At 42.5% G+C, this 115,390-nt stretch overlaps 9 protein-coding genes, 1 non-coding gene and 6 pseudogenes across 10 annotated transcripts in view; 14 read left to right on the plus strand and 2 right to left on the minus strand.

The window, feature by feature from the left end:
- The window catches only part of LOC110056899 (uncharacterized), a 3,182-nt gene extending 1,921 nt beyond the window's left edge, over positions 1 to 1,261 (minus strand). The window contains exons 1-2 of the mRNA XM_089290156.1: positions 572 to 1,261; positions 1 to 105 (exon numbers count right to left, since the gene is read on the minus strand). The exon at positions 1 to 105 is cut by the window's left edge and continues 43 nt beyond it. Of these exons, the coding sequence (XP_089146282.1) occupies positions 1 to 105; positions 572 to 625 (159 nt within the window). The 5' untranslated portion in view covers positions 626 to 1,261. The remainder of the gene's footprint in view (positions 106 to 571) is intronic.
- A 9,393-nt stretch (positions 1,262 to 10,654) lies between these two features.
- LOC149112323 (uncharacterized) lies at positions 10,655 to 13,561 on the plus strand (annotated as a pseudogene).
- Positions 13,562 to 20,959: 7,398 nt separating this feature from the next.
- On the plus strand, positions 20,960 to 24,527 carry LOC149112324 (uncharacterized; annotated as a pseudogene).
- A 26,108-nt stretch (positions 24,528 to 50,635) lies between these two features.
- Positions 50,636 to 53,413, plus strand: LOC149112325 (uncharacterized). Its single transcript, XM_089289315.1, has one exon. It carries the CDS (start codon positions 50,636 to 50,638, stop codon positions 53,411 to 53,413), a length of 2,778 nt encoding a protein of 925 aa, XP_089145441.1.
- A 3,500-nt stretch (positions 53,414 to 56,913) lies between these two features.
- On the plus strand, positions 56,914 to 56,986 carry Trnastop-uca (transfer RNA opal suppressor (anticodon UCA)). Its single transcript has one exon. It is a non-coding gene; the product is annotated as a tRNA-Met (tRNA).
- A 3,607-nt stretch (positions 56,987 to 60,593) lies between these two features.
- On the plus strand, positions 60,594 to 62,305 carry LOC149112326 (uncharacterized protein F54H12.2-like). Its single transcript, XM_089290163.1, has one exon. It carries the CDS (start codon positions 60,915 to 60,917, stop codon positions 62,298 to 62,300), a length of 1,386 nt encoding a protein of 461 aa, XP_089146289.1. The 5' UTR covers positions 60,594 to 60,914; the 3' UTR covers positions 62,301 to 62,305.
- Positions 62,306 to 62,947: 642 nt separating this feature from the next.
- LOC149112327 (uncharacterized) lies at positions 62,948 to 63,709 on the plus strand. Its single transcript, XM_089290167.1, has one exon. It carries the CDS (start codon positions 63,062 to 63,064, stop codon positions 63,707 to 63,709), a length of 648 nt encoding a protein of 215 aa, XP_089146293.1. The 5' UTR covers positions 62,948 to 63,061.
- A 7,365-nt stretch (positions 63,710 to 71,074) lies between these two features.
- Positions 71,075 to 73,171, plus strand: LOC149112328 (uncharacterized). The gene has a single exon (XM_089289316.1). The coding sequence runs from the start codon at positions 71,075 to 71,077 to the stop codon at positions 73,169 to 73,171; it is 2,097 nt and encodes a 698-aa protein (XP_089145442.1).
- Positions 73,172 to 84,671: 11,500 nt separating this feature from the next.
- On the plus strand, positions 84,672 to 85,997 carry LOC149112329 (uncharacterized; annotated as a pseudogene).
- On the plus strand, positions 85,919 to 86,984 carry LOC149112330 (uncharacterized). Its single transcript, XM_089289317.1, has 2 exons — positions 85,919 to 86,339; positions 86,521 to 86,984. Exons 1-2 carry the CDS (start codon positions 85,919 to 85,921, stop codon positions 86,982 to 86,984), a joined length of 885 nt encoding a protein of 294 aa, XP_089145443.1.
- A 1,385-nt stretch (positions 86,985 to 88,369) lies between these two features.
- On the plus strand, positions 88,370 to 90,450 carry LOC149112331 (uncharacterized protein F54H12.2-like; annotated as a pseudogene).
- Positions 90,451 to 90,523: 73 nt separating this feature from the next.
- Positions 90,524 to 91,375, plus strand: LOC149112332 (uncharacterized). The gene has a single exon (XM_089290165.1). It carries the CDS (start codon positions 90,569 to 90,571, stop codon positions 91,253 to 91,255), a length of 687 nt encoding a protein of 228 aa, XP_089146291.1. The 5' UTR covers positions 90,524 to 90,568; the 3' UTR covers positions 91,256 to 91,375.
- Positions 91,376 to 94,856: 3,481 nt separating this feature from the next.
- Positions 94,857 to 95,522, plus strand: LOC149112333 (uncharacterized). Its single transcript, XM_089290164.1, has one exon. It carries the CDS (start codon positions 94,872 to 94,874, stop codon positions 95,520 to 95,522), a length of 651 nt encoding a protein of 216 aa, XP_089146290.1. The 5' UTR covers positions 94,857 to 94,871.
- Positions 95,523 to 100,552: 5,030 nt separating this feature from the next.
- LOC149112334 (uncharacterized) lies at positions 100,553 to 103,264 on the plus strand (annotated as a pseudogene).
- Positions 103,265 to 103,854: 590 nt separating this feature from the next.
- LOC149112335 (uncharacterized) lies at positions 103,855 to 104,511 on the minus strand. Its single transcript, XM_089290166.1, has one exon. It carries the CDS (start codon positions 104,509 to 104,511, stop codon positions 103,855 to 103,857), a length of 657 nt encoding a protein of 218 aa, XP_089146292.1.
- A 9,439-nt stretch (positions 104,512 to 113,950) lies between these two features.
- Positions 113,951 to 114,623, plus strand: LOC149112336 (uncharacterized; annotated as a pseudogene).
- Positions 114,624 to 115,390: the final 767 nt, after the last annotated feature.

The following is a 115,390-nucleotide window of genomic DNA, read 5'->3' on the forward strand; positions in this document are numbered from 1 at the left end:
CTCCGCCATGGATTTGCTTACACGCCTCTTGCGGGTGAATGCTTTAGACACCTTTTTTACACGTGATGGTGCTTTTTCTTCGTGGCATGGATGACAACATTTATCCTACAGCAAAATGCGCAAGTTAACAACATACCGTGTCTAACGTACGTAATTCAGGATTGAGGGGTGGAACGAGTTCACTAGCATGTGGTCCCTCCCCACCCACTACCCCCCCCCCCTCCCTCCCACGTCACACACACCAGAAAACCAGAAATCTACTTTCTAGGGAAAGGTTTGAGTAAAGAAAGTGTTACGTGAGTGATGTACTAGCATCACTAGGGAAGGGATGAAATTCGTTGAACGCCCGCAAGTAAAAAAAAAAGCAACAACAACCAAACGTATTTTGTGCGATAAAGAACAATCAGCTCTGCTCCGAAAATAACAGGGTGGTAACCTGGGGTTGTAAGCTGTTTTTCTATGAACTGAACCTTGAAAGGGCTTTCCTAAAAAGGTGGGTTTCCTGTAGTATGTTATAATGCCAGACAATACTCGTGCATCCATCATCCATTAAAAAATCTCTATCCATTACCTTTGCTTTATAAAGCGTAGTAAGTTGAAACCTATGCTTTGGGCACACAGTCATCCTTCCAACATCTACCTGGTCAATTGCTTTTCCGGAACGATTGAGAATCAGTTCCCACTCAAGGACACACGTGGATTCATTGCCTATGTATTAGCACGGAGTCTAATTAATTTACATCTTCCAAGCAAATCCGATAACATAAACGTATTCGGCAGATTTTGAGACAATATTAGGAATTCATAACGATGCGAAGCAGCTAGAGAGTCCATATGCGGGAAAACATTCTCTACCATGGTGTCAGTATGAAGTCGTAATACCGTCTCAAAATCGAATGTATTTTTTTATCGCGATTCATCTTTTTTTGTAGAAAAAAATGTTTAATCAATTAATCGAGCTTCAGAATACAACGATAAATCTGAGATAGGTTTCAAACTGGGTATAAGAGTCCTAAAATTATGCCACCTCTATTCACATACTAATAATACACATGAAAAAATTATTCGATTCTGATTGGCGAAGAGCAGTGCAGTTCAAGTGTAACACCAGTGCAAAAAGTGTAACATCAGTGCAAAAAGTGTAACACCAGTGCAAATTACACTTCGAAATTCTGGATTATGATTGGCTGAAAGAAAATAGGAACTTTTCTAAGAAAATGATATCACGTAAAATGATGACGAAAATTTTGTGCTGAAACTTTGAAAAGCGTTTTCTCAAATGAGAAAAATTGGCTTCAAGAAAGATCTTCCGGTACTTCCTGCGCGCGAATTTTTTCATGTTTATATTATTAATAAGTAATCATACGGTTTTTCTCGTTCAATTTGGAGTTAATTTGCACTTGTGAGTTTTTCAAAAAGCTGAAATTACACTCGCCGAAGCGGCTCGTGCAATTTCAGCTTTTTGAAAAACTCACTCGTGCAAATTAACTCCAAGCTGAACTCGAAACCGTAGGATTACCTATACTAAAATAACTAATTATAAGTAATTAAAAAATGTATCCAAATAATTTTTGTAACCAAGAATGTTATCCGTGAAACAAGGCATTTTCTCGCCTAAAATGTCAACTTCATCGAAAAGCTTCGATGCAGCATGTTTGCAGAGATTTTTCTTCGACGAAACCAGCAAATATAGGAAAACGGTAGAGTTTCAAGCTCGAATTGTGATTGCGTGATAAGCGTCCGCACAGGTAAAGCTGAATGTAAACAAACAAAGCGAGCAGACGAAAAACAGCCCTCAAGTTATTCTTATCGTTGTTTTTGGTTCACTAGATTGCTGCGATAAAATAACTGTACTTTTACCTTTAAAAGTTAGGATTTTAATCAACCCTTTTGCCCTTTCTATGAACAATTTGTTAAATGTTAGTTTCTCTTCGCAAGAACCAAGTAAATTCCGTCGGGAAATAAACAATTTGAGACGACAAAATCGTAAAATATCGTGGTCTCTGTTCAAGAAAAAGAGTCCAGCGGATCGCGATAAAAGCCATTTGTGTGCGTGTATGATCTCTAACTGATATTTTAAATCACCTGTAACTTTTGTATGACCAGGTCTTCCTCTTGCCCCGGACGCACCTGACCCCTTGTACTTTTCTTTCAACCATTCAGTCATGTCTATCTCGCAGGACAACAAAGGAACCATTCCTGTTTCGTGCGCAGCCCATGACGTGGCACCACACTGATCGCTTACCCCTCCAAAGGAACAAAGTGCCATCGTGAAATTACCCTCGAATTTCTTACACCTGACAAAACATAACCGCGAAACGGAAGAAGAATGGGAACTTGGTCCAGTCCCCGCTCTTTCGTCCAAAATGGCGGGCCAGTTGATACATCATCTCAATGCAAGGCCTCGTTTGGTTAATGCATTTGCAACAAAAGCTTTTTGTTTTACTATCCAGCTCTCCTAACTGTGCATTCCTTCTTGACGGATGGTCTCATTTACTCCGCTCTAAAGGACTCTGAAATAACGGGTCACATCGACACTGCTATAAACTGCAGCTCGTTTGTTTGTAATATATCTATGTATGCATGGTCATGCTCCTTTTCTGGTGGGTATCTACAAGAACTAGGCAGGCTGTTAACAGGCATAGATTATATGCTAACGAACGTTTTTGTTAAGCTGACTTTATCTTGTAATCATATAAAAAATCAGCCCTGACAAAATATGGAGATTTTCCATGCTTGGAGCAACGGAGAAGAATTATGACTTGAAACTGAATATAAATCAATGAAAAATTCAAGCATCGTTTAAAAAGATAATTATATCTAGGTAAGGCCTTCATCATTTGTGCTGTTTGATGGGTACTAAGTTTTAAACGAAAACATTAATCCTTGTTTTGCGAAGTCAGGGTGTTTGTTGTGCTAATCAAAGGCCTTTTAAGAGCAATTGTAGGGTAAGAATCACAGTATTTCTGAACAATGAAACTGATTTGGCTTTCACAATTCATTTTCACTCACCAAGTACAGACTAAGGGCTTCATGTCAGCAATTTGGTTTGTTTATGGCATGAATTATGCTCAAAATTCCATTTTGAATGGCCTTAGAGGGGCATGGAGTGTTTGTGGCAAAAATTCAACAAACTTTGATAAGCCAATTTTTTCTCAACTGATTTTGATAACTGGGTCACTAAAGTAAATAATGGCATAGGTACGGAAGTTATGCAAGAAGGCAGGTAGATACACTGATTTTTTGAAAAATGGCAATTTTGGGTTGTAATTTTGATATCAATTTTTGCCAAACTCCAGCCCCAGGCTCCTCTCTGTCCAATACCTCGAGGACAAAGTTACATGTATGAAATAAAAGCTCTATTGTAGTAGAGTTCATGGTCAAATTCATTTGGAAGCACAATTTACCAATTGGGTTTTATGGCACTTTCAAAATGTCCCCTGAAAGGCTGGGTTTTTGGTTTTTCAAAGGGCAAAAAATGAGACCCCTCCTGAAACTCCAAAACTAAAAGTCAGAGAAGTGAGCCAAATTGGCTTTTCAAATATCTCATTGCACCCAACTTCTGTGCCAAGTTTCAGCCAAATCGGTTGACCACAACTTTTGGCCCCTGGAACACTTTCTCGGACAATGACACTTAAGAGGTTTGTCAATGAGCGAGAGCACACAATTTGGCGATGAGTTTGTTATTTAAAAAAAAACAAATTGATGGCAGTTTTTCCTGTGTTTGCGGATGAGTGTACTGCTATCGCCCCGTGGATCCACAGCAAAATTCATGATCAATAATGTTCAAGACAGATGCGTGAAAAAATGATGTCAATTTGGTAAACTGATAAAGATCTGGTTCTTGGTCTTTTTGTGACTGATGGAGGTCTGTAAAAGTTCTCAGTTGTTGTTTAATTTTAATTTTAGTGTTTGTATTTTCTTAGCTGGTTACCCCCTGGCATATACACCCCACGCTGGCATACAATCCCTTGATTTAGATGATGCTGAACCTGTTTTTTCCCATCATTAACATACATGTAAGAGTGTCAGTAGACCTGTCGAAGTGTGAATTTTTTTTACTGATAATGCAAATCATAATAACGATACAAAGCCTCTCTGGTGTGATTTCTTCCTTGACAGTGAAGTGCAACCTAACCAAAAGTTACAAAAATTATAAAATATAGGAGCTCCTCTGAAAGAAGAGTTTGTTGTTTTTTTCTGTTCATTTTTTCCGTTGAACATTTATATTTTCCTAATAAGCCGTTTCTTCACAACACACTTCAAGATGATAAACAGCCATAAACATGACATTTTTATTGCAGAGATCATTTTCAAGATTAAAAAAAAGTCATTTTTATTTATATATTTTATTTTCTTTGGGGGAGGGACTTTTTGAGAATTGCCCTAAAGATATCACAAGGTACAAAGGAAGGGGAAATATAAAAGTTATGTTTTCATTATCAGATTGAGTCTCTATGAAGCTACAAAGTATTGTTATTTTATACTGTTGTGGATAACGTTAGGCCCATTTTAATTCAAAATACAAATGGGAACTTACATTGATAATCACACAATCCCTTAAATTGGTACTGTTTTGTTTTTTAACTGCTTTTTTCTAGAAAACAATTTGAACATCCTTGTTACACAAGGAGGGAAGGCGGGGGAGGTATTATACATAGTTTTTAATGGGGAAGCTCCATCTCAAAGTCCAAGCCCTTAATACTGTATCCCTTTTCTAAACCCGCAGAGAGAAGTTTTAAAATATCTTTTCGAACAGTACAATTTATCAGAATTCCCTCATTCTGGCGCAGGAGAGTAAATGAGAGATTATCAACAACATTTTAGAACCAGAAGAAGGGAAATCCGTAAAAGAAAGATTTCCGTACCCTTTCATACACCTGAATTCAACTTGTCAGAAATCCCTTACCCTTTAATAGTTATATCTGAAGACTGAAAACTTTTGAGCAGGGCTTCCACATATATGTTATTACATGGAGTCCTCCCACATACACAATTCACGAATTTTGACAAGTTGTGATGAAGCTGGCTGTAAGACTGGTCTGATCAGGCAGCTTCAGCTTTTGAGTACAAACTTGTTACTCTCAGTCAACTTCTGGTATTGAACCTTGTCTTTTCTGGTCTGGTCCAAGTTCACAGACACTACTAGCTAGCAATCACTTTCACAACACTAACGCTAGCAATGTCACTCGCAGTCTGGCTTTTCAGTTCCACCGCACCATGTTTCATGGTCACTCATCATTGTCAGACACGAGTTCATAATAGCTCGTTACATTCACCAGCCTGGCAGTGTCATTGTTGCTATTACCTGTTCCCAGACTTCCTGGTTATGCGTTATGTGTGTGTCTATTCTTAAATTGTGATACGATTAACACCTCTACGTTACTCTCAAGTGTTTGTCCACGGTAAATTTGAAAAATGAGCTTTTGTTAAATAGGTTCTCCCACGTCTAGAAAACTGGCACTGCGCTTTTCTCTTAGCGTAATGCCTACCTAAGAGAATAGGATATTTGAATTGAGTGCAAGTTACCTACAATTCATTACTGCCACGCAAACGATGGCTCCTGTGGAATTCAAAAAAAAAGTGCCAGGCGTCGCAGAGTGTTCTCCCCCGCCCCTGGTCCTGGATATATACGAGAGAGTAAGTAGCGCATATTGAATGATAAATTATTACAACATGATGTGCAAGTTAAATGTAATTTTATACTGCTCATATATCAAAAGAGCACTTGGATATAGAAAATAACTATTACCTCTACCTAACCAAGCTGCAGGTCCATGCTGTAAGTAAACGACCATTTCTTTTTATCATTAGATGTATATATAGTATGGCCCAAGTGCAAAGAGAATACAGCTGTGTGAATAAACATAAAAGATGATTCTTTGAATCTCTTACTGGATCATAGACGAATGGGCACCGCCGTACTGGGAGGATGGTGATCTTCTTCCCCAAAGAAATCAAACAATACCTGACTGCATGAGTGTCAAAATTGGGATAGCTAGCCCAGAAATCTCTCCCCGCCCCCCCGCCCCCCCCCCCCCCATCCCAGTGTACTAATAAAAGAAAAAGAGTTGCTGTAGTTTGACCATAGATTAAAATAGTCAAGAGGTTTCAAAACTTTAAGGAAAGGAGAATCTTTATGGGGTTGGCCATGGAGAGGTATACTAGAAGGCTGTGATCAAAATTCAACAATATGGTTTTTCCTTTTCAAGCAGTTTCATTTTGACTTAGCCTTTTATTGGACATAAACTCCATACCCTAATTGCATTTTGAAGGTTGTATCAAACCCTTCATGATTGTTTCCCCCCCCCCCCCCCCCGCTCCCGTCCCCCACTGGAAACAATGAGTTTTGTTCCCTAGAAACCGCAAGCCGAACCCGAGGAGAATAATGAGGTCAACAAGAAACAAAACTCACTGTTTTCCTTGGGGCGAGTCACTAAGTATTGTGTTATACCTCTCAACTAAAAGATGTAAATAAAACTCAGAATAAAAAAAACTTCATTGATGCCAGCAGACGCACAAATATGACACAGTTTCAATGATTCCACCTGATCACCTGTGAGGCAAAAGTTGAAGTTGTCTTCGCTCTAATTAGTGAGTTTCGTTCGCCCAAGGGAGTTAGCGGGTTTTGACCCATGACACGTGACATGTTCTCCTCCAATCAGAAATGTATCTGATTTGGGAGGTATATAACAAAATATGTTTCATGCATATATTCTGGTTTCACAAGTTTAACCTTATTTTAAGAAAAGAGGTTTGTACCAGTTTTAATCCCGTATTTCTGAAAACTATGTGGGAAGAAGAGGATGTCAAAGAACTTGTGGCTTCCCAGGTAGGGAATATTGGACATGAATAGCGAGTAGCTTTTAGGGGTGTAAAATCCTACTGGGAAGATGGTGCACAGCTTATGCCTACTATTACACGTAAAAAACTCATGTTTGCAGCTCTATTAACTAAATATTCATGTCAATAGGTAAGGTCTGCTCAAGAGGCCTCTATAATGTATGTAAAAATTCCTGAAACACTGGAGCTAAATGAAAAATAAAACTATTATGATGTTTAAAGGTAAAGTAACTTAAAACTATAAAATATTTCTCAACAACATTTAAAAAATCTTTGTTAAACTGAACTGAAAATAAAACTAGAAAAGGTAAGGTAACTAAACACTAAAATATTACTGAACAACATTTTAAAAATCTTTGTTAAACTGAACTTTGTTAAATGTTTCAGGCCCGGTTAAACGTCGCATTTTACATGCAAAATACTAATTTTAGTCGATTCGAATTAATAAGTTCGGCTGATTTTAATTAAACGTTGCATTTATTTGCCGAATAAAATTGCTGAGCGCGAGCGACGTGTTCATTCCCAGCTGACTCCACTTCAAGTTTCCCACCAATGCGGCTGACAATGATAAGAAGTACATTTTGCGGTAAGATCATTCATCCCTTTCAAACACCATTCGAGCAAACAGAATGGGGAAATTTATAATACAGGTGCAGTGTATTACCTCTTAAACTCTAATTTTCATTTCACTCTCCTGATCAAATTCAAGTTCATAGACTTCGTTCTCCATCTTCTACATAACTTTGCTGAAGAGCAGTAAGAACCACCACACACACTATTATACTCAACAGTCGCCATATTGCTTTCCTACTCCGCATGTCATATAGCGCAGAGCGGTTTTTGCTTGAAGGCTGAAACTCAAGCTTAATTGGTTTTGCATAACTACATTACACGATCGGAGCGAAGCAAGAACCACACATACTGAGTCATGCAGCACAAAACTGTGGAGTTCTGGATAAAAGGTAATTTAAGATAATTTATGAATAAGATTCGGCACATGTAAAATGCGGCGTTTAAATCAACTGTCGAACTTCAGTCGTATATTCGACGGCATCAGTCGCATATTCGACTGAACTCGCATTTAATTGAAATATGTCGCATTTAATTGATTTAAACGTCGCATTTTACATGCACTTAATTCAGCAATTAGATTCGGTGCGTGTTAAATGCAACGTTTAAACCGGGCCTAAGTATAAATTAAACAAAATAAGCATTTCACCAGTAATAATCGCCAGGCAACAGACAAGTTCATGTAACTGAATGGGAATTGTAAGGATTGTATGACCACAACTCTTCTATTGTCAGTAATCACTTTTCACGCCTAACAAGTGTTGATCATTTATATTGAAATAAAGTTTCGTTGGACATTCTGAGCTCTCAAGCCTGACTAAAACGACCTTACCTGACCCAAAACTGACTACATTGACTTCACTTGACTTCACTTGACTTCACTTGACTAACTGACCAACTCTACTGTACCCCTCCAGGGACGAGGCTCTCTAGAGCCACGATACTTGGAGTAAACTGACTCTACTGTACCCCTCCAGGGACGAGGTTCTCTAGAGCCACGATAGTTGGAGTAAACTGACTCTACTGTACCCCTCCAGGGACGAGGCTCTCTAGAGCCACGATACTTGGAGTAAACTGACTCTACTGTACCCCTCCAGGGACGAGGCTCTCTAGAGCCACGATAGTTGGAGTAAACTGACTCTACTGTATCCCTCCAGGGACGAGGCTCTCTAGAGCCACGATACTTGGAGTAAACTGACTCTACTGTATCTTTCCAGGGACGAGGCTCTCTAGAGCCACGATACTTGGAGTAAACTGACTCTACTGTATCTTTCCAGGGACGAGGTTCTCTAGAGCCACGATAGTTGGAGTAAACTGACTCTACTGTATCCCTCCAGGGACGAGGCTCTCTAGAGCCACGATACTTGGAGTAAACTGACTCTACTGTACCCCTCCAGGGACGAGGTTCTCTAGAGCCACGATAGTTGGAGTAAACTGACTCTACTGTATCCCTCCAGGGACGAGGCTCTCTAGAGCCACGATACTTGGAGTAAACTGACTCTACTGTATCTTTCCAGGGACGAGGCTCTCTAGAGCCACGATACTTGGAGTAAACTGACTTTACTGTATCTTTCCAGGGACGAGGTTCTCTAGAGCCACGATAGTTGGAGTAAACTGACTCTACTGTATCCCTCCAGGGACGAGGCTCTCTAGAGCCACGATACTCGCAGTAGACTGACTCTACTGTATCTTTCCAGGGACGAGGCTCTCTAGAGCCACGATACTTGGAGTAAACTGACTCTACTGTACCCCTCCAGGGACGAGGCTCTCTAGAGCCACGATAGTTGGAGTAAACTGACTCTACTGTATCCCTCCAGGGACGAGGCTCTCTAGAGCCACGATACTTGGAGTAGACTGACTCTACTGTATCTTTCCAGGGACGAGGCTCTCTAGAGCCACGATACTCGGAGTAAACTGACTCTACTGTATCTTTCCAGGGACGAGGCTCTCTAGAGCCACCATACCTGGAGAAGATTGTCTCTATTGTATCTTTGCGGTTTCGGGAAAAAAAAGCAATTTATGAACATTTGGTACAATGAATATCATAAAATTAACACAAACTTGAAAGAGTTGTGTTATACATAAAAAGTAGAAAAAATGGGATAGAGGCATATTTGTGTGGGAATATTTTTAGTCCGTAATTGTCACATGGCTGTTACTTGCCTATAACACCAACAGTAACTCTAACATTAACAACAACACTAATAGGCAAGTCAATGCAAGTGACATCTACAAAGTGTTTAAAATATGGAAGGAAAGTGAACTGTTCAAAGGACTCATGTGTAACTTACCTTATATGATGGATACAACAGCTTAAAAGGCTTAAAGCGACCGTCAACATCCGCCGTACTGGATAATTCAGACTCTTAGTCTGAAGAAAACTCTCTCAAACAACGGCGTCATACTAATCTCTCGGATGATAATATTAGTCTTCAGGCTAGTGATATCTGGACGACGCAGATGACATTAAAATGCACACCGAGTGTTGAAAGGCCACCGGCCATAAAGAGCGGGAAACCCCCGCCAAAGAGACAAAGCTCCTTCAAGACTTTGCTAACAGCCTTGACGAGGATGACGCCACCGGCGACAAAATCCAGCAAGAGCTGGCTGATATTGGTTTAAAACGATGGGGCAAGAAGTTGTCTTCTGACAAAATTAAAAGCTTCTCAGACAAATATAAACAGCCTCAGAACTGCTCTGACATACAGGGTATAAAAGTCAACCCCGAGATGTGGAGCCAATTAAATGCCAAGAAAAAGAAAACAGACCTGAAGATCTCAAATTTGCAGCAGGTTATCCGCGAAATCACTTTTGCGACGTTACAAACGACCAATGTGCTTATTCAAAATCCCTCTAGCTTAGAAAACAACAAAATAATGGCTAAACAAGTTGACACCATTGCAATGCTGGGGCATGTAAATACGCAGTTGGCCTAGCTGCGAAGAGATGAAATCAAACCATCAATGAAAGTGGAGTACTCTGCTATTTGCTCGGCTGAAGTGCCCATCACTAGCCGATACCTTTTTGGGGACGACCTGGCAAAGCAATTGCGAGATGCCAAAGAAGCGAGCAAAATCAGCCATTCCTTTGCATCCTCATCTAAGAATGGTCCTTTCAAAAGGAAACAGCAAAGCTCAAAACAACATGACCATTACTGTAAAGGTCCTAGAAGAGATTTTTTATGGAAAGGCCAAAACCGGTGCTACAACAAGAAAAAATCATCAAACACCGACAAGAAATAATGGAACCATTGCTTCAAATAAAGACCAGGGTAAGTGGCTTTGGAAATTTCCTGCCCAACCTGGTGAATTATTTACAAATGTTATGCAATACATTTCAGGCTGGATAGGTGGCTGCTCATTTTGCAGCTTGTTGGACTCTTAGTAATGACAAAATCCTATTATCTGATGAGTTGGGAGCAGCAATTGAGTGTACTGCCACCCCTGTTCAACACAAACTACCTAATCAAATCTTCTCAGAACATGAATATCCCATTGTTCGTCAAGAAGTGCATAAATTACTTGAGAAACCTGTCATCACAAAGGTGTCACCTATACCTGGGCAAATTTTGTCGAATGTATTCCTTCGTCCGAAGAAGGATGGGACTTATCGACTCATACTAAATCTCAAAAGGTTTAATGAGTCAGTTAGTAATTATCATTTTAAAATGGATTCACTTTCTACCATAACCAAACTAGTTACCCAAAATTGTTATATGGCTTCTGTTGACATGAAAGACGCCTATTACTCTATCCCCATTCGATCTTGAGATCGAAAGTGTTTACGCTTTATCTGGGAGGGGGAGTTACATGAATCTACCTACCTTCCTAATGGGTTGTCGTGTTCTCCCCGTATATTTACTAAAATTTTTAAGCCCCCTCTATCTACCCTGCACAAACAAGGACACATAGCTGTGGCACATCTTGATGACCTTTACCTGCAAGGGCAAACCTATGAGAAATGTGTCCAAAATGTTATAGACAATACCGTCTTGCTGGACAAATTAGGTTTGGTTGTGCATCCAGAGAAGTCTACTTTCATACCCACACAAGTGCTTACTATCCTAGGGTTTGTAATAGACTCAGTGGAAATGACAATACAACTGACCAGTGAGAAAGCCAGTAGTTTACAAAAATGTCTGTACTGAGTTAATAGAAAACTCTTCCCCTTCTATTAGGGAAATAGCAAGTGTTATTGGGAAATTAGTTGCTAGCTTCCCTGGGGTCATGCATGGAGCTCTCCACTACCGATACCTGGAAAAAGATAAATCCCAAGCCCTTCTTAGAACAAAGGGTAATTTTGATGACTTGATGTCTTTGTCCCCTCATGGTAAATCTGAATAACAGTGGTGGATTCAACATGTGGGAGACACATACAATGTAATCAACCACCCACAACCCCAGCATCAAATAACAACAGATGCTTCCATTATGGGTTGGGGGGCAGAATCTTCATGGGTGTCCTCGGGAGGAAATTGGTCCCATTCAGAGTCTAAACACCACATCAACTATCTGGAAATGCTGGCTATTTTGTTGGGGCTCCCAACCTTTGCTAAAGACAAGAGCAACACCTATATCAGAATAATGTGTGACAACACTACAGCAGTTAATGTGATTAATCACATGGGAACAAGCCACTCAGACTCTTGCAATTATGTAGCTAAGGAGATCTGGGAGTGGTGTATAGATCGCAAGATCTGGCTTAGTGCCGCACACATTCCTGTAAAACAAAATCTTATTGCAGATTTTGAATCCAGAAGAAACCACAGAGAATCTGAGTGGAGGCTTGACAAGGCGTCACTAATCTGTGACTCTTGAGAGACAGACTTCAAACCTGATATAGATTTGTTTGTCTCTCATATAAATCACCGGTTCCCAGACTATGTGTCTTACAGACCAGACCCAGAGGCTATTGCCATCGATGCGTTTAGCCTGAGTTGGTCCAACCTTAATTTTATGCTTTTCCCCCGTTTAGTGTTATTCCAATAGTGCTAAACAAGCTGATGACCGAGGGAGCACAGGGGATTTATGTGTTGCCAGATTGGCCCAGACAACCATGGTACCCATTAGCTCTCCAGTTACTCAAACAGATACCAGTGTATCTAAAAGCCAGGAAAGGCCTACTCCAACTGCCAAGCCATCCCAAGAAAAATCATCCGATCTGGTACATGCTGAACATCCTAGTGTGTTACAAGCATGCTTTATCACCTGCGGCAAAAGATGTGCTAATGGCTTCATGGAGGGAAGGCACCTCCAAGCAATACCACACTCATCTTAGCAAATAGAATCAATACTGTCAGGACAATAACATCAATGTTTTTCAGCCTGGAGTAACAAATGGCATTGAATTTCTCGTTTTTCTTTACAAATCAGACTTAGGATACAGTGCTGTAAACACCGCGCATTCTGCGCTCTCTTCAATAATTGTTTTGGAAGACGGAGTAAAATTCGGAGAGCACACGTTAGTAGCTCGCTGTATGAAAGGGATTTTTGAGTTAAAACCAGCTTTACCCAAATATACTGAAATTTGGGACGTTAGTATTGTGTTAGGTTATTTGAGAGCTGCTGCACCCTTGAGATCCTTATCTCTTAAGCAGCTTACTCTAAATTTGACTATGTTACTCTGTGTCACTACACGACAGCGTGGAAAGACTATACATAAGTTTGATTTTAATTACATCCAAGAAATGGATGGCCGCTACAGAATAACTATTTGTGAGAAACTGAAACAGAGTAAGCCTGGGCGACATCTAGCACCCATTGATTTAATTTCTTTTCAAAGTGACAAGAAACTTTGTGTGGTCGAACATCTTAAGGAATACTTACAGCGCACAAAACAGTTGCGAGAGGAGCACTCGCAGTTACTGATAAGTTATGTTAAACCATTTAAACCGGTATCCAAAGATACCATTTCCAGATGGGTTAAGCAAATGATAGAGTCAGCAGGGATCGACATTAACAAATACTCTGCTAATAGCAGCAGAGCTGCATCAACATCCAGCTGTAAGGCCAAAGGTCTAACCCTAGCAGACATTATGAAGAGTGCAGGGTGGTCTAATTCTAGTACTTATGCAAAGTTTTATGATAAGCCTCTAGTCACTGCCTCAGCTAATTTTGGTTCCATGCTGCTGAATCCAGACAAACTTTGATCTGTGAAACTGTATCTTCTTTTTCCTTGTTTGGGAATAAAGTTTGTTCACTGTTATGAGTTGCTCGTGATGCAGGACTTTGAAGTCAAAGGTGACTCCGTAGTGACGTAGACTGATGACAAGGTAGAATTATCAGATTAAACGAGACTTACCTGTAAGTTGAAGTTTGATCAAGATTCTATCTTGTCATCAGTCCGGAACGAAGGAGTCACATGCCCTTATGTACCCCCCCCCCTCCCATGTCCTTCGTTCCTTTTTCGCCTGCACCACTCACGTTGAATACTGATCAGCAACGCGCATGCGCTTCTCAAGTGACTCCTTCGTTCCGGACTGATGACAAGATAGAATCTTGATCAAACTTCAACTTACGGGTAAGTCTCGTTTAATCTGATAATTTTCTACCCGTTAAATCGAGTTTTGAACCAAACGCGAAAATGGCACTACTTTGAAGGCACCTTTTAAAAATGTGGCACCTGTTTGAGACTGCTGAGCTACATGAATAGAAAGTATAAATGTCCCTTAATTTAAAACAATAATAAAATTTGTCTGCCCACAAGGTTTTCAAAACTAACGACCGCTTTAAAAGTTCGGGGAATTTTGAAAATATTCCAGCGAGTAACTAACACACTCGCCTTCGTAAAGTGCTCTGTTAAATTCACGTAACTCTCTCACCTGGCTTCAAGATTAAAGATTAAAGATTAAACCTTTAGGTTTTCTCGGTAAGCTACTGTGACGATAGGTTTTTCCTGCAACACTGTAAATTTCGGACTGAACGGACACTTGAACTGACAACTGGGGGAATCTAACTCTTGGCGAGCACTGCTTGGCTGCGGGAACGGAAATTCGTCACGATTTCCTGGTACACGAGGATCTACTTCAATGGTCTTCACTACGGACGTCAAGGAAGAGACATAACTTGGTCCAACAGTAGTTTATTCTGCACTCTAACGTCGAGGGTGAAACTGACATACTCGGCGGAGTAGCCGCTGTAAAATCGTAACGATGTAGCCGATGTAATCGATGTAATCGATGTAATCGAAAATGCTTTACAAACGTACTTGCTTATATATCATCCTTTACACGTCAAGTGTTTACAATATGCTAATTTAACTTCAAGTATACAATACGAGCGGAAAGTACTTAATTAAGATAGCGAATTCTAATCAACACCACGAGGCTTCCAAAATTAAAAATAGAGTGCTAGGATTAAAATTACACAGGCTGAGATTAAGATAGACCAACTTAGGAAATTAAAAGTGAGATACTTAAATATGAATTTCTGAATTGGTGTTACCGACAGCAAAGAAAATTATCCTATGAATAGAAAGCATTAACACTCCATAAGTGAAAAGCATTTCAGCTGGCTAACCTCCGAGAAAACTAATAAAACTTCATTAGTGAAAAGTAGTTCAGCTGGCTAGTTTCTGAGGGAACGGAAGGTATATTTCAATAATAAAAAGAAACTCAAATGACCCGATAACGAACTACTTGTCTTCTAAATGAAAGTTAGTGAAACAGCGTTGCACACGCTCAGGTATACAAAGAATCCGCAAAGTACAATGAAGAACAAAACTTAAGATCTCTAGCTGTTAACTGAAAAGAGGCTACGGACGGTTTTTTCCTATAATTTTCCAAATAATAAAGAATTGTCTGTGGAACGGCGAATTCTCTCATAACATTCCTCCCACCTTTAAATCGAGACCTCCTGGTCGAGCAAGAAGTATAAAGGTTAAAGGTTTGGTCCTTTGTAGCGATCCTTGAAACCTAGGTAAAATTAAAACTGCCAGCTTTTCCTTCCAGCTGTTGGTTTGTATATAAAGTACATTTATACGTTCCTCATCTGTGTCGAGCGTGGCGGTCACATGCTTCAATGTTCTTTGTATTACTGACCATTGTTTTCCTTGAAGCCGGTTTAATCATGTAGAGTCCACTTGAAAGGTTTGTAAAAGCACTGTTTTGGACAACTCTCGGCACACATACATGTATGAACAGTAAACGGTGATCCGTGGAGCCAAGGAAGGATTGTTAAATACTACGGCCATTTTGTGTTTACAACAGGTGTTTTTTTCCCAATCCTCCCGTGAGTATAACGGTATGGGAGTCAATGATTTGAAGGAAAAGCTGGCAGTTTTAATGCTACCTAGGTTTCAAGGATCGCTACAAAGGACCAAACCTTTAATCTTGAAGCCAGGTGAGAGATTTACGTGAGGTGCCACATTTTTAACACGTGCCTTCAAAGTAGAGCTATTTTCGCGTTTGGTTCAAAACTCGATTTAACGGGTAGAAAATTTTCTTTCAACCGTTGAAGGAACAACATTGAATTATAATTGCAACATGGCTAAGCAAACTGCTATGATATATCTATAGTTGAAAAAAAGAATTGGGACTTTTGAGCGAATATTATTTTTTTTAGAGTGCCGGCAATGTGTGCAATTTTTCCAGTTTCGGCAGGCATGCAGCTTGTGTCGAGCGGACCGAACTTCAATCAATCCTAGAAAACCTCAATTAGAATTTTCAATCAAATAAAACTCATTTTAGTGATTGACTAGGTAAGGGCTTCGAAATCTCAGCTTATGAGAACATTCGAATTTTCGAAGTAAAATCAGTGGTCGGTTTTTACAGAGACAGCATCTTAACTTCTATCAAGAGTGAAAGTGTGTGAAGCTACATGCAAAACAAAATATCTTTGGTAAACTATGTTCATGGACTTCAATATGGGTATTATCAACAGATGAAGCACGAAAAGAAAAGCCCAGAAAAAAAAGGAAAGTAAAAGAAAGAGTAAAGGAAAGAAGAAAGGAAAAACGTACCGGCAGAGAAACCAAACGTGAAAAAGGAAAAGCGCTGTGAACCAAGATGATGACTGCATGCAAGACAACAACGAAGCGCAAGAAAACAAAGAAGTGCAAGAAAACAAAGAGGTGCAATAAAACAAAGAAGCACAAGAAAACAAAAAATGCAAGAGAACAAAGAAGTGCAAGAAAACAAAAAAGTGCAAGAAAACAAAGAATCACAAGAAAACAAAGAAGTGCAAGAAAACAAAGAAGCACAAGAATACAAAGAAGTGCAAGAACAAGTTGAAGAAAAAATGGAAGGTGAAGGAGTCAAGGAAGAACAGCAAGCTCAGACAACAAATGTCAGGAAAAGGAAGAAGGATAAGAGAACAGGTTCTGAAAGAAGAAAAATCAAAAAAGAACAATGAAAAACATTGGAGTAACATATGTGATCAAATGTGATTGAATCGTTCTGAGGGGCAAAGAGCAAAATCCAATCTTTGCATGTAAATTTATATTCTTTGGTCTGAAATGTATTACAATTTGTTTTCAATTTTATTCACATGATTTATTGTTAATATTAAGGACAAGATTTTTCCTTTCACATGATTTTTAGGAATTACAGTTACCAATTAAAACAGGGCAACCAGTGCTGGAAATAACAGTCCGTCATTGGACACTGTCCGACCAAATTTGGATTATGATCAGACACGATGTCCAAACATTTAACCAACACATTTTGAGTTTTTTCTTTGAAGTTATTGTCCATCCATAAAATTTGGTTAGATGCATTGTTTAGGGGCTCGAAATTGCGACCAATACAATTGCCAATGTGGCTAACATTTCATCTTTGGCCACCAAAACACCGGTTTAGACTCCATAATGACGACTACATTTCCTCATTTCTCTGTGTTGATGATCAATGACGGTTATTTTCTCAGACGTTCTGTCCTTCCAGAAATACATAGTGAAATATCTTTGCTTCTAAAACATTCAACATAAGTTTTGAACGATTTGTGTTGTAAATCTTTATGCTGATGAAATTCATTATGCTATCATTGTTTGTACTAATCAAATTATGCCAATTGATGTCCGGTAAAAATGATAAGATGTCCGACTAAATGAAGATGTGAAAGGACACATGTCCTGTAAATTATTTCCAGCGCTGGCAACAGTCAATAATAAAGCTCTAGTTTTTGGCTGCTTCAAGTAAACGTTACATGTAAGATACCCGTAAACACAAAATTGCAAGGTCAATGCGAGGATACATGTCTCTGTCAACCTATTAGCTGGAATATGGCCGCCATCTTGCGCGACTCCGTCGTTGTCGTCTTCGTCGCCATCGTCGTGCATACGCATCCACGAGCAACACCGCTAGCCATGATAAACATGAGAAAATCCATTCATGGGTTACCTTTTCTTTCCTATATGAGTAATGGGCTCCTCTTAGCGGCCCTTCGCGCCGCCGGAGCTCCGCTATTAACAACATCCAAATAAATAACTGTGTCGAAGCTCCGCTTTTAGGCTTGGCTTGATCTATATATTACCATTTTGTTTAAATAGCAAAACTCAATGACAGATGTTTCTGTTACTTAACGGCCTCCATGATGGTGCCCGGGCACCAACATGGCTTCTCCATACAAAGCTCTATAAATTTGACTAAAATACTTCTCCGAATAACGCGCGAATGGAAACCGCACGGACCTAAGTCTTGGCGAGGTTGTTTATTTACCAATTATCTATCACGTCCCATATTCTTGACTTAATTTATTAAATGGTTATGATTTTTGAGTTATTTTTGTGTAAAAAAAATACCTCTTAGTCGGCGCGTCGGGGTATGTTATGGACGGGTCTATGGATGAGTGAGTGAGAGAGTGAGTGAGTGAGTGAGTGAGTGAGAGATGTATGTATGTCACACCAATCAGATTGGAACTACTATAAACAGCCTATCAAATTTCTTGTTGTAAAGGTAATGGTATGTGAGAAGATTTGATCCCGATACAGTTCAGAACGGCCATATTTATTCTTCTATAAAGGACGAGGAAGCATTCATATATTGGACTTACTTCGACATTTTCTGTGGGTTAGGTTGAGGATTTTGTGGGCGGGTTTGATAATTATTTGCAACTGGATAATCAGTCAAAGAAACGTAGTGTTTGGCATATAACTACGAGCATGCTATGAAGGGTGAGCTTTTCCCATTAGATAAGTTTTACTACTCTACTACTAGGTTTAAGATGTGAATGAAAAGCAAGTTGATGTGGTTTCTATGATAGGATCAATTGATTTGCATTTTAGGGGGTCGGAATGCACTGCTGTGAATGTGAAAAGGTTCTGACCAGGTTCAAATCGTTTGCGTGTTGCATTGAAACCTAAATATTGCTTCAGAGTTCGAAATAAGTGTTCCGGGTGTGTCGTTACTTTCAGCAGACTACGATTAATTTGGTCAACAGAACAAAAAGATATTAGTCTGTGACGATTTTACAATTGAAAGCTTTCGTGCAAAAAGGGTGTATATAGCATTTTGGGCCGATTTTTATTTTTTGCAGGATCGAGCTAATTTTTGGCAGACTGGCTTGTTTTGACATGAAAAGCATCGTTGCGTATTGTTTTTGTTGATTTGCGCTTCGTTTCCGAGAAATAACGTATGCAAAAAACTCAGTTTTCCGAGCGGCATCTTTTGGAGCGAATCCTTCGAAGGTGGATTTTGACGCGGCGCAAACTTAAGCGATTACTTTTAGCAGCTTCGACAGGACTGTTTTTCTTTAAATAGATATTTTTATTTTTGACAGAAGTAGAAAAATAGACCACAAAAAAAAACCGACCGACCTTGTATCAAACCGGTGTCACGACAAAACAAACTCGAATCCGGCCCGTTCAGCGCCTTATTCGCTTGCGCCAACGAAGCAACAGTAAAAGAAGAGTGTAATTATATGAATAATGAAACTAGTGGCAAATGCCACGCTTCGGTGACGTCAGTTTAGCACAAAGAAAGGTTTGTTTTGTTTTTCGCTCAACAAAAGATCTTCAAAAGATACCCTTGGAAAACTGAGTTTTTTTTTTGCATACGTTATTTCTCGAAAACGAAGCGCAAATCAACAAAAACAATTACGCAACGATGCTTTTCATGTCAAAACAAGCCAGTCTGCCAAAAATTAGCTCGATCCTGCAAAAAATTAGAATCGGCCCAAAATGCTATATACGTCCTTTTTGCACGAAAGCCTTCAATTATAATGGTTTTTGTTTATTACTGGAATGAGAATATACGTTTTAATGAAACTAAATCTTTTCTCTTCAATGTTATTAGGGTTTTCGCTTATTCACATTAATAACCAACAAGAATTGTAGTTGAAGAAAAAGGAAATTATTTTTGCTCAAGATAACTTAAGTGAGGTATATGAAGTCTTGAACGTTTTATTGTATTAAGCAAAAGGACTTTGGTAATTGAAAAATAAAGACTGACGTGTATGTTGCCAGTTTGTGATTTTTAGTCCGGTTTGGAGCGGAGTGTGAGAGTTAAATTCATACACTGGGTTGTTTTAGAGTGCATAATGTCAGGAGTCCATTACTTGGAGCGTGCAACTCCCATAATACTAAGCCTATGTCAAGGCATTTTTACAGACCGGTCTATTTTTAGGCTTCTTTTCCCGCGAAATAGGTCACTTCCGGTCTACGTCAACGCGCATCGGTAAATGCAAAATGGCAGCCCCAGGTGGACATGTCGACATAATAAAATACGCCGAATGCGCCAATTCTCTCTCCATTTTCCTGTTCCATTCCTCACGTTCTTCACGTTCATTCTCTCACAATCCTTTGCCATATGTATAACACTTTCAACTTGCAGAGGGAAAAAATTATCGATCGTAGTGACTCATCGTCAGCGAAAGTCGGGAAGAGTCAAAGTGTCTATTTCGTAGTTTTCTTATTGATTAAACTTTATCCCTTTTCGGACGTTGTTCCTGTGTTTTATAATGCCGTAATGATGAAGCGGCACAATTAGCTACAATTCAATCGATGATCATGATCGAGAATGTGAAAACAAGGAGCCACGCGAGCAAGATGTGAACGAGTCTTCATCCTGGACCACCTCGACCTCCGTAAAGGACATTTTACGTTGCAGGATTGCACAGAAACAAGCTCAACAAAACAAGGAGCTTGCTTCGAAGGCTCAAGATAATTCCACATTGTTACGAGTATCGTTGTAGAGCAGGGTTGTTTCCAGACAGAATTCAGGATCGCTGGTAACAGCAACAAACTAATTTATTTCCGTAAGGTAACTTCGCGAATTTACAGCACTAAGCTTCGTCAAATTTGAATCAATCTCTCTTACAGAAGAAACTCTCGCTCTAATATACATGAGGCTTAAAGTTCTAGAAACTTCTATTAAGAGCTAAATTAAGTAGTTTGACACAGTTTCTAATCTGCGTAACTACATAAGGATTAGAATGTTCTGGAATGTTCTTATACAAATTGGTCACGGCTGAATGACTTCCGGTTCTAGATTGTTCTAGAACTTGACTTAGACAATTTTTCGTAACACACACTTACCTCCTGGGCTTCCGCCCCTTCGAGTGCAGGTTACTTTTGTGAAGTGCGGTCGATATAATATAGTGGATAGTGATTTATTCCCGTTGCCGGTGGAATCAATGGCTTTCTGTCATTCTGTGACTGGTATTTTGACAATGTCGCTCCTACTGGCAAATATTTTATCAGTCCACCCCGCATAAATGGAAGTGCCATTGAATCAATTCATAGCATTCTCAAGTTTTTCAGTGGAGGAAATTTGTCTGCCCTAGAGGTCCACCTCTCCACTGCCAACAACTCCACCTCGTCTCCAGTCATCTCAGTCTCCTTCAGAATATGGCAGTGGAGACAAAAATGATGAAAATTTGGACACTTTATTTCCAGAGAGTCCTGTAGGAACTTCTTGGCAAAGAAGGAGTGCTAGAGCATTACAGGACTAAGCCACTGGTTTTAAATATTGTAAGTTTCATTCCATGTTACACATTTCCTGTAAACATGGTTAATTTATGCAGTTTTATGGAGCATGATTGTGGCAACCAAGTGTTGGGTATCCAAAGTATTGCTTCAAATCGCATTATATAAGGTTGCATTAGTTTCTAACAGGCGTACTTTTGCTAATGATTACAGCTCCCATACAGGAATTTTCCGATTAGTTTTGTAAGGAAAGTGTACAAAGGCCATCGGAGTCATAAAATAATAAATGCTGACTCAACATATGTTCAAAACCCACATTGTGTAGTATGACACTGAAATACTCTTGGAAATTTGTGTTTTCGTATCAGAGTCACTGTTTGGAACAAAAATTGAATCAAATGGCCTTTAGAACAATTAGTAGATACCATTTTATTATTCTGTATCATCAAATAATTTATTTTGACTAGCTTTACTGTAATTCAAATTAGGATTTTTGCTATAAAACCTAAGCAGGTATTATTTCCATGTAGCTTTTGTGGCCACCATCCAGATCATTTATCAGAATCCTATTTTTAAGAGCAATACATTACGAGTGGTAATAACTAGACAAAATGATACACAAGTTTCTGAGTAAGATAGGCTGAATGTTCTTGTCGGGTGGGTGATTGTGCGCCTGTCAAAGAGATATTTTTAAATAATATTCCCTTAAAGGGTCAAGTGAAAGAACTTTCTTGCTAAACTATGTATTGTTATAACTTGTTTGTTATTTTGGGAAAACACAGTTAAAATTACCCTCGTATTTTATGTGAATAATTGTACATCTGTAGATAGTAAACAGCGCTATACAATTTTAAATAAATCTTATTTTTAGAATTAGCAATGCCTCTTGTTTTTGCTGTTTTGACTGGGAAAGGGAATGAGCTTTAGTCCCCTGAACATTGGTAGCCAGCAGGTCGTGGGACTGTAGAAAGATCAAAAGAATGTCGAACACGGGGTGGGAGTGAGCGAACGATGCCGGTCGATGCGCACTGAAAAACACCCGAATACACCGTCCCAAGAAATGCAAGAAAACGCGAGGAAAACGTTGGAATTCGTGCAGTTTTCCACCCATTAACTGAACGGTGAACGCCAGGGAACAAGCGCTTTCTTGAATTCACCGGAATTCACTGTCCCAGAAAATACAAGAAAATTCCTGCGAACACAGGAAGACACGATATTTTCCAAAAGTTCATCGAACGGCGAACATTGGAAAACAAGCGTTTTCTTGAATTCACGCGCGTTTGCCGTCAGGGAAAATGCAAGAAAAGCACAAGAAAACTTCTCAAAACGCAGTAACACACAATAATTTCCGTGCGTTTACCGGACGGTGAACGCTGGAAAACATGCGTTTTCTTGAATTCCCTTGAATTCGCCGTCTCGGAAGATACAAGAAAACAGAAGAAAACTTCTGTGAACGCGGGAATACACTATGCTTTCCGTACGTTAACCTAGCGGTAAATTCTGGTAAACAGTGTGTTTTGCAAAATTTAACGGCATTTGCCATTTTGGAAAACAAGGGAAAACGCTGGTTTTCAACTTTTAACCCCGGATGAACGTGAAGTTTTACACCGGGAAAACATCTGTGAACACAGGCAAACAAGACATTCGCCAAGTGTTAACAGACCAGTAAATTCCAGAAAACAGGCGTTTTCCGGCGTTCACCGTAATGGTAAACTACAGGATAATGGAACGAATATTCCAATTCCCCGACAGCAGAACAATTGGAAAATCTTGGATTTTCCGATGGGTGAACACCAGTAAATGTAAGCAAATGCCACGTTTTGCGTAAATTCACCGCGCGTTTTCTAAAGGTAAACGCCATCTTTTTTGCCGTGCTATGATCCTCCTCTTGGGAAGCTGATCGATAGAAAGGACATGATACAGAATAGAAATCCTGAAAAGGGTTATAGGGACGTAGTTTTGAATACCAGTGGCACTGCCGCTGCCAATGTTGCATGTTCCACAAGCAACTTGGTGATACCCTGTCAAATTGCCTCTGCATTTTCACTTTCCCAACAAGCATTTCCCAATCCCCAGTTTGGCAGCAATGCATGTACTCTAATTGCAGCGAAATTTGGGGCTTATTGCTTCCAGAATAAATTAGATTTGTCACTTCTCTGGAATCAAATTCCAGATATGTGCTTTAATTCCTTTGGTAATGTCATCTGCGATGGAAATGAGGTTATGATGAGCTGTATAGTAATAATGCTGTTTATTTTGATTAAACTGGAAAGGATTCAGCGAAGAGCCTCCGAGTTTATTCTAAAAACTGGTGATGACTGACACTCACAAAGAAAATCTAAACTTGTTATCTCTAGGGGACAGACGTTTCTTGTTTGATGTATTGTTTTTTTTTTATAGAGTCCTCAATGGGTATATTATTAATATAGACATTTCCTTTTTTATCAAATTTTATTCACGTTTTGAAAGATACCCCTTCAGGGGTAGGGATGATCTTATGAATTATGAAGAATTATGTTAGGACTGATACATTTAAGTATAGCTCTTTTAATAGGATTGTTGACACGTGGAAGGTGTTACCACTGTCAGTTCGTCAGGCTTCAAGCATTTCTGGTTTTAAAAAGGGAGTAACGGACTACTTAACTTCAAGAAATGTTTAATTTAGTTGCTTTTATACATGCTTTTGTTTTGTAACTTTTTGGTGTTTTTTTTTTTCTCTCTCTCTCTCATTCCTATTCCTTTTCTTTTATCAGGTGGTCTGCCTAGGATGGGGATTGGTCTCTTTTGCTGAAAATTCTTTTATGCACTTTTGTTCTTTTTTTTTAAGTTTTTCTATTTTTTTTTTATTTTTTATTTTTTATTGTATCTATCTTTTTAGTATACCTTTGTTACCATTGGGCATTAAATTGTGATAAATAAATAAATAAATAAATAAATATAGAAGATGTTCTCAATGCAGTGGGGGATTTATTTAGTGTACTATCAGCTGATCAAATTTTTGCATTCACAAATGCTAATGAATTTCAGGATTTAGTTAACCACATCAATGGAGTGATTTAGGTATCACATAAAAATAACTATGGTGTGATGATTTCACAAAATATGACTGTAGGGGTTTTGGTCAGGAGCAATGGCCTTTGTGTCATTATTGATAGCCATCAGCATGTGATCATTCAAAGTTGTATCAGACATTTCCGACCCTGAATATGCCAATGGACAAAGGTATAAACCAATTCATGAACAAGGCTAATAACTGCATGGATCACTTCGATGTTGAACTGTTGGCCGACTAAAAATCTTTCAATAATTAACCGTTCCTGGGAAGACTTTCCAGTTCGAAAACTTGATAGTGTTACGAAAAATTGTCTAAGTCAATTGCTAGAACAATCTAGAACCGGAAGTCATTCAGCCGTGACCAATTTGTATAAGAACATTCCAGAACATTCTGATCCTTATGTAATAAATCAGATTAGAAACTGTGTCAAACTACTTAATTTAGCTCCTAATAGAAGCTTCTAGAACTTTAAGCCTCATGTATATTAGAGCGAGAGTTTCTTCTGTGAGAGAGATTGATTCAAATTTGAAGAAATTCGCGAAGTTACCTTACGGAAATAAATTAGTTTGTTGCTGTTACCAGCGATCCTGAGTTCTGTCTGGAAACAACCCTGCTCTTCAACGATACTCGTGACAGATAGTAATTTTATCCATGCTGCTGAGAATGCAGCTTTCCTATTCTGCTTATGTTGTAGCTTAGAGCAGTCACTCACAAGTGTTGCCGGCAAACTTGCGACAAAATCCAGCGATGAGAAGACGAAAATTCGCTTTTGTTCTTCGCTAAGCATGTGCTTTGTGAAGCGTTCCCTTTCTGAAAATACTTTCACGCGTGGACGGTCAGCAACTTGCGGGCGAATTTCAGCTTCAACTTGAGCGGCCTGTTGGGCTGAAAATATCCAGGAGGTCAGTTCTTCCGTTTCGTCGTTATTTAAACTAAAATTTTGCTTCTTGTTCTTCTCTTGTTCTTGTTTCTCTGTTGCTTTTCCGGCGATCGAGACTGGCTATCGTTCTTCTTCCTTTTTGAACCTGACGGACGCGAAATCGAGCTCATATCAGGCTCATCTTCATCCACGCTTTCTTCTGAACTGCTACTTGGCGAGGAATCTACGCTAGAAGGACTAGAATTATCAGAGGATTCCTCGCCTTTCTCCGCCATTTTGTTTTTTCTTCTTCCGGTGAAATGATGACGTCAGTTAAAAATAAAGTCCGTGCTTGTGATTGGTCACTGAGTTTTAGAATTCGCGGCAAATTGAAACTAAGATCGGTCTGTGAAAACGCCGTGACAGGAATATGGGGTAGTTGCTTGCTCCAAGTGATGGGCTCCTAATAATGCTCAGTGTAATGGTGGCTAGTTATGAATGAGATGAGCCTTGAGTTTTGAAACAGTTCATGAGTTAGTAGTATGCAAATGGCAATACAAAGGTAACTTGATACTTTTGTTTTTCACAAGGAGTAAACTCAATTAGAGGTCACGAATCGTCGCTTCTAGTTCTTAGGACATGACTGTTTTAGAGGCGACGAGAATATTTAGATTTGAAACAGTTCTAGCGTTTACAATAGTAAGTGCAGGTAACGATTGTTTTGTTCTTGTTACATGCAAATATAACGAGATATTTTTATTTTTTAGTTACAAAGGGTAATTTGACACTCTTGTTTTTCACAAGGGAGTAAATTCAATTAGAGCTGACGAATCGTCACCACTTGTTCCCACGAGATGTTTGCTGTCTTTACTTACAAATGGTAACTTAACGCTTTTGTTTTTTATACGGGAGTAAATTCAGTTAGAGCTAACAAGTTATGGGCTATTGTTCCCAGGATATTAAACAAAAAAGAAGCTTTCATTTCTGGACGGTTTTTACGTCTCTGCAGTAGCAGTTTAATGTTTCAATGAGGGGCATTTTATGATATTCTTTTCAGTCCTATATTTTTAAAGGTAAAAAGTATTAAACTGTACAAATGTTCTTTGAAGACTGCGTAGCATCAAGTTAAAGTGCAATTTAATTAAATCAGACTTTCAAGGTGTCAGAAAGGTTTTTTTTCTCTTTCTTTCTATTTTCGGTGAAGTAGTGCTGTTGCGTTGTGTTGTCTAAAAAGGGTAAACTTACCACTCATATAAAATGCGAAAAGTTTTCTTAACTTGAGTATTTTTGAGCAAAAATTCCTCTTGGGCGTTCGAAGGGCTATATGATCGGGGAGAGAGGGAGTTATGCATGTGCGCGTGTCACACCAATCACAGTGTGGGTTGTCTCAAAGAACGAATCAAATTGCCTATTAGTAAATAAGATTTGCCATCGATATCTGGATACGTGTCAGATTACTGTAGTTTGTTCAGTCAAGCATTTTATGGCTTAGTATTTAGTTATCTTACCATTACCGATGTAACATCGTATGTACATCATAAATTCCTGGTTTCTTTCTTGCTGCACATCGCAACCAAAAAACTTGTCAAATTAACCAAATCATTGCTGTAAACAGTTCCATGAATGCTCCTATCTCCGAGACTTTTAGTTCACAAAAAAAAACTCATGTACGCCTTGCGTGTCTATGTTTATTTTTGATGGCGTGACAGTGTAACCCAGCAATTTTAGTCCCTTGTGGAGCCAATTCTTGAATACGCCGTGCCAGTGTGGTGCCCTTATTTGATTAAGAATATCGCCATGCTGGAGAAGGTTCAGCGGAGAGCCTCAGACTCGTCCTGGGCCAAAAGATAGGAGATATACCGTACGGGGATCACTATATCATCTCTGAGCATGGTCTCCTTTGGTCAATTGGAGACTGTACTTATCTTAAATTGAATGCTAGAAAACTGTTTTCTCCTTGGACAATCTCTTTTTCGACGAATTTTCCGAACTAGCCTCGCAACGAACTTAGGAGTAATCACAATTGCTAACTCAACGACAAGCGTTGCAATCACAACTGTTTCCAATTTTTTTTTAGGTTTTTTTTTTACATTGGGTCAACCTGTTTAAACTCCCTTTCAATTCAGGGTGTTTTAGTTTTAACCCATGAATAAAGTCCTATATGTACGTAAGTTGCCCTTACGATGGCGATCGGAAGACTAAGGGGAGACCAAACGAAGCGTGCAGGAAATGGGAGGAAGCTAGGTAGAGAAGTTAAAAGCGGAAGCGAGTGTTTAGAATACTAGAAAAGCAGTGGCTTTCCTAGTACACAGTGACAGTGTACAGTGACAGTGTACAATAGAGACAAAACATTCTGGTTTTTAGTTTTGAATGTGCCTTTTGGCGTATGGAGCGAGGGCACTGCTACTGCACCATACCTGTGATACAATGTACGTCACTCGATCGACAGTTTCAATTAACAGCCATTTGCTTTTGAGATGCAATTTTATTCCTTCTCTTTCTGATTTACCAAATTTTACAGAAAGCTAATAAAAATAACTACAAATAATTTTCTTTCCCGCTGGTACAAGTTGTAACTATTTCCCAAAAACCGAGTAAATATGAATGGAATGGATATATCAGATTACTGTTTACCTGATTTTTTCTTTTTCTTCTACTTAATTGTTTACATGTCGCTCTTTAGCATGCACAGATAGCTTAAAAAATCCGAAGGCCTCTCTACAGACTCCAGGTTGGATACCTGTCAAAGTTGGCTTGCCCCTACACGATTGCAAAAGATAATACTAACATTAATCCGGGTTAACTAGGGTTTAGGATTATAAGGAAAACGACCAATTTTTTAAGTTTAAAAGACATGTTTCGACAGAACTTCTGTCATCTTCAGTTGAATGAATGATTACAAAGCAAGTTGAATAATAAGTAGGCAAAAATGCTAATTAAGACAAATAGTAACAACAGAACGTGAAAAGGTGTAAATTAAAAGGATGATTTTAGATTTACATGGTGTAATTGCTGATTGAGGCAAGGTAGTTCTTTTTGAATATGGATAGCCTCTTTTATCTTCAGTTGAAAGCTGGTAGTGGCGTGATCTAAAATATGAAAGCAGTCTATTGAACACAATGAGCGACAACGTTCAGAATTCTGAAGATGTTTGAAGATGTGAGAGGCCCTATCAACGGCTAAGTGCTCACGTACGCATGTGGAAAAATGTCGGGAGGTTTCGCCGACATAACAGGCATTACAGCCCCCACATGTAAACTTATAAACCGATTAGTTGATCGGTCTGGGGGGGGGGGGGTCTGTGGTGGGGGGTCTGAGGTGGGGGGCTCGGAGCCTGAGATGGGGGGTCTGAAATGGGGGGCCTGAGATGGGGAGAACGTTCCAAACCCTGATCGGAATTTAAGTGTCGCGAAATGTGCCTACCATAAAAATTTCATGTAATAAGGTATTAACACTGAGAATATCTAGTTTGCGTCTGCCCCGTAAACTGATATTGGAATTACGCCCGGTAAAAAGTTCAGATATATAGCTAGTCGCAGCATTATCTTTATTAATGCTTTATTCGTTGTTTTTTTTTGTTTGTTTGTTTGTTTGTTTGTTGTTTTTATAACAAACTACCAAAGTAACGGGGTTTTTGACGAGTTACAAAAACGTTACCGAAAAATATGAATAAATCCAATTTCAAGGGCTGCTGCGCCAGAAAGCTCGGTACAGGCTTGAAGTCGGCAAAGAGTAGGGGACATGGTTGCGTTAACATGAAGCGGAGACATGTTTTCCTCATTCGTGTGAAGTGTTTTTTTTGGGAGGAAAAGGGTCTGTTCCATGGAAAAAGTTTGTCCCTACATCATGAAATTCAGCTGGTTTGAACTCGTGCGTCATGATGACCTCAAATTTCAATATGGAATATTGTGCACTGCACTGCATGCTGCAACATAGAAATGAACCAATATCCGCTCTGCGTGCGCCAGCTTGCTTAGAGTCCCTGAAAATTCGGCGCTATATAAGTTTTATTATTATTATTATTATTATTATTATTATTATTATTATTATTGTTATTACTACTACTACTACTACTACTACTACTACTACTACTAAAATTCCGTGCTATGGGTACACACGAAGGGGCCTGTCCCTGCCTCGCGCTCCGCAATATGCCTCCTAGTGTCTACCAACCTTTAACGTTTAAAAATACAAAAATTTTTCGCCATAATTTTATAAAATATAAAAATACGTTATCCTCAAGGGATGTAAAAATTCATAAAATTTCGTTAGAGTAATGGTAATTGACCACAAACTGAAGACAATTTGTGACTGAAAAAAAATGCAAAGAAAACTGCCAAAAATATATCCGATAGGTAAAAGTCACTAAATATGGCGGTATTGATTAATCAATCCTGTTGCTAACTTAAATGGATAATATTTAGCTATCTGTCGTTTACAGTTTTAATCATCCGAGGAGTTATATAGGACGTCTCATTGTTTTGAGTAATGACTGCTCCATTTTAAATCGCCAAACGTTAAACTGACCTACGGCATAAAAAATCGACTGGAGAGAAATATCCAAAATAGTTAACAAATCAGAACTACCGATAGAAGACTAATAATCCAATACTTAACTGTCACTGTTTTTGTCCTTGAAGCTCTAACCATTCTTTAATTAGAGTAAGCTATCCGTAAATCAACAAACAGTGTAAAAAGCTGTAAGAAAAGAAACTCATATCATGTCCTTACACATCTATCAATAGGCACGATTAAGTTCCGTTTTGGGCCGCACACTTCGCAATTATGACGTTGGCAATCGACAAAGTATTCGGAGCCCTTTTTTGTTTTAATGACAAAGCCTATCCATTGAGATTTAAACCAAGATTGGTCAGGATTTAACCCAGTACCAGATAAGTCGAGACTAAAATACCCATATGAACCCATGCAAAAGGTTGAGGGTGAAGCTAAGTGATGCTTTGTTTGTCTTTCCCATCTATTTCTAGGTGCGCGTTCAAAGGTGGAAAACTGGGTATCATTTGCGACAATCTCCATTGGTTTTGGATCCATTCGTACACTGGAGTGAATATAGAAGAAAAAAAATACTATGTTGGTAGAATGTAAAGTTAGTACTGTAAATAGTTATTATACTACACTTTGCATCGCAAAGACAAATCAACACTCATGCAGAACCGAAGCCAAATGTAGGCAATTGGAGAACATCATAGCATGCAATCATGTGAAATTTAGAATTATTAAAAACTGGATCATTGGACAACGCAGTTCAAGAGTTTTTTGGGGGGCTGAGCCATCATGGTGTCGGAGCAATTGTACCATGCTCTACAAATATGGTAAGTGCACACGTAATCTTCTTCGGGTTCGTTTTTTAATCATACAATTATTCTACTCTTGGGCGCTTGTTGGATATGAGAAGATTATAGCCAACTCAGCGCTACGAACCTCGTTGGCTATTTATCATCTCATAGCCAAAGCTCGCTCGTGGAAAACATATGCCCGTGTGGACGCTATTTTTTTTCGCTGACAGAGTTCTTGTGAATGTTTGAATGTAGAAGCAGGCAATTCTAAGGGACTTTTTTTAGTACTTTTGTGTGCTTGAAAATACCCCAGAAACTTCCTTCTGACCGTTATATATCCCAGGAAGGGAAAAGCAGAGGAAGTTGGGGGGATGGGGGTCGAGGGGAAGAAATACCTCTTTTGACTTCGGAGTGATGAATAGGTGTTGTCCTTGAAAGATTTATTGGGCTATATCCTTTCGAAATCAAACCTGAACGATACTAAATGCACTTCCTTATATTTAAAGCAAACCTTTGGCGTCTCGAAAATGAAAATACAGGTGTTTTGGTAGGTGACTAAAACATTTTTCGACGTTCTAGTGAATCTAGGGAACATCTGATTAGAAGGTAAGCGGGAAACATACCTTACTGAGCTTTTTTTTTTTCTTTTCTTTTTTTACTGAACTTACTGAACTTACTGAACTTATACGCCTCCAGTCGTTCACAAAGTTGCCCTCCTGTGAAACAGTGATATACTCTTTGCGGTCGGCAGTCCTCGCATCATGACAGTACACTTTTAGAGGAATATTACAATTCTTTAATGGATAGATAAAATGTTCACGATTTGGGACGTATGATCGACCTTGTAGTTTGACATCCCTGCAGGTCCTTGGCCTCTGCGTGAATGTTGGTAGCGGCTGGGCTGTAAGAAACAACGAAAGGCTATTCACTAACTGCAATATCCTACGCTACAACAATAAACTAAATACAGAGAGGCGAGACGATTAGATTTGGACTAACTTTGAATTAGATGACAATTAGAGGGGATTTTTTTCGCCATAGATTTAGCTTACTTGCTCCGTAGTGTTTTAGATACTTGAGGTTATGTGCTTACTGACAAAATTGCAATTAAAAGAAAACATAGTTTCTAACCATTTAAAGAAGTTGAAAATTATTATAACTTTGTGAGTCCTTGGCAAAGAGTGTCACACGAAAACGGGGCTGGAGTCATAATCTGATCGAGGATATCTCCTGCTATACCAGCTTTCCAAACTGGTAAATGTATTCTGTTAATTTCAGTATTTTGCGAAGATATATATATCATTCAGCGAAAACGTTTAATCAACTAAGCCCAACAAGAAGCGAGCTAGCCGATTCCGTTGTCTAATTGTGGGTTTGTTTTTGCGTCTCAACTTACCACGGCAAGTCTTTCGGTTGCTCAACAATCGGTAGCCCTTAAGGCATCTGCAAAAATAACTTCCTTGTGTATTGATACAAGAATGGCTACAGCGACTGATTTTCCAGAAGCATTCATCTATGTCTGTGGCGAGAACAAATACGGTAAGACAGAAAGTGCCGTCAGAGTTTGCTGGGTTAATAGGGCTTTATATTAGGGATTTAGTTCCGAGATCAAATCTGATGAAGTTACTCCTTCGTGTTACTTTGTGGGTTGTGTTTTGTTGTTCTGATGGTTGGCAAACAGTGTCGCTCAAAAAATAATGTCCCTCGTCAATACAGTCGAGCTTATATAAAACGACCACCCTCGGGACTTGAGGAACTGGCCGCTTAATACAGGCCGCTTAACACTGGCTGCCTAATAGCAAAGATATCGTCTACGTCATAGGTCATGTAACATGTGGCTTGTTTTGATGGTGGTTGGCAGAAACGCACGTGCGTGGGATAAGTCCTTTAAAATTGGTAAGATTTTAAAACTTTCTATCTTCAGTTGTTTTCTTCCGATCTCGCTGAAATTTTAGAATGGTGGCCAGTTGTTGAGTTTTTGACTGTACCACGAGATTTGAAGCTGGCGTCGGAATGTTTCGCTTCCCAAACTGCGATTAAAGGCACCGTAAGTGGGTCAGTGCAACTTCACGAAAACTGTGGTATCCGACAACAAATGATCGCGTTTGCTATGCTCATTTCGCCACAGGTGCGCTTTTTCTATTATTATTCTTTATAGTACCCGCGACTTTTTTGTCTTGATGCGGAAAATGTAAGATTGTCCTTTTTAACGCTGAGTTTATACTTAAGCATACAGTGATACGGGTCCTTTTCAAAATACACGATTTTAATAGTTTAAAGATGTTGTTTTAATATATTAAGAACTCCTTCCATTGATGCACTTCACAATTCTAATTTCAGTCCCATTCCAAAGTCTTCTAGCCGGTTGCTTCTGCTGCAAAGTTTGCGTTTAATCTTTATGCCGCTAGCTAGTTAGGAGAATTTTGCTTTCTATCTAGGCATAGTTTATAGTCTGTCTCGGTTTATAAATAAAGGCATAGGAGCATTTTTGAAAACAAACAAAAAAACAAAGCAAAACAAAAAACAGGGCTCTACCTACATTTTCGCCAGTCTATTTAAATAAACTTTCCTTTTTTAGAGTACATTTCTTGAGGCGGAACATCTTTGTGTTCCTGAAAAATATGTATATGTTATTGGCTGGTTGGGAGGTCCGTATAGGGAAAAACTATGACCGAGGTCTTGAAAATGCGGCCCTTGGCCGCATTTTCAAGCCCAAGGATCGACCCTAAGCCGGCCAATAACATGCTTATCTATTTTCCCTGCGGTAAATTCGCTTACAAGTGGGTTTGTTCACGCAACTTTGTCATTGAATCGGCTTACAAACCATTCGCAAAAAATCTAAGGAGCGAACGAGCGAGTAATTCAGATACTAGACAAAGAAAGATGTATTTAATGACAGATTTATTTTGAACTACTTTATAGTAGTTGCATTTAGTTCACCAGTTAAGTTCTCTAAAATTGTTCTTCCGCTGTCCCGTAAACGTTGCGAAGGAATTACTTGTACTTTCAACAGGCAGTAGGGAGAGCTGTCTGCTACCGGATGGTAAGAAACTTCCTTAACATGTCCAAAAGTAAAATTAGAGTAAGCCTCAAGAGATTTATACACTTTCAACGATTCCTTTGTGTTTAGGCCGGGGGTTTCAATCAAATGCACGTAAATATCGCCATACGTCAGATCAGGCCATGATTCAACTTCCTTTTTCCAGCCTCTACTAATCGAGTACGGGTCTGGAATTTGCTCAACACCAATGCAATATTGTAACTTGGTTTTGTATCGATCAAACGCTTTCGAATCCAAAGTCTTTACGTATTGTGAGCAGGATGTTTTAAAATTACACGCACCTTTTTGTCAACCAGACAAGCGCGCATGCCCTGAAGTGACGTCAATGTTTGTAAACAGATATCTTAGCTATACAGGATCACTAAAGATACTCACTGGGCGTGGTCTAATATCAATTTTAATGGCGTATCATTCAAAAACACCTCATGCAAAGAAACAACAGAGCAATCAACACGCTTTCAAGCGATCGATACTTTAAACAACGTTCAGTGCCAAATTGTAACTTAACGATATAATATACGTAACATTGTGTAAAAGTACTGTGCAATGAATTATCCTCTACTCTTCTACGGTATACAATGCTGTATTTCTATGACTTACAGTTCACAACAAAATATTTCATAGTTGTTGCGTTCAGTTTAGTAGTTGTTACGCTCAGGGTGGTCGCTTAATACAGGTAATAACAAAGAAAGACAAACATAGGACTGCTACAGGGTGGCCGCGGCCGCTTAATAGAGGTGTCTGTCTTATACATGCAACAAATACAGTGTTTGTATGGGCGAAAAATCGGGACATTGAAAACTGGCCGCTCAATAGAGGGTGGCCACTTAAGGGCCGTTATATACAGGTTCAACTGTATTTTGAAAATGTAAGTCATAATGTAACGAAAGACATCTTTCGCTATCCGATGTTTCCAAATGTTAGTTCCAGATGCCCAGTTTTTTGTTATTCGACAAAAAACGTTAACTTAACTGAGAAAGAAGTGAGCCAGCAGTGCGTCCATTAGTTTGTTAGTTTGTGGGCTGCACGTTTCGTTGCTTGTCTATGCCCTTTTACATATGAACTTACCACGGCAAGTCTTCCAGTCGCTGGGAAGCAATCGGTAACCCTCTGGACATGTGCAATAATAGCTTCCTAGCGTATTGATACATTTATGGCTGCAGCCACTGATTTTCGAATTGCATTCATCTATGTCTGCATAGAGAACAAATCGTTAGACAGAAACTGCTGTCATATTTTAAAATTAGATGCATAGGCCTTTATGTCAGTAACGAGCTACAAGAAAGATCTATGAAAAAAGGCATCAATAGAAATCATCGGAGTAGGAGACTTTGAAGTACAGTGGAACCTAGGTCCTAGGACCGCTACGGTAGCCGTGAAAGCCTGGAAGGAACCCTGAACAAGCTGGCAAATAGAGAACTATTGCAAGTCTGCAGAAAGTGAAAAAGGGGAATTTTTATGCATCCAATGAAACAAACAAAAAGCGGTTATTAAGAAAATGTCTTACGAAATTATTAAGCGATTAAGTGTTAGACGATGTGTCGACGAATTTTTAGCATGGTATTGTCATCAAGTCTAAATCCAACCAAAACATTTCTTGGTTAATATGATCACCATATTAAGATTAATCTATAACGAGCCAAAGGAGATGAACTAGTTTCTTTAATAATTAAGAGTCGATTCCTGTAAATACCGAGAATGAGATGACAGTCGGAAAATTTCGGATTTCTTCATATTTTGCCCAAATAGCCTCTATAGTGAGTTGTTTTCGAAAATACCATTCAAAGGTCCTGAAGCGCTTTAGTTTTCTCGAAATCGAGGAAAGTCCGAAAATCGCTATTTTAGCTGCCTGCCGCCGCCGAAAATGGCCGAAAATTGTGCATTTTCTTTTCGCTCGTACAGATCAATGCGATGATATCTATCAATATACTTTGGGTAGATCATAGTGCATGTATTGCTGTTTCTAAAGCATTAATTTGACTAGCAAAAGCTCCAAGTGCTATAATATTTTAGGCCAATACAAGTACCTTCATCGAAGCTCATGAGCGAAAGGGCTAATTTTAGGTAATTTCAATTCCAACAGAAACCCACTGGTACATTGAATTTGAAGTCGAAACTAAAATTTTCTGAAAGCCCATACTCCATATTATGTTGTGTCAAAGTCTCTTCCGCGGCCCGTAAAAAGTACGCTGTTGAGAGCAATAAACGTGTGGTACATTTTCAGAAATTCGTCATTCGTGAAACCAGCGTGGAACTTGGAAAGCTACCTTCATCAAGAACAAAAATAAGCGAATGGAAGCCTTTTTCGTCAATAAAGATGCTTGCAATCTGTTTTCTTTTCCTTTTAGATTGACCACATGATTAAATTTGGCAAACATTTGCAGTTAAATGAAAAAAGACGCTGCTTTCGGTACATTGTAATGTTATGCAAATTTACTTCGATCACCGGCACGTGCATTTCGCCCGAAACTGATTTTACTTCCGCCTACTGTATGTTTCTTTTGGAAGGTTACAACTGTAGTAACATGAAGTCCTAACTGACCGCTGACCGATTGGGGAAGGAATTGTGCTAGCTGGAGGAATCGACCTTATTAAAGCATGTTGCGTTAATGTCTGTTGTTTTGGTACCTTTCCGGACACAACATGGGGTCAGAAGCGAGATTGTCCTACTAGCCTACAGCTGCTGAGATCAAACCAGTCGGAGGAACGGATTGAATAGACGAATTGACCCGTCAAACTGCACACGCATTCTACACACGTGGTTTCAAACAAGATGGCGGAAAGTGTGCCATTTGCCAGACCGCCGGTACCGCTGGAAATTTCGACGGGAAATCCCGCTCATTCGTGGGGGAAATGGAAACAAAAATTCGAAATTTACCTCAAGGCAATTGGAGCTGCAAAGAAACCTGATGAAATGAAAGTGGGGCTGCTATTAAACCACATCGGCGAGCCGTGTTTGGAAATTTACTCAAATTTCATCTTCTTACCCGAGCGTGACGACCCTGCCGGAGGAGAAGACAAACTTCCAGCCGAAAATCCCGACAACTACGCGACCGTTATGGCAAAGTTTGATGAATACTTTCAAAAACGAGACCCTCAATTCATGCTGCGAGAGAAATTTTGGGTTCACCTTAAACGAGAGCCGACACAGACCCTTGATTCGTGGGCCGTGACTGTCAAAGAAAGAGCCGCCGAGTGCAAGTTTCCAGCCGATTTCTATGAGCAAGCAGCCTCCGTGTTTGTGTATGAAATGCTATGTGTATGACTTCAAGTGCGATAAGTTGTCTCGGCCTCCTTTTGAGTTTTCGCTTGATGCACCGTCCAGTTTGTCCACTCGCCCATCTTCTACTGTTGCTGTTTCTACGTGTGGTTTAGCTAATATTGATGTTCCGGCCGTTGACTCTATTGCTGTCCAGTCCAGCTGTTCTGTTGAGCCTGTTGCTGTTTCGCCTGTTGCGGTTTCACCTGTTCGTCCTAGTGTCCCAGCCGTTTCCGTTGCTGTTTCTACGTGTGGTTTAGCTAATATTGATGTTCCTGCCGTTGACTCTATTGCTGTCCAGTCCAGCTGTTCTGTTGAGCCTGTTGCTGTTTCACCTGTCCGTCGTAGTTGCCCAGCTGTTTCCGTCGCTGTTTCGCCTGTTTGTTCCAGTCCTGTTGAACCTGTTGCGGTTTCGCCTGTTCGTCCTAGTGTCCCAGCCGTTTCCGTTGATGTTTCGCCTGTTTGCTCTGGTCCTGTTACTTCTGTTGCTGCTTCGCATGTTCAGTCTGGCCGTCCTATCAGTTCCGTTGCTGTTTCGTCTCCTGCTCCGCCTAGCTGTCCTGTAAGTTCTGTTCCTCCTCGTGTTTGGCCTCGTCCTGTTTTGCCCAGTCGCCCTGTTAGTCCAGTTGCTACACCGTGCCGTTTGCTGCCCAGTTTTCGTTCACCTGTTTTCTCGCCTGTCGTCCGTCCTCCGTTGTTGCCGAGTTGTCCTCCGTTGGCTTGCTTTGTCTTGGCTATGATTCCTGTCTTGCTGCCCACTCCGTTTGGTTTTGTTCTCTCGTTTTTGCCTGTGCTTCGTTGAGTTTGGACTGTCGTTTTTGGACTGTTTTGTTGTTGTTTTTGGTCTTGGTTTGTTTTGGGTTGCATATTGGTGGCGAACCTATTCTTGTAGGATTAGTCTGTTGACAGGTGCCCCTCTTTTGGGTTCACCTTTCGCCGTTGCCCCGGAGCAGTGTATGTTAGTCCTGTTGTCTGATGTTTTGCCTGTTCGTCTCTCGTTTGTTTGTTTCTATGTTTTTTGTCTGTAGGGGCGGGGTTCGATCCACCGGTGAGGTTTGACGTGTTGGTTGCACCCCCGTATTTAGGCGATCCAGTGTGTGTATTGGATTAGTCGGTATGACTGGCAGGCATTGCACTAACGCCTGTCAATCGCCTTAAATACAAAAAAACTATGGAGTATGGGCTTTCAGAAATTTTTAGTTTCGACTTCAAATTCAATGTACCAGTGGGCTTCTGATGGAATTGAAATTACCTAAGATTAGCCCTTTCGCTCATGAGCTTCGATGAAGGTACTTGTATTGGCCTAAAATATTATAGCACTTGGAGCTTTTGCTAGTCAAATTAATGCTTTAGAAACATCAAGACATGCACTATGAGCTACCCAAAGTATATTGATAGATATCATCGCATTGATCTGTACGAGCGAAAAGAAAATGCACAATTTTCGGCCATTTTCGGCGGCGGCAGGCAGCTAAAATAGCGATTTTCGGACTTTCCTCGATTTCGAGAAAACTAAAGCGCTTCAGGACCTTTGAATGGTATTTTCGAAAACAACTCACTATAGAGGCTATTTGGGCAAAATATGAAGAAATCCGAAATTTCGCGACTGTCATCTCATTTTTAAACTCGTGGATACGCGAAGCGTAGAAACGTGTTTGTTGCGGGGACTCCGATATTCGAATGTGTCAGTCACTCTCTCACTCACTCACTCTGGTGTAGACACTGCTCGTAATTAGTCGGCCCGAACGAGAGCGCCCGAGTCCGACGCCATATTGGAATAGTAACCGAGCCCGACGCCATATTGGAATAGCAACCGTGCAGTCAGTGCGAGCCTACTACTCTATGCGTGCATCGTTCCAGCCCGAATATTGATGATTTTGTAGCTTTTACATGACCATTGATATTAGGTGTTTCGCTAAATTGAAGTGGAGTTGACTTCGAATGTTCGAATTAGTATTATGGCCAACTTGAAGGCTGGATTTCAGGAGCATTTGAGTCGTCCAGGCGTTCAAAATGACCAGGAGATGTGCATTTGCTTGCTGGAAAGTGACATGAAAAGCTAATGTGGTAAGCTTTGATGAGAATGTGTCTTATTCCTCGACCTTAATGATCTTATATGAGCGAAACGAACGACTTTTAATGAAGGAAACAGCCGTTGAATACAAGGCAAACATCGGCACCATTGTATAATATCGTAATTTCATTTTGATAATTTAGTAACGTCTAAACCTGAGGCCAGCCGAAATATTGTTTTAACTCTACGACGTTGTGTCAACCTTGCAGTAGTGACGTATTATCGTTTTACTTTTCTAGTTTGGCTGATTAGATCTGCTGTGAGATCCAACGTTCAATCAAGCAGGACCTTCGTTCACCGCTTTGCAGTTTAAACACTTAAGTTTTTCATGTTGAGTTGTCCATGTTCAACCGGCATCGAGTCGAGTTTAGATTAAAGTTGTGTTCTCTATACTTGTCTTGTTTATTTTAGTACATTGATCTGAACTCTAAGTGGGATGTGAAATGCACATAAACTTGGAAAGAAACTCCCAAATACTTGATTTTGATAAGCTTAGATGATTTTTACCCTGTCTTTTGTTTACACTTTTGCTTCCTGATTGAAAAGATAACAAAGGGAAAGAAACCCCCTGTGAGCTTCTCCCCAATCATTAGTTAATACTAAATACATTGGAACTTCAATAAAGCTGTTATTATTATTGTTGGAACACATATTTATGGTCGACAGATTTGTTGGATCAACACTGAAAATGCTTGCAAAAGAGTCTACTTATTTTGATGTATTTTACGTGTAATATATATAGAGACAAGCGGTTCCACATTGGAAAAGAAGTGCTGTCTCATAAGAAACCTTACCTATAACCTTGAATGAAATGCAATGAAAAACGTTTGTGAGCTCGTACGACTTGAATACATGCAAATTTTTCCAGCAGGCAGATTAACTTCAAGATCTGGGTATGAGGGAAGTGGGGGGGGGGGGGGGTGGGGGGAGGGGAAAGAGTACTCGATAATTTGTTGGGCAGGAGTGTCCTCTGTGACCCAAGAACCCTTAGCCCTTACCACTCCATGTTCTGCTGCAATTTTGCCACCCTAGCTATTCTGGACGTATGTCTTTGTGATATGTGTGCAAAAAAAAACCAACAAAAAAGGCCTACAGTTTGTGAGTTAAGTGCGACCTTGCATGGTACAAACCCGGCTTGTTTTAACAGCATTTAATAATACAACAGTAATTGCAAGTTCACCAATATGTTTCATCTCTAGATTACCTAATCCACGAGTTTGGCCATAGGTCTCCTTTGATTGGTATTTACAGGAATTGGCTCTTAAGATACTATTATAAATAAATGCAGGTATTCCTTTATAACCACAATTTCCTCTATAAGGCTCATTTAATTACTGAAATAAAAAATGAATAATGTTCCATGTTCTCTAAGAATATAATACACGTTTAAGGTTTAGAAAAAACTGCTAGTGGACACACGAGTGGAGCGCGATTGCGTTCACCATGAAAAAACAAAAACAGGGAAAAAACTGCACAAAATAAATTGAATCAAGTGAGGCCGCCATGTCTTGATTTTTGCCTAATAGCAACACAACGTCCGAAAAATACGTTCTCATAAATTTCCAGCCGTGCACCTAGCTTTTACAAAACTAATAAACACTAATAACAGACGCTAAGCTGCAATAGCGGGTAAACAACCTCGTTCCCAGGGTTTCTCATGTTACCGTTCCCTAGAGCGAGCGAGGAGAGACCCTGGTTGGGTCTGGTCACGGGCTACTGTGACAAGAACATCAAGGAGGGGTCCTCTTTAATCAGGCAATTTGTTGCGTTGATCTTTGTCGAATTCAAAGCATCACTCTGCGACCGTTATTACCCGCAATGTTTAACAGTATTTACCCTTGAGGCTGAAATTTCGAATATCTATTCTAACGTCTATCTAAAGGTTAAGCAAGTCTGTCTCGAGGCAATTAACCGCGTGGTCGTGACGTTGTTGCCGTCTTACCCACTGGATACATGGAAGGTCAGTCATATTTCAACTGTGGACGTCGAGCAGCGCAATTTCATCCCGTAGCAATAAAATTGTTGTTTCTCCTTCGAATGGGCTTAATCAAATTGATGCAAAAAACATAAGAATGTCTATTAAAAAAAAACGTACAGCTTTCTCGAAGTAAAGCTACGACAGTCTCTGAAGAAAAGGTGGTCGAAGATAAATCAGTGATATTCGTAATTAAGAAGCAACACACTGGGGTTGGAAACAGTTCTAATCAAACAGCCGGCCCGGCGTCACAAATATAATGCAAGTAAGCAATATGTTCACGGAATATTTTAATCTTTGTCCCTGGATAGCCAATTTAATACTTGGAGCCTTAAAACATATCTGTCAATAGAAACGAGCCTAAACAAAGTATAAGCACGGCATGGTGTCAAACTCTGCGAAGCGACGTTCAGTTAACACCGGAAACCATGCAGACCTATGACCTCTCAAAATACGCTAACACAGTCAAACGGCTCCACTCTACTTACAATTTCCATTTCTCCTAATAACACGGCATAAAGTGCCCCTCAGAAACACGAGGAATCAGACACCATAAGATACTCGCGACGAGTCGTTCTATCATTCTTCGCGCTCTGCAAAGTTCGGGGCGCCGACAGCGCGGTGACAATTCAATAAATCTTTTTACAATAACTGTCAAGTTTCTCGCGCGCTGATTGGCTCATTTTTATCATCAACAAGAGAGTACAGACGGATAAAATTTTAATTTATGCAACTTTGAAGTTCAACTTTTAGCTGTCTAACTGTCAACTTTTTAACCAATCAGATTTTAGGGACTATTTCAAGTAGCCAATCGAAAAGCGAGAAAAGCTATTGACAATGTTCGCGTCATTTTGAATGAAATTCACTTATCTTTGTTTGTGGCAAGTTTACGGCGTCTTTTCCCCTCATTTATTCCCGGCATTTGACCATTTTGGGGTCTTGTTACGGTAAAAGACAAATTGACGTCAGTTTTTTATGCGACTGTCCTCTTATTGATGATAAATTGCGTCATAACATTGTCAAAGTTTACTGCGAAACCACTCAACTGCGGCTCGTGGTTCCACAGCCACTTTGACAATGTTATGACGCAATTTATCATGAATAAGAGGACAGACGCATAAAAAACTGACGTCAATTTGTTAATTTCACCCTTTCGCTCCTTTCCAAAAGACTTTGGCTTTCAGTAATTAAGGCCCTGAATTATTTAATCACCGTTCACAAGTCCTACATAGTAGACGTGGTTTTAATTCATTCCGAGGTAAAGATGAGTCAAAGATCTTTCATACACAGCCTCGGCCGCGGTGTGCAATTCTTCATTCGCCTTCTTGAGGAGATTTTTACAATACGTAGCGTCCTTAACTGAACCACACAACCTACAGCAACTTGGATTTCCGCTATCAGATTATGCATGGATAAGTTTTCCTCGGCGTTTGCAGAATATCACCGCCGGATATAGCCGCAGGACATGGTATCGTTTCTGGTTTATTTTGGTGACAACACATTCCGCGTTCCCGCGCGTATGCTAAGTATAGACAAAATTCCTACTAGGCCGCCCAATCCTTCAATAACTTAATTATCATCTCCCAAATTCTGGGAGACACATGACCAGACCCAACCAGGGTCTCTCCTCTTTCGCTCCAGGGGGCAGTAAGATGAGAGACCCTTAGAACGAGGTTGGCGGGTAAAGAGCTGCTTTATTCTAATTCCCTATGAAGAACAACTGCATTGGGCTGATTGTGAACGAGAAAATGCAAATTGCTAGAGTATGTTGGATGAGTAACTGGCTAGCAAGTTATAATTAGTTTTATTGAATTAGTGAGTTAGTCAGCTAGCTGCTTAGTGATTGGTTTGATGGTTAGTTACTAAGCCGGAAGGTGACGTGGAGTAGCACTAAAACCCAGCTTTTCCAGTCTCAAAATCTCTGCGTACCCTTGCCGTTTCACTGTACCGCAGATTACGTAAGTTTTTAGCCTCAAGTTTCTTGCTCGTACAATATTCTGACTGAATTTGATATGGGAGGATGAATTCTCTTTATCTTCATCAAAGCAAAAAAAGAAAAAAAAAAGCTGTAGGAGAAAGCTGTGTTTTGTGAGCCACCTCGCTGAGCAGGCATTGGTAATAGTAACTTTCATACGTATTGCACATTTCAGTCCATGACGACAATTTATGAAGAATAAATCCAAAAGACACTGTGTATGTTACTATGAGTCGACGAGTAAACAGAACATCATAATTAACCCATCCCTCGTGAGTATTCTTGTGTTCAAGCTGTAATAACTTACCCTCGCAACTATGTCGGTCGAGTTTCGACTGGAAACCATTTCGACATGTGCAATAATAACCTCCCTGGGAATTTTTACATCTATGGCTACAGTGACTGCTTCGTCCATCGCCTTCATTTATGTCTGTGTACCAGACAGTGAAATCGTGAGTCACTTTCTATATCAAACATATGATTTCCAACATTCGATTAGACAGATAATGCGATTTCGAAGCTGAGATTACATTTTCACTTAAGGTAATTCCTTAGTATTGCATTGCGCATCCCTACTGCGCACGATTTTCGCGTCATTTTCGTTAATAAAGATGGTGAATTTTAAGCTCGGTAATGAAATGTGAAGGTGAATTAATCAACATGACACAAGCGTGGGACAAAGAAAAATTCTGAGTCCCTGACAGGAATCAAACCCATGACCTCCCGAACACCGGGCGGGCGCTCTATCCACTGAGCTAAAAAAATTCACCATCTTTATTAACTTATCACTACTCACGATGAATTCGATAGCGTTGATCCTAGCAGTATGCAGGACACCTACCATATATGAACTCAGTTAAATGACCTTGCTCTCCATGAGTTCTCGTAGCTCAGTGGATAGAGCGCCCGCCCGGTGTTCGGGAGGTCATGGGTTCGATTCCTGTCGGGGACTCAGAATATTTCTTTGTCCCACGCTCGTGTCATGTTGATTAATTCACCTTCACAAGAATTGAATACTTCATATCAAAGTTTGACTGCTTCTACTTAATCTGTTGGCACTTCAGTTGACATTTCGGCTAATTTTTCTAGAAAAGACTTTTCCCACATAAACCATCAATTCTGATTTGGCCCAGTTCTATCAGGAAGTGCTTTTCGTTTCATTACCTGAAATGTGTCTTTCTTTTGTTGTTTGTTTGCTACAAACACTGATCTCCCCGCAACTTCCGCAGACGTTTCCGTCTTCGCCGAATCTTTCATATTATTTCGGAAATTTATCGTTTTAAATTTCGCACTACTGGCAGAATGAAATGTAGACACTGAATTTAAAACTATTACGCTTTTGTTGGAAATCGTGCATGACTGTAAACTTGACATAATTATTGTATAATTTTAATGCAATTTAGTACGTGGCTATCATGTGCACTAATTTCAAGACTTTATAGTACATGTAGACTCCCAGCCAATACAAAAAGAGCTAATAATTATATGTTCAGCGTGCCATAATTGTTATTATTAGATGGCAAACTGGTCCAAGATGAAAAGTAAGTATTTTGATTAGTTTTCTGAGCGGACGTTCCAACACGGATCGCTAAGATGGACCGCTCAGGAATAAATCTCGGTAGATTGGATCTTCGAAACATTGTCCAAAAGAAAACAGTCATTAAGTAGAACTTTTTTTCCGTTCAAGTCTGGCGGGCAATTTCAATTCAACCTGCATAGAAGCGGACTAAGTAGTATGTAGTAATTTATCAGCAGAACTTTAAAAAAATGAAGCCATTATAATATTTTATTGAACAAGATATTTTATTGTACGAGCCTTTGCAGTCTTTACTGGGGGATGTTGCTCTCACTTGCTTTTACAAGTATATAGACCTATCCTTCGGCTCGGCCTAAACACTTGCCAAAAGCTTGACCAAAATTCCAATGTCCTGATATGGACTTCAAGCTAGTTCAATAACATCTATTTATCATATGGCTGGTCCTTCAGCGGGCAAGATGAACCAAATCATACGCCGTGATTGGCCTCCAAACAGGCAAGACAGAGCAATCTATCCAGCAAACAGCCTTAAGTTTGGTTTTATGTGTTCATAATAGGCCATTTCCGAGTTGCCTTTTATCTCCGCAGTAGTATAGGGGGGCGGTTTGAGACCTAGCCAATCAGAGCGCGTTATTTTGGTCACGTGACGCGTCTAGACCAATCAGCGTGCAGGATTTTCGGCTCAGGTCAGCGGTTGCATTAGTTCGCATTAGGGAAGTCTGGGACGAGCTCGGCCAAAGGTGGCCGCGCGGGGTTGGACGCGAGGACGTGAGGGCCTGGGGACCGGAAGTGACGTCACACAGACCACGTGAACACATTTTAAATTTTTTTATTTACAATCCCGGTTGCGTCCAGGTTAATCCGCTGGTGTAGGGAACATCGTCAAAGTATTCGAGTGACCAAAATCGCGACCTACGAATGTGCGTGACGGTGACTTCGTTTCTATCGTAAGCGTACCTTTGTCCATCCCTATCGTAGTCCGTAATGCGAGTGAAGCGTTCTCGGTGTACGATTTCTTGCTGGCAGGGATACACGGCTCTGGGAATGAGTTTATTGACCAATTGGTAAAATGTTTTTCTGATTTCTTCGGTGGGTTTGATGGGGGTGTTGACCGACGCGTGAATGTACAGAGGATTTCTTCCATCGGGAGAAGTGAGATGAACCAATCCAGTTGGACCCAGAAGATGTACCAAACTAAAGGATCGATGGGAAAAGGAAGAATGTCCCAGGAGATGGTACCTTCTTGGTGAATGGTGTGGGCCATGGCACTGGCTCGGTTATCACTGATGGAGTTTCGGGCGCGTTCCAAGGGCGTGGGACCCGCGAGGTCGGGGGGTAACACCCAAATTGGTGGGTTGTCGGGACTGTCTGCAAAGTGTTCGTTGGCTCGGAGATCGAGGTCGTCGTCGACGATGATGGTGTCGTTACTGTCGTCGAGGGAGGGACGTCGACAATGTCCACATTGGAAGCTTTGTTCGTTGGCCATTTTGAAGCATCGTTTGTGTAGAAATTTTCCGCAACATGGCATGACGCGACAACGTACGACGGATTGGATATCTAATTCCAATAAACAGATGAAACATGTGTCTTTGAACGGAGAGAGTTCGGGTCCCAGTCCTTGTAATCGTAGACTTTGCCTGGAAGCCATAATGGAAAATCACGGCATGTGCGTTGGCTCGCTCGTTTAAATAGAAGGGGGTCATGTGATTTTCGCGTGCCCGGTGGAGGGGGATGGGGGTATCCCCCTCTGGTGACGCCATGGAGAAGGAAGGTTATGATTGGTGGAGGTGTTGATTAAGAGGAGGCGCGGCGAGTGACTCTTCGCTTTGTTTGAAGATGCCTATTACGCGAGGTTACCAAACTATTTTGGCAGACTTGGATACCACTTTGGAACGGTTGAGTGATGAATGGGAACGCGTTCAGTCAAAGAAGCGACGCGCGATAAATACGAATGCACAGCAGTTGTTAAAGAGGAAGATGAATTTGATATTGAGGGTGATCCTGAAACTTCAAAAGTGTCGAGGTCATTTGGTGAAGATTCACGAGGACTGTGGGAACAGTGTGGAGAGACAGAGGGCTAAAGAAGAGATGGAAGTGCGCTTGTTGGACATGGACAAATTATTTGATTACTTTAGTAAATTTTGAACACACGATGTGAAAAAAAAGTTTTCTTTATTGTTTACAGAAAAATGTTTGACATCCATAACCAAAAAGCGTGACATTCTGTAACAGGACAATGATGAATACTCTCGTCTTGATGAAAACCGCAACTGGGTAATAAACGTTCACTTGAAATGATGTGTCTGAGTTTGTCGTATTTGGGGCAGCCCAACGTTTCTAGATCGAGGCAAGGAATGTTCCGTTTCGTTAGCAGATCCTTTTCCACGTGTCCTCCCTTGTAGCCCACCACGGTTCTCTGACCGTCTTTGTACATGGAGTAGATATTCTGGATCAGGTCATGGAGGACTTCGGGGGGTTGAAAACGTTCAGCCTTGAGGGGTTGATAGCTCAATCCATGGATCTTCCTTATCACAAAATTCACAGTTCGTTTTGTAACACTCTTACTAATTATGCTTACAAGAGGCCCCGCGGGACATCTGCTTTTTTCGCGCGCGCGTGAGGTCAATATGTTAATCAGACTAGTAGTTTAAATTCTGTGGCAACGGTCAAACTAACATCCTTCGAATTATATTAGAGCTAGTCATTGTCGCTGTTCTTATAATTTCCTTTTCGCGATCATCGTCCACCAGAGGTCAATCATTCATTTCGGGAAAAAGCTGTAAGTTTGTGTTTTTCGGGGTTTGTCCGTTCAGCCGTCTAATGTTGTAAATAATTGTTTATTTTTGTTCTATTTTCAGTCAAACTCGTTGTCGTGAATAAACCTTAATGTTTGTTCCCTTTTAAAACGATGTTTGGAGACCGATCGAGATTGGCTTCGCGATATGGCGGTAACATTGTTTGAAGCTTTCCTTAATGTTTGAGATGTCTGTGGATCGTGGAGTAAATTCGGCGACTGAAGCAGCAAAAGATGCAACCGGCGGAGTTCGGATGAGACATCCTAATGTCACTATCGATCAATCCCAAGTCACATACGAGCGAAATCGTCGTTTGAAGGCCTCTAGAAGCGCCGCTAAAGGAGTTATTACCCGTAGGCGAAATGAAGCGAGAGAGATGATGTCAGATTTTGGCAACCCGTACGACATTGAACAAAAGCTTGCAGAGTTAGACGAAGCGATAACAGGCTTCGAAGCAGCGCACCAAACGTATCATAATCAACTGGATGATCGAAACGAGATCGAGGATTCACTTGAATACTACGAAGTTACATTGCTTCTTGCTAGCGATTCCAAAAGAATTATCGAGGATTGGATACAGAAATTTAAACAACCGTCGAGAGCAACTAATCTGTCGAACTTGGACCCCGAGGACTCAATTAGCAACGTTGGCTCACGAGCTACATCAAAGGTTCCGCAGAAATCTAAGGCCAGTTCAAGAGCAAGCTCCAGATCTTCCAGACGAAGTTCGGTCAGTAGCGCTAGGATAGCAGCGGCGGCAAAAAGAGCATCTTTAACGGCCCAAGCCTCCATGCTACGAGAACAGCAAGCCTTACAACAGGAAGAATTACGCCTGCAACAAAGAAAGCAAGAGTTAGCACTTGAGACTGAAATTGCTAAAGCCAAAGCTGAGGAGCGCGCCCTCGCAGAGGCCGAAGCCGGGATTCCAGAGCGTCGAGCGAAAGAAGGCTTTCGAAATTCGGCACCTGCCGTAAAAGTTGAATCCTGTTTAACTAAAGAGCCCAGGGAAGGTCAAGAACTCCCTATAAGGATCACACATCACCCGGTAGCTGAAGTAAATGTTAAAGAATCTCGGCATCGTACATTTGAGGACAGGAAATCTCAATATTCCACTTCAAGTGAAGAGGGATTACGTCTATTATTGGATTTGCAACGTCAACAGAAGGAGCAGAATCGTAACATGCTAAATATTCAGCAACAGCAAAACCAGCAAGTGCAACAACTGCTAAAGCAACAACAGCTTCACACTTTAGCTCTAACTTTGCCACAACTTGAAGTTCCCACGTTTACCGGCGATCCTATCGAGTATTGCCGCTTTATTAGAGCCTTTGAGAGCATGATCGTGGCAAAGACCACGAGCTATAGTGCGAGAATGTATTACCTCCTGCAGTTCACGGCGGGCGACGTTCAGGAGGTGATGCGTAGTTGTCTAGCAATGGATTCAAAGGAAGGGTATCGAGAGGCTCGAAAACTGCTCGCTAAACGGTATGGGCAGCCGTACAAGATTGCTTCTGCTTATGTAGAACGCGTAACTAATGGACCAGCGATAAAAGCGGAAGATGGGGCAGCATTACAGTCGTTTTCTGCTCTCTTGACAACCTGCAAGAACACATTGAATGAGACCGGATACCTAAGCAAGATTGAGAACCCAGACAGTCTAAAGAAAGTAGTGGCCAGACTTCCTTTCAGCCTACGACAGAAATGGCGCGAAGTTGCAGATGAAATAACGGAGGCAAAGGCAAGGGAGGTGACGATTGCTGACATTGCTGATTTCGTAGAGAAGAAAGCCCGCATACTAACGCACCCGATATTTGGAGACATTATCAGCGAGCCGAAAAGCAAAAGTGTCCTTGACGGAAAAAGACCAGGAAATAGAAGACTCTCCTCGTTTGCGGCTGACGCCCATAACCTCAGTAATAGTACTGACGGTGGCGTGTCGGATGACACCTTGGTGTTAGGACCCAGTGAAACCAACCCTCAGCTGTCCATTGTGTGAAGCTGCTCATTGGTTGTCCCAGTGCAAAGACTTCAGAAGGAGAAACGTCAGTGATAGATACCAGATTGCAAGAGAGAAAGAGCTTTGCTACAACTGCTTGATCCCGGGTCATTATGCTGCAGCGTGCCCAAAGGCCAGCTTTTGTAAGGTGGATGGCTGCGAAGACAAGCATTCGACATACCTGCATCCACCAGCTGTGCGTGCTACCAGCGGAACCCAGCCAGATGTTGGAACCCAGAGTGCGTATGTTAATGTCGACAAGTTGCAATGTGCCTTTTCTGGGGTCGGAGGCTCAGTGACAGGGCTACCGGTAGTGCCTGTAAAAGTGTGAGCCAAAGGGAGCGACATCACTGTACACACATATGCCTTTCTGGATGGTGGTTCTAACACATCCTTCTGCAGTGAACAGCTAATGAAGCGGCTCGGGGTTAAAGGCATCAACACCACCATATCATTAACAACAATGGAGAGAGAGAGTAGTACGAGAAAGTGCGAACTTGTCCAGTTGGAAGTTTTCGACTTAGAGGAAGACAATTTCATTGAGCTGCCCTTTGTATTTTCTACACCTAGACTTCCAGTAGCCTCAGAGAGCGTCCCTCGCCAGGAAGACGTTGACAGGTGGCCCCATCTGAAGGGGGTAACGGTCGCGGAGATCAATGCCGATGTCGGGTTACTCGTAGGCCATGACGTTCCTAAAGCTTTGGAACCGAAAGAAGTTAGAGAGAGTCAGAATGGACGTCAATATGCGGCTTAAACGTTGCTGGGCTGGGCCATCAATGGCCTACTTGGCAGGAACGGAAGCGCTAAACGTACTTCAAACTTTGTTCGAGCAGACACTGCCCTTGATCAACAGTTTCAGAGGTTCTGCAACATGGAGTTCAACGATTCTCTGCTCGACAATGAGAAAGCGATGTCACTTGAGGACAAGAGAGCCCTAAACGTCATGGAATCCACTGCTGTTCTAAACGAAGGCCACTATGAGATCGCCATGCCGCGGAGATACTCTCCACTCTGCCTGCCAAATAACAGAATACTAGCTGTACACCGTCTGGAACTGCTACGAAGGAGACTCGTCAAAGATCCAGTCCTCTTCCAGAAATACTCGGCCTTCATACACAATCTTCTTGCAAAGCATATGCCAGAGAGGTCCCAGATAATCGGCTTTGTCGATCAGGCGAGGCTACCTGGTTTTTGCCGCACCACCCAGTCTTTCATCCGAAGAAACCCGGGAAAGTTAGAGTAGTGTTCGACTGTGCAGCGAAGTACAAGGGCGTGTCCCTTAACGATATGCTGTTGCAAGGCCCAGATATGACCAATACCCTGATTGGTGTTCTGACTCGTTTTCGACAAGAGCGAACTGCTATTATCGCCGACATCGAATCTATGTTTTACCAGGTCCGTGTTCGCCCAGACGATTCTGATGTACTGCGTTTCTTGTGATGGCCCGATAACGATCTCCAAAGACGACCCGAAGAATACCAGATGACAGTTCATCTTTTCGGTGCCGTCTCCTCTCCAAGTTGTGCAAACTTCGCTCTTAGAAAGACGGTCGAGGACAACTTTCAACGATTCAATTTCGAGGTGATCAATACAGTCAGAAGAAACTTTTACGTAGATGACTGCCTGAAATCTGTACCTAACGAGAGTGAAGCTATCCGTCTGACCGCTGACCTCAGAAGGCTGCTAGAAAGGGGAGGTTTTAATCTGACTAAATGGGTCTCGAACTCTCGCAAACTTATCGAATCATTACCTGAGTCTGACAGAGCCGGATCATTCAAAGACCTTCCTGATGATCAAATGCCCATTGAGCGTGCTATTGGGGTCCGTTGGGACGTAGAAGGCGACATATTGTGTTTCAAGATCGAAGTCAACGACAAGCCCCTCACAAGAAGAGGATTGCTATCTGTCGTTTCCTCAGTGTATGATCCGCTTGGGTTTGCAGCCCCAGTGATACTCCCAGCCAAAGCGATATTGCAAGATTTATGCCGAAAGCGATTGGAGTGGGATGGCCCAATCCCTACCGAGGAAAAGGAACGTTGGCTTAAATGGTTGAAAGATCTGCCCAAGCTCGAACGCTTCTCAGTTGATCGCTGCTTTAAGCCACAGAACTTCGGGAGAACTGCGTCGCTGCAACTACACCACTTCTCAGACGCTTCGCAACAAGGCTACGGTGCAGTCTCTTATCTCAGATCTATGGATGACAAGGGTACAATTCACTGTTCATTTGTGATGGGAAAGGCGCGTACTGCTCCGCTGAAGTCCGTAACGATACCAAGGCTAGAATTGTCAGCAGCTGTTCTTGCATCAAGGCTAGACAAAATTATTAGACGAGAGATTGACCTTCCAATACACGAGTCCGTGTTTTGGACAGACAGTACTTGTGTGATAAACTACATAAGAAGCAATGACAAGCGATTTCACACCTTCGTTGCCAACAGAGTGGCGATCATACATGATGGATCTTCCTCGTCTCAGTGGAGGTACGTGAACACCGAAGCGAACCCGGCAGATGACGCCTCAAGAGGTCTGGCAATAGACTCGCTCATTAAGAAGAATCGTTGGATACGCGGTCCCGATTTCCTTTGGCAAAAGAAGTCAAGGTGGCCCACACAGCCGACTACCGTACGAGGAATACCTGACGACGACCCTGAGATCAAGAGGGAAACTCGCACGTTTTCCGCTGTATCGGACTCTGGAACAAATAGTATAAACAAATTGCTCGAGAGATTCTCATTATGGTCTCGACTTAAGAAGATTATGGCCTGGATCCTGCGCTATCGGGACGGACTGAGAGCATCGTGCAAGAGGCGTAAAAGGGGGTCGACGTTAGCACTGAAATCCACCGTTGGCAGGGAGAGTGAGTCTATCAATGTGGATGAGATTAACAGAGCAGAGAAAGAAGTTCTAAAATTCGTTCAACGTCAAAGCTTTGAAGAAGAAATGTCCCGTCTCGAACAGAAAGGAGCAGGCAATAGCTCAAAGCGCTGCAAAGAGCAGGAATCACTGGTTAAGAAAACGAGTGCGATTTACAAGCTTGCACCAATGAAAATTGATGGTTTACTGTATGTCGGAGGACGTTTGACGCAAGCTTCCATACCAACTGCCGCCAAGCACCAAGTAATCCTGCCCAAGAAACACCACGTTGTCGATTTGATCGTGCGCCACTATCATCTAAAGTCGGGTCATTCAGACCTGGAACATGTGCTGTCCTTGATTCGTGAAAGGTTTTGGATCCTTAAAGCGAGAACTGCTGTGAAGAGGGTGCTACGCGGCTGCTTCGACTGCAAAAGGAGGCAAGCGCCATTAGGGGAGCAGCAAATGGCAGATCTGCCTACAGACCGCGTGACACCTGAGAAACCGCCTTTCACGTTTGTAGGAGTCGACTGTTTTGGCCCGTTCGTTGTGCGGAGAGGAAGAAGCCTTGTGAAAAGATATGGGGTCTTGTTCACCTGTTTGTCCGTAAGAGCCATACATTTGGAGGTCGCCCACAGTCTTGATACAGACTCCTTTATCAACGCAATGCGACGGTTCATTGCTCGAAGGGGACAACCCGAAGAAGTGAGATCAGACAATGGTGGAAACTTTGTTCGTGGGGAAAGGGAATTGCGTGAAGCGATCGAGGGCTGGAACCAACACAAGATTGCCGAGTTTCTGCTACAACAGAATGTTACATGGACGTTCAACCCCCCAGGAGGTTCTCACCATGGTGGAATTTGGGAACGTTGCATTAGGACGGTGAGAAAGGTTATGGGCGCTTTGACAAAGGAGCAGATCCTTGATGATGAAGGCTTGGCAACGTTGTTGTGTGAAGTGGAGTCTATTGTGAATGGTAGACCGGTGACTAAAGTCTCAGACGACCCGAGAGATATGGAGGCCCTAACACCAAATCATCTGCTGTTACTTCGCTCAGGACCTTCGGCACCACCTGGCCTCTTCTCCAAAGATGAAATTTACTCTCGCAGACGCTGGCGGCAGGTTCAATACCTAGCAGACATATTTTGGCATAGGTGGATCAAGGAATACCTCCCTTCCCTGCAAGAGAGACAAAAATGGAATAGACCTAGGAGGAATTTTGCTGTTGACGACATTGTCTTAGTAGCTGATCTGAGCTGCCCACGAAGCTGCTGGCCGATTGGTCGAATCTTGGATGTTCATAGGAACACCCAAGATGGCTATGTGCGAAGAGTAACGGTGCAGACCAAAGGATCGATCCTACAACGACCAATCGACAAAATTGTCTTGCTTGAATCCGCTGATTAGGTGTTGGATCATCTCCAGTCATAGTATGGCGGAATTGTTTGGGACTCAGTGTGCAAATCACAAAGCGAACGGGCTATGACGTTGGAGTTCCTGTGGATTTCCGCGATAAAGAACGTTACCGAAATCAGAAGGGAATCCCCTTCTTTGAACGCTACCTAAGAACTGAACTTATTATTCTTCACTTAGCAGTATCGTTTGAACTATAAAATAGGTTTTGTTCTTTCGATTAGTTTACTATCACGCGAGCTGCGAATGTTACACTATTGTTTGGTAAATGCTATAGAATGCCGCATTTAGGGGCGGGAATGTAACACTCTTGCTAATTATGCTTACAAGAGGCCCCGCGGGACATCTGCTATTTTCGCGCGCGCGTGAGGTCAATATGTTAATAAGACTAGTAGTTTAAATTCTGTGGCAACGGTCAAACTAACATCCTTCGAATTATATTAGAGCTAGTCATTGTCGCTGTTCTTATAATTTCCTTTTCGCGATCATCGTCCACCAGAGGTCAATCATTCATTTCGGGAAAAAGCTGTAAGTTTGTGTTTTTCGAGGTTTGTCCGTTCAGCCGTCTAATGTTGTAAATAATTGTTTATTTTTGTTCTATTTTCAGTCAAACTCGTTGTCGTGAATAAACCTTAATGTTTGTTCCCTTTTAAAACGATGTTTGGAGACCGATCGAGATTGGCTTCGCGATATGGCGGTAACACGTTTGTCTTGGTCGCTCAACTCTTTGTGAGGGATGGAGATGCTAAAAGCGCGTCTTCCGTAGTCTCCTTTCCAATTGTAATAACCCAGTTCTCTGACTTGAAAGGTCTTGTTGATGAAAAAACCTTCTAAATCCAAGATGAAGCAAAGATTGTCCTGTGACGCCTCCATGTTTGAAACTGACGGTTAACTTTTTTGTACTGCCTTTTTGTCAAAAAATGGGAGGACCAATGAGAGCTTGCCACGTTCACTTAGGTGGAGGCAAACCCCTTCGTTCCAGGTACAAACGTTCTTTGGGGGTGAATTCATCAAACAGGTACTGTTGGTGAAATTCTTGGGGGTGTTGTCTCGGAGTAGTCGGTTTAGGTTGAACTTGGTCTGTGGGCTCAAATCATTTCGATCCCAGTTTCCTTCGAAGGGACCTAGAGGAGCTCTTCTCTCTACACTTTGTTGAAGGGGGTGGGGTTCCAACCAAAGTTTTCGACCCTCTTCTAACCAAGGTCTGACCTTGGTTTGTGGGTATTCGTCGGCCCATTGAAAGATGTCGCAATGGCGCTTGGAACACCTGAAGTAAAACTTGCCCGGGTTCTTTTCTGATCTGGACATGCTCATGATGAGAGGTCTTTGGCAATAGCGTTTCATTTTTTCCACGGGTAGTTGGACATAATAGTCGTTCAGCATACGTTGGTCGGAAGCCACATAACATTGGATGTTGTCGACGCCTACACAGGCAAAATAATCGGGGACGGGACATTTGTAATAGGACCAACGCCCGTAGACAGTATTCGTCTCTCGCTTCTTTAATTTTTGCTTGGGGTGTCTTGGGCAAGGAAAGTGTGTGTGGGGTGGTGAAGGGTTCCTGTAGGGTGTGTCTGTTTTCCATTCTTGTTTCATACCGTCGAGGAAAGCATCGGGATCGAATTCGTCTCGCTTGATGTCGTCTTTGACATCTGGCACAGCCCAGAAGGTGTGGATGGCTGGGGGATTATCTCCGTCGAAGAAACAGAGGACAAGTTATTTTCTTTTTGTAATCGTTCGAGTATGCGCATTCGCCTAGGACCTGAGGGCCGTCGTTTGCGCTGAAGTTTGAGGATGAGTTTTTGTTCTTGTCTTTTTAAGGCGAAGTCACTGTTTCTTAATGGATAATCGTCTTCACAGGTTAATTCTATTTCTTGCATACAGTGGTGGCGTTTATCGTGAATGGTTTTGACCGTGACTTTAGATTGGAAATTAACTCGTTTACCTTCGGTTGGTTCCTGCTTGATTTGTTTCTTCTTCTTTTTGTTGTTTTCTGATTTCTTTCTCTTCTTGGTACTAATAGGATATTTGGCGGGCGAATGAGGATTGAGACTATAATCTACCAAACCTTTACCGACCTCCTGCGCTTGGTCTGGTAACATATAGCGCGCGGGGGATTCTTCTGGACTGGGTTGCGGCGGTGGCGGCTCCATGGTTCCTGTCGCTAACGATGACTGAAAATGAAACGAATGAAACTTTGTCGTTGTATTTATAGGGTTCTGCATCGACCAATCAATGTCCAGTACTTTTCCATGACGTGGTCAGTAGTTTTCCATCACGAAAGTGATTTTACTTGATTGACATGTCTTGGTGTATAAAAAAAAACGCGGTTCTACTGGTTGGAGTTCACTTGACACGATGGATTGCAGCGAAGAGACGCCACTGGTCGAAGACGTGAAGAAGGAGGCTACAACCTTGAAGAGAAGGAAGAAAACGAAGCAATTTCCCAAGGAGGAAATCCCGGTTTGTCAAATGGAGGTGGAAGAGAAGAAGAAAGAAGAACCTGATGTTTTGCCCTTGTTGATCAAAAAGACCATCGATACTATTTTGCTGGAGGAAGCCAGTGAAATAGGAACCAAGATGGATAAGTTCCGAGGCGTTTTGTCAGAGGGGATTTTGAAAGTGGCGGATCAGATGGATGCAGCGGGAAGTCGCGTGAAGTTGGAGAAATTGGTGGACGCGTTGCGAACAGGTTGGAAAGAGTGGAAGAAGAATGGGGAGGCAAAGTGACCCTTGACGTGTTCATGAAAGCCATGGACAATGAACTTTGGTTTACCTCGTGATTCAGTACTTTTACTTTAGGGTGGCGTGTTGTGGTATTGACCAATGATCTTCTTTCGTTTCTTACTATAAAACGTTACGTTGCGGTTCTTGTTTTTATCATTTTATTCAAGATGTTGATCTTGTTGTACAGTAACAGCAACGAGATCGTTCATTTGATCGAGTCGGTGTGTGGATTTCACGTGTCGCCTTTGGGTTGCGTCGATGAGGACGAATGGGTCGATGACCTATTGGTGTTCGACATTTTGTTTTATGAGAAACCTCAGCACGATTGGACCATTCCTGAACTACTTCGTCGACGTCCTGAGTGGGGAGGGCAAATTCTTCCTTTACTGAAATCCCAAGTGCATAGAACTTTTCTATTCACCATCGATTGGTACTCCATGGTCTACATCAAGGAATTGGATGTGATTCGTTTTGTGCCAGCCGTCGTTCCACCCGTCTGATTGAAGGACAGGTTCTGTCTATTGGCCACGTCGAGTTTGACCTTCATGATGAGACAGAAGATCAAGAAGATGATTGAGCCCCTGACCTACGCCAGAGATATCTCTGTGAGACTGAGCGAGAAACTGAATCGTCCGATTTCATTGGGGACTCCCGCTTATTTCAGGGAACTGGCTGAAAAGATGGAGGATTTGTTGGTGCAATTGGTGACGGAGAAAGAACAGTGTGACCTTGTAAATAGTTTTAATCACTGTTTGATGAATGAGGATAACTAAATGGTGTAGTGGTCAGCGCGTTGGGCTCATAACCCAAAGGTCCCAGGTTCGAATCCTGGTTTAGTCCTTTCTTGTATAAAAGCAGTGATATGACAAAATAAAAATTCATTTTTGCCAGCATGGCTAGTGCGTGGTATAGTCTCTGCGAGCGCTGCGAGCTTTTATATGCCAAGTACGGAGAGAAATATCCCATTCCCTCGTTGATAGGGCAAAACCCCGAACAGGTGTTTTTGGACAGTCACGTCGAAGAGAACGTCTGGCGTTTCGTCGTCTTCATATTGTGGTTGAAACGACAACCCATGCCAATCGGGTGGTACGCCATCATAAAACGAGAACACTCCGAGCTGATTAGACAAGCTCTCTGCCGACTGTTGACATTATGAGCAAGAAAACCCGAAAGAACAAGAAGGTGGATCGTTATGTCAATTTAGTGAGGTCGTACGAGGATCCCAGTGTCCCGGGAAGTCTGGGAGGCGTGACGCGTTTCGCCAAAGCCCGAGGATTACCCATCGAGCCGGTGCGCAAGCGATTGGAAGCCAGTTTGGGATACACGCTTCACAAACCCACACGTCGTCGTTTTCGTACCGTACTGGTCATGGTCTACGGTATCGACGAACAATGGGTGGAGGATCTCATCGAAGTGGGAAACATTGCCAAATCGAATCGAGGGTACAGGTATCTGTTGACGGTGGTGGACGTGTTGTCCAAGTACGCTGGGGTGAAACCGGTCAAGTCCAAGACTGGCAAGGACGTGACGGCAGCCTTCGAGAAAATTTGAAACGCAGTGATAGAAGGATACCTCGCAAGTTGCAAACCGACGACGGCAAAGAATTTTACAATCGGACCTTTCAAGCCTTGATGACACGAAAAGACATTCGTCATTTTTCGACCAGCGGCGATACCAAAGCTAGTGTGATCGAACGATTCAATCGCACTTTGAAGAAACGCATGTATCGATATTTTACGGTCAAGAACACGTTCAGTTATTTACCCGTCTTGAAGGATTTGGTGTTGGGATACAATCGCTCCTACCACCGTAGTATCAAGATGGCTCCCAAGAAAGTCAACCTGGGTAACGAGGAGCAGGTGTGGAAGAATGTGTCCGCTGATCGACTCCAAGCCAAACGTATTCCACCCCAGTTGAAAGTGGGTGATCGGGTGAGATTGAATAAGAAATATCGCGTGTTCAAGAAAGGGTATTTACCGGGTTGGACGGAGGAAGTGTTCGTGGTGGCTCGTGTGGTGCCGGGTGTGATTCCTACCTATAAGATTATCGAGTGGGACGGAACGCCTCTCGTTGGCACGTTTTACGCCGAGGATTTGCAGAAAGTGACGGTGAAGAGCGACGATCTGTTTCGCGTGGAAAAGATCGTCAAACGAAAAGGCGATAAAGTCTTGGTTTGATGGAAAGGTTGGCCAAACAAATACGACACGTGGATTGAAAAAGGTGCGTTGGTCAAGGCGAGATGAAAGACATTTACCTGCAATTGACCAGCAGTTCAAGTACCACGGAATTCCCTTCCAATAAAGCCAACAGTTTTAAGAACCGTTTGCCTTACCAGATCCAATTGAAAGAAGAAGGATGGAAAGTGGGTTTGAGTAGTGTTTCTTACCCGGTCCCACCCTTGCGACCTTATCAACCGCTCGCTCACCGACCGCACAACTTTAACGATGATGACGTCCTATGTGATTTCGATTGGAGCATGGAAACCTTCATGCGGAGATCCGACGGTACCTGGTATCCGTCGATCTACCGCGTTGGCTTTACCGTCACGGGGGCAGACCTCCACAAGGACCGAGTCAAAATCACAAGTGGTAGATCGCTCATGCAATATTTGGTCAATCGTTTGCAACATCATCTGACTCAGTATATGAATCGTGCCAATGAGAGTCTGCGGGCCCCGGACGGAAAAAAATACTATCCTGTGTTTCGTTGGGAAGGGAATGCTTTGATTCTGGACAACACCGACACGTTCCTCGATCAAACTGGAGAAAAACTGCGTCCCAAAGTGTGCTTTGGTCCTGAATTGGTTAAGACCATGAACTGGGTTGAAAAAGATGGACTTGACGTATACCATTTGACCAGTAACGTGGTGAAACTCTTCAAAGACGACAAAGTACCTGCAAGTTTCCAAACCGATTGGATCAACAGCCAGAGCACTCGTACCAGTAATTTTTGGAACATCACGCACGAAGGGGCCTTACAGCTCAGTTCCTATTGCAATTGGCGCTTCGACTATCTGGACGAGGAATATGGGAAGAGCTATGGTGGAGACGTGACAGTCAGTAAGACTCTTCGTACGCCCAGGTATGTGCATTGCAACGTGGCGCAAAGTACGGTGATGGGAAATCAAGTCACCGATCTCTTGAGAGAAATCCCGCACGACCGGAACACGATGACGTTCGAACCCACCCACATCCAATATCTACCGGTGCGCAGCGACGTGTTTGACATTATCGAGACGCAGATGGCCTAGAACGACGGAGAGTTGGTCGATTTTTCTTCGGGAGTCACGACTGTCACGTTACATTTTAAACATGACGGATTTTTACGTGAGTCTACCGAGCCATAGTAGCAAGACCGAGTATCCCGAGAACCGATCCAATAGTTTCAAGATTCGTCTACCTCATCCTTTGAAAATGGAAGGAGTGAATTGGAAAGTGGGACTCAGCAGTATCTCGTTACCAGACCCCAAGAGTCAAGTGCCTCCCTTGTTGCAAGGAGACGATGTGATGTTTGAAGGCTATTGGTTCGTGGAAGACACCGTGCAACTTAACAATCGACACCAAGCCGACGGTGCGGATTTCAAGCCCAAGGACGTTCGGACGGGAGATTTGTCGAATCTGACGGGTAAAGAATTCATGAAGACCGTGAAGAGTTTTTTCGACAGGAAAGTGGTGGGAAAGAGGCTTCGAGCTGGTTACCTCTTCGCGGATAGAGCAAACAAGAAAAGCAATCTCTTGAATTTCAAATTCGAAGGCGATGATTTTGTCATCGACAACACTAATGTCAACATGAGGCTCTTCAATGGTCATTATTATCCGCAAATCTACATCAATCTGGAACTGGGTATCGACATGGGATGGTTCAAGATCCATGGTAACAATGTGGTGTTGGGTCCGAATCTCTCCATGGAACTGAACAACAAAGAGCTTAAAGTTCCGCCGGCGATCGACGTATCCAATACGGGTCATCCCTATTGGAAATTCACACCCGACAGAAAGAGAGTTCACTTGACCACGACCTTTAACTGGAGGTTCATCAACCTCAACACGTCGTTCAAGAACGTGACGGGCTCAAGCTCGCGTTCGTTGATGATTTACTCGGATGTGGGTACCAGTGGGGTGGTGGGTAATCAAGTCACGGATCTCTTACGAGAAGTGAATTACAGGCGAGAAGGTAAAGGATTCCAGTATTTCGAACCTCTTCATGTTCAATATATTCCGGTACGCAAAGATTACATCGACATTATTGAGACACAAGTCGCGGAGACCACTGGTGAATTGACGGAATTCGGAGCAGGTAATACCATTGTCACTCTACACTTCAAACAAGAATGAGAGGCGGTGCTTTGACGCGTTTCAAACCTGACGGTCAATTGGGAAGAGGTTTCTTAGGAGATTTTTCGGGATCCAGTTTACGAGAAGGATGGTAAGGTTTAAAAAAGGGCGGACCCATGGGATTACCCAACATTGCAGGTGGCATTCGAGGAGTGAAGGCCGGTGGGAAGCGAGCCATTAAACGCAAAGCCTTGAGCGAAATCAACAAAGCGGCCAAACGCAAGTTGGACGACATTTTTGGAAAATGAACATGAATCCTATTTATTCGAGACGCGGTCGACGTATTCCTCCTATCGTCACTGAGTTGACTCGAGGAAGAAGGAGAAGAGTACAAAAGGGAGGAGCCTTCTTACCCACCGCAGACGAGGACTAGACCCCGCTTGGGTACGGAGCGCTCTCAAGAGAAGACATCGACGAGGACCTAAACGACGAAGATGACGGATATTGTCCCTCTACCTGGTTCGGCTGGGGTCAAGAACCCCATGTTGAATTTGTTTCGGGTACCACCCACGGATCTGAGTATCGCGAGTTATCGTATGGTACGCATTGATCCTTTCACCACGGGCATCAACCCGATCGATTTTCAGATCGATGCTCAAGAAGATTACATCGATTTGTCTCGCAGTTACTTCGAACTGGATTGGAAATTGCAGAAGACAGGGCCTGCGAATGCCGTGGCAGGTGAAAATACTTTTTTGGTCAACAACATTGCTCACTCCCTCTTCAAACAGATCAGCGTGCGACTCAATGGCACGCTCATCAGTCCTCAGACGGACACCTACCATTACAAAGCTTACATCGAAACCTTACTGAATTTTGACAGAGACGATGGAGACACCATCTTGAGACCTCAAGGCTGGTTTGATCATGTCAATGCGCCAAATACCTTGACAGCCAATCGACTGACTTTGACACACGATAATTTCAAAGCTTTACCCCCGGAAAGACAAGACCTAGTGCGTGAGCTCAGATCCCAAGCCACTGCCTTTGCCGGAGGTGTCACGCGCACTTACAGCTTCGTACCCCACATCGAAGTGTTTCACCTCAGCAAACTCTTGATACCCAATGTGCAGGTGGGTATCCAAATGTACTTCAATTCACCGGATGTGTGGATGTGGCAAATGGAGGGTGCCAATGCCTTCCGTCTCAATGCTGCAGACATCAAAGTCAAATTGTATCTTTGCCAAGTGAGACTCAACCCGTCCGTCTACCGAGAATTGATGAACGACATGGGTAGTGGGAGAAACATGGTCAGTTACCCCACGGTCAGAAGTGAGATCCGAACCTACAACATCACGCGAAACGAGTTACACTATGAAATCACCAACCCGTTCCAGAACCGGTTACCCAACATGCTAGTGGTGGGCATGGTGACTTCCACAGCCTTCAACGGTACAGCTGCCGAGTATCCCTTTACCTTCCAGCAATTTAATCTGACCAGCATCAAACAAGTGGTGAGAGGAGAAACCTATCCCTATGAAGCCTTGGAATTGCTCCATACCAATGGAAGTAAAGACCTGAGAGGCTACAGACAATTTCTACAAGCCACAGGAAGTTTGTGCAAGAGTAAAGGAAACATGGTGAGGGCCAAAGATTGGGGACGAGGCAAAGGATGCACTCTGTTTGTATTTGAGAACGCGGCCAACGGTTCCCTCAACAGTCCAGTATTGAACCCCAAGCTGAGCGGGGAGTTGCGGTTGGTGTTTGACCTTGGAGCCGATCAGGGTGCCAACGTCACCGCCATCATCTACGCCGAATTTGAAAATCTCTTGGAGATAGACAGCAACAAGACCGTGCAATACGACGTGTACCAAGACTAAAAAAATGGAAAAAGCCAGTTTGAACAACGTACAGTTGGACGTGTTGGCCAGGAGTCAGCCCAGTTTGAAACCCTATTTTTACGGCATGGTGCCTTGCGATCGGTTACCCGAGAAAGCCAACAAGAAAGGACCTACGGGTTACATCGTCAACACGGACCCTCAAGGCCAACCGGGTCGGCATTGGATTGCGCTGTGGACTTTTAAGGACGCCTGCGAGATCATGGACAAATACGCCCTTCCCTTGGACACCTACATGACCACCGAACCTTTACAGAGGTGGTTGGATCAACATTGGAAGTATAACATACACAACGGCAAGAGTCTGCAATCACTGTACAGTCAGAGTTGCGGCGATTACGCTTTGATGTTTTTAATCGATCGATCGAAAGGTCATGACATGAGCACGTTTTTGCGTCGTTTCAGTCCACACGATTACGTACAAAATGATCATAAAGTGGGACAAATGTTGAAAAACTTGATAGACAAAGAGCTGAATTGGGATCAGGTACGTCGATGTGATTACGAGCAAGACACTTGTACCTCTCGTTGCGATGTAAGACATTTATTGTAAAAAAAATTTTTTCACCATTAAAGTTGAAAAAATGTGAAGTCAAGGTGTCAAGACAAGTGCGTATTGATATTTGGCTCCCGTGCCCGGGAAAGGGAATCCTGTCTATCCGGACCTCACGGTTTTAAATAAGGTGCCCCGTGCCGTTTATATATCGAACGAATTCGTTTTTCGCATCCATGTGGGACTGACCATGGAACGACGTAAAGCGTTTCGATTCAACACGCCTTCCAGCATGATGGTAGTGGGTCCGTCGGGATCTGGTAAAACGGTCTTCACCACCAAATTATTGGTGGACAATCTCGATCTGTTCGAGACCCCACCCAAACACATTTATTACTGTTATGGTTCCTGCCAAGACGGATTCAAACGCATGAAAGAGTATGGGGTGAAATTCCATCACGGCATTCCCGACTCCGACCTCTTACCCATCTGGTTTCCCAAGGGTGGCTTCCTGGTGCTGGACGATCTCATGGAAGATGGAGGGAACGACAAACGCGTCTTGGATCGTTTCACCAAAGATTCCCACCATCGAAATATCACGGTGATCTATTTATCGCAAGACATGCTTCCACCAGGTAAATTTTCCAAGAGCATCTCCAGAAATGCGCATTATATCGTGGGATTCAAGAACCCTAGAGATCAACTGGGGATGCGAAATTTGTTGTTACAAGCTTTTCCTTCTCGATGGCAAGATGTGCAAGACACGTTTCGAAAGGTGACCGATCGACCGTTTGCTTATCTCTTGTTGGATTTACACCCCAAAAGCCGCGACGATCAACGTATTCTCAGTCATCTACTAAAAGAAGAGGGCTGCATGCGATTGCATCAGTTGAAGTGAAGATGCTGCGGAGTGAAGTCGAATGGTTCCCACGATTCCTAGCCATTTGTCAATCGTACTTGAAGTGGCAAATGGAAGAAAACCACATGGATTACCAAGCCATGAAACGGATCTTGCAGTGCACCTGCAAACGCGAAGTTCAAGCCTTTTTGAACGCATATAACGAAACGCATTTCAGAGAACATATTTAGACTAAACTGGAGTTGGCACAAAGACTGGTGACCCGAGAAAAGAACGATCCTACCTATCTACGATGAGTAGTTTCTCTTCATCTCCAGCCGGCGTGGGTACCTCTCCCAGTATCATTGCACAAGCCTTGCCTTCACCTCTTTCACCTCTGGAGGATATCGACTTGGCCTACGCTTACAACGACGACTTTTTGACCCAGTATATTCAAAGTTTGGGTCCGGGAATGGGTACTTCCGCTAGTCCACCCCTACTGAATACACCTCCAGCTGGGGCACCAGCACCTCGCCCTCTGGCTCAAGGTACACCACGACCCAGCCCATCGGCTCAAAGTAGTCCACGCTCCACTGGTAGTGTGGCTGGGGTAGGCGCTAGTCCTCCACCAACCCGAGTGGGTCCCTCGGGTTTGAGCACTCGTCGAGACGTACCGGGTAGAGCTCCCACACCTCCGGGACGAGGGTATCTTGCTGGCAGAGCCACCGTGGGATTCAAGTGACCGGCTACCAGGGGTGGAAAACAACCCAGACGGGGTCGAGGCGGGAAGCAACCCAGACGCGGTTTTGGCGCTCCAGGAAGAGGAAGAGGTGGTCCTGGAAGAGGTGGTGCGGAGGTGGTGGTGGAGACGATGACGACGATGACAATGACGACGACGATGACGACGAAAGCAGTGCTCTTTCCACACCCAGACGCATGGATCAAGACAGTTTACAACGTCAATTGCAAATTTTGTTGAACGATCAACGACAAACCGCTCGAGGACGACGTATCGCCGGTATCACCACCACCAACACCATCACTACCACATACAAAGACGGAGGAAGACCTCAAGTGACTCGTAATTCGACCAGTGTGTCGAACTGAATAGGCATGACGATCGACGTCAGTTTACTCAACGATGCTTACAGAAATAGTGTGGAAGCGGAATTCTTGTCACGATTGGATGGATTGTACAAATATTATCATCGACAATGGTGGTATCGAAAACAAATTTTTTACTATTTCAAAATGTGGTTCTGTTTTCTCAACGGACTGGCCTTGCTCATCATGGCCTTGAGCATGATAATAGGTGTGCTTTGGGAACAACATGTCGTCGTGGCCATCTTAATTGCCTTAGGAACCTTGGTCAAGGGATGGAATGATTTCAAGAATTTTTCCATCAAGATGGACATGGGTCGTTTCGCTTTCACCACGCATGAAAAGACCTTGATCGAACTGAAAACCTACGTGCGCGGGTTTCCCTTGGATAAGTTTGAAGGCTTCCTCATCAAATTGTAAACCATGGACGACACCATGACGGATTTGACCCAACCCATCAAGGACGCGTACGTCAAACAGTACGACCTCAAATTTCGTTACATTCCCTACCAAAAAGAGCATAAATTAGAGGACCTAGGCGTATGAGGGTTCATTGTTCGCCATGAAACAGAAGGGTGGTAACCTACCCGCGTCCCTCATACCGGCCGCGGGGATCGCGCTCATGATGCAGAAGAGAAGAAGACGTCAGAAGAAATAACAAAAAGGTGGTGTCCTGCCTTTGGCAGCTCTCGTGCCTGCTGGCATCGCGCTGGGTAAAGCTGTCGGCTTGGGGGCGGCTTCCGGAGCGGCTAGTTACGGGGCCCAAAAAGCCTTGATAGCCATCGGTAAGAAGAAGAGAAAGAAACGACAAAGTGGAGGGAACATCTTTGCCAGGGCAGCTAAAATGGGCTACACCTTGGGAAAACGCAAGGATTACCGACCCATGGGTTTGACAGGCGCCGCTCAAAGTACTTATCGACATCGCAAACAACCTTGGCTGTATAAAAAGCGATAAAAAGCCTGGTCTTCACTCAACCAACGTTCAAAATGGTGCGACGACGAAGTAAGCTATCCAAGCTATCACGACCCAAGATACCGCAGCGAGGTGGAGATCTCTTCAGAGCACTAGGTCCTCTGGGTGGTCCATTGAAGTTTTTGGACAAACAGATTTAAAAGAACAAAGGCAAGTTGGAAAGTGCCATTCGCAAAATACCCTTTCAAACCGCCCTCAAACCTGTCAGGAAAAAACGAAAGACAACGTTCCGTGTTCCAGCTGGTGTGAAAGTGGTGGAGGCGATTCAAGACATAAAAGACTTTACCCCTCACTACCGACTCAGAAAGAGACGATGAATCGATTACGGCGACAACGTCCGTTCCTGACCAGTATTCTCAAAGAAGCCAATCGTTTCAAACGTCAAGAGTTGTTGGAACACGCCAACGCTGACCAGATCAATGCCGTCAGTGAAATGGTCTTGAATTTGTTGAAAAAGAGAATTCCAGTCAAGCCTCAGACGCTTCGAAAACTTCAACGACATAAGAACGTGTTGTGCGAAGTGGGGAAGCGCAGAAATTCCCTGAAGAGGAGGCGTCAACATCTGTTGGGTCAGAAAGGGAGTGGATTCTGGCAAGGTTTGAAAGAGAGTTACCGAGTATGTCGTTAAAGACTCGAGACGCAGACGGTTACCTCTTGCAGGGTATCGACTAGGTACCAGAACACGTGAGCGAGAATAGAAAACTGGTCGAAACCAAAGAGACCTTGTCAAAGCTCATTCAATTGTTAGAAGAAGCCAATCTCAGACAAGAACAACTCAAGGTAGTCCAAGATCGTCAGTTTCGAAAGTGTCGGGCTCTCGAACAAGAATGTTTGGCTTTAAAATACGGCAACAGGTGTGACGATTGCATACGAGTCAAAGACGACGTGGAAGACGTCACCATCTTGTGTAAGACCTGCGCCAACCCCGACGAGACGATCAAAAGTCTGCAACTGAAATTGGAAAAACCCGCGAAGAACCCCGTTACTGGCAAGACTGTTTTGAAACCGCTTTGCAGTATTACGGAAGAGGTCATGATGGTTCCGGTCAGTGAGTTCGAACGTTTGCAAGATTACTACAAAGGACAGATTTCACAAAGCGCTCTGTTGAACAAAGCAGGACGACTGACAGCCGAAAAACAATTGATCTTGGGTAATCCCAACATTTCCGATGCCACTGCCGTCAAGATGGCCAAACCCTTGGCTCGTGAACAAACTCGATTGACCAAACGAATTCGGACTGGAGGTGCTCCACGGGATGGCGTGGGAGGCCCCGCGCCTGATGAAGAAGCCCTCGACAGTCCCTTGGAAAACTTGTTGAAACAAGTCATCAAAAGTCAAACCCCCACCACGCCCAGGATCAAGAAAGAGGTGCCAACACCCGCTGTGGCTGGTCCGTCGGGGATCAAAAAGGAAGCCAAATCTAGTCAAATACCGCGACCCATATCCAAGACCGGTAAAAAGCCCGCACCCCCATCAAGTGGTAAGAAGCCTGCACCCAAATCAGGTGGTTTGAAAAAAAGCCTTTTGAGTGGAGCCAAAAAAGGCTTTTTAAAGGGCATTGGTCTAGATCCCAAATCAATTGAAGACGACACTGACGACGAAGAGGGTGGTTACAGCCCCAAGAAAGTAGCCAAGAAACCCCAGAAGCGCAAACCGACAGCAGCCGAACGTCTGAAGCCTTGGGAAGAGTGGGAAAGACCCAGTAGACGACGGCTCGGATATGACACGGACTAGAGCCAACAAGACCAGGACTGGAAGAAAGCAACGCGGCTATGGATTCGACATTCAGAAACTGTTGAGTAAGACGGGGTTGGAATTTCATTGGCCAGGGTATCAGTACATGGGACCGGGCACCAAACTGAGAAAACGACTGGCCCGAGGAGATCCTGGGATCAATCGTTTGGACCGAATAGCCAAACAACACGACATCGATTACAGTCGAGCCAAGAATCAACAGGACAAGTGGAACGCCGACACCAAGATGATCAAAGCCATCGACAAGTTACCCGGTAGAAAGACCATGACGGAAAGGGTGGTGAAAAGAATCATGCAAGCCAGGAAAAGATGGAAATTGTAACTTTTAATCACGTTTGTCACATTAAAGATACATGCGTCCACTTATTTTTTGGACTTTTCTTCTTCTTCTTTTCGGTTTGCAAATAAGCGACTCTAAAATTATTATAGATCCCTTTGTCCATGCGAGCGTAAAAATAACTGCGATTGGCAATGGCCACCAAATCGGACATACGATCCTTATCAAAAATGGACACGAAGCCTTGACACTCCGGGCAATGGGGACAGCGGTAGGTCTTGACCACGCAAGCCCTGATGACGACCTCCTCATCGTGGATGGCACACTCCAGCAAGTGATCCAAATAATGGTGAAAGGCATCCCCTTTCTTATCCCTCTCGACGCGCAGATCGTAGCGGGAACGCATCTCCGACAGATTATTAAAGGTCAGACCCAGGGACAGGCGTACGGCCACATCCTCCCACTCACAGTACAACCCTTTCTTGAGAGGCGCCCAAAAGACCAGACCCGTCAAAAAGATGCGATGACTCACGTATCGCAAGGCATTCAAGCCGGGCACGTTGACGGCCACGCGTAGCCCCCGGATCTCCTTCTCCGTCATAGGAATGCGCGAGACCACTTGATGTTTCAAGAAACACAAGTCGATGAGATCCATGTCCTTCTCAGAAAAGTAATCCTTCTGAATCACGTGATTGTGGACACAGGTCTCACGACGGCATTGGGGGCAAACGACGCGTCGACCATTCGGTCGTTCCCTCAGACAGGTCTTGTGCACCCCCTGTTTACGACATTCCAACAGGAACAGCTTTTCACCGTCTTTCATCTCGGATCGAGAACACACCACATATCGAATGGAGCGATCCACAGGATTAAACGAAGCCATTTGTTCTGAAAAAACATTTTTTTAATAACATCAATACCTTTTTACAAGCGGGACATGTGTCGTTTTCCCCTACTGGGACGACGCCCTAGCATGGTCCAATATAAAAATCCACTACATTTAGCATATTATAACTATCGCGCATGTCATAAAATAAACGATTTGGTGTTTCGCTCCTATACTCAATGAACGATTTCAAATGATTAATACGTCGAATCGCTCTATCAAAATTGAAGGCCAAAAAAGCCTCTTTAGGTCGACCTTCCCCATCAATATATCTACCATAAAATTTCATATGTTCACATTGATAAGTATTCGCTTTGTGTTCACATTTCATGTGTTTACAAACCACAGAACCCAGCCCCCACACCATTTTCAATTCATATAATTTGACAATTTGACGATGTAACTTTTTTCTTTTCTCTCTTTCCAACTCGTCTAAATATTCTTGGCTAATCTTCAAATTGACGATTTTTGACACGGTGTGCCAAGGCAACAAATCCCAATAGCTATCAATCTCTCTACTCAATTTCATCTTGGTCTTAAGATCCATTTTTCTAAGGAAAAAAGATCGTAAGATTTTCTTTAACGTCATCTATGAAATCTATCGTTCGCTCTAAACAATTACCTAACAACACTTCTCGTCCATCATAACAACCAAACACTTTTTCATGAAAGATCGTAGTAGGCGATATAGCCCTATCATACTTCTATCTCATTCCATTACAAATAAAACACTTAAAAGGTTTACATCTCACGTGACCTAGCTTTCATTTACATTTCACGCGATAATACAATCGAATCAATTTACACAGCTCTTTTCGTTGGTCCGTCATCATGTCCAATCGTTCCTGTCGATACTTCAAATCAAGGATGTAAGATTGTATTTCGATCGGAAGACGATCCCACTGGCTCAACATTTTTTCTCTACAAAACAAAACGGATTCTTCGACTAAACAGACGATGTTTAATAACTGCCATATTGGATCTAGCATGATCCAAAGAATGACCTAACAACACGCGTTGATCGCGATAACAACGAAACACTTTGATATGAAAGGCATTACAAATAAAACAATAATAAGGGCGACAAATTACACGACCTATCCTCCATCTATGATTCACTTCATGATATGATCTGATTTGTCGACACAATCGCTTTCGTTCCACCGTTAACACGTCCAATCATTCCTGTCGATACTTCAAATCGAGGATGTAACATTGTATTTCGATCGGAAGACGATCCCATTGACTTAACATTTTTTCTAAAAAAACACAGAAAATGAAAATAAGTCTTTGTAGGCTTTAAGAGCCCAGTTCACATCCTTCTGCAAATCTTTCAAATCCAAATTACTCAAAAACCCCAGCTGCTGTTCGAGGAACAAACGATCAATGTCATCCAGCACCACACCGATGAAACCTGACAGGTTGATCAAGTCACTGTACAAAAAACTCCCACAATTTTCTTTCTCTTTCTCCTTCCACTCGTTCACCCACAAAGCCAAAGGCACCATCTTACATTACCATTACATCTGTTCAATGTATGCATGATCTACAAAAGATCAGACATGACGGGGCTCAACGCACACAACGAATAGCAAAGAACACAATACGTTTTTTCTTCACAGAGTCCACGACTCATTTGTTCGTCAATGCAATCTCGAAAACAACGAACGTGACACACTTCTTCACAACACTTGGTTTTTCCCCATATATCCAATTCAATCTTGATCACTCGTTGACAAAACACACATAGGGGTATGACATTCATTTCCGTACCGTCGCCAAATTGCATTCTTACAGCATTCATCCAGACTCACCTCTACTTGTTCTTCAGGATTTCAATCACAACCACTCCAAGTACAAGAAGGGCAAAATTGTCCACCTCCACAGTCACACTCGCCGACGGTAACTTCACTTCAAGCTTCATCAGTTGCAGCAATCATCGCCAAGGTGTGCCATTTTTATACACGCGGAATCAAGACACGCAACGTGACGTCACGATAGGGGGATGGGGGTATCCCCTAGTCGTGACGTCATCAAAAAAGGGCGGGAACCCGCCCTGTAAACGTCACCTCGTCGATCCCTTCACCTCATGCTTCGATGGTCTAGTGGTTAAGACGTCGCGTTGTGGCCGCGAAGACTCAGGTTCGATTCCTGGTCGGGGCAAACAAAATTTTTTTCACGTCTTGAAAAAGTACTTTTTTACCATTGGTCCACTCACACGATTAAAACCAAGTCGACTTTGATCACCCCATCAGTCTCATCATATTTCGCTTCCAGAGAGACGATTTCGACCTTGACGATGACCAAGACAACGCCGTCTTAGCCAATCATTTGGATGACATTGAACAAGGCTTCGATTTTCTCTTAACGCCTCACTTGGATCGACGCGTTCGCCATTTAGGCGTCAGACACAGAAATTACGTGGGACGATTAATGCAACGTGGCGGCGCCGCACCTCTCTCGACCCGTCAAAGACAAATCTTACCGCGTCAAATAGAACAAGGTCTCCAACGCGCCATACGAGAGCAAGTCCTGCAAGATCCAGAAGTCAATCCCAACGATCACTTTCTCATCAACATCAATTCCAACCGATTGAGACACTCCTATCACTCGGTTCGCATGCGCGTCAGAGAATGGATGAACAATGATCTCAGGGCCCAAGAAATCATGCAACAAATTTCCAAGATGTTAAACTCCAACGAACAGTTCCGATTGGACGACACCTTCTCGTTACACATTTCATACATCCGAGATCCCGGACGAGGTAGCGGCAAACAGCGACTTTGCAAAGCCAGCTTAGCGCTCGACAAGCTACTCGATCTTGAAAAGAGCGTCATCAAAATCAACAACGACGACGAACTCTGTTGTGCACGGGCCCTCGTCACCATGCAAGCGTACTTTGACTTAGGCAGCAGACATCCCGACTACGTCAACCTACGACGAGGTAAACCCGCTCAAGCAAGAAAGGGCAAGGCACTCCATCAGGCTGCGGGTGTCCCCGAAGGACCTTGCGGTCTAGCCGAACTCCACACCTTCCAACGTCATCTCAGCGATCACCAGATCGCGGTGCTTTCCCTAGATCATAAATATCAAATCATTTTCAAAGGCCCCACACGTGACAAACAAATCGTCCTCATCAAAGTGGGTGAACATTATCACGGTTGTAATTTCCTCTCTGCCTTCCTAGGAAAATCCAATTTTTGTATCGAGTGTGAGAAAAGTTACCAGACTGACGACATCTCTCATCATCCCTGCAACGGCAAGAAATGTCCCGCTTGTTGTCAAACCCAGTGTGAAAATCATCGTCGCGCCGGCAACACCACACACACCTGCCCTCGTTGTCACCGTGCCTTCTTCGGAGAACAGTGTTTGGCCAATCATTACGCTTACTCCAAGATCGACGGAACCAAAGCCGACGCTGCCAAAAAAATCAAAAATGTCTGCAGTTCCCCACGCAAGCGTCCTCAGTGCAACAGAGTACTCAGACCTCGCGAGATGGAAACGCGTCACGTGTGCGGCACCGCCGAATGTCCCTCCTGCAAGGAGTATCACAATCTCTACCGTCACCAATGCTACATACAGAATCCCACCAAGTTAGAACAAAAGCGAAAATTGTTGAAATCCAGAGAACGAAAGGCCGACGGTTCGCGTAGCGTGCATACCAAAGACCATCTCTTCGTGTACTGGGACAGCGAAACCATGCAAGACACGGGCGTACACGTCCCCAACCTGGTGTGCGCCGCCATTTCCAACTGCGACACACTCTTTCATTTCGAAGGCACCACCTGCATTCGAGATTTCCTGGATTGGTTGAGAGCTTTAGCTCAGGATTGTACCCTCACTGTCCTAGCCCATAATTCCCAAGGGTTCGATTCTTACTTGATACTGGATGAACTCTACCAACAATACGTGGTGCCCGAGCAAGTGGTCAATGGTGCCAAGATCCTGTCTTTGTCCATCAACGGAGGAGACATTGTTTTCAAAGATTCTCTCTGCTTTTTTCAAATGCCTTTGGCCAATTTTTCCAAAGCCTTCGGACTGGTCGAACAAAAGAAAGGTTTCTTCTCCCACTTCTTCAACACCCCCGACCATCAGGATTACGTGGGACCTCTACCCGACAAAGAACACTACGACCCTCAAGGCATGTCCACCGAACGAGCGCAAGAATTGGAACGATGGTATGCCGAACAACTCGCCGAGCCCGACTTGATCTTCAATTTCCAAGCAGAACTCGTGGCCTACCGCGAATCCGATTTGCTGCTACTCAAAGGTGCCTGCGAAGTATTCTGCCAAGAATTCGAAGCCATCAGCGGCTTCAATCCTCTCCAACGATGTCTCACCATCGCCTCCGCCTGCAATCTCTTCTACCACACCAAACACATGCCAGAACGCGCCATCGCTTCGGAACCCATCGCCGGATGCCATGCGCAAGGCAAACCGCATTCCCTCGCGTCCCTGGAATGGTTGACCTACTTGAACCGAAAACCGATCACCACATTCGACACGCCCTCAATGGAGGCAAACACGTGATCCTACGCGGAGACAAAACCTTCTTCGTGGACGGGTATGACGAAGTCACCCGCATCGTGTACGAATTTCACGGTTGCTTCTGGCACGGATGTCCCAAGTGTAACCCAGACCGCGACCGCACACGTCACAAAATGTGCGATCAGACTATGCGCGACGTCTACGAAGCCACCAAACTCAAAGAAGACAGTCTCTTGGCTGCTGGCTGCAGTGTAGTGGTCATGTGGCAATGTGAATGGGGACAACTCAAGCAAGAAGACGAGCACCTGCGGAGCCTGGTCAAATCCTCGACCTGGTCTCCAGACTCAAACCCAGAGACGCGTTCTACGGTGGTCGTACCAACGCCATCAAACTTTACCATCGGGTCGAAAACGGAGAAAAGGTCCATTACCTCGATTTCACATCCCTCTACCCCTGGACCAACAAAAACTGTCCCTATCCCGTGGGTCATCCCGTCATCATTCACCAACCCGAAGGCACCGACACCTCCAGTTACTTCGGTCTGGTCAGTAGTGGTATGGGCTAGTCCAGAACGGATTTGACAAATATTGTTATGGAAAGGAGTTCTATTGTTTTCTCGAGTTTGACGTATCCATGGTAACCAGAAGCCCCGCCCCCCTTGACGTCATTAATCTAGTTTCCGTGTTGACCGAGTAAAAAGCCTGGTTTCTAACATAAACAAAGTAATCACGCAATTTTAAAGTTAACCATTAACTTTAATATCAAAGGTTTCCCTAAAATTACAGGACAGAGCCGTGTGCAACTCCCTAGTGGATTGCGCTCAACTTATGAATGAAACTATTTACAAAAGTGTTTACAAATGGCACAACAGTTCAATCATGTCCACGTCCTCATTTGTTATTTTTTCATAGCCATAGGGATATGTTTTGAAGGTGTAGGGATCTATCACTCGTTTTTCGTACACAAGCTGGTACTTTTTCGTCTGAGTGACTGTGGTCAGTGAGTACTCTTTGGAGTTTCGGACGATGTGATAAGGCTTGTAAATATCAGTTTGTCGCGTTTTCTCGAGAGGGCGTTGAATTTCGTCTAAAACATTTTGCCGCAACACTTGATAATTTAACTGCTTGCTACCTTCACTGTTTAAAGAGATTCCCGTCACTTTGCATTCTTCTTTTTCTTTCTTCGTGAGGTAACCATAATTTTTCGGTCCCGCGGACGCAAATCCAGTGATGAAGTCGTCTTCTCCCAACTCGTCCTTGAAATCACCGAGAAAGTCGTCAAGGGGAGGATTGTTTTCATGAGGTAAACTGGAAAAAATAACGCTGTCGGTGTCTGTGTACTGTACTCGTTCTTTTAGCATGTCCAGAGCTGCATACAAACGAAGTCGAGCCCAACATGTGAAACAAGCGATGAAAATGTTGAGGTTTGGTGAGACAGGTTCGTCATTCGATTTCAGTTTATAGTGAATTTCAACGATGTCTTCAGACAATACACTCACGTAGCAAATGTCATTTGCATCACTTTCATGGAATGCACTGAACCTCATAGGATCTCCGAACTCTTTGATTTGAGTTTTGTTGGTGCGCTGGCCAAATTTCCCCCACATGGAATTTAACATCATTTTTGCAAGGCTACGTTTGCCGGGATTCTTTTCAATATTGTTGCGGTTGAGTTCGATGCCCTCTTTCGCTTTGTAGGATCTCAGATGTTCTTGCTGTTTGACGGGATCATCGCCTACATGAGCTGGCCAGCCGCTTGCCTCCTCTTTAATCTTTAACCATGTATTCACATAGTCTTTAAAGAGACCTTTCCTCGTTTCAGAAAAATGCCACACTTCGTGAATGTAAGTTATTTTGTAGCCCTTCTCAACGGCTTTGTTCAGTTCGGGGCTACACCATGTACCTGTAATTTGTCTTTTACTGTCGCTGTGACTGCAAACCCAGGACCGTTGTAGCATTGGTTTTTCCATCTCTTCTTGTACACAGGCTCTACATAGCGGGAATGTTAGTTTACCATTTTCACGCAGCGGAAGTACTGGATGACACAGTTTTTCTGGAGGTAAGATTGTGACCTTGGCAATCCCGAAGTAATTTTGGATGTCTGTGTCTTCCGGCTGAAATATAATTTCAGGGTGGCCGACAGGATATTCAGCATTCTTATTAATGAACGGATAGAGAGATGTAAAATCATAGTAATGAATCTTCTATCCTGAGGCGATGTCAGCCAGATGATAGAGTTTGACAGCGTTTGTTCGTCCGCCGCAGAAGGCATCACGGGGATTTAGTGGCTCCACTAAATCGAGGCTGGCTACAAAGTTCCTGATGTCCTGCCTTTCTTCTTTCATTTTCCGCCAATCACACTCCCACATTCCGATGACCTTGTAACCTTTGTCACGCAAGAATTGTAGTTTTTCCTGGGTGCAGAGATACACGTCGGCAGTGCAGCGGTGCTCTAATCTAAGGTGTGTTTCGGATCTGTTGGGATAGCATTCACGACAGCCATGCCAAAAGCAACCTTGAAATTCGTAGACGGTGTTCGTAGTTGCATCGTAGCCGTCCACGGTGTAGCGACTGTTGGGGATACGGTATTCCCCATCATTTCCAACATGTTGAATTCTCCCACTGATCTGACTTTGTTGCCACAGTAGATATTCCATGGCAACTTTCGACTGATTTGTTTTTAGTCGCCAACCGTGGAGAGGCTCGGAAGCAATTGTGTTGGCTTGCATTCGGTTTTGTCGCAGGTCTCGATTGCATGCCGAGGCTATAGTAATATGACTGAAGGGGTCAAACTTTGTCTCTTTTTCAAAAAGCCGTTTGAAAGTAAGGCATCCCTCCTTCAGTAATTTCACGTCCGACTCGCAATATTCCAGTAATTCTTTCTGGAAATCGAACACTACATTCCCAGCTCTTTCTTCATCATGCCATTTCTCGAAGTCTTTACGGCTGTTGACAGACATTGATTCAGGCATGTAAAATTCTTTCTCGGGAATTGGTCCCACGTAGTCTTGATTTTCAGGCGTGTTAAACAGGTGAGGAAAATAGCCCTTCTTTAACTCTGTCAATCCGAATGTCTTTGGAAATGCAGAAAGCGGCATTTGAAAAAATGACAGAGAGTCAATAAAGTTAATATTGTCAAAGGTTAATTGGAGAAGTTAAGCTCCATTTCTGATTTGATTGAGGACCCTGTGTTGGCGATGATATTCCTCCATGACCAAATAGGAGTCGTAGCCAGAAAAGTTATGGGCCAAAACAGTTACATTGCGCGTGTCTTCTTCAGTTAACGTATCCAACCATTCCAGGAAATCCCGAATGCAATCTTCACCTTTGAAGTGGAGTGGACAATTATCATCCTCAGTTTCCGCTATTAAAAGATTAGGGATGTGTTTGCCAGTGTCTTGCATCGCCTCAGTATCGAAGAAATCGAGAATGGGAGGCTTTTCATCGTCATCATCATCATCATCATCATCGTCATCATTACCATTATCCTCTGCTTCGGCTTCGGTTAGTCGCTTGCGTTTTTTCTTTTTCTTTCTCTTCTTCTTTTTTTCTTTTTTCTCTTCGGTTAGCTCTTCCGGTGTTTTAGGTATCTGAATAAAGCATCGGTGGCTTGCGGCCTCTGTGTACTCGTGGCAAGAGGGACAGTCTATGTAACCGCATTCATGTTCTTGTTGCTTCTTGAGACCCACCAACAACTTTTTACAGCTACGACATTTGCGGCGTTGGCTGCAAACACTGATGTTTTTGGAGTCAGCGGTTTTTCCCTTGTAGGATTTCGTCAGATGATTTTGAAAACAAACATCACCATAAAACATCCGCTTACAGGATCCGCAGGGTGTAGCTGGTGGTTGATTACGACACCTGGCCTCTGTAAAGTCCTCACATCCCGTTTGTAAGCAGGAAGAACAATGATCAGGGTTGTTTTCGCAGGCGTGTTGACCTTCGTTATTGTAGGGTTTGAGACACCTTGCGCAGAAATAACTGTTACCAAAGACCCAGGTAACGTAGTGATCACATTGTAGTGTTCATTATCATACAACAGTACCAATTGTTTTTCCTGAGGCCGGGTAGCGGGTAGCGTCCACAAGTAAGAGCTGATAATTGTTCAAGGACGGCATCAATGCAAATCTAGTGAGTTCCTCGTAACCGCATTTTCCCATTTCTACATAAGCTTCTATATGCAGCTTGATTGCTTCATCTCTCTGGATAGAGAAACCTCTTCTGAAGCTGTTCCATTTAGGGTGATCATCCACTCTAGCTTTAGCTGTCACAATGGCGCGGGCGCAGCATAGTTCATCTTTGTTATCGATACTGATGACAGAACCTTTCAAAAGTTTGAAAGTTTCTGGATTAGAATGCCCAGGTTTCAATTTTCGTTTCTGACCGCTACCGCGAGGAGATGTACGAACGTGTGTAAAAGATAATTGAAACGAATCACTCATTTCAAAGTTCTCGTAAGTTCTCGGTAACCCTCGATAAGCATAGCTGTTGACTAAGCGATTGCTGGCTAAATTGAAGTAGACACGATCAGCGGTTGGTATCCTGTCTCGGAGATTCAAATTTTGGATTGTTCTATGTAATCCATCAGCAATTGCTGCTGCCAAGTTTTGTTGAGGTATAAATTGTCACACCTGACGAATGTTGGAGGTGTAGTGACGCTCTCTAACGCCCATTTTTTTGCTGTGACTATCTACGTACGGCTTGAGTACAAATTCGAAGCGTCCAGGTTCTGTGGTAGCAAGACTTCCCCCCATTTGTTCTTGATTAGTGAGTTGACGTTCTGTAGCCTCGGCGACATTTGACAAAATCGTATCATCGATAGAGTCGTCAAGAATCTAAGAGAAAATATAAAATAAAATAAATAGCCCGGTTCATCACACATTAAGTACACGAAATGTATTTTTGTTACAACATATTTAATTTACCTGTTGGAAATAACTGTTTTCTGGTCCATTCTAAATAGCAATAATGGCCTCCAACAATTCTTCATCGCTTATATCCTCAAAGTGGCTTGACATGGGGCGAAAATCTTATCCAGAGAAACAAAAGTTTAGTCAACAGTCCACCATCTGCAAATGATTTCTATCTAGCGAGTCCCAACTTTATTGGTGTCGTTAACTAATCATATTACAGGAAATGTCAGCACATTTGCATCATCCAATCATATTGCACAAAAACGACATCATATTTTCAACCACCAATCAAGTAACATATGACGTTATTGATCTATCATAATTACATTCACACACGCAGACCACCCGAAAAGTTTACTTAGTTTGTTAATTTAATTTTCCTGTAAATGAATAACAATTACACAACTCGCATGAAAACAAATGCCTTCATTAGTCTTTTAGCGTCCGTTCAATTCGCCTTAAAAGATAATAGCCTATCCAGTTAAGCTAACAGAGTCTAATCATTCAACGTTTAAGATAATAGTCCATTGTCACATTCTTGCGTTAAGTTTTCAACTCGTATACAAATTTCGTTATCCCCGCGGCCAATGGGACAAATTATTTGCATCGCGCGCTAAACTTAAATTTAGGAGTAACGGTTCCATTGTAACTTTAAGGTTTATAAAATACGATCGGGCGAATGCTATAGCTTTGCTTATCCTAAATCCGTCCAGTGTTACTTGTGGTATACTGGTAGAACGTTTCCAAGTCCGTCAGCGAGCTATTCAAAATCAAAAGAACTTCATTTCAAAAACCGTAACCGCCTTCAAATTCCAGACCTGATATAAAGGATTACAGCGAGCTATTCAAAATCAAAAGAACATCTTTTCAAAAACCGTAACCGCCTTGTAAATCCGTCCAGTGTTACTTGTGTTATACTGGTAGAACGTTTCCAAGTCCGTCAGCGAGCTATTCAAAATCAAAAGAACTTCTTTTCAAAAACCGTAACCGCCTACAACCTCCAGGTCTGATTGAATCACGTATTGATATAAAAAACACAAAGGTTCATTATCGTTTCCATTCATTGTCAGTGACTATTCAAAATCAAAAGAACTTCTATTGAATGCTGATACCCTCCTTGAAATTCCAGGTTGTGATTAAAACATGTAGTGGTATTAAAAAGCACAAAGGCTTATCCTTTCCATTCAATTTCAGTGACCTAATTCAAAATCAAAATAATTTCTTTTCAAAGTCCTTAGCCGTCTTCAAATTTTAGGTCTCATTAAATCATGTAAGTTAAAGTATGAAGTTATCTTTTCCATTCAATTTCAACGATCCATTTCAAAATAACGGTACGGATTTGTATTTGCCCGACATGTACTCCAATTTCAAGTTATATTTATTACCTCTTGAGAATCGTTGTCTTGGTCCGCGTTCTCAATAGAACGGACAGCCGCCAAGAGTGGTTCATCAATCAAATTCATTGCTGGTTTTGAGGACGCTGTCAAACTGAATTTTATGACGCTGCAGTTTTGATAATCGATAATCGATTTTGTGAATAATAAGTGCGCGTCTCCACGTGCTCGAGCACAAAATTAAAAGAACTGGGGAAAGCATGCTGGACCATTGACTTTTATTAATGTGGTGGCTCCTAAAAGAGCCGTTTGGTTCTTACCTACATAAAGTCTGTAGGATTTTAAAAGGTGGCCATACCTTGCTTCCTCTGCTTCAAGAAGACGTGATAAGCTCTGGAGAACGGATACGCCGTAATGACGCGGAATTTGTCGCCGTACGATTCCTTCCATGAAAAATAAACGCAAATCTCGTCCGTGGGAAAACCCCACGGACAGACTCCGATGACTTTCTTCATTTTGAATACGTACATGTAATAGTGGCCATGTCCCGTCTTGTAACCTTCTTCGACGATTTCATAATCGTCACTATCGACGAAAGTTTTTCTTGCCAGAAAGGCCACAGTTGACGTTAAATTAAACGTCCGCAGGAATTTGGATGCATTGAGTTCCTTATCCAAATCCACGTGCCTTTCATTTATGTGCTCAGCAAGGTCGTGAGATAGGATAACATAATCGTTTTCAAAACTGACCGCCATTTTTCCACGAGTGAGAATGAGAATATTTTTTCTCTACTATGCCTGATCTTTTATGAGCACACCCAAGTTGAGTGACATGTACCATCTATGTTTAGCGAGCCAATCAGAATAGTGCGACGCTCTGTCGAACCAATCAGATTAGTGCATTATGGCGGCATGAACGGTGGGGTAGTCTTTGAAATACCGTGCCTTTGAAAAACCCGTCCTTTTGAAAAAAAAAATCCGTCACTTTGAAATAAGCGTCGCGCTAGCTAATATTACTTCACGCAAATCGAGTGAAATCAAGTCCAGAGTATTTTACAGTTTTCATTGCAAAAACATGGCGCAACGTCAATCCCGAAGGCTACGTGGTTTGGATGCAGAAATAGTGCCGGAAACTGCCCGCGACAAACACTGTGTATTCTGTTTGACCGATGAGAACCATGGTTTCAATATTATCGGAGGAAATGTCCTACGCTTCCCATGCTGCAAGAAGTTCGCCCACCGCAGTTGTCAAAGAGAATGGGAAAGAAACTCGCCTCTGTGTCCCCACTGCCGAAGAAAACTAGGTGACGAACTCCCACCTGTGGAACTTAATGAACCTCGTAACAGAGAGGTTTCACCGCGACAGCGAGCAATAAGCGCTCTTCAAGAAGCGATACAAGATAGGGAAGGACTTGAACGACGAATTAACGCGGTAAGTTTGACTTTTTATATATATACATGTCAGTTTTAAGGTTGACTTGACTACCACGTGCGTCCAGTGAGTGAGTGATAAACCGACGCTAGTTTTGTGCGCGTGGCACAAAGTCAAAAGGATTCCACATACACATTGTTGCTACGTGCTTACGAATGCCAAACATTAATCGTACGATTTTTTTCTCTTCAGTTCGAATTTGGCTACCCGCTTCCTGCAGAACATGTTCGATTTCTGATGGAGAGAATCTTATATGGTCTGATCCATTCACCATTCGCTCAAATTAATGTTATGATAACATTAGCAACTTGTGACGCTGATAAGAACTTAATCGAGTCTATTTTCGCATATTTCTGGACTATGTTTTACCCGAGGAAATTCAAAATTATTGCAGTATTTTTATAGTGTATCACCAGGGCGACGTTTATGATTACAGGTTAGAAAGCATTATATTAATGTAGTTTTTTCTTGCTTTGTTTCAGTTTCATTTTCCCTAACACATCAGTACGGATAACATTGTGACGGTTTTTAATGTTTTAGAAAGTGTCATCCAAAACATTGATGGGAATGTTTATCATGTAATTGCCATGTAAATAACCTTTGGGATAACATTCGTTTTCGAGAGTTTGTTTACTATTTATTTCCATGGGAAGTGAATCAAATCATAGAATTGTATTCTGTTTCAACCGACATGCATTTAAATAACGAGTATGTAATTCATTCAATGGATGTTTCCTAAGTTGGGCGCATCGATTCTAACATAATTCGGGCGCATTGCTACTAGAGCTCACACATTGTAACTAGGATTTTGATAATAAACTTTGCTTTAAAATGAACACAGAGTCTGATATTTACTTTGTCAACTTTTATTGAATAATAATAACACGAGCGTCCAGTGAGTGATGTTTATCAAAAGGTATTGTTATGGGAAAGAGTTCTAATGTTTTCTTGAGTTGGACGTATCTATGGTAATAGAAGCCCCGCTCCCTTTGACGGGTGAGGAATGACGTCATTAATCTCGTTTCCGTGTTGACCGAGTAAAAAAAAAAAAAAGTCTGGTCTAATGACGTCATTAATCTCGTTTCCGTGTTGACCGAGTAAAAGCCTGGTGTAATGACGTCATTAATCTCGTTTCCGTGTTGACCGAGTAAAAAGCCTGGTTTCTAACATAAACAAATAAATCACGCAACTTTAAAGTTAACCAACTTTAATATCAATTTTTTCCCTGAAATTACAGGACGTGGAAACTGATTATTTACATGACATAAGTTTGAAACCATAACCAAAACGCGTGACACTCGGTCATGGAACAATGGTGAATATTATCATTTAAGTGAAAACCGCAACTCGCTAACGGTTTTACAATCGTTTGTTTTAACTGTTCGTATTTGGGACAACCCCAAGGTTCTAAATCGAGACAAGGAATGTTCAGTTTGTTTAACAAGTCTTTTTCAACATGACCTCCTTTGTAGGCTACCACAGTTCTTTTCCCCGTCTTGTATTGGTTGTACAAGCACAGTAAGACAATTTCTGCTTGATCTTGCTCATAAGCTCTCTCTTGGTAACGGGGTTGATAAGTGAGTCCGTGTATTTTATGCTTTGCAAAGCTCACTGTCTTTTTATCCTTGTGAGACAAGTCTTTGAGTGTTGCTGGCTGGAAGAAAGCATGGCGTCCAAAGTGTTTATTCCAAGAGTAATAACCCATTTCACGCACTTGAAATTTCTTTTGCACAAAGAATCCCTCTAAGTCTATGACGAGACATAAGCTGTCCTTAACAGAAGCCATGTTGTTCGAGACTGAAAATTTAATGTCTCAAGAGTTAAGTTTATGGTATTTTTTAGAACCAATCAACGTTCTTGACGTGAATTATCTTGATTGGTCTAGTTTACACGAGAGACTAATGATCGTGCGGTCTTCTGTTTCCAGCGAAACAATCGCAGCTCCAACGACCTTTTCTATTTTGTTCCCTGACCTTGGCCATGACGCGTAACGTATACAAGTCTTCACGAGATTTCCCTTCTTTTTTCGGATCGACAAGACGCCCTTTCAATTCCCGCGGAAATTCAATGATATCGGGATGGTCTGCTACGCAGAAGATGTTGACCTTTTGACATTCGTCCCACAACTCTTGGTCAAAGGGGGTGCCAGGTTCGGAGATCACGTGATCTCTCACTATCTGCTCATCGCAGAATCGGTTAGATTGCTTCTTGTAGGGCAATTGTCCTAGCCAATTGGACACATAATTCTGCCTGTCGGGTTTGAATAATTCATGCGGTCGTGGGTAACCTGCGTGATTGGAGGGGTGTTGGCTCTCTAATAACCAGGCTTTCACTTTCTTACTCGGGGTTTGATCGACCCACTGGAAGAACTTATAGTTACGTTTGGGACAAATGAAGAAGAGACGTCCGGGGTTTTTTTCAGATTGAGACTGGGACATTCTCAAGGGAAGTTCACAGTAGCACTGAATTTTGTCCAACTCATTCTCGAGGTAGAACTGGTGCAATTGACGTTTTGCCGAGTCTATGTAACACTCTACACGATCCACACCACAGGACACGAAACACTTGGCAAGAGGACACTTGTAATACTCCCACTCACTCTCCGTACTTTGTGACAGTCTTTTTCTTCTGTAAACCCTCAGACTCGTGTAGTGGGCAACGGTACAAGATCTCAGTATCTACTCTTGTAATTGGTCTTGGTAGTGGTGGTGGTAGTGGCGAATTCCCGAAGGTGTTGGCAGACGATGCGACTCTCGGCAAATCGTTCCACTCTTTAGTAATACCGTCTAAGAATTCATCAGCATTAAAGTCCTCGCTACTCATCACCACATCAATATGCTCAGACACTATTGAAAAAAAAATTATTTAAACATTGACTTTTTTTAAAGTTTCTAAAATATGTGTTACTAATCTAACACGCCTTGGTGTAACTTCTTGTCTTCTAAGTAAATGTCTTTGCCTCATGTGTTCTTTTTGTTGCTTTCTCTTTGTCTTGAAGAAACTGTCTCTCTTTTCCACGTCTTCTTCCTCTACTAGACAACGAATCTTTTGTCGCGTACTTAGTCTACCATTTTTTAAAATGGTCTTGATTTTTACAAAATAGTTAAAATCAACCTTGCACTTGGAATTAAACTTTGTTTGTTTTAAAATACCCTTTAAAGGTATTGTAGTGAATGTCTCTCGTTGAGGTTCTATGGTCTTGACCACTACTTTTCTCGTTGAACTCAATGGTCGATGGTTGTACGAATGTAACCATTTATCAAGTAACGTTTCTGTACCTTCCTCAGGTTCCTTTTTGATCTTCTTCACCCACTTCTCCTTCTTATCTTTGTCCGCCATTTTTCGTTTTCTTTTTGATTTTGTGATAGGATAACGGCAAGGAGATACATTTCCAGGTTGGATAGAGGTACATGATGTATTTTGCACTTCTACTCCACCATGATCACTTCCAAGTTGTATCATTTCTGGTTCTCCTGTCATATTGTTTATTCTTTCTTCTCTCTTCTTCTGGATGCGCTCAGACCAAACGATGTTTGCGAGTAAAGAAATTAATAGGTCCACACATTATATGGGATTTATCAGCCAATCACTGCTCAGTACTTTTCCATAGCATGGCATCATATTTGACCAATCACAGCATTTTGTAACCAACTTAGGAAATCAACCTTTGTCAAGGACGCCGTCAAACTGGTTTGATAGCGTCCTGTGTTTTCCCGCCTTTACTATTCTGACCAACCATAGGATTTTGTGACCAAATAAGGAAATCAACCTTTGTGAAGGACGCCGTCAAACTGGTTTGACAGCGTCCTGTGTTTTCCCACCTTCACTATACTGACCAATCATAGGATTTTGTGACCAGATAAGGAAAAGTATGACGTTAATGTATGTATGAACATGTGATACACCAGTCGCGAACCAGATGACGTCACATCCATATCGTATAAAAGTCAAATCAGTACTTAGCCGTCAGCAGTCAAAGTGTTTGAATCATCTTGGAAACATCATGAAGTTTTGCACGAGCAAGAACAACGATAGTCAGATCAGATCAGATCATCGACGGTCAGAAGCAGATCATCGACGGTCAAGTCAAGGTCCGTTGGGAAGAATGGCCAGAAGATACCAACACGTTGATTGACACCCTGTTCGTCTTTGACTTTTTGTTTTATAATCAGAACGGTGAAAGTATGTCGGAGACAGATTTGGAAGAAAAAAGACCCGAGTGGAAAGACTGCATCCTACCACGGATGAAAAGTAGTGGTTTGGTGTTTCTCTTTACTTCAGAGTGGTATGCGGTAATGTACGATAGATGTACGAAAGCCTTTGATTTTGTCGTGTGCGACAGATCCCCTGAGTTGTCTGAAGATACCAACATGTTTGCAGCCACCGTAGGTTTGGCGTATCCGATGCGCGTTGCCCTTGTTTCTCTGTTAAGACCCATTAGAACAATGCAGCAAATCACAGAAGACTTGGAACAAAAAGTGAGAATTCCGTTTGAAATGACAGTTAAAGCGACGCACCAAGGAGTTTGTCACGAACTGTACAAACTGGTTTGTAAGATGGCCAAAGAAGTCGACTTGTGGCAAGAAAGGTTCGACCTCTTGCTGGACACAAATTTGTGTGAAGATTGTATTGTGGAGAAAGATAGGTTGTATCAGTCAGACGATTACCAATTAGCCAGAGACTGGAATCCAGGGAAAGAATGTAATCTGGGAGGCTGCCGATATTCCAGTACGGCTTGGGACACTTGTGACCTCTATGAGAAAGAAGAAGACCCATTTGATACTGTAAACTAAATTGTATAAAGGATTGAAAGTGTATCAATAAAGTTCATTTTGCTGCAGACACAATGTTGAGTCACTTGTATTGGTGTTGGTTGTGTCGAGTGTGTGAAAGAGCGTATCTCAAATATGCACAAGGGGTAGTCATTCCTCTTGCATCCAGTGCTGACCCTCTCAAAGAATTCGAAGCCACAGACGTAAAGCAAAACGTCTTTCGTTTTCTCATCTTTATTATGTGGCTGAAACATCAACCCCAAGCATACGAGTGGTTCCTGACTATCCGAGAACACCACCCAGACCTCGTCGAGGCTTGCATTTTGAAGTTAGCGACGCTATGAAGAAATCAAAAGCCACCAAGTTACTAGCATCTTATCACGACCCTCGCCAACCGGGTAGTTTGGGTGGGGTAACCAGTTTTGCGCGAACCCTAAAACTCCCCGTCCAAAAAGCGCGAGAGGTGTTGGAAAAGGATTTGGGCTACACGCTTCACAAACCCCGAAGGAGACGTTTCCCTACCTTACCTGCGTTGGTGTTCAACATAGATGAACAATGGGTGAACGATCTGGTGGAAATACAAAACATATCCAAATACAACAAAGGCATGCGTTATTTACTGATGGTGATCGATGCGTTTTCCAAGTACGCTTGGGTGGAACCCATCAAAACTAAAACAGGAAAAGCAGTAACCGAAGCCTTTGAGAAGATTTTGAAACGTGCCAAGGGTAGAAAACCCATCAACGTACAAACCGACGATGGTAAGGAATTCTACAATAGTACGTTTGCAGCCTTGATGAAACAAAAAAAACATTCACCACTTCTCGACCAGTGGTGATACCAAAGCTAGTATCGTGGAACGTTTTAATCGTACTTTCAAGGAAAGGTCGTATCGATATTTCACGGTCAAGAACACCCTCGGCTATTTACCGGTGTTGCCAGATTTGGTCAAAGGATACAATGCATCCTACCATCACACCATCGGCATGGCACCTAACCAAGTGAATTTCAAGAATGAAAAAGAAGTGTGGGATCGCATGTACGGTAAAAGTCTGTCCAGAAAACCGCAGAAAGGGTCATTGAAAGTAAAGGATAGTGTGAGAATGAATAAGAAATTCCGACAGTTTAAGAAAGGGTATTTACCAGGATGGACCGAAGAAGTATTTGTCGTGCAACGTGTCATACCTGGTGTGGTTCCCACTTACAAGATTGAGGAGTTGGATGGAACTTTGCTCAAGGGTACCTTTTACGAACAAGATTTACAAAAAGTGAACGTGTCAAAGGATAATTTATTCCGAGTGGACAAGGTCGTGAAGCGAAAAGGAAATAAAGTCTTGGTACGTTGGAAAGGTTGGTCAGATAAATACGACAGTTGGATTGACAAGAAGGACGTGAAAAAGCTTTGAGGATGAGTGAGGAGTTTTACATCACCTTACCTAGTCACAGCAATCGCGCAGAGTTTTCGCAGAACCAAAGCAATCATTTCAAGATTCGATTACCCCACCCCATCAGGTTGCAAGGATCGACTTGGAAAGTGGGATTAATCAGCATCTTGCTACCAGATGTGAAAGTTCATCTCCCCAACTTGGTCCATGGTAACGACATCCTATTTACCATGGATTGGATCCTGAAATACCCTTCTGGTGTGTTAAAGTTTGGTAGAGCCCACTATGATCCAAAAGATCTCGGAGCCGTGGTACAATACATTGATGGTGTTGGTTTCATGAAAAGTATGGTGACTTTTTTCGAACAGAGGCGCATCTTAAATTACCAAGGACCCCATCTCGGTAGCAGCATCCGATGGAAAGAGAATGTACGTGAAATTTCGTTGGGATGGAGATGATCTGCTAACGGATAACAAATCCACACAAGTACGCTCCAATTACTAACCAGCATTGAAGATCAATAAAATGTTGGCCTTAAAGATGGGATGGTTGAAGGAGAGAAGCCCTGAAAATTATGACTTGGGACCCAATTTACGTCAAGAGTTTTTTACCGACACGGTACCCAATTTAGAAACGATGACACACGATCTGAAAAACGACAGGGGTGAGCCTGTGTTTTGGCTGATAGCAGACCTTTTTCATCTGAGTGTTACTTGCAATTGGCGCTTCACGAATCTCAACAAAGCCTTTCAAAACGTGGTGGGCTCGACGTCACGTTCCTTGTTTATCTATTCTGACGTGGGAGGAAGTTCTGTGGTGGGAAATCAAGTCACGGATCTATTGCGAGAGGTCAATTATCGACGCACAGGGGATGGAAGTCATTACTTTGAACCGCTCCACGTTCAATATATTCCGTTGCGCAAGGCCCAGTTGGACATTATTGAGACGCAAGTGTCGGAGACCACAGGTGAATTGACCGAATTTGGTGAAGGAAACACGATTCTCACCCTTCACTTCAAACGAGCATGAAAGGTGGAAGTTTAACACGATTCAAACCTGACCCACAAGGTGGAGGTGGCTTCGTTCATGAACTGCTGAAAGCGAGTGTTAGAGGAGGTCTGAAAGGGTTAAAAAGCGGTCGCGGCGTTCGAGATCGCATTCGAAAGGCGAAAGAGGGTGCGAAACGGAGTGTTAAACAAGCAGTGAAACGTAAAGCTTACGAAGTCCTAGATAGAAACATCAAGCGAAAATTCAACGACATCTTCGGCGAATAATGAATCCCATCTACTCCAGAGGCTCGAGACTCGTCAAATCTAGAAAGGGGTTGTCAACGTCATGTTGTGAAGGGTTCCCAAAAACCTCGAAACGTCGACGAAAGGTACAAAAAGGCGGATGGATTGGTCCTGAGGTAAGTAAACCTGTTGACTACGATTGGGATCACATCTTAGCGAGAAGACAACGGAGAAGAAGAAGAAAAATATGACGGATACCTTGATGGACGGTGGCTTGTTACATCCGGGTTCCAAATCAGTCCTGAATCCTCAATTGAACCTGTTCACCGTTCCACCCACTGATCTCAGCATGTCCAGTTATCGCATTGTACCCATTCAGACCTACACGACAGGCATCAACCCCGTGGAATTCCAAGTGGATCCTCAAGAAGATTATGTGGATCTCAGTCGAAGTTTCTTTGAGATTGAGTTGGCACTCAAACTGGCGAATGGTGATAACGTAGTCCAACCCACGAGACTCTGGCCCACGAACAATTTGGCCCACACTTTGTTCAAACAGATCAGTGTGAGACTCAATGGTACCTTGATCAGTCCTCAGACCGACACTTATCACTACAAAGCATACCTGGAAACATTGCTCAACTACAACAGAGATGATGGAGAAACCGTGTTAAAGCCTCAAGGTTGGCACAATGCCCTGGACTTTCCAGCGCAATTGACTGTGAACAACACAAACACGGAAGGAGATGGGCATGAGGCTTTCCAAGCATTGTCCTCCAACCAACAAGCTCCAGTGCAACTTATGAAAGCAGAACAAGGCAATTACACGGATGGAAAACGACACGTGCTAAGGTTCACACCCCACATTGAGGTGTTCCACTTAAACAAATTGCTGGTACCTGGTGTGCAGATTGGAATCCAGATGTACTTCAATTCTCCCAATTTGTTTTTGAATGGTGTGAACGTAGCTGGAAGATTGACACACGAAGAGGTCAAAGTGAGAATGTACCTGTGTCAAGTAAGGCTCAACCCCAGTGTCTACCGAGAGTTGATGACGAAAATGAACGTCAACAGAACCATAGTGGCTTACCCGACCGTGAGAAGTGAAATCAGGACCTTCAACATGCAAGGGAACCAGCAAAGATACGAGTGCAACAATTTATTTCAAGGCAGAATTCCTAACAGAGTCATCGTTGGGCTTGTGCTTTCAGAAGCCTTCAATGGTACTGTGGCACATGACCCATTCTGTTTTCAAAAGTTTGGTGTGAGTAACATCAGGCAACTGGTCAGAGGAGAAGAGTACCCTTACGAGACCCTGGAGCTAGTGCACAACGACGGTACCCAAGATCTGAGAGGTTACTATCGATTCTTACAAGCTACAGGATGTTTGTGCAAACATCAAGGTAACATGGTCAGAAGCGAAGACTGGGGTCAAGGCAAGAATTGCACACTGTTTGTATTTGACAATGCAGCCAACGGATGTTTGGACAGTCCGGTGTTGAACCCCAAGCAGTCAGGAGAGTTACAGATCGTGCTGAACTTCGGTGTCGCACCAGGTAACAACATCACAGTCATCTTGTGCGGAGAGTTTGAAAACCTCTTGGAAATAGACAAGAACAAAGGCGTGTTGTACGACATTTACCAACGCTAATGGAAAAAGTACCTCTGAATAACGTGCAACTGGATCATTTGGCGAAAGCGGACGCCATTTTGAAACCTTACTTTTACGGGACGGTGGCTTGTGATCGATTACCACGTCGACCGATCAAGAAAGAACCTCGTGGGTACATTGTAAACACAGATCCACATGATAGACCGGGCCGACACTGGCTGGCGCTTTGGACCCATAGTGGGAATGTGTGCGAGGTGATGGACAGCTACGCCCTACCTTTAGAGACTTACAAGTCAACACAGCCTTTGCAAGACTGGTTAAAAAGTCAATGGAAACATGTCAATTACAATGGACAGTCGCTGCAATCGATTTACAGTAAAAGCTGTGGTGATTACGCCTTGTTCTATTTAAAAGACGGAGCGAGAGGTCAAAGCATGAACGAGTTCTTGAGGCGTTTCTCGAAACATGATTATGTAGACAACGATCACAAAATAGGCCAGATGTTAAAGAAGTTGATCGAGAAAGAGTTAGAATGGGATAAAGTGTGTAAAGTGAAACATCACCAAGACACCTCTCGTTGCGGTGTGAGATATTTAGTGTAATGATTGTTGGTTTGACATTAAAATACGATTGAAAACGTTCATTTTCCGTGTGATGATCTTGTAGTACAATGGTTAGTATTCTGGACTGTCACTCGAGAGATCAGGGCCCCATTCCCCGTTGGGTGAAATTTTTCCTTTCCATGCGCTATCAAAAGTAGCATGCCCATGCGCGTTTGGTCATTTGGACTCATGGAACGACGCAAGTCTTTTCGATTTCACACCCCTTCCAGTCTGGTGGTGGTGGGTCCTTCAGGGTGTGGCAAGACTGTGTTTACCACCAAACTTTTACGGAACAACCTCGATTTGTTTCATACCCCACCCTCCCAAACCCATTATTGTCACGGAGTGTGGCAAGACGGGTTTCAGCCCATGAAAGAACAGGGGTTCAAGTTTCACGAAGGCGTTCCCGACACAGATGAACTGAAAACGTGCTTTCCTAAAGGCGGATTACTCGTGTTGGACGATCTAATGGCTGAAGGAGGGAACGATAAACGAGTGTTGGATCTGTTCACCAAACATTCTCACCATCAGAACGTCACCGTGCTCTACTTGTGCCAAGACATGTTTCCGGCGGGGAAATATGCCAAGAGTATTTCCAGAAACGCCCACTATGTCGTAGCCTTCAAGAATCCACGAGATCAATTAGGCATGAGAAATTTACTGTTACAGGCATTTCCCACCCAATGGCAAGTTTTACAAGACACGTTTCAACGTTTGACAGAAAGTCCGTTCGGATACATGGTCTTGGATTTACATCCAGGCAGTTCGGACGATCAAAGGATTCTCAGCCACCTTTTAAAGGACGAAGGATGTACGAGATGTCACAAATTCATCGAGACATCGTGATGAGTTCTTCCCAAGATTCAATCACTACCGTATCTCTAATGAACGGATCCAAGAAAAGCGCCCAGTTGGTAAACAAAGATTTGTTGTACCGATTGCATGGGTTGTTTGCCTTTTACCACCGTCAGTGGTGGTGTCATCGCCAGATGTTTTACCACTTTAAGTGGTGCCACGGTTGTTTGAACGCTTTGGCATTGATCATCGTGGCAGCAGGCATTGTCGTAGGATCCGTCTTAGAAAACAGTCTCCTGATTGCCTGTTTAACTGCCGCTGGAACTGTGATTAAGGGGTGGAACGATTTCAAAAAGTTTTCGTTCAAAATCGACATGTGTCGCTTTGCCTACACCACTTACGACAAAACATTGATCGAATTGAGAACCTACGTGCGAGGACTTCCGATGGAGCAGTTTGAGGGATTTTTAATCAAGATGCAAACCTTGGATGACACAATCACTGATTTCACACCCCCAGTATCTGACAAGTGCGTGCAAGAATACGAACAACGATTTCGCTACGACCACGTCGATAAAAGCGGGAGCACTTACTTGTGAGTGGTAGTATGTGTCATGAAGAGCAAACGAACAGTTCGTAAAAAACCAAGGAGACGTAGGAGGACACAAAAAGGGGAATTGTTACCATTGGCAGCTCTCATTCCAGCTTTAGTAGCAGCAGGCAAGGCGGCGGCTCTAGGAGGAATCTCTGGTGCGGCTGGTTACGGTGTGAAAAAAGGTTTGGAAGTTGCTTCGCGTAAACGTCGACGATGAAAAATAAACCAAAGACCAAGAAAAGAAGTAAACAGCGAGGTGGAGCACTGGCACGACGTAAACATGGATTGGTTGACAAGGTCGCCGAAGGAGCTAGTATGTTCTTATCGGGACCCTCACCTACCTTTGCTACGCTGGCTTTGAAATTAGCGGGTCAGGCAGCAAAAGGAGTCAGAGACAATGTGAATCACTATAACAACAGACAACGTGGAGGTTCACTGTTTACTGTTCTCAAGAATGCAGCCAAGATCGGGTACAAGCTCGGAAAGGACAAACGGTATGAGAGAATGGGTGTAAAGGGTGTCACAGGCAGCTAGAACAGACGCCCTGCACCTCGGGAAGTATGATTCGATTACGCAGACAACGCCCTTTCTTGGAAGCTATTCTCCAAGAGGCCAATCGGAACAGGAGACAGGAGATGTTAGAACATGCTAAGGCAGATCAAATCAACGCCGTAAGCGAAATGGTTCTCAATCTATTACGAAAGAGAATTCCCGTTCACCCAATCACCATGGCGAAACTGCATCGCTATAAGACAACGCTACGCGAGGTGGGGAAACGCAGAAACTCGGTCAAGAGGCGAAGAGAACATCTCCAAAAACAAAAAGGTAGCGGATTCTGGCAAGGTTTGAACGAAGTGTTCCAAGCATGTCGATGTTAAACACCAGAGATGCCCACGGTTATCCACTGCAAGGTCAGGTTATTACAACAAGCCAACGAAAGAGAAGACGCCCTGAAACGTGATGTGGAACATTGGCATCGAGCTTACAACGCCCTCCTTCAAGAGCATATGGCATTTAAGTACGAGGATCTGTGTTCAGCTTGCAAACGACACCGCGACGAGACCAAAGCAGGTGAGACCATCCTGTTGTGTAAGGAGTGTTCTACAGTAGAAAAAACAAAACATATACTGGAGCTGAAACTAGAAAAGGTTCATCAAGAGGTTTGTTACTGGCAAGACTGCTACGAAACGTTACTCCAACAACATTTCGAGGATGACAGAAGAGGTCATGATGGTACCCACAAAAGAGTTTGACCAATTGGTTCAGTATTACAAAGGAGAAATCACCGACAATGCCTTGCTGAACAAAGCGGGTCGATTGGCCGCCGAAAGTCACGTGATACTCCGTCATATATCGATTCCAGATTCGATTGCCATCAAGAAAATTAAACCTCTAGCTCGTCAGAGAAGTCGTTTAACCAAACGTATCAGACAAATTGGTCCTTTGTCGAGCAATAGTGCTGATGTCGGTGAAGAGGAAGATGGAGAGGAAGGAGATTTGGTGAAGGGTCCGTTGGAAACCATGTTCAAACAATTGATTAAGAACGCTTCTCGAGGTACAAAAACACCAAAGATCAAGGAAGAAGCTACAACGTCTACGTCAGGTGTTAAAAAGAAGCAACCCGCTGCTAAAACACCCATTCCACCACCTGACTTGGATCTGGGAACGTTCCTAAGAAAGGCTGACATTCTCCTAGGTAAAGACAAGCGCAAAGGCAAGGGCAAACGTAAAAACGAGGCCGAAAGTTTAAAACCTACGAGTGGTTGGGAAGACTGGGCCAAAGGAAAGAAACTGAGAAGAAATCTAAAACATGATTATGACTCGGACTAAGACCCGTACGCGCAAGTATCGCCAACGTGGACGTGGTTTTGACATTCAAAAATTGCTAGGCAAGACGGGGATTGAATTTCACTGGCCTGGGTACCAGTACATGGGGCCTGGGACCAAGTTGGCAAAGAGACTGAAACGAGGAGACCCAGGCATCAACCGACTGGACAAGATTGCCAAACAACACGACATCGATTACAGTCGCGCTAAGAATTTGCAAGACAAGTGGAAAGCAGATACAAAGATGATCAAGGCCATAACGAGGTTACCCGGCAACAAAACGGTGACTGAAAAGATTGTGAGAAGAATCATGCAGGCGAAGAAAAAGTTAAAATTGTAATGGACTCTCCCTTTGGAGTTCATGTTGTTATTATTCAATAAAAGTTGACAAATGAAAAGTCAGACTCTGTGTTCGTTTTAAAGCAAAGTTTAGTATTAAAATCCTGATTACAATGTGTGTGCTCTATTTTAGAAACCAGGCTTTTTACTCGGTCAACACGGAAACGAGATTAATGACGTCAAAGGGGGCGGGGCTTCTGGTTACCATGGATACGTCAAACTCGAGAAAACAATAGAACTCCTTTCCATAACAATACTTTTTCATTTGCATCACAATACCTGTCAAATCCGTACTGGACTAGCCCATACCACTACTCTGGTCAAATGCAGGATCCTTCCACCCTTTGGGTTGTACCACCCCGTCTTACCCCACCGCAGTGGGGGTAAACTCACATTTCCACTTTGCAGAACTTGCGTGGAAAACGAGCAACCCAAACCGCTGACCGAACGCAGTCATCGCTGTATCCACAATGAGCAGGAGCGATGTCTGGTGGGTACGTGGCCAGCCCCGAATTGCAAGAAGCCCTTCGTCAAGGGTACGTCATCCAACACGTGTACGAAATTTGGCACTTCCCACGCAATTCCAACGACTTGTTCTCTTCCTACGTGAACACCTTTCTCAAGATCAAGCAAGAAGCCAGTGGATGGCCCGATTGGGTGGGTGACGACGTCACCAAACGCCACCAGTACCTCACCGACTACCTAAACAAAGAAGGCATTCAACTCGAGGCCGACAAAATTCAAAAAAATCCCGGTCGACGGTCTCTCGCCAAAATGATGCTAAACAGCTTCTGAGGCAAGTACGGTCAACAAGGTAACAAGAGCCAAGCCGAAGCCATTTCGTCGCCAGCCAGGCTTCATTCCCTACTGACCGACGACAGTCAAGAAATTCAAACCCTTCGTGTCATGAACGACGAGATGATCGAATTGGTCTACCAACACGTCGAAGACGAGGAAGCCGTTCAAGTCAACATCAACATTTTCGTGGCCTGCTTTACCACCTGCTGGGCCAGACTCAAACTCTACCGAGAAGGACTCAGTCAACTCCAACCCGAACAAGTCCTGTACTTCGACACGGACTCCATCATCTTCTCGCATCGAGAAGGCGAACCCATGCCACCCTTAGGAGATCATCTCGGCGAATTCACCAGCGAGTTGAAACCAGGTAGTCACATCGTGGAGTTTGCTGCCGCTGGCCCCAAGAATTACGGTTACAAAACCAACGACGGTAAAGTCGAATGCAAGGTACGCGGTTTCACCCTCAACACACGTGGTCAAGAACAATTGAACTTTGACCTGTTAAAAGAAAACGTCATCAATGAAGTCACCGAACCCAGCGAAGAACCACGGGAAATCAGCGTACACAATCCACACAAGATTAAACGAAATGTCCAAACTAAAACATTAGAAACGATCGAAGAAACCAAACGATACAAAGAGGTCTTCGACAAACGCGTCGTGGATCCGGACACCTTCCTATCGTATCCTTACGGATACACCCAAGCCGACATCGACGATATCGACACGGAAAATGTAAACCATTTACTAAAGTTGTAAATAAATTTTTTTGTCAAAGAAACCACGTGGTCTGTGTGACGTCACTTCCGGTCCCCAGACCCTCACGTCGTCGCGTCCAACCCCGCGCGGCCACCTTTGGCCGAGCTCGCCCCAGACTTCCCTAATGCGAACTAATGTAACCGCTGACCTGAGCCGAAAATCCTGCACGCTGATTGGTCTAGACGCGTCACGTGACCAAAATAACGCGCTCTGATTGGCTAGGTCTCAAACCGCCCCTATACTACTCTCCGCGTCAAAACAAAGCTAAGTGCAAAACCATTCGTGTGAAAATGAGTTCCGCTTACAAGTTCATTTTCATGCAAATCAAAGGTTTTGCAGGAAGACTCGATTTGAAACAGTGGCTCAAAGTAACTTGGAAATGGCCTATTCATAAACGACTCCAGTGAGTCCCATTTCTTATTACCTAATTGAAATAATTTGTATTTGGTCAGGTTTAATTGTATGAGGGGGAGATGTCTTAAATTGCCTACACATCGTTTTTTTCAATTTTTGTTCAAAGTTGAACCTTAAGATCAGTGATTGCAACTTAATGATACGAAACGAGGGCCACAGTAATCGTTTTTGAAGTTATAAGCACTTAAGGGTAAACGTAAGAGTTCTTTTCGGATCAGACCGTTGGTATAGTTGCTTTTAATGCCTTGAAAATGATCATAGCTTGTTCACCAATGTATGGCCACATTTGATGCCATTATTGTGTAGCATCAACTGTAAAGGAATAAAAGTATTGATCTACAAGTAGAAATTAAGAAAAAAAAAAGGTTGGAAACTGTTGCCAGCCACTTGAAAACAAGACCTCAACATTTTTCCTATACTATCGGTGCAATAGCGGTGTATTGATCGAGTGACTAACTCACAGCTTCGACAGCCTCCTCTACCTCCTCCTCCACAGAAGTTACATGTCTTCCTCCAGTTCTGTTTCATGAAATCTACAAACTTATGACTGCAGAATGCTAGAGCAGACCAGCGGAAAGAATCAGATCTTTTCAGTACCTGTCTATACAAGCTGAAAAGTAAAGAGAGAATTATGTAAAATTAAGTCGAACCTCAACTGACAGCCACCTCCCTACAACGTCCACCTCTCTACAGTGGCTACTTTTTTATGTCCCGACGCAGGTTCCATACAGCTGACACCTCTTTACAACAGCAACGGCCATTAAAGCGCGTCTCAACTGCCAATTAAGCAATAGACCACAAGTTTTTATGGTTTATAGGCTGATAAACCACGCGGGATGTTGGAAGAACACGAGAAGAATTCGTTAATCACGAGCCGTAGGCGAGTGATTGACGAATTCTTCGAGTGTTCTTCCAACATCCCAAGTGGTTTATCATGCCCCTGAACCATAAAAACTTGTGGTCTATTGCTTTCATATAATAATTCAGAAGACACGCGAAATTTCCATGAGTTTACTGGCACAGTAAACCATAGCTGCTTGACCAATCAGAGCGCGCTCATTGATTTGATTATTATATAAAATTAAATAACCTCTAGACAACGGCCAGATAATCAACGACTGACGGATGGTATGTGCAAAAAGGCCACTTTTTTATTGTGAAAAGGTCACGAAACTTGATCCGTTCGCGCATCGTCGGTCAAAATTGGGGGGGAAAGGCTACACGGTTTTTCGGTACCGGCGAAATTTAAACTATCAACCCCATTTTGCACTGATAATGTCGTTGGGAGCAAAAGTATGCACTCTCACCCGAAAGGCGATTGGTTTGAACCTCTTGTGCCCGCGCCTTCGCGTGACGCCTCATTTGACGGCTCTCAGCAAAACCTTTTGCCGGAATTAGCGACCTTTAATTCCATCTCAGTGTGAATGAACCTCAGATGAAGAACAGGATCGCAATGGAAACTATCATTCGTGATGTATGAGGAATTTCGACTCAACTGGAGCATTCGGAGCAAAGTTGTGGTCGTTTTCCTTCAGTCGACTCGTTCGGCTGAGACCACCTAGCGCCCAAACTTAACAAAGGATAGAAATCACCTAAATTGCCGTAAATAAGCCTAGAAACTTCACGGGTACCATGAAAACACCCACCTGAAGCAAGGTAGGTTTGTCTTCATTCATACTCTTTCGCATTGTTTTGCCTTAAGAGTCCCTGTCCATAAAAATGGAAAATAACTCGGCAAGGGTCGAAGACTCAATTTCGCTCATACTTTCATGGTAGATAAGCTAGGGCATGACAAAAACTACTGGATAGTTTTTTTGGCAAAATATCCTTTTATTTCAAAGAAATATGCAAATTACCAAATTCCGTTAAAATCGTCATTTGACGCAATATTTTATTAAGCAAGTTTGAGAGCCTCGCATGCAAAACCACATCATTCTTCCGTCTTTAAAACACTCAAATATTTTTGTGCAATGTTGAAATGTGTACTGGGTTGATTTTAGGGAAAGTTGCGTTGTCGTTTTGGGTGCAAAATAATTAAATTTCGAAGACATGTATTTCATTCACTTAAAAGTACTTCGTGAATATAATTAATTTTCACCACGTGCGAAACCTTCAAATGGATCAAGCTTCTGGTGGTTGAATCGCAGAAGGATGGTCTACAGATTCCTGTAAAAATTTCTTTGGGCAAATGATTGTGAGCGACGCGAGAGCTTTTCAAAGTACGTCAAAAATGCAAACATTTGACCATCCGTCGTCAAATTTCAATTTACGGGTTAGACGTCTATTTTAGCATGCGCCACATGACTTGACCTATGTTAAGTTGAAATAGACACAGAGCTGATAATAGGCCCTTTGCAGCTGGGGTCACGTGACCAAATTTTTTCTAAAAAATTTTTGTATTATGGGCTATAACTTAAAGAATGCCAGAAATGGAAAGAGCGCATCGAAAATACCAAAGAGGCCAAGTTTGAGGCCCCAGGAAAAAACGAGTAAGTTTATACCATAGTTTGAATTTTCGGAAAATTTAGAGGATTCGTATGGAAAATGTTGCTGGAGAGCAAGGTCTTGCTCTCCAGCAACATTTTCTCATACAAATCTTCTTATTCTTTCAAAAATTCAGACCATCATAAAATCTCATTCTCTGATGATGGGGGCCTCAAACTTGGCCATTTTGATATTTTCGACATGCTTTTTCCATTTCTGGCATTCGTTAAGTTATAGCCCATAATTTTATGAAAAGTAGGTCACGTGATGGCTTAGCTGCAAAGGGCCTATTTCGAAATGTTGTAACCTCAGTTGCTGTAAAAGGCAGGTCCAAAGCCGATTTGACGTGTTTCTCTCACCATTCGTCGCACATAAAGCAGAAGTTTGCTTTTGTTTACATAACGTCCGATGTATATCGCCAACTGTCAACTTATTTAACGGTCGAATACCATGAATCTGTGACCCTCTTTCGACACATATGATCACCACTGCATCTAAGTCAAAAACGGCTAAGTCATTTGTAGATAGTTGCTTGCTTTGCACTACACCAAACTATTACGTTTGATCATCATGGTTTGATGGCTTGAATCCTTGCTTGCAGCGGTTCCTTGTTCGTCACGCAATGCTGTCATCCCATTTTAGGGGGTAGGGGTAGGACAATTTCTATTTTAATACGTAAGGCTCCGTAAGGCTTGGAATCACTGGGAGCACACAATCGTATTGAGTAGGAAGAGATTGAATTAAGAAATGAAAAGAATGAATAGTTTACCATTGCCCCTGTTGTTATCTTTTACTCGACCACCGCTACCTACATGCCCTGCGTAATACTGTAACGCTAAACTCATACCTAGGTCTTTTCGCGCTATGCAATTATTTTTGGTTTATACATGTAATACAGTGGGCTACCCCGGGGAAATGGGTGGTGACCGCTTAATGGGGCTAGCCGCTAAAATAGAGGTTGGTGTACCTTGAATATTCAATTTTTCACCATCTTTCTGCGCTTATGAACATCACTGCATCTAAGTCTAAGACAGCTGAGTCATTTGTAGATAGTTGCTTGCTTTACGCTTCGCCAAAATATTGCGTTTGATCGATTGCTGACCATTGGTGATAAGCGTGTCGGCGCAGCACAATCTTACAGCGGTTATTTGTTCGTCACGCAATGCTGTCACGGCATACGCTGCACATTATAATCTATTTTGTATAGAGTACTCTCAGGATAAGTGAAACAATTTAATCATTGTTCATCTGTTTGTTCATATATATAATAATATGTGTATATTTATATAATCGTGTTCTATATATAGTGTACGTGGCGTCGGTCCAAATCACGTTTGTTGTACGCTCTGACGTTTCAGACAACAGCTGATAAAGCTAGTGCCTGTACTCACTAGAATTTTAAGAAAATCGCCATAAACAAATTATAGATCAATGAAGCAAGAACTACCTGAAATAAAAATAGGAAATCACAACGTGTCTAATTCGTGAGAAAAACAGACTAAATTTAATTAGTAATTACGGGAGTAAATAGCCCTGGCCATGCCATTTTATTTGGCGTATTTTGTTTGCTTGGTGGCGAGGCATTGGTATGTAACAGAAAATAGTGGACTGTTGTCAGTACAGTCCAAAATTATCGTCAGTAAAATATTGTAAATAAAACACCTATTGACCGGTTACCTCCGCGGCCACCATTTGGTCATTCCGATAAGGGTTTCATTATTGTCTTTACCCCTATTAAGCGGCCACCCAAAATTTAAGAACTTTGTTTTGGAAAGGTCGATGGCAGATAGGAGTCTGAAACTGAAGTGCATGACGAGTGATAATTCAAACACACGTCTATCATGATTGTCTTGAATTGACTCCATGTTCGCCAAGAAATTTATAGCTCGACAGTGAAAAATTAAATATTCAAGGTACACCAACCTCTATTTTAGCGGCTAGCCCCATTAAGCGGTCACCACCCATTTCCCCGGGGGTAGCCCACTGTATTACATGTATAAACCAAAAATAATTGCATAGCGCGAAAAGACCTAGGTATGAGTTTAGCGTTACAGTATAGATCGTTTTCACGTAACGTCACATACCTTCCGGTCGCCATATTGGTGGACCACTTTTCCCGCGGAATTTTAAAAATGGCGCCCGATCCTCAAGAGAATGTAGTGAAGTCAAGCGAAAATATCGAAGAAAAAGCTCCCATACCTCTTTCAGAGTTTGCTAATAAGTTGGAGCCAAAGGTCACGAAGCGGTATGTCGAAAAAATTTCGGTTATTGGAATAGATCCAGTGCTAATCGAAGGCAAGAACTTCGAGCCCGATTGTTTACCTCCGGTCGAATCGACGGATCTTCTATTTTACCTCGTACTCGAAACAAGCTATTACACAAAACAGCAATTCAAAGCTTTTAGAAGCCTACAAGCGTACAACCAGATGGTTTCTGGATTTATTGCGAGTGTTCAGGGCCACATAATCAAGGATAATTTTGTAGTTTTAGCGAAGGTACGACATTGTCAAAGAATGAACGACTCATTGATTCCAGTGTGGATCATTACCGAAAAACAGGGAACTGTTATTTCTGCTCATTGCTGTGGCTGTAAGGCTGGTCTCGGGGAATCCTGCTCTCACGTAGCCAGTGTGCTCTTTTACCTTGAAGCATGGACAAAAATACACGGAAAACTGTCTTGCACGCAAGTTAAGTGTTCATGGCTTCTTCCTTCGTATGTAACATAAGTCGAGTACGAAAGAGTTCGACACATCAATTTTACTTCAGCAAAGAAAATGAAAACTGACTTGGATGCAACCTTAGATAAGGTTTCGGACAAACCGCAAGTCGATAACCTTTTGAGAGGAGCAAAAATCGAGTCAAAGTGTGTTCCAGCTCCGTCAGAAGAGGAGATGGATTCTTTCTATGCCGAATTAAACAATTGTAAATTCGAGCCCATAGCCCTCAGTCTAGTCACTCCTTTTGCTGACAGCTTTGTGCTGAAAAGCCGCGAAATTCCAACTGTTCAGGATTTGTCAGACCCTAAGTATCAGGATCTTGAATATCTCGAACTGCTACAGGTTTGTTTCGAGAAAGAAATAGAGCTTTCTGAAGAGCAAAGATTACAGATTGAGGAGGACACTAGAAGCCAGTCACAGGGAGCTAACTTTTTTAAACATCGAGCTGGAAGGATCGGAGCTTTTCAAAGCAAGCAAGCATCGCATACAAATCCTGCATTGCCTTCTCTCATTCAATCCATTTGTTACCCAGAGTTAAACAAAATATTTTCCAAAGCAATCAAGTATGGGTGTGAACACGAAGAACTAGCAATCAGTGCTTACGAGCAAGTCATGAAGCACAAACACAGAAATTTCAAAATAGTGAAGTGTGGTATGTTCATTAACAAAGAATACCCCTGGCTACATGCCACCCCAGACTTTCTCTGTTCCTGTGACTGTTGTGGGGAAGGGTGCGGAGAGGTCAAGTGTCCATTTTGTATAGAAAACTGTGACTTTGATAGCTATTTCTTAAAAAGTTCATCATGCTTGACGAAAGACAGCACTGGAAATTTTTGGCTTAAAACTGACCACGAGTACTACAATCAGACGCAGCAGCAAATTTTTACAGTGGAAAGAAAGTACTGTGACTTTGTTGTGTGCGCTTTTGATGGGTGTGGTGCAGCCACATTTTTTAACCTGCGAATTGCACCTGACACAAAACACTGGAATTCTGTTGTGCCCAAGCTCACCAAATTTTGGAGAACTTGTATTCTGCCTGAAGTGCTTGGTAAATGGTACTCCAGGAAGCAATTCATGCCTCATGTCCAAAGTGACAAACAGCCAGAAACAGGCAGCATTTGCTATTGCAGAAAGAAAACTGATGAGCAAAGTGTTCTTTGTTGTAATCCTAAATGTCCCATTGTTTCTTTTCATTTATCATGTCTCAAGATTGAAAGCATTCCAAAAACATGGTATTGCCCCCATTGCAGAAACTTAACAGAGTTCAAGAAATCAAGAAAAGCCAAAAGTGAAGAACCAAAGAAAAAAAAGGGTCCCAGTGCCCCTAACCCAGCAATGAGCTTTGATTTCATCTGTATGTGTAAATCAAAACCCAATGAATCAGAAAAACTGCTACAATGCCACAGTGAATCATGTGAGAATGGCAGGTTTTTCCATCTTAAATGCCTAAATTACAAGAGGATGCCTAATAATAGCCAAACTACATGGACTTGTCCATCTTGTCGCAAAAAAGGGAAAGTGACCCGCCCTCAAAAAGATGATGTTGATAATGATGATGTGACATTTATTCAAACTTTGCACACAAGGACTGAGAAATACAAATCTTTGATGAGCCTTGGAGAGAATGAGTTCAGCATAATTTCATCGCCCACAGGATGGCTTGATTGTGTTATCATACACGAGGCTCAAATTCGTTTAGCAAATGTCAACAAGAACATCAAGGGATTTCAGAGACCCACGCTTGGTCCTGTTGGGCAATTTGACATTGTATCTTCTGACTTTGTACAGCTGCTTCATGTCAATAACAATCATTGGGTGTGTGTGAGTTCAATCAACTGTGCCCCAGGCTATGTTAACCTTATGGACAGTCTATCAAGCGCTGTGCTATCCCAAGAAATTATTGGCTTAGTTGAAAACTTACTTGGTCCCAGGTACAAGGGAATCAACCAGCTACCTGTTCAGCAGCAACTTAATTTGAGTGACTGTGGGGTATTTGCAATAGAATTTGCCACATGTCTTGTGTATGGGCTAAACCCATCTCAAGTACGTTTTCATATACCAATGACGCGCCCTCACTTGCTCTATTGTTTGGAAGTCCGTGCAATGCAGCTTTTTCCAACTATCTAACTAAACATAACAACTCAGTGTACACTGAACAGAATTTTAGGATAAGCTGTCACAGGTTTAGGTGATCTTTAGTATATATATTTATAGATATGGGCTTGACTTTCACATTTCATTCATTACATTAATAGAGGATATTACATGGTCACCCGGAGATACAAAATTTCTCTTTGAGTATTGAATAATATTTCATGAGTGCAGCGAGCGAGTGAAATAGTTTTCAACACGAAATAAGAAGTTTCGTATTTCAAAGTGGCCAGGTAATATTCTATTTATTATATAAACACCAATGAAATAACAAATTATAAATTAATTTGGCTGTCAACTTGAAGGTGCAATTAGTTACCTACCATAGCAACAGTAGCCTGCGAACACAGGCGTATTTCCGGTTGGCGTTTCGCGGACAACCGGAAACACGTCTGCATTCGCAGGCTATAGCAACAGTGGTCAGGATAACATATTATCTTCACCTGTGAAGATATCATTTTTTTGTGGGAAAGTTCAACAATAACAATAAAAAAGCGTGACTTCATGCCCTACTAGGTCTATAAGGAACTATGATGATGAAATAACAAAGCCCTGGTTTGATTATTTCAGTCAAATGGAACAATTCCTGGGCAAAGGTTTACCAAAGCAGAGCATACACTTATTATTCGGTCAATCATAGGAGTTAATTCTTCTTGTAATCCATTAGGGTCGCACATAAGAAAACCAATTGGAAGGGTTCCACTTAAAATGGTATACTTCCGTCGAAGGAGACCAATGACCCGCTCCACATGGATACGCACATTAGCGATGCCCCTGGTTGCCTCGATATCCACTGGGTCTAGTTGGTCTTTACCACGTGTGAAGGCAGGAATTGCCAACTGAGCCTGCTTAAACATAAGGGATTCTTGTATGGTAAACCCCCGATCTGCCAGAACAAGGTCACCAGGTAGTAGCTTGTCGAGTATGCCACAATTGTCTGTTAAGAACTTATCGGAAGTTCTCCCTCCCCAGGCTTTTGAGATAAATGAAATAGTTGCCTGTGGAGTAATACCTATCAAGACCTTTACAGTGTTGTGGTGCTTGTAGTTTGAGAAGGTCTTTGCTCGTGCCAGTAGGTTCGACGGTCGGTCGATAAATACTTCAAAGCAATCGATAATTACCGTAGTCTTTTTGCCAAATGAGTATTGAAAACATTGAGGCATGGTACGCCAGAGTTCTTCACAATCTGGCCACTTAATAAAGGGCTTCAGCCTTACATCCATCACGATCATCCACGCCTGAAATGTTCTTGACACAGTAGAAACCGACACATTACATCGGTAGGCGAGATCTTCCAAAGGCATATTAAGTCTTAGCTTCATCAATGTCATTACAAATTCTTGAAAGGGAGTCAAATGTTGGGGCTTACGAGTAACAAAGGGAACAATGCGAAGAAAAATAACTTTTAAAGTGTCAAGCGAAGGTAATCTGGTGTAAAACTTTACCCTCTTAGTCACGTGAGTGAAAACGATCTATTACGCAGGGCATGTAGGTAGCGGTGGTCGAGTAAAAGATAACAACAGGGGCAATGGTAAACTATCCATTCTTTTCATTTCTTAATTCAATCTCTTCCTACTCAATACGATTGTGTGCTCCCAGTGATTCCAAACCTTACGGAGCCTTACGTATTAAAATAGAAATTGTCCTACCCCTACCCCCTAAAATGGGATGACAGCATTGCGTGACGAACAAGGAACCGCTGCAAGCAAGGATTCAAGCCATCAAACCATGATGATCAAACGTAATAGTTTGGTGTAGTGCAAAGCAAGCAACTATCTACAAATGACTTAGCCGTTTTTGACTTAGATGCAGTGGTGATCATATGTGTCGAAAGAGGGTAACAGATTTATATTATGGTATTCGACCGTTAAGTAAGTTGGCGATGTACAAGAGAGTTGGCGATGTACATCGGACGTTATGTAAACAAAAGCAAACTTCTGCTTTATGTGCGACGAATGGTGAGAGAAACACGTCAAATCGGCTTTGGACCTGCCTTTTACAGCAAATGAGGTTAGAACATTTCGAAATTATCAGCTCTGTGTCTATTTCAACTTAACATAGGTCAAGTCATGTGGCGCATGCTAAAATAGACGTCTAACCCGTAAATTGAAATTTGACGACGGATGGTCAAATGTTTGCATTTTTGACGTACTTTGAAAAGCTCTCGCGTCGCTCACAATCATTTGCCCAAAGAAATTTTTACAGGAATCTGTAGACCATCCTTCTGCGATTCAACCACCAGAAGCTTGATCCATTTGAAGGTTTCGCGCATGGTGAAAATTAATTATATTCACGAAGTACTTTTAAATGAATGAAATACATGTCTTCGAAATTTAATTATTTTGCACCCAAAACGACAACGCAACTTTCCCTAAAATCAACCCAGTACACATTTCAACATTGCACAAAAATATTTGAGTGTTTTAAAGACGGAAGAATGATGTGGTTTTGCATGCGAGGCTCTCAAACTTGCTTAATAAAATATTGCGTCAAATGACGATTTTAACGGAATTTGGTAATTTGCATATTTCTTTGAAATAAAAGGATATTTTGCCAAAAAAACTATCCAGTAGTTTTTGTCATGCCCTAGCCTATCTACCATAAGAATATGAGCGAAATCGAATTTTCGACCCTTGCCGCGAAATTAAGAATTTGTCTAATTTTTACAGGCAGGCATTCTTAAGAATGTAACCCGCGTTTTCCCCATACAAATTCTTATATTTCCACTGTTGCGTAACCTGTTGTATGCACGGGGACGCTCATTTGCGAGCTTGGGTTACCTGTGCCTTGATATGATACTTGGCAAGTAAGTTGGTCCGGCGAAAACTCAAAGCCGACTATACATGTGTAGTAATAACTTTCCCATAATAAGTCAAATTATTCTCGCATTTTGATTGGTTCTAGCCTATAATCTATTACAGGACAGACGCATAGATGATGTCATTATTACGAACAGTTTCCTTCTATTTTTATAAAATGGCGGAAAGTTGTGGCCTAATAAGCAAAATGTTTATGAGATTGGTTTATTTAAAAAATTCAACTGTTCTCAGTCTCAAAAAATAAATGCATAAAAATAGACAATCTTTATAGCACAAAGGATAGTGGGGCCGAGCAAACAACTGAAACAGGTAACCAAAATTGAACATAACATTGTTAAGAATCCCAACTGGCCGGAGGAAAACCAGTTGGCCATTTACAAGCGCGGAAGAGGATTTGAGCTCGGGGCTACCGTGAAAGAAATCCAGGTAGTGGTCAAAGCGGGACTCGAACCCGGCACCGCTGGATTGCTAGAAAAGCTAGAAAGTGTCTCAGACACTATCTCAAATGGACTTGAGAATAATCAACCACAGAGGACACAAATTTCTACCCTCACGACCCCACTAAGGCTCCTATCATTCGCTCGAATCGAATAGCCTCTAGCGTGTCAACTTTGACTGCAATCGCAAGATTTCCGAGCTGCTTTTTCAACTCCTGCAATATCGAAGGCAACGTCCAGATTTTTTCGGCTCACAGGGGTGCTCTCATGACAAAATCTTACTTGACTTTTCCAGCATTTTTTTGACTTGTAGATTTCGCAGTTCGATTCTGTATTTGGTGTAAGATTTCTGTTGGACGACAAGCAATGCTAGGTCAAAGTTTGAAAGTGGCATGACTTCTCTGAACCAGTCAAATCCTATACAATAGATTACGTCAAATTGCTAATGTCACTGAACTATCGCTTCGTGTGCCACTTTTTAGTTCTTACCACGTTTTGACGTCTCTGTGATCTAGTATATAGATTTAGCCAAGTCTAAAAGCGGAGCTCCTGGGCTGGGTTGTTCAAAGCCCGGTTAAGATAACCCAGGATAAGCGAGAATTTTGATTTTGGTTTTGTAACTTTGCAGTGAGTTTTTCCGTATATTGTTTGGCCTTCTGTTTTAGTTTGAATAATCTCAAAATACACAAAACAAAAGTACTGAAAAACATTCGTATACAAGAAATATTTATACTTCTGTTAACTTTTATTCCTAGGTTAGCGTTAACTGGCTTCTGAACAACCTGGTCCCGTTAACAACAAGTTAACCTAACATGGGCTCGCGATCCAATAGAAAATCAGCTCTTGGACAGCGGTCAATGCCTATTCATGCTTTTATCACTAGCCGTTTAGGCTAATGTAATGGCCTTTTGTATGGCCTGCCTAAGTCGCAAATAGTTAACTTGTGTGCAGAATGCTGCGGCTAGACTTGAACTGAACTTACGAAAGTACTCGCATATTACTGCCGCGCTTTATCAACTTCATCGGTTACCATTACAACATCGTGTTTATTTTAAGACCTTAATTTTAAAAATTAAAGCTATTATGGATTGGCGCCCAAGTATATCATAGAATTAATTAATTAACATTATGCCTAGATCTATACCAGGAGCCATAATCGGGGACGGAGACCGTAAGTCTTGGGATCCGCGCGCACCTATGATATGGGACAATTTTTCTATTTTTAGAACAAATTCCTCCATTCTGACGTCATATATCCGCGCGGATCCACGTACATGTCGGGAGCTCTCGCGCGGATGTTGTCACGTTGCGTGATCAAATGGTGAGATTTGCGAGATTCTCTTGCAGATTTTTCACAGCCCTGTTTTAGTTAGTTAGTTATTTCTCTTCACGCCATGAGGCGCATAAGGCTGTAACTACAGCCCTGTTTTGATAGTTTCTTATTGTTTCTTTTTGTTTGCCGAGTTTGCAAAAGTTTTTGAAAGGAAAGTCTGACGGGTACAAGTAGCTCATTTGCATAGTGCAGCGCGTGCACTTTAAAGTCCGAGTCGGTGTTTTCAATTGTCAACAAATCTTGACAAAGATTTCTTTCGCTGTCTTTTATGCCGAGATGCTGCAACAATTTTCACCAAAGCCAAAAGGCTACTAACGTCATGAGTGTCTTTAACATAGTGAAATTTTACACTGCGCAAATAAAATAGACAAGGAGTTTTGATAACTCAACCACCAAAAACGAAATCTTTATTCGAGTACCGTGACTATTCGAGTTGATTAAAGAAAACTGATTATTTCTGCTGTGTTCACATATTTGCAGCTAAGCTTTTAATATGTTCTCAAACATTTATCAACCTTAAACATATTTAAAAACTAGAGATACATGAGTTCGATGCACGTTTTTACTCGAAAGTGGGGAAGTCCAATTTGTCATGTTTTACTGACTGTACAAAACACGCATCGGCGGGTGCTCTTATTCATCGACAACGGACAATTTATTGGATTTTTACACAAACAAAACTGAGCAGCATCTACAGACATAAACTTTATTGTCGCTTATTGGGCCTTGATAAAATATCAAGCGTTGCTTACAATTCAGGCGAAACTCAAACTTGCAATTGTGTGTTTTTTTACTGTTCGGAGAGTGTGGCAAGAGGAGGGAAACTTTGAAGTCCTGAAACGCTGCTATATCCACATATATCCAACTAGTGTTTTGCTGTGTTTTGGAAAAGCTGTTAATCTTCAACATATGTGAAACTTAGAGCGGAGTAATGTGGAGCCCTTGTAAAAGAAGCTGCGGAACGTGACTTGGTCAGTGATATAAAGCGGCACATAACTAAATTTGACACTGTCTTCCTTCACTCAAACTGGAGCAGCTTACGATGAAAACACTGAAGCAAAATTCCAACAGACATGAAAGTATTGCGTTGTGGGCCAAAAGCATCAAACATTTCGGGAATTCCGGACGCCATTTCCCCTCGCTACATCCGCAAAAATCCTCGCAGCATGTAGGCGCGTGTGCCGCACGGGATGGCGCAATTTGTTCTAAAAATAGAAAAATTGTCCCATATCATAGGGACAGCCCCAATACTAGAAATGGCGCGCGCTGACGGTCTCCGTCCCCGAGTATGGCTCCTATCTATATATAATCTTAGATCAAATCAAAGTTTGATGTTAGAACCTCCTAAAGGGAAAATGCTTATCACGTTGGGTGATAGATCTTTCTCTGCTGCAGCTCCAAATTTATGGAATAGTTTGCCAGCTGAATTACGTGATATTCAGTCATTAGCTATTTTTAAATGTAAGCTGAAAACTTATTTATTTCATACAGCTTTTTAAACGTATCTTGCTTGATATTCACGCTTATTAGGTTTATCATTATCATAAATGTTCTGCTTTATTAATATACATGTAATTAGTTATAATAAAGTGTATTATCGTTTGTCTCACGATGTAGTCACTAGAGATGTAGATCGCGACGTTTCGACTGCTTACTGCTAGTCTTCTTCAGGCGATAAGGTCGACTGATTGCACGGTATCATTTATATCACAAAGGTCGGTTGTGATTGGTGCATTTCGATCTTCCTATTGTTCCATTGTTCCGGCGAGTAGCTGTTCCCTCAGTGGTCCGTTGTTGTATCGTTCCCCTGTTGTTGTGTTTCCTGATCGTGGGCATCCATGCTTCAGGAATGTCAATTCCACTATCCCTGTTGATTTTATTAGGGTGAAGTCTTATGTGAATAGCTTCCTCGACCCTACGTGTGTACCAGTGAGGATCTCGATCAATAAACTTGACCTCATTCCAGATAGGATAGTGGCCGGTCTCGTGGGTGTGTTCAGAAACAGCGGAGGTCTGGGTACGGGCAAGTCGTATATCCCTGTCGTGTTCTTTGATCCTCTCCTGCATAGATCTCCCAGTTTCCCCGATGTAGACTTTGCCGCACTGTGGACAACACCATCTTGTTTAGTCGGGTTGACGGTGTCCTTTGGTCGCACTAAGTGTGACCGAAGTGTCGTGTCGGACTTGAAGACGGTGCGAATGCCTTGTTGTTCTAGGCAGCGGCGGAGACTCTGAAACTCCTTGGACATAAGGTAAAACGGCGGTTGATTTAAATTCCGCGACGGACTCTCTTCTTGGGGTTGTTCGTGCCTTTGTGATCTTCTGTACAAAAGAGGAGGGATATCCGTTAGAAACAAGTACAGATGGCAGATGTTTCTTCTCTCCAGCGATTACTGATGGTTTGGTCACGAGACGTTTAGCCCGGTCGTACAGACACTTAACAATACCGCGCTTTACTGACTGAGGGTGGTGTGAATCATACGTTAGGTACTGATCAGTATGTGTTGGTTTCCTGTAGACACTGGTGGTAAGGCGGCCATCAGGTTCCCTATAAACTTACGTGTCGAGAAAGGCGATCTTGCTGTTATTCTCGATCTCCATAGTGAAACGGATTGATGGTTGTTGACTGTTTAGGTGTTGCAGGAAGTCGTCAACTCTATCCCGATCCAGGATGGTGAAAGTATCATCTACGTAGCGTTTCCAGATCTTAGGCTTGCAAGGTGCGGACTCTATTGCTTGTTCTTCAAATATCTCCACGTTGAGATCAGCAATAACCGCTGATACAGGGCTCCCCATGGCTGCGCCGTCCCGTTGTTCGTAAATCGATCCGTTGTACTGGAAGTACGTAGATCTTAATACGAAATCCAAGAGGTCCGCGATTTGAACTGGTGTAAGTGTCGTGCGGTCAGCCAGGCCTGCGTCGTTCTCCATTTTTTGTAGCGCGGCTTGTACGGCGCCCTCGATCGGTACGTTAAACAGTGACTCTACGTCGAAAGACACCATGATCTCGTGGTCCTGGATCTCTTCACTGGCGATGGTGGAGGCGAATTCAGTTGAGTTTTCCACTGTGAAATTCGAGTTACCTGCAAGAGGAGATAATATGTTAGCCAAGAAAGCAGACAGGTCGTACGCAAAAAGCTTAAAAGAGGACAACTCCATCATGGTCCTTCCGGCTGATAAAGGTCGCGCCAGCGTAATCCTGGACGCTGACACATACCACGCAAAAATATCAGCGCTGATTGATTCCGGACCATACCAGCTGCTCAACAAAGATCCGACAGACCGCTTGACCCGGAAGCTATCTGAGAAGCTGCTAACTCTGAAACGGAATGGACACATATCAGAGGCGGTTTATAATAAGATCAGACCACGACACAAACAACCACCTAGGATCTATGGTTTGCCGAAGATCCACAAGCTCGACACACCGCTTAGGCCAATTGTGTCGTGTGTCAGCTATCTTTTGTATATTTCCCACAAAGCATGGCCCACAAATGGAACAAAAACAGACTAGAGTGATCAACAGTACAGTTCTTTGAACATACCGCATAATGCAAATTTGAGAAGAGGCTGTCGCGAACTTTTGCATTTTACCTGTGTGAACCTCGCTTACCCAGAAATGTTTTCCCATATTATTATAGTAGAAACGACACTCTTTTGCACAGTACTTGTTTTAGTTCCATATCGGACATACCAAGACGCGTTTTAAGCCCGTAAAACTACGCAATTTTTTGCCCTTTTCATAGGGGCTTAAAAGGGCAATTCTTCAACGGTCGACGGAATCCTTCAAAATGTTTGAAAAACTTAAAACTACCTATTGTTAGATAGAAGAAGAGTAAAGCTCTTATGCTAGGTTTACCCCGAGCTCTAGTTTTGTAAATTGTTTCAATGCGAATACCGAGAACTTTGTCAATTTTCCAGATATTTTCTGCATATTTAATGAGGCTAAAAGCTATATTTTCGTTTTTTGCGAATTTCTCGAAGACTTTAAATTCTAAGAAAATCGGAATAATATTTTCGAAAGTAGCTCCCTAAAAGCGTTCTTTAGGCAAAGTTTCAGGATTTTCGATTTTTCTAACCTGGCCAGCCATTCTCGATATTTCCAGTCAGTGACTCTTAAGCCGTGTACTACACTGTGATAAAACACTCCGGACATTTGAGAACACTCGAGAGATGAAGAAAACACTCTCCTGCGGCTCGTGTTTCCTACATTTCCATCGTGTTCTCAAATGCCCGTCGTGTTTTATCACAGTGTAATATACGGCTTAGGCTTCTTTATTTGTTAAATAACTCACAGACACTGCCGCCTCCTCTGCCTCCATCTCCGCAGAAGTTACAGCTCTTCATACATTTCTCTTTCATGGAAGTTAGGAATCTATCCCAGTCTAACCCAGTTAGCGCAATAATCTACCTCGTCCGTACAACCTGGGGAAAAGAATTACAATAAATACAGCAGAATCCCGTCTTTTTTAACCCCCTAGAGAACGGAAAATGGTTCAAATAAAATCGGGAGGTTGGAAAAATCGAATGCAAATTGTTAAAAAACTTAGACTGAGAATTTTGATTCAGTGGAATTGATTTCCTCTGTGTACTGCTTAGCCCGAGTGCACGGGAATTCTCTGGCGCACATATGAACATTGTACGTCTCAGAAAATTGGTTTTACGTGCTCCCGCCTTTATCGCCCGTTAATATACAGTCGACCGACGATTCATGAAAGCGCGCTGAGAGATCTGAGGAAAACTACTGACACCAAGGGTACATTTGGCTAGGAGAAAAAGAAAATGGTTATATGAAAGCTCGACAAGGTTCTCTGAGACATGACAATATGCTACCTTGAGATGCTGTCTTATATCAGCACTAGTACGCTACATTCCATTGTTTTGCTGTGGTAAATTATAAGTTTCTCATCACTAAGTAATAGAATAACTTCAAGTTAGACCCTGAGATCGTGCTCTTACTTACAAGATATCAATACATATATTGCTCATTTTTAAAAAGTGTGACGCGATGACCTTTAGACTTCTTTGCTCTTAATCCGCCACCAGATGCTAGTACATGTAAGTATCGATTAATATTCCTTGATTGTTTTTTCTTTAGGTATACTCAAATCCTTTTCTTATCATGGGTCCGTTTACTGCAAAACACGATTTTGGAAACGACGCAGATAAATTCAAAGTTGGTAACCGTGACCGCTTTCACCTGTGCTGAGACCGCGCTGATAGGTAGTCCGAGCACAGTTACCAATTTTCAAATGCGAGCTGCCCAAAAATATCATGCAGTGTAAATGTGACTTTGGTCGATTTTCTACAAAACTAAACTTTTATTGAGGGGCGTGAAGGGGTAAAATGGGAACTGGGATTTGCCCGTTTTTGGGCTGGGAAAATGGGATTTACTGCACTGAGACTGGGATTCAACCACTGGGAATGGGATGAAAAATTTCGAAAATGGGAAAGGGATTTTTATTTTTAGCGCTCTCTGACCCTAGCTTTTGACACCACTGCTCAATGGAGCTTATTCTTTTACATAAAGAATTAAAATTCTGCATCATTAGACCTCAGTAGACACATAAAATCATTACATTTTTCGTTTCCGCGTTCTAGCTACCAAGCTCCACATAGTTTTATTGTTAAGTTCTGTCTGTTTTCCTGGGTAGCGGTTTGTTGTTGATGGAATGATATGCGCATGTTTGCACGTGGCGGGAAAGATAAAAATGGCGCCCAATTCGCGGACTATGATAATCAAAATCAAGTATATTAACGCAAAAAATGCTGTAATACACACAGAAAATTGTAAACTTATGTCTTGGTAATGGTGGCATGTTAATTTGTGCATCCAACTCTACAAAGAGTATTTACTCGATCACAACTGATTTTGACGGTGTAGGTGTCCTTGGAGCAGTGAATGTCATGTGCAGCTATGCGGGCAGTTGGACAAATATTAGTTCTTTGGCACCCTCAGGGGATGAACTTGCTGTTTGTGCGGATGGTGTTCTTCATGTCTTTGTTCAATCACAGGGTGTAACAAGAATCGTTAGAGGGAGTGATGGCCTATCCATATCATCATGAGCAGTGAATGTTGCTTGGTTTGGTAAAGATATTTTGTTCTGCGAAGAGCACTCCGTTGAGCTCTTTAAATCTGGGGTTGTTCTTGTGATTGCAGGACACAGTAAAGGTGATTGTGATGGTTCACAATCACACTCGAAACTGTGTCAACCAATTGGAATCTGCGTTGAATTTGATCGTGACATTTACGTTACAGACTCTGGTTCTGGCGCGGTCAAACTAATCAACAGACCGTTGACAGGGATTGCAGAGTTCCTTGGGAAGTTACAAGTCCTGGTAAAGGCTTTCAACATTCATTCCAAAAAACGCACAGTTAGAGAGCCACAGAAGTCGGTTAATGAAGCAATTGCTATGGTGGATGAGGTGCTGGAGTACGTGAAGTATTGCTCACGGAAGTTAAGAGAGCTACCGTCCTTGGCAAAAGAAACCACTGATGGCCCAGAGCCGGTACTTTGTCAAACAAGTGTTTGAAGTCATTGGAACTGATAGCACAATCGCTTCGCAAGGTAGAGAACAACATCAAAGATCTGTCTTCATATTCAGGTTTCGAGGTGAACTTGAATTTAAAATCACTCCTGACATTAAATGTTGAGAACCAACGTGCAGTCACCCATTTTAAGAAGGAAACATTTACTCTCGAGAATACGCACAGAGTTTTGGTTCATCAGTCGAAGAAGGAGTAAAGGGAGTGACACCATGGTCTTCACATTACTACACGCATCCCAACTCATACTACCCTGTTGAACTTTCTGTTACTGGCCAGTTAGTCGTTGTTGAAATTCCCAAACCGGTCGGAGAAAGATTGTCCAGAAATGATGAAGCAGAGATGGGAGTGTGGGCAAAACGATACGGCAAGTGTGTAAGGCAGCGAAGTGTACGACAAGAGAACACCATGGACAGAGCTGGTACACTGCCTCTGAATTTGTATGAAACACAGACACTGCTTAATCCATTAGATTTGCAGTTTGTACTTCCTCGTGCGCAAAGGTCAGTGCCGGGGAAAGTGCAGAACGTCCAGAAGGTGAGTCTGATGAACAGCCTGCTTCCCACATGCGCTTATCAACGTGAGGAGTACAGCACTGTTTCATGTACGTTGTTTTCTATCGTATTTGCGTAACAATTTGTAGCGGTGTTCTGCAAGGGAGAGCCGCTCTAGTGAGCACCATAGGTAATAAAGAAGTAAAAATAATCTTTATCAAATATTTTGGCTACCAAACGGTGGGCACACATGATCGTTATCTTTACACATGGCTGTAATTTTTATTAATCCCATAGCTAGCTGCCTAATTTTTTCTTAACCTTATTGTTGATGTAGGAAACTAACCCATTTTATACGCTTCAAATTATTGTATTCTTCTTTCCCTTTTTTGGTATCAATAAATTGCGTTGTTGTTGTTGTTGTTGTTGTTGTTGTTGTTGTTGTTGTGGGCGTCAGAGTCCACCATCCGGC

Source organism: Orbicella faveolata, unplaced genomic scaffold (genome assembly GCF_042242905.1).
Source record: "Orbicella faveolata isolate gen_17 unplaced genomic scaffold, um_ofav_v1 contig_2, whole genome shotgun sequence".
NCBI lineage: Eukaryota > Metazoa > Cnidaria > Anthozoa > Scleractinia > Merulinidae > Orbicella > Orbicella faveolata.

Bases quoted from the DNA above. Each gene is read 5' to 3' on its own strand.
- LOC149112330 (XM_089289317.1), top strand. From the start codon at position 85,919: ATGAAGAAATCAAAAGCCACCAAGTTACTAGCATCTTATCACGACCCT. The intron at 86,340-86,520 runs GTAAGGAATTCT...CGGTGTTGCCAG, and splicing joins CAACGTACAAACCGACGATG to ATTTGGTCAAAGGATACAAT.
- LOC149112328 (XM_089289316.1), top strand. From the start codon at position 71,075: ATGCAACGTGGCGGCGCCGCACCTCTCTCGACCCGTCAAAGACAAATC.
- LOC149112335 (XM_089290166.1), bottom strand. From the start codon at position 104,511: ATGGATGTAAGGCTGAAGCCCTTTATTAAGTGGCCAGATTGTGAAGAA.
- LOC149112332 (XM_089290165.1), top strand. From the start codon at position 90,569: ATGCCCATGCGCGTTTGGTCATTTGGACTCATGGAACGACGCAAGTCT.
- LOC149112327 (XM_089290167.1), top strand. From the start codon at position 63,062: ATGGAACGACGTAAAGCGTTTCGATTCAACACGCCTTCCAGCATGATG.
- LOC149112325 (XM_089289315.1), top strand. From the start codon at position 50,636: ATGACAGTTCATCTTTTCGGTGCCGTCTCCTCTCCAAGTTGTGCAAAC.
- LOC149112333 (XM_089290164.1), top strand. From the start codon at position 94,872: ATGAACGACGAGATGATCGAATTGGTCTACCAACACGTCGAAGACGAG.
- LOC149112326 (XM_089290163.1), top strand. From the start codon at position 60,915: ATGACGGATATTGTCCCTCTACCTGGTTCGGCTGGGGTCAAGAACCCC.